Raw genomic sequence first — 140,213 nt, 5'->3', positions numbered from 1 at the left:
AGTTATCATATATAGTATTATACCGTATGTTTCTTGCAGCTACATTTACTATTCCTTGCAAAAGTGTGAAAGGACGCTAGATTTGGTGTGCCCTCTCATTCTAAATATTTAACACTTTTGTATGTTTAGCATACAGGGTTGGATGGTTTAAACCAGCTGGTTTTTTCAAAAAAAAAAAAAAAAAAAAACAACTGGTTTAACCCAAAAAACAAAAAATGTTCGTAAAAGTGTGTTTGTAAAATCTTGATGAACACACATTTGTGGGTTATCACGTTTCACTCCCGTATATTATTCGTATTATATTCAGACCTAAATTCCCCATTCATTACTCAAAAAGATTATACTACAAAAGCAACTTTTTTTTACACGTTTATAAACGTTTATTTTGTGATTTTTTGTAGTTGTTATTATTGTTATGTAATTGCAATCGAAGAAAAATTCTAAATATTGTTTCGTTTCAATGTTTACTATGGATAAAATACGTCCAAAATGCCGTATTTTTTTTGTGTGTGTGGGGGGAGGGGGTCATACAGACCCCACAAGAGGCATTTAGTGAAATAAGTATCTTTGGTATCTATCTATGTATAAATGAGTTTGAGCCAAAGTGGACTCAAATAATTCGTATCTTTATTCACTTTTCTTATTGGTATACAGGTTAAGTCGGTGTATTTAATTTGGACCAATAAAAGTCGTTGTTAACTAACTTGTACTAAATTAGTTCTTCTGTACTCCGTAGTACTTTGAAATTATTCATATGTAATTCTGTGTAATGGTTTCACTTGTGCAACTGTTTATCTTTTTGCCCTTCTGAAATGACTCTTGACAGTTATATTAAGAAGCATGTAAAGATCAGTACAACTTTTTTTTTTTTTTTTTTTTTTTTTAAATCAGGATTCCTTCGTGAGTGAGTCGGCAGACGTATCGCATTTGTGGCCAATTAGTCCTGGTTCTGAGTTCAAATGGAGGACAATTTCTCTCGGATGTAACTCGAGAAGCGGTTTTTATTCCGCTTTAAGCTTATGTGACCCCTTCCAGCATAACCCGGTTGTTGCATAATAACATCAAGGCGAAACAAACTTATTTCTGTCCATATATGATATGAATATATAGAGCAAATCATTTAAACCATAAAAACCTGGTTTAAACCCAAAAAAAAAAACTTTTTTTTTTGTTTTTTTTAATAAAAACCATGGTTTTTGCCAACCCTGTTAGCATACCATGTTTTAAATTTTTGTATTCCACCTCTTGCAAACCAAGTTCATGAACAGTATGACCTATTGTAGTGCGAATCACGACGGAGGTTTTAAATCAGTGCACTAGGTGGGTACGCAGACCATCATGCAGGATAAATCCTTACAATATAGGCCATTTCTACCAACTTTTTCAGCTCGAGGAGAGTGGAATTACTGGACCATACCACCAGTTTTGGCTATTTTGCTTTTATTTAAAACTGTTCTTGGTATTGATACTCTACATTGATTTGTTTTAAAGTGTACCGCCCACGATAATAATCTGAGGCTAAGGAAGACGCTAATCATGTTCACAAACGAAATACTGCTGTGATGAAAGTAGGAGAAACCCAACAAAACTTACCCACACGGTGTTTGACTACCACTAAGCCCACTTGACGCGAGCTGGGTTCAAACCAAGCATCCACGCACGAGAAGTGGGCACTCTGATATACATTGATTAACTTGCTCTGGTTAGTTTGCATGTGCAAGGATATATAATCACTTACGGAATAGTAACGACAGTCCATAATCACAACTCTTTTTACGAATTCAGTAATCTGTTTCAGATGTAGTTCAACTATGAACGGTCTTATCTTGTATCCCGAATGTTTCGAGACTTTCTATGTTTGAGTTGTTTACTATATATCGTAAAGCATCGATCAACAATTATTTCATTCTACTTTACTTTCTAATTATTTGCATATACTGTTCTACTTTGTACGCTCGGTCGTTCCAAAGGAACTCTTTCTTATGCACGTGTTACTAAACAATTCATCCGTATCCCACGGAATAGGTATTTTAACTACACGAAGCTAAATTAAGTCAATACCTATAGGTGAATTGTAGGAAATCTGTATAAGTCCTTGCACGGAAACTTAAGTTTTGCTATAATTTAGCTCCAGCCCAAAAGTATAGAGGCCACAGTGACTTAGTGGTAAAGCCCTCACCTACGGTGCGTGGGGCTCTGGTATATTATAAATTATAAAAACGAAATTACGGGTAGATCTAGATGTAAAGAACACTTGAGTTGCATATATTAATACTATTTTAATGATGAAATCGTAGTAATGTAATAAAGTGAAAATCTCAACTAATGGCTTATCAGTATTAAGTGGGTACGCTAGCTTGTTTCATGCCATCATAGGCAGCTATATAATCGAAATATAGTTAGGAAATCGTAATTTTGTATAATGTCAGTCGTAAATGTTAACTATGAAACTGTGTTTGTAAAGCGACAATGAAACACTCAATTGAAATGATATATCCACGTCCGACAATCAACTAAAAAAGCAGTAATTGCTTCCGGTTATTTTAAAAAATCTGTGCTTTGGCATTTCAAACGTTTATTTGGTAACACTAAACCATCGTAGAGACTTTGCATACGTATATGCTTCAATATCTCCTGCACTTTTGTAACCCTTATATATATATATATATATATATAAACATTCATGTGTGTAATGTCCGATCCCGTCCACTTTTCACTCATGAGTAGTTGATAGGATAGTTCGTCTGTTTACCTGGTGTACTTATTTTGATTTCCTTGAATGTGATTTTTTCCCCTACAATTAGTACTGAGTGTATAATTTTATTTATTTATTGTTACATATAAAATGCACATATGAAGTACGCTGGTTTTGGTGCCTTGCACAACAGTACTCGTTCAAAGTAACAACAACCGACTATGACCGTAAACTTAAAATGTTCTCATATACATGCAAGGATTACTTTTATTATGAGTGGAGAATCTATCCTGGAAATTCCATCCATTAACGAATGACAAAATGCTTTGCTCTTGTTTCATTATTCTTGTGTTCTTATAATGGATATATTTCTATATAAATAAATGACCTTCATACATGTAGATTCAGTTCCGTGGGGAATGATTGATTATTTGGTGAAATTAAAATCTAGCACAAAGCAGTAATTTACTAAAAGAATGTATTGATGGAGACCTCAAGACTTTACATTGTGTAAGAGAAGAATTTTATATCTGTAAGTAGATTGGACATATTTTTCGATAATGTAAAATTTTAATTTCACTATGTGAGTTTATGCGGGTCAGATGTTCGTAATACACGATCATACACATTCATCTCGTATATTTGCAAAACGTAATCAGACTACGTTAGTTTAATTCTTTTTAAATAATTTTCTGCTTTAAATTTTGAAGTACAAAAGAGGTTAGTTGCTGTTCCCGCTGGTGTAGCGGCTAGCGCGCGCCTTTGCTTACACTGGGGTTAATCTTTAAAATCGCGTACCATGCGTTTGTGTTGCTTCTCATCTGGAAAGAGGTGTAATCTCATTAACTAAAGTTCATTCAACGAATCTTCTGATCCTGATGTAAACATTACAGAATGGTATTACTCCGCCAGTCATCGGATGATTGGCTATCGGTCAGCGCTTCTTTCGAGAAGCACGTGCGGCGTTTTATATATTCCTCGCACGCAGCCATACTGTAAACCGTGATTCGCGCGTGAGGTGGGTCAACGCCACTTTCTGCGCATGCGCATTCTCTTTTATTGCATTAATTCAATTTAGTTCTTAGACACCGTGTTGTTTCTGTTATGTAACTGTAAGGAAACTGCATTTCTGGTAATGAGCCTTACAAGCAACAAAAATATTGAAATACAGCTTATTTTACAATGGACTATTTTCTTCTGCCGCATGGATGTTCCAAGGCTCTTGAACCAATAAAGTGAAGCAGTTACCACGTGTATCTGTTTATATGAGGTACTGAACGTTCCTTGAATAACCTATAACTGGAGCGGAGTAGGGGTGTGCACGGTGGCTCAGTGTTAGAGCGTTTAACTCTGGTACGTAGGGTCCCTGTATTAAATCCTGGCCCAAGTACGTTTATGGTAGATATGTCCGTGGGTTTTCTCGGGTACTCCAGTTTCCTCGCAAAATCCCATTTCAGCAATTGTTTCATTCATTATTTACTTGCGTTAATCATCCGTCTTCTTTAGCTTCAAGAGCATAATCGTGGAAAGTTAAACTCAACTCAATAACCAGCTGATTCAGACCACAGCAGGTGATCCCAATAGGCAATTGTATTATTATTATAATTATTTTAACTTTTACTGAAAACGTTACTTGCTGGTACCTTGGAAAAGTGAAGAAAATAACCCGTCGACATTTTTAACGCAACTTAGAATAATGTCACTCGTATATCTATAATTGGATTTCTTTCTCATTCTCAGCAAATTTACCGTTTAAATTCAATAAATGTACCAAAAACTATGGATTCAGTCAATTATAGATCCCGTTTGAGTATTGATAAAACACTCGTGCAGGGTTCCTGCTGGTCAAGGAAGTCAGGGAAATTTTATAAAATATATTTTTCTCATTTTTTTAACATTACTTTTACATCAGTTTCAACTTAGCCAACAATTAAAGATCACGGTATGGAACGTTGCTCACATTTTTATGGGTGCTAAATGAAGTGTACGTATGAGCAATTGAATACTATTTGTCTTTATAGAATATATAAATATTTACCGTTATTTATTCCTTATTTATATATCATCATCATCCGACACCTGTCATGAAAGTCAGGTAATTTGCTGCCGAAGATCAGGTAAATAGATTTCTCCACATCAGTAGGAACCCTGTAATAGGTTATAAAGATTAATTCGTGTATTATTTGGTGCATTCTGGAGTATATGAGACGAAATGCAAATACAAGAATGCGTACATAATCATTTCAAAAAGGAATATTCTAACCAGAGTGACCATAAGATGAAGTTCATATGAATACTTGTAAAACAAATTTTAAGTTATGCTCAATCCATATAACAAATCTGGTAATAGCTGTTATGAGTGAAAAACGCTTTTTCTTTCCTGGTTCATTTTTGAGCCTTTGCTTGACCTCTTGGCATCTGTAAAAAATTGTGTACCAAAGTTCTGTTTTTCTTCACTGAGTTGAATAATAATATAACGATTCTCCACTACTTCTAGAAATAAATAAATATGTATCAGATATATCATAAAGACTAGCAGTTCGTACAAGAGGTATATCATATGAATTAAAAGATATATTCAGGAAGTAGTAAATATTTTGAAACTTATAGGGAGGATCGTTCGAAAAAAAGTTGTAGTTAAACTATACTCCTACATCCATATATACATATGAGAATTAAAAGAACTATCAGTACTATCTCCTAGTTGTCAATTTGAAGTGATAGCAAATAGTCAGCTCCATCTGACCAAATTTCAAGCAACCCCTAATAATGATTTATAATTTAACTATAAAATCTTACCTTGTGCAACTACTTCCATTCCTGTTTAAGTCGTTATTCTCACAATATTTCGCTCTTTTCTGGAATCATTTCTGAATCTCAGACGTAATGTTAGCAGGAATCTACTTTTTGATAACATTGTTATATCACTTCATAAGCTGTAAATAGAAAAATCTGCACAAAGTGTTCTATAGTACACTTCTGTAAATTATGTTCACCACTCCTGAGCTTCATGCCGACTTTTTCCTTCACAGGTTTTGAAGTGATGTAGTAATGTACTCAGAAAGTATATTCAGGCTAGCATTACCCCTGCATTTTGAGAATGGTTCCAGAGAGGATTGAAATTTTGTGAGAATAATGAATTAAATATGAATAACAGTTATGCGTACAAAGTAAGATGTTGAGTTTTAAACCATGTACCCAAGAGCACAGTTTAGTAACTATAGCTACTTTAAGTATTGTAATTTCAAAAGATTTCAGTGCCAACAGTGAAAAAATTCAAACTCGAGACTACATTTTTCATAAATGTAGATAATTTACGTGTGATTTGTTATTACAAATATATAGTGCTGATAACTATAAATCATACTTTGTTTTTTTCCTGGTGTAGTAGCAGCACGCGTGTTTTTGGCTAGCGAGGTATCGAGTCGTGGGAGAGCATCGAACGCACTGCAGTGGTTCCAGATGCTACTTTAAATTGTAGGTCTCGTCTATATAATCTAGCTGCTGATAAAAGGAATAAATACAAATTAAGTAACCAATCAATTTAGATTGTTTGTATTCTTCCGGAGATAGAAACAACACACAATAGTACTGTTAGAAAAAAAGTACAAAATTAAGTGCTTATAGTTATAAAATTACTTTGAATTTTAATGTGGTCTTCCCCTTAAAGCGTGGTGATGTATGGGAATGCGTTTTCTTTTCTTTCTTTCTGTTCTTAACTAATGTTTTCTAAAAATATCTAGCTTCGTTGCAACCCACATGAGTTTTATATTTTAGTTTAAATGTCTCTCTGCTATGTGAGTTAACTGGGCTATTTATAGCTAAGCTAAAAATTGATGTGGTAACAAAGAAGCGAAACATATATATTACAATACGATCCACACTACTACTTAGATTTGTGTTCAAAACTTTACTATACTGGTTTTTAATGTGTATCCTGACGCTATATCCTAGAAGTGTTATTGTGTTCCAGATGGAACATATTTCTGTGTAATGCGTGTGAAGCGTACGGATTTCGAATGCAGTAAATTCTGTTTTTCTCCATCATATCTCCCTGTGTTTTAATGCAATTTGTTTCCTTTTGTCCCCTAATGTAGGTCAACGCTGAGAATTGCGCCTTTATCGGGGAAAGAACCTGGGTATTCAAATTATGTGGGTACCTGAAGGATTAATATAACATATCGGGTTTAGACAAGTACTTATCTAGTTTCTCCCTTCATGTAATGGAGATTATATTTTATTTTCCAGCAGGGTGGATTGATTTAAATCAGTCTGATTTAAATCACTTGATTTTTTTAAATAAAAATCGTTGATTTAAATCGAATTCCAAAATAAATTAATTTAAAGTGGAAATAAGTAAAATCCCGTTTCTGTTCTGTTATTTCGATTATGGAAGTTAATAATCATAATTTATTGAGACTCAAATGTACAGTAGTATGAAAACCAGTGTCATGCAGAGGATGATTAGGGAAAATCCCGTTTTGAACAGGTAACGGAGCAATCCTGCTTTCTTCTTTTCGTAACATTGGGTTTGGGTTTTAAAATCGTTAACTATTCCAACGGGGAAATAACCATCGACATTTAAGATGAAAAGTCTTTTTTGTGCGTGTCTGTTTGTTTGCTCCCAGATAATAGGGCGTATTTAGAGGGGTCCTATCTCCTCTCTATTTTTTTCTTTTTTTGTTTTGTTTTGTTAATTTTATAACTTTAGGCGAAATTTATGTATTTCATGTCGCAAGCTAAGTTCTGAGTATTTAAAAATAGGCCCCTGCCAAATATCAGTAACTTTTGTGAAAAAAAGTGTTATTTTGATAAACGTTGCTGTACTTTTTCCTTAATGCTTAACCTTTTAAATTATATCACCTATTTTTAGGTGATAGGGTAGAATCTTCATTAATCAATTAAAAAAGTACGAATAAGGCATTTTACTTCGTTTTCTTCAAGACAGGAGGCATTTTAGAACACGTTACATATGTTTTCACGCCTTTCTACGTTGAGGCATAGTGTGTGATGACGTCATAAATTTAAAAAGATATTTTTTGTCATGCGTATTATTATTATTATTATTATTTGGCGGGTTACACTTTGCATTCAGAAGACTGAAATTTTGCACACTCGTTCATTGCACCCCTTAATAATTTTCGGATGTTTTCAGATATCTGCGTGGAAACAGCTGGGTCCAGAGGGGAAAAAATGTGTTAAAAAAAGGATATTTTTAACAAAAAATAGTTTTTTCGTGATTTTCCCGCCTCAGATGGAGACATATGAATGGTACTGTTTCAAAGGCTGTTCTATTCTGAAGAAAATGATGCACGTACTATGCTCCTAGGATAAATAGGGATGTCTCAGGAAACTGTTACCTGAGATCCTGTTTTATACGGGAATCTGGGGTATTTGGGGGAATATTATTTTTCGCGGGCTTACTTTTGCACCTACAAAATTGAAATTTTGCACATTTACTCAGTGCACCCCTCAGTATTTTTCAAATCTCTGCCTTAAAACAGGAGGAGGGGCCCACAGAGGTAAAAATTAAAAACAAAAAAGAAGATATTTTTAACAGAAAATTCCTTTTTTTCGTGATTTACCCGCCCCAGATACATGATGGAGACATTTGAAGGGTACCGTTTGAAAATTTGATTTATTCTGAAGAGAATAATGTACAAGTCATGATCCTAAAATAAATAGGGATGTCTGAAAAAATTTTTTTTTAAAATTTTATATTACATCCGAGTCATCTGGGTCATTGTGGGAATGTTCTTAGCTCATTGTTAAATAGTTTCCTCACCCTTACTACTCAAGATAGAAGCTGGAAATTTTGTACACACGTTTAGTACACCCCTTAGTATTTCCCAGTTGATTTTGAGATCTGTGCGGTAACAGGGAAATCCAGAGGGGATCAAAATTTAAAAAAAAGGAGTAAAAAATGCCAATTACTCTCAAAATGGGACATGGTAAGGAAATGTGAATGTTACCGTTTCAAAAGCTGTTCTATTCTAAAGAGAGTGATGTATGTACCATGATCCTAGGATAAATGGGGATGATGCTGTAGCTGTTTGACTGAAAGTCTATAATTTACTTTTAAAAAGAGCCATAATTTAAAAGGGTTGAGAAACATTGTTTGGGATTTATATATGTTAACAATTGGGGATAATTCAAAATTCAACCCCAATACTTTCACTTAAATGGCATAATTAGCATTTAATACTAATTCCTAATGCTTTTTCTTCAGTTCGTGACTTGTATTATACGAGAGAAAGATTTGATTTAAATCAAAAAAATCAACAAAAATGATTTTTTTTTAAAAAATCATGATTTTTTTCCACCCTGTTTTCCAGTGATTTCTGTCTCTGCGCTCTGACCTTCATCTAGAAAAGATCCGTTAGGTTGAAACTTCTACAAAGTTTGAAACTCATATTAAACTTCTATAAAGTAACAATTTGAAAAAGAATCTGTACATGGTATTGTTTTGTTTCAGAGTAGGTAAATTTTGCATTTGTTACTAAGTAAAACTAATAATTAATGTTTTTTACAGGTGTAAGAAGAGAAACGTATTTACAAAGGAGCTAGCAAATCATCTTGTGCATGAATAACTGCTTCAAAGAATCTTAATACATGGTACTTTATGAATATTAATTTTGAATACTAATTTTGTGTACTCAGTGATTTTAGTGATAAAGGCTCTTCGGCTTCAAGAGCAGGCGATGTTCCCTCTTCCATTTAAAATTCATCTTTTTATGTGGATCATATCGGAGAATGAAAGCGTCTAGGATCCATAAAATGTATCTTGATTAATAAAATGTGTTCCCTGACGTCATCTCATATATATATTTTGTGTTTTATCTGATCGTTGTTGACTAACCTGTTTGTCAAAACACAAATTATTTTCTATATAGTAGTTCTATTGATCATTGAGTGTTAACTATTTGTTTGTTTACCTCTCCGTGAATACGTTACTAATTTTTTCTTTCCACATTTTAACTTTTTCATATACCACTATTTTCTGAATAGATTGTGGATTGTTTTAACTGTTTGCAAACTAAGTTTTGTAGGCGAATCTTAGGGCAAAAATCGTCACGTTCTTAACGCGTTGTAAGGAGCAGAAAATGGAGAACGTTTCAGCTGTTATTCGAAGAAGTGCTTTTGTACAAGTAAATGGGAAATTTAAAAAAAAAAAAAAACTATATAATAAACTAAATTTTCAAACAAGGCATAAAGATTATAAATTTAAATTAGTTAAGATATATGATGGACGGAGACCCGTTAAACTATTTTTTTATGATAAGTATGTCGGTGTCAGGATTAGAAATTCTAAGTCGGGAAGTTTCCACCTGATCCTAGCATTTGCACTAACTGGTATCGAATTTCTCAATATCTCGCAATAACTAAGCTGTTTGGTCAAATAGAAATCAAAAGACTTCTTTTGACTATAAACTTCAACCTGGCAGAAGATATTGCAGTACCAGCTCTTCCTTGTGTAAGAGCTTTCTTAGAATAAGTACTAAAAATTATTGCTCACTTGATGTCATCTATTTATCGTTTATTGCATTTAGTTTATGTGTAGGCAAATAACTAAACAAGTAGCTTCCATTGTATGTGATTTTTAAAATTAAAAAAAAAAAAAAAAAAAACTTTTAATAGAGTATATTCTGAATTTAGAACTAAGAAATCAGTCATACTGAGAGTATACGTCTTGAAATAACGTAAATAGTTCTCTATGATGCAAAATATACCAAACTTCATGTGGTTGGCTAAATGGAAAACCATGAATTTGATAAATGTACTAGTTAAAAGTATATTATTCTTAAAAAATAAAGTGCTTTTCCTGGCTAGTGTTTGTGAACTCATTTTATTTCTTCATTTATTTATTTTTGTCCATATATTACGTTTTTATCTGATTCTTTTAAGAAATTGTGTTTGGAAGGAGTTTCAGACGTCACAGTACTCTTGAGAAACCGATGAATCATGCTTACCGAGAAGATATCTCTCTCAAAATTCCGTGTGTGTATGTTAGAATAACTGGAATTGTTAGAAATGTATGTATGATTTGCACACGCTTCACAGAGAAAATGGAGCCAGTTGGATATCATTTTGTGGTGCTTGCGATCAGATTCTAGCATCCATTTTGATATCTTGCTGCGGTCTATTAATATCGTCGAACTTTTCCAAGCTGATTTGGAAGTTTGTTAAACAATTCATCTATTTTTCTTGTTAGTTCATTGACTTATATGTAAATGAATATTACCATCAGTGAATATGTATTTACATCTTTTGCATTGTAACGCCGTGTATGATGCATGTATAGAGTCTACAAAGTTCTGATCATGTATTGGAAAAAATATATAATAGTGTTATCTTCAAGTAAATGGCAAACAGGTGTCTATAAATTTTCTCAGAGACTCAATGATCAGCCAAAAAGAAAGATAAAATAGTAAGCATTTGATATTAAAGTTACCTAAAAGTATTATTAAAATTATTTTTCCCATTTTGATACTAAAATGACTATTTTGTTCGAGGTAAAGAAGGTAAAATTATAGTTGTCTAATATTTCTTAGCCTGGGTGCACATCAGTAAAAGGTGTAGTGAAAATACAAAATCACCTAACTTGTCTTATATACATTCAGCTGAAATTATGAAATGTAAATGTAATTGAAATACAGTAAATTGTAAATTAAAGTAAATTATTTGTATTGTTAGGTGAATAACAAGTAAATCTAATAGACTATGATAGAAGAACAATAGAAATAAATGTGGAGCTTTTAATAAATGCTTGCAGGAACATGGATTTAAAAGTAAATGCAGAGAAAACTAAATAAGTGAAAATTCGCCGGGATCGTAATACTACAAATTATGGATACGTCAATATATCAAACAATACTATAGACAAAGTGATACTTTCAAATATCTAGGATTGATATTAACAGACCAATCGACCAGACCATATCTGCGAAGAAATTAAAATGTCGACTCTGAGCAGAGAATTCGTATTTTATTCAGTTCAAAATCTTTTGTCGATGATTTTTAAGCTTAAAATATATAAAATGACATTCACACCTGTAGTTCTGTATAGTTGCAAAACATGGTCGCTAACTCTGAAAGAACGCAAACTGAAAGTACTCGAGTATACAAAATACTGAGGCAAATATTCGGACGCAAGGGGAACGGAAATGCGGAAACTTCAGAACGAGGAACTGCGTAATCTACCCCGTTTGCCAAACGTTGTTAGTCAAGTTTAGAAGGCTCACGTGATGTAGCAAGAATGAAATTAGGAACTATCTCAAAACTTTAACAGCAAATCCAGTCGGAAAACGTCCAGTAGGAAGATCTAAATGCAGATAGAAGGACAATATCAAGATGGATTTCACAAATATAGGAATACAAAATAGAAACTGAATCCAGTTTGCTTAAGAACAAAAGTCAATGGAGAGCTTTTGTGAATGCGGTATTGAACCTCCGGGTTCCGTAGGTTGTAGAGATAGTTTAAGTGAATAATAATGGTAAAAATTCAAGTGTTGAGCCTTTATGTATGAATATTACATAAGTTAATTGCTTTGGATCTTTCTTTCAACAGTATTCTAACATACATACTACTGTGTCTGTTTAGAAGAAAGAAAGAAATGGAATGGGGTATACAAAACTCTACATGTCTTTTCGACAAAAACTTCCGAATGGTTTGGAATGCAGTTTTTTGTACTATAAAGTGAAATGAGTGTACTGATCATGTATTGGAGAAAAAAAAAATTTTTCATCCACGTACTTTTGTTAAGTGCATTTATATAATGTAATTTCTACTTATGTCAAAATCAAATTTAAAAAAGAAAGTTCAAAATGCTCCAAGAGCATTGCCAGATGTAACAAAAAGAATAGAGAGATGAAGCGGAAAAGATAATTATAATTGTTCCTACATGTAAAAGTAAATCTTTTATCCGCGCTTTCTTCTGTTTCTCGCAAAAATTCGCAAAACATAATCTCTCTATGACTTACGGTTCCCGAGAAATGGCTTCTTAAATTTCCGAAATTCGAACTTTTTTTGCCAATATTTCGGGGATGGTAACCAGTTGACCAGTGGCCACCTGTTACTATTTGGTACCAAAATGTTCACCATCTTCATAGGTATTGATCAACACCAATATGATCTCTCTATGACTTACGGTGCCCGATATATGGCACCTTAAATCTCCCAAAATCGGAACTATTTTTTGGCCAATATCTCGGTAACGAGAAGACATAAAGAGATGGTAATTCTGTTAATCAAAACATAAGAGGATGGTAAACATTTTTGTACCGATGTTAACTGGTGGACAATGGCCACCGGTTACTATTTGGTACTCACCATCTCTTAGGTATTGATCATCACCAATATCATCTTTCTCTAACCTATTGTTCCCGAGATATAGCTCCTTAAATCTCCGGAAACGGCAACTTTTTGGCCAGTATGTCGAGAACAGTAAGATTGACGCGAGAAATTCCATCACTTCCTCAGATAGTTTCTGATACTCTATCGATTGGAGAGCTCAAAATTGAAAAAATCACAAATAACAGACACACCCCCCCCACACACACACAAACATAGGGAATTCAGTAACGAACTTTTCAAGATCGTTGAAAAATATAATAATTAGCTCATTCTCTGAGGTTATTGACAAAGGAACATTTAACTTGTACCCATTTTTGGCTGGTAGCTGTCAGTATTACAGTGTTTTGTATTACGACTTCAATATTTGTGCTATTTAGTTGCATTGCTTAATTGAAGTACAGATTCGTGAGAAACAAGCAAAATACTGTAATGGTTTTAGATTTCTTCATCCCATCCTATGTTTTGAGTCACGGCATAGGAAATATACTTCTCAGTTAAGTCCATACAGCCTTGCAGCATGGCCTCTGATTGCAACATTTTCTACACTGATAGAATTTTTTTCCCTCTGCGAGTTAACCCTACAGTGGTCGGTTGGAAAAAAGTTTCATAAATAGTCGGGCTGAGTCTGAGACCCAAGAAAATAAAACTGCATAATTAATTTGTAACCGAAATTTTTAAAAATAAAAACATACGTTTATGTAATTACAAGTATTTTTAAAACAGAAAAAAACATTTCAGATCAAAACTGGTGTTTTGCTTATTTTTTAAAAATGTTTTTGTTTACGTATCTTTGTTAGTAAATTATATGAACTTTTCTAGAAAATTATAAAAAATAAATACTTGCTTAAATGTTGTTATAGATAAGTAATATTGTAAAAGACACTTACAAGTTTATTTAACATAACCTAATGCACCACCTATGTTAAAATGTACTGAATACCAGGGGGTAAAGTTTTTTTTTTTTTTTTTTGTTTTAATTTTTCATTATTGGCAAGATAATTATCTAATGGCGGAGTGGGTGGAGTTTTCTCAGCAGCGGGAGCAGATAACAATTCTTTGTAACCACTCCTAGTAATCTGGTCGCTGTTCGTGGTTCGTGGTCCTATCGATAAGTATTCTCCTGAGACTGGAACTTACCTGGACAGGACGATGAAGGACCTCTCCAAGAAGAGTTACAAACTGTTCTCAAATCGCTCGTCGGTCTCAATAATGAGATGAGCATTAGGCGCCGAGAGGTTCGGGTGTCTCGTCTCGAAAACTTCACGGACGATCAGACGGTCATCCAGACCATAACGCACACAAACATCACCCATACAAGCAACGAAAACACACTGGATTAAATGACACTATACTTATTTATTAGAACACTATCATATATATATAAAAAAATAGCGAAGAGGAATGAACACAACACTGGACACTGAATACGTAAAATAATTTTCGTCACTGAAATCACACTTTGCCCTTTCAGTGCGCGATAGCCCTTTAAATATATAAGATTATAATTCGGATTTCACAGTAAATGCTTCTTTCACACCATTGACACACTTGGTAATACTAGCACTGGGGGAAAGTTGTCTGGATCGTCCCACGATGGATCCAGTTGCTGCGCTGAGTAATCCTGAAGCGTAAAGATGCGTCTTCAGCAAATTAAAAAAGGTCTCCACAGTGGAATGCTGATGTTGGAGGGCGCGTGTATAACTTTCTAAACGCACAAGGTCTACGAACCTGGGACTTCACTAGTTGGGGCTAGCCGTAAGAAAACGTCCTTCACCGGCTAATTAGCTTGTGCCCCTTAACAAAAAGTTACATTTGAAGCTCGACGCGAGATGCGTGGTTACGGCTTCCAGACCTGGAGTCAAACTCCCTGAGCACCGAAGCTCAAGGTACGGGTTGCAATAGTCAACTGAAAAAGGTTGGCAGTCCATTTCAAAAATCACTCAGTTAACTCACCTGTATGCACATACAAACAGAATATAGAAAACGATTTGTGTTAATTTTAGTCAACTGCCCATAATGCACCAGACACGGCGATAACTTTGGCGTGAGAAAGTACAGATAACGAGTACGAAACAACGCAGTTGGTGCCACTTTGGTTGCTGAACATCTGGTCAGCCCGTATTTCTCTAATCTATTATAATGTTTCCATAAGCAATTAAAGAAAGCACTTAATTCAGTTCCCAATAACTATAGAATATATACTGTGTATATAATGAGTCAGGGAGAAACACTGAAATGGTTCGTCACTAGCTGAAATGTTCTCAGCAAAATCAATGTTTTAAATATATATATGAAAAAACGATGAAAGACTTCTTTGTCCAATTGTGTGGGAAAGAAGCAATTCCCACCAAAGAAAGAACTTATATGCGTTGCAGAATAAAGTATAAATCGAAAATAATAATCACTGTCTTTACGAAATATACAGTGTCCACAAAAATTCTTCTATAACCTGGTAGCGGTTATATCTTCACTCTTATCTTCTTCTTCACCAAGCTCAGTGTTACTATCATGGTCAGTAAATAATTAAAAATCAGGATCTGCATCGGAATCATCCAGTTCAGTTTCATCATCATATAAAATTCTATGAATTTCTCTCACAGAAAGTGTTCACGTTCTACTATGTTCTAAAATTGCTCAAAATACCAACTGAAATGTTCTTCGTATATACACACTCAAAAGATGTCGAATAGGTCATCACAATAAAAAAGTATACTTCCTACAAAAATCCCACTGTGATTAATTCCAGTTTCAGGTTTATTGAAACGTGGACTCCTTCCAATTTGGTTGTTCGAACTTCTTAATAACTAGCTAAAATACTGTTTTTCGCACTGGGGGCGGATAAGGTATATACAATGTATCATTTTTGATGGCAATCAAATGAATGAAATAAATTAGGAAGAGTTGCCCATGCCGATATGAATTTCACACACACACACACACACATATATATATATATATATATATATATATATATATATATATATATATATATATATATATATATATAAAATTCATATCGACAGGGGCAGCTTTTCCTTATTTCCTTAAAAAATGATATATATATATATATATATATATAACTATAATATTTGATTTGATTTATGTATTCTTTTATATATTTTTATTTATTTAGTTAGTTATTTACTTATTTTTAATGTTTCATTATTTACTTATGGTTTTCTGCATGATGTTAATGTTTTTAAAAGGTCACAAGCTTTATAATTTTTATTTTGTTTAGCTCTTTATTTCAAGCAGGTGTTTCCAAGGTCTTGTTTTCACGAATTTTATTGTTAGAAAGCTGTTTCCGGCTATTATTAGTTCATAGTTATTTGTTATGTTGGGACTCATCAAATTTTACAGGAGAAAGGCACTTACGCTCCTCTCCGGAGGGAGAGGTAGTGGTATAAAAAGAAAAGTGAACTTTTAATTAGTAGTGATTCCTTATTAGTGGAAAGAACAATGATCTCCTTTCTTTATTGTATATAATTTTATTTCTGATTTCAGTTGTAGAGTGTAGTCTGAGGAAGGAAGTGCTATACTTCCGAAACCGTTACATTTCTAGTTTAATCTATATATATAAAAGAGAACGTACAAATCCTTTGTCCGCTCATCACGCTAATACGGCTGAACCAATTTCTTTTATTTTTGGGGGGTTATTAGGATTTGGACCCTAGATGGTTTTTATCATATCACTTTAATTTTCAATTACCAGTGTCTTGAGATAATTGACCATTCAGGTGTCCATTACGTACAAATCCTTTGTTAGTTCATCATAGGTATAAAAATAAACGTATTTATATGCAACCCGCATGACCGTGTCACTCGGCGGGTTAACATACATGACAGGCGTTATAATGGTTTTTATCATATCACTTGAAAGCGAAAAAGTAAAAATTATCTAAGTAACAAAGTTTATTGCGTTCGGGGGTGACCGCAGCGAAGCGGGGCGGGTTAACATAAATGACAGGCGATATAATGTTAACATTTACTGTAATCTTCTATGGTTTTTATCATATCACTTGAAAGCGAAAAAGTAAAAATTATCTAAGTAACAAAGTTTATTGCGTTCCGGGGTGACCGCAGCGAAGCGGGGTGAACGCTGCTAGTTTTTTATAATAAATATTCTAGCCAGCCTTGTAAGAAAGCTGTGTTTTTCTTTATTCAGGAAGTAAGGAAAGTATATTCTATTGAAAATCCACAATCATTGTAATGCCCAACCTAAGTCATATAGGAGCAAGTCACTGCCTAAATACTATATAACTTTTCTTCAAACTCCTCCCAAAGCCAATGGGTGCATTTGGACTAGCATCACTTGATGTCATATCGATATGATTGGCATTAACTAGATTACAGTTTTGTTGTTTCACTTCATAGTATTATTCTTCACTCAGTGTGTAACAGCGAATAATCAAATCTTTGAAATATTAAACTAACCATTGAGCTACTTTGTACACGGTATGAAGTTGTCCTGAAATAACAGGTCTGAGAAGAACATCGGCTTTGTGAATTTCTGGTAGGCTATAAATTATGGGTAATCCAGGGTTAGAAATTTTTAGAGCTTTACTTGTTACATCATCTAAAATATCTGACCTAACAATGATTATATTATTATTAACCACTACTTCTTGTAAAGGGGTAGACTCTTATCTGATATGCAAACTACCTTGCACTTTCTCTAAAACCTTCCTCTTGTACATTTGTCATGGTATAATTATGTATGTTACTTTGTCTGCCTTTATTACCAATTGTTACGTTGTGTAAACCATTTCCTAAAGTCAGTCATAAGCCTAGAGTAAAAGTTTTTATTTATTTTTTGTCTTCTGTCGTTACGTAGAGAGTACTTAAACAAGTATGTATTGCGGTAATACAATCATATCCAAACTTTTCCCTCTCATTTTGGTCTAAGGAGGCACGGTGGCTCAGTGCTAGAGCACTTACTTCTGGTGCGTGGGGTTCCTGGTTTGATCCCTCACCAAGTAAGTTTGTAATGGGCATCGTGTCCGTGGGTTTTCTCGGGATACTCGAGTTTCCTCCCACAATATCATTGCACCGATTCTTCAATTATGATTCACTTGCCGTAATCATCCGTTCCTCTTGGCCTAAAGGGCATATTCATGGGACGTTAAAGTGAAAGATTGCATTTAATTTTTCATTGTGGTCTAATATTTCAACAACCGTCTCTCCGGATAAAATAAATTTCATCGAAGGTTTGTTGGGGTTAGGACTGAATCGAAGGCCTATTCTAAACAATTCCTCGAATTCCTGATGTACCGGTAAATTCTGTTATTAGATTATGTTCCATCTACTTTTTTCAGTTTTTTTTAAACCGGTATTCTCTTTCATTTATGAGAGGAGAATGACCACAGATTTTAAATTATGTTTAGGTTCGGGCCAGAGGAGGTGTTCACCCCGACGTTCTTCATTCCATACCACAACAACTCCAACTTTGTGACTGGGCACATTATCTCCTGGAATAATGCACCATTGACGGAAACTTCTGGGCCATAGAATCTATATGATCCCCTAAAATGATGATGTAACCATGGGCAGTGACGCGACCGGTAATGTCAGTAGAGGACCCACTGAAAACCGCGGATCATACCTTCCTTTGGGCGTCCGTTATACATAAAAACAGCCCGTAATTTGAATGATGCCTCATCTGTCTATATCACACGGTTCCAGTCACCAGCTGTCCATATTGTGCCTTCGTTACACCATTGACATCGTGCTAAAGCTTTATTGTTCCGTATCAACGGTTTTGCCCCTGTCACCCAACCTTGTATTATGTCCATGTCGGAAGTCGCGGAGGACTATGATTGTCAACACAGGTTGTTTGAGGTGCTGCTTCAATTCCTCCTTGACATGCTGCAGTCACACGACAATTCTGGCCGTCATCATAAAAATTTTCCATTTCTTCATAGATCTTCGCTTTCATCCTCTTGTAGGAACTTTGACTACTCCATATTCCACTTTTGACAGTTCGACATTTTCACTACATTCAGACTCCATATCTTAAGCAGTTTTAACCTAAAGTCACAACGGTTCGTAATTAGTCTCATGATATATTGGGTCATTTCATTCATAACTTTAATGTAAACAGCTACAATATTTCTATACGAGGACAAAAATTATTGACCAACCCTCGTATGTTTTAGCATAGCTCTGAAACTTCTTTAGCAATTCCAACTAAATGTACCTTATCTCTTCTGGAAAAAAAGTACTTTGGGGGTAAGACCCCTATTCTCCCTAAAGGGGGCGGAATGAATGACATGTAAAAGTAATCTAAACCATCCGTATTAGTATCAAATCCATAGTTTCCGGGGCCGTGAAATGAATAGTAACACTTCCGATTCTATTTAGTCCAAGTTCAGTTCCCATCAATATAGGCAAAAGAAATGGTGAAAAATAAGATATCTAAAATGACCGGGATTAATATCGAAACCGTAGCCTAGACAGGGTTTTTGCGACATGTCTGAAAATAGGCGAAAGTATCAGTTTTACATCCTACAGACTAACACACAGAGAAAAAGATTCCAACAACCTATATTTTATAGTACATCATTAAAATCCATTTGATGCTGGGATATTTTATATAAAGGAGGTATTTCCATTTAATTGTCTCTGTTACCAGAATTATCGTCATTTAACGAATCATACAGTGCCATGTTTTATTCATTTCAATTGACCCAAAAGTTGTAAACTACTTCTACTTCATCTAGGCATAAAGGAGGTTAGTTTATCCGAAATAGAGATAAATTTGTGAAATTTTCCATCAAGAATGTCTTTCTTCATTATTCTGACAATAGAAAGGTATTCATGGATTTTAGATTGCCTTACATAAATACTGTTTTACCATCAAAATACGGAAAGTTCCGTAAACTTCGAATGAATTAGAATATTAAAGAAAAATGGAAAACTCGTTTTGAAATATCCCAAATGGAAACACTACTTGATGTTCGTTATATGAATATAACAAAGATGAAACGTTAACTAATTTGAAGACTTACACGCTGTGGTGCTATTCTATTTTTTACAACCGGTTTTCTCTCGCTCGCTATATATAGGAGAGAAATAGATGGATAGATATAATTCCCTTAGGAAACTAACCATACAAGGTAGACAAAAGATTTTTTTATACCACAAATGACTAGTAGCAACCTACAGAGTATCCTAATACAAGGTGACGAGACGAAATTATGTAGCACTGCAAATATCTTGGAACCGTGTTATCCAAGATAGATTGTTGTCAAAAATTATTGGAGAGACCATTATCCAGCAATGGATTGACGATTAGTGATAATGATGTTTCAAATTAAATAATGTTTTTTCAGATATAAATACCCTCACCATTTTACTCATATGACCACAGTTCCATTCTTGATATATCATGCGTGCGTGCGTGCGCGCGCGAGCGTATTTATGTCTGGGTATAATAAAGGGTTCTGCAAACACAAAATATTTTAACAACCGGTTCTAGCGAACCAGCTGAATAGCAGCACTGCTTACGCGTAGACAAACGCACCAAATATATTTGTTATGTCTTCATTTTATGTATATATATATGCGACGTCACCAAATTCATTTTGACGAAATTAATATAGGAAGTTTTATTCTCACTTATAACATTTGGACTGGACAATTTAGTGAGAGATCTTAATCTCATTCGTATCAGCAAGCTGGGGACTGTAGGAATGGAATTTACTGGGTTCTAGCACTAGAATTTAACTTTTTAAAAAAGAAACATACATTAATAATTTTCGGCTTACTATGTTATCAAAAATCCCTCTCTAGTTTAAATATAGATAATTTGGTCTAGGCATTCGGTTAACAATACACATAAGAAAACTAGAGGTGTTTAACGATTATTCTAAACTTCAAAGCACTATTTTATACAATGGGAAGATAAACTACTAATATCAGTGCCATATTCCGCAGATATAATGCAAACATAATGTCTGTGTATTACAATAACTGCTGGAAAATTGGTGGAGATTCGAAGTTTATTTCTATATTGTTAGGATTACAGGAATAATTTGTTGTTTGCTTTGCTTCTAGGGCAGTAGGGCGAATGAGTCACACTTAACTGTGAAAGATTAGCCTTTGAGAATACTTACACATCACAACATAATAATGTTACATACTTTCAATTAGTAAATTCACATAAAGTACTGCTTACTATTTCTACATATAAAAAGGATCGAACGAAAAATTTAGAGCCATGGACAGTTCGACTGAAAATTCAATTCGTACATTCGCAACTAGACTTTGACTGAAAAGTTAGGATCTTTCGTATACAGAAATGATGGTAAATTCATCATAATATACAGAAAAAGATAATAGCTATCAAGGTAGATAGGATCACATGATGGATGACTACTTCTGGTAGAGAAAATGAAACGCATTACAGTATAGAGAAAACAATAAATTTTAAAAACATTTATTAAGTTTACAATGCTTTGTATATTAGCTGCACATTTTAGTTTAGTATTAACACAGACACATGAGAACATTAATTCTGAGACCTTTTATTGTAAAAATATGACTTAAAATAACGTGGCTTAATAGACTAACTCAAAAAGAAATATTGATAAAAATTATAATTTAGAGTATTATTTGAATTTCTATTTAGTACGTTAAACCAGTTTAACTAACTGTCGAAAATAAATATATTTATTGATTTATATTCAAACTTGAACATTCTGCATATGCGTCTCTATCTTATTACATTCTATATTGTCTTATATGCAATATGAATGCATTTCCAAATAAGATTCTGTAGGTAAATAATATTAGTAACAAAATTAATTTATAATTTTCCGCCGAATTCCAACTCACTTCTGTCACACAAAAACCTTACGTGTTACGAACTTTTTATTGTCATTTTCCTCTTCAGGAGGGTAGATTTAGTTCAAGTAACCTACTTTCGTGTATGTGACACAAAAGGTTTAAATTTGTTGGCTTGTGTACATTTCAGGATCGCTAACATGACCGGGGACAGACCCGATGAGTTTAAGCCCAAGTTTAGTCAAGATGGACATGTCTGCTAGCTCAGGAATTAACAGATGCAGCTCCATGTCAACTTTGCTAAATCATAAATTACAAGGACCATTGTTGGCAAATATGTTGTGATCTCAAGGTAGTTGGTATTTTATTAGGACTGCAGTGCGGTTACACGAAGTACCAATGTTTTTTATGTTTATGGGATAGCCGAGCTGATGACAAACATTATGAAGTGAAGGAATGGGAACCTAGAGTGAATTACGTACCTGGAGAATGCAACGTCAAATACGCTCCTTTGGTAGATCCTAATAAGATATTACTACCGCCACTTCATATCAAGTTAGGACTTATGAAAAACTTTGTCAAAGCCATGGACACATCTGGTGAAGGTTTCAAGTATTTGCGAGATAAGTTCCCTAACCTGAGTGATGCTAAGATTTCAGCGGGAGTGTTTATTGGTCCCCAAATTAGGAAATTAATGCTTGATGATAGCTTTGACAGCAAGTTAAACAGTGCTGAGCTAGCTGCCTGGACAGCATTTGTGTGTGTTGTGCGCAACTTTCTGGGCAATAACAAAGCTGAGAGTTACACAGAAATCGTACAGGACATGATACAGAAATACAAAGAGTTGGGTTGTAGGATGTCTTTAAAAAATCCACTTTTTGCACTCCCACCTCAGCTTCTTTCCTGCTAACCTAGGTGCTCTCAGCGACGAACAGGGGGAAAGATTCCACCAAGATATAATGGCAATGGAGAAAAGGTACCAGGGACGATGGGATCCTTCAATGACGGAGGACTATTGTTGGGGTCTTGTTAGAGAATGCAACATTTCTTACAAAAGAAGGAAGTAGTGTACGTTTTTGTAACCCAATGGAAGTTTCATATATTGTGATAGTTTTGATTGTCTTTTCATGACCTTTTGGTACATTTGTATTATTGTTTATTGTAAATTGTCACACTTGTAAATTATATTGTATTATATTTTATATATGTATTTGTGGTATTAAAGTAAAACGTTTTACCTCAACTTAAGAGATCTGAAAGCATTACTATAAGGTGCAATAAACAGTACACACAGTATACATACAAACATATTTATTTTTCTAGAAAGAATAAAGCGATTATTACGAAACTTGGAGGGTTTGTTAAATATGAATCAAAGTATACTTAGGTATAATTTCTATGTTAGTATATGCAAGGGGACAAGATCTTGGGGTGTAAAATAAACGAAAAGGGAAATTTTTGAGGGATTTTCCCGAAAATCCCTCTGTTAGGGAAAATCGTACGTGATAGAGAAAAACCGAGTGCATATTCGAATTCAGCGCAAAAAGTTCATTTAAGAACAGGTATTTCCTTTTATGTAACAAAACCTTTGTTAACTAGTGTTATTGACTTTCGTAAAACGATAATTGGAATAGAGCCAAACGCTGAAGGAGTGTGCCCGTGAAAAATGTTACAAAGAATGCAATAGCAATTTACAGTTTGTGTTGCTTAGCGGCTCCACTTTCACTATAGAGGATTGCAGGCATTATGCGGTAAATTGAGCTCAGACCTTGACCTTCACTGAACTCAAAATATAACAAGAAGGGGTGGGAATGTTTTGCCAGTCGCTAAACAATATTGTCATCTTCACTTTATGCTAAAAATCAATTAAGTTAGAGTTTTGTTACAGGGAATGGAATTTTTGTTCTCTCGATGACAGGCAAAGTTCTAGGAGGCAATGGTACTATTCGGGAGGCAAGCGTCAGGTTGTGAACCAGAGTTTAGAAAATATTTCTGAGGGTGAGGTCAAATTTAGTACTAAATTTTGAGAAAGATTGGGGCTCGAGCTAAGTTTTTTTTTTAAAAAAAAATATCGGGCCGGGGTCGGGCCATAAACTTTTAAAATTTATCGGGCCCGGGCCGGGCTTGGGCCAAGAATTTTAAAAAACTTATCGGGCCGGGCCGGGCTCGGGCCGAAAATCTTCAAAACTTTTCGGGCCCGGGCTGGGCCGGGCCTAGGTAGGTTCGGGCTGGATTGGGCTCGGGCCGAAAAATTCGGCCCGTGCAGGTCTCTATGCTGTATCTCCAGTTTACAGAACAATATGAGTGGGGGAAGGAACGTCGTATGCACAACTCTCACCTCTTCGTGTTAGAAAGTGTGAATGGGTATTGGCTTTGCAGTATAACACTTCCAATGGGGCGAAAAAGTTGTAACACAATCTTTGAGCATAGCCAGCTGGTCATTTTTCGTCATAAAAGGGGGATTCCAATAGGTATATTGCCCGTCTCCTGAATATACCACGAAGTACAGTCGGTGATATCTTGCGACGTTATAAGAACGAAGACACGATAGAATCCGTGAAGCAGAAGGGTCGGCCTAGCAAGCTAAATGAACAAGACAAACGTGTGATTGTGAAAAAAGTGAAGAAAAACCCAAAATTAAGTGCACTGAAGATTGCAGCGGAATTGTTGCGAGAGTGTGGAAAGGATGTACACCCAGAGACTGTTCGGAAAGTACTGAGAAACGAAGGATACCACGGAAAGGTAGCTACAAGGAAACCATGTGTCAACAAAGTGTGCAGATAGAAACAACTTCAGTTTCCTAAATTCTATGTGCAAAAGAAACCAGAATGATGGAAAGACGTTATTTTTGCTGAGGAAAGCAAATTCAACATTTTAAAGACAGATAGCAGGGTTATAGTGTGGCGAAAGGCGAATGAAGAACTAAGGAAACTGAATTTACAAGCAACAGTCAAATATGGTGGTGGTAACATAATGGTTTGTAGGTGCATATCTGCTGTCGGTATGGATGAACTCAGGTTTATAAATGCTAAAATGACAAAAGAACAGTGCCTGAGCATTCTAGAAGAGTCTTTACACAAGAGTGCGGACAAATTTGGAATCAGCGAGACTTTCAAATTTTATCACGATAACGACCCAAAACATAAGGCGCATGTTGTGCGTGACTGGCTTCTGTACAACTGCCCCAAAGCTATCGAAACTCCACCACAAAGTCCGGACCTCAATCCCATTGAAAATTTGTGGGATGAACTCGATCCTAGAGTTCGGAAAGTGGCAGTAACATCAAAGGAGGAACTTGAGAGAAGGTTAACAGAAGAATGAGCCAATATTGCTGCTGAATATACCGCAAAAATAACTGGAAATATGCAAAATCACTTGAAGGAGGTGGTACACAATAAAGAGTATCCAATTAGGTATTAAAACCTTTTTCTTGCATCGAAGAAGGCGATAAGAAAGTTCCACATTATGTGGTGGCCGAATATTAAAGTGATTATAATTTTTGTGTTTGAGAAGAAATGTTCTGATTTTTGTACGTAAGAGTTAAAATTTTATAGTTTATTTTTTGTAAAAAGTTGCAGGAAATATAGAGGTTTCACATAGAATAAACAATATTATCACTCAACTTTACTGTAGTTCATAATATAAGATAAAATGTCAGTACAATGTGGTGGCCGAATATTAAAGTGAGTCTCTGTAGGTATATATCATGCCTGTATATATATATATATAGTGGCGGATCGAAGGGGGCTAGGGGCTATAGCCCTCCCTTGACGCTGAGGTATACACTGGATAAAATGGGCTTTAATCCTGCTTTACACTGGATAAAACGGCAAAATATGGTTTGGCCCCTCCCTTGATCCTATCCTGGATCCGCCCCTATATATATATATATATATATATATATATATATATATATATAGGCATGATATATACCTAGGTATATTGCAACGCTTCCCGCTTCGCCTGTCAAAAAACTACGTAGAATAACGCCGAATAGATAGATAGTATGAGTGTGTGTATGTATGTATGTATCGTATATTGCAGCATAACTCACGAACGCCTGTAGCAATTTAAACCAAACTTAGACATACATTTCCAATCTGCAAATGAATATTGAGGGGCTAGGACTCTAGGAGGGAGGATGGGAAGAGGTGGCATAAAAATAATCCAAAACTGTATATATTCGTTTCGAATCCACAATTTTCGGGGTCGCTGAGACGAATAGTGATACTCGCATGCCCCTTAAGTTCAAGTTTACTTCCATCGGTAAGGAGGTAAGAAGGGAAAATTACTAAGATTAGTGTCGAATCGATAGTTTTCTGGATCTCTGAGATGAATTATGATACTCACGATACTGTTCAAGTTCACACACATCAATAGTATAAGTGAAGAATGATAATGTGAGATTAGTGTCGAATCCATAGTTTTTTGGGTTGAGAGCATGACTGTTTCATTTGAAATTGCTTTTAGAAAACACTTATACCTGAGCTTCTCCGTGGCTAAGCGGTTAGCGCACGCGCCTTTGACGTGGGAGACCCGGGTTCGATTCCCGGCGGGAGCTCGTGGTTCGGATTCCACGTTAATCAGTAGGTCCACGTCTCATATAGCCTCGCTGCTTAACGGGACGTTAAACTCAAAATCAACTCAACCTCAAACTGGATTGTTATCAATATGATTAAAGTATTTTTCTAAGGGGTAGAGTGTTTCAAATTTGTCAAAATAGGATATCTTGTGGATTTTTCTTACACTTTCATTGAAATGCGTATCCTAAAGAGTAACTCAATATTTTCCATAAATCTATGCTTTCGATGAGAAGAATAAACACATCAGCCGGCAGTCACATTAAAAGTTAATTGCATACAATTGGTGCATTCGACTTCCGTTACATTGGCGTGGGAGACCCGGTTCGATTAACGTCGGGAGCTCATGTGGTTTGGATTCCACGTTAATCAGTAGGTCCACGTTACATATATCCTCGCTGCTGAACGTGACAAACTCAAAATCACCTCACTTCCATTACACGGCAAATAATGGTAGTCGAGCGACTAATGTGTACAAATTGGCTGCACGACTTTGGCTTATCCCAACCACACCAACTGGCGACGTCATGCAATTTTACACGAAATAAGTTTTTGGTTACTTTCGAGAGTGCATAAGCACACTTTTAGATCACGCCACACGTAGAACACTAGCAATATAGTCACTATTACATTTTCCCATATGAAAATCATCATACTTCGATAGCACGTTGAAATTGCGCGAAGGCTTGGATGTCAAATACTGTTCAATACCGTGTTAAAGAACTCGCATGCTCGGAAGTGGTACGAATCTACAAACAACTATAAGCTTCGAGACAAACGGTAATCGGATAGCGTTATATCTGGACTATAAACCGAAGTGAATGTTGGTGAACGGTTGGCTTTTAGTTGTGATCGTTGTTTTTCAGCGGTTCTTCGACATTGATGATGTCTGATTCGCCACAGTTGTTTTCAACCAACCAATTTTCAGCTGAAAAGGAACCAAGTTGACAATTTTTAACTACTAAAAATAATCGTTGGTCATACGGTGAATATTGGTTGATTGAATTCAACGAAATAAGCAACCATAGATTATAGTTTAATTAAAACTAAAATCCGTTCGTTAAAATTAACGATTTTTACTATCAGAGAATGTTTTATGTCCCAAAGTTATTTTACGCAAAAAAAGTGAACTCAACCATAAATCAACGTTTTGCCGACCATTTTGGTTACTTGGGAAGATGAAGTAGAACACTCCAATTTGATTCTTTTTTGTTACAGACTTCTTGACCAGTGTGATTTTATGAAATTTCCTCCTAAGAGACTCAAAATATACGATGGATAAAGACAGTGCTGCAAAATTGATGAAAATTCGCGTTGAGCATGATCGGAGATAAGCCTTGGAAATTTCGTATCTCTGGGATCAAATTTTCCATGAGCCACTCCCTGAAATCACTACTCCTGAGCTATATTGGCGTGTGCTATTTTGCAGCAACAGAATTCTTTTCTGTGCAGGCAGCGTAATAGCAATTTTCATTTGTAAACTTAGTAGTTTTTATCTTATCTTGATGTCAGGAAACACCTACCAAACATTGTCAGTGCTGTTTTGAAACACCATGTATAGAGTGCATGTGGTAGCAATATTCGGACAACGAGATCATAGATAAGCATGATCATATTGTACACGTATGTCTCCAATTCCAGGAAGACGCCAGCGAACGCCTATTGTACAGCTGTCTTCGAGTGTAGGTGTAGCCGTATATTGAGAATGTGAGAGGACCGGTGTTTATTGAGTTGAACTGCCACTAACGCGGGTCATGACATTTCAGTAATCCATCGGTACTATACACGATGGGAAACGGAGGGTTCTCACAGCAGCAATACTCCCGAGACGCAGTAGCGGATTTAAAGGGGGGCTTTTGGGCTGAAGCCCCACCCGAAATATTGGAGCAAGAGGAATTTGAAGTCATTCACACTAAAAATGCTGAGAATTTTGCTGAAGTAATAAATAAGTTTTTATCTGAATTATGGAAATGGATGATTCGGGCTTCCTGTGTTTGGCTTTAGATATTAACTGCTAGTCTTTTCAATGACGAGAGTCGATGGCCTTAACAGCCAAATCGCGAACTAAGTTGTAAAAGACAACCCCAATTGCATTCCAGAAGATTGCAATTTCTGTATGATTGAAGCAAAGATATATTAATTTTGTATTTTTTACTTCTGTTTTGTCGTGAAGTTTGTGATATGTATTCTTTGTTACAAAATATTTCATGTATCTCCCGAAGATTTTTTAAAATCCTAGCTCATTAAGAACACAGAAAAAAATTACAATGAGATACATTGCACAATGTAACAATTTTAATAAAATAAACCTTTTAAATAAATTAGGTAGAATATCGGGTAACGCCACTTCTTTGGTTCCATGAACTAAGCTATTTTTAACTATATGCAATGAATACCACTGTTTTTCTAAATTATTTTGTTCCAACCCCCCTCAAAACAATTTCTGGATCCACCACTGCCGCGACGTACCGAAAAGCTCCTGGAAAGAAGGATCATTCGCACCGCCCTAACAGGACGGTGACCGCTAGTGCAATCAGAACTACCATGGTTAAGATGTGAGTGGAGGAACACTAAACAATCGATCGTTGATGATTGATAAACTATCCCAAGTTACTTTTGCACAATTATTGTTGACGCCTGCTCATCATCCAAAATGTTTTCGGCGATATTGATAGAATGCAGTGACAAGGGAAATAGAGGTTGATGGTATTCAGTGATGAGAGTAATTTCTATCTTAGACACAGTGACGTCGTATCTTCATGACATGCTCGTATATGAACTTGTAGGTTAGCAGGAAAATACAGCGTGTTCACATTTCTCATATAGGACACACACACACACACACGACTTTCTGGTACTTTGTAAGGGAAGGGACGTTAAAATAAGCTATATATTCGCCTTCATTCAAGGGAATAGCATTAGTACGTAGTACCTTCGAGGTGTTGTCAATTACATAATCGATCTTACGTCGACACATCTTCAGCAGCATAACACGCGTCCATATACCATTAGATGGGCAACGACAATCGCCCAGACATGCAGCATCTTTCTAGTTTCTTGCGTGGTTGCTTAGTAGGGTGGAGCGAAAAAATCAAATTTTCGAGTATCGAATTCTAAAAGGGCTCCAAAGGTGCGTATTTGCATGTTAATCAATGAAAAAATAATGAAAAAATCACACTTTGGATCTTCAGTTCGCGCAAACGCCCTAAAGTTTGAAAAAATGACAGAAAGCACCAAAATTTACCTTTATGCGAAAAAAATCAAATTTTTGAGTACAAAACTAAAGACTCAAAAGTTGCGTATTTGCTTGCTAATCAATAGTACAATAACGAAAAATAATCACACTTTGGATCTTCATTTCGCGTAAACGGCCTAAAATTTTGACAAAAAAAAAAAAAAAAAAAAGAAAATTTACCTTTACGCAAGAAATATGCAGATTACTTTTTTTTTTATTTCTATAGCGTCTAAGTACTTTATATTAGTTGTGTGAGGGCATGCTTGTTATTAATTCGTTAATGTGAGTGATTTTATAATTTATAAGGATTTTGCAGCTCTTCGCCCATTTGTCAACTTTTTTTTTCTAATGACCCAGAACTCACCACGAGGAGGTGGCTGCAATTCGAGTTTCACCCACATCCTAGTCAACTCTCCGACCAATTAGGGTGTGCTAAATTATGTTGATTTACTCAAGGATGCCTTAAATTCAGATTTTTTAATCAAATTTTCGCATTGTGAGTCTTGAGAGCAAATTTGCTCTAATGTACCCTTCTCTGCTTTCTTGTCCACACAAGAACGACACATCTTTCAACTTCCTGAGTATGGCATGGAATGTTGCAGCGCCCTAGCTTAGAATTTTTGTGTTGGGGGCAAGCCCTCCTATTTGGGCCCCCTCTATCCATCTTCCTCTTACTCTCTATGGAACCCCCGGAACCTGTGGACCCTTCCACACAGCAAGGTATGCGGGGCCGTTAGTTACGCCCCTGGGTCCGTTCCATACATGACAAATTAATTAAAGGGACAATATTGACAAATCTCAAATCCATACGAATAAATATTATTTCTAGGGCCCCTAATAGTGTATATTTTTTTTTACTGAAAAAAGCCCACGACTCATTTTTGTTTTATTGACCTTTTGTGTGCTGTTTTGTTTATGTAATGTAGTGAACCTGTTTGATGTTTCATTTATAATTTCATGTTCGTATCGTATATGGAGTAGGAAAATTTTGTCTTAAAGTGCCCCCCTCGAACGGCGGGGAGCTTCCCTGGGGGCAGTTTCCTCCTTCCCCCCACAAATTCTGGCCCTGCCATGTTGAAAACAGTAGAATCTACCATCGCTTTATTCTTGTGTACAACTTTGAACCAAACCCATGAATTCCTACTCGATTTTCTTAAACTGATTTTCGCCAGTGTAATTGTTAGTTCTCACATATTTCATGTTAATAAAATTTAAACTCTCTCTAAAAGGTCTTATGATGACGAGTTTCTGCATTTGATAACATATTCCGAATATTTATTTCTCCCTTTTTTCTGTATTCTTAATAAACTCAATAGGTGATATACGTATTATTTACTTTTTGTTCTTCATCTCGCTGTGTGTGTTGGAACTTGTCCTCAGCATTGTAGTTCATTTGCAATTTTCGTTTACTTCATTGTTCGTTGCAATGCCTAAAACACACAGTTTAGTTTTGCTGGCATAGTTTCTTAATGTATTATTTCCATCTTCCTCAAGCTGCAATTCGCTCATTGAAGCCTCATTTCCACCTTTAGAACTTTAGTTTCTACACTGTTATAATAATATTTCTCGTGCTACCTTTCGATTTGTATGGAATTAATCTCTATATACATTTTTCATATTTCTCTATCAGTTTTAATTCCACTCGCCACCTTTAAGTTTACTGTGTATTTCCTTGAGTTTGTCGATTTCCCTTCTTAATTCACCATCAACTTCTCCAAGTTTCTTTCATTATGGAATAGAGTCATTTGGTTGAGCCGATAAAAGTGTGTGGCTGCAGCCGAGACTACTTGAACACATCAGAAACTGTAGTTCTATTTTCTTCTTTGAAAGCGGCACACATCGCACAGACATTTCAGTCACACAAACTTAATACTTAACAGCACATGTACTATTAATTTGTGTACATATTTCATTACTTCTTCCATATAGATCTAAATAGTTTGTGATCATTTTCATCTGCTACACACAATATTGAGGAGGACACGTCTCACTGTCCCCCAGCCAGAGGGGCCCATGGCTATATATTTCTGTCCTTCCTTTTAGCTAGTGCGATACTTTTCCTTGTGTTTCCTGCCATCTCTGGTTGAGGAACCCAAGAGGACAAAGCCTCGTGCATTTACGGCCGGTGCATATGGTAGACAGCATATCAAAACAACTGTATTATTCTCTTTTCGGCACAATGCCCCAGTTTCAATTCGTAAAGAAAGATAAATCGTAACTGTGTGCTCTTCATGGTGCACTTTCATGACCTTGTTCAGCAACGCACTGTTTCATGAATGACTGGGTGCTTCAGCCTGTTTGTTGGACGTCTACTGAGTTTGTGACAGATACGTGACTTTTGTCAATATGTATTGTATTACTGAGATAAGTTTCCCACTGGACACCATGGCGGACATTCTATTCGCTTCAAGTTAATACTATATATGAGAAATAACATTTCAGTATTAAAATAATAAATAGAATGGAATATTACAACGAAAAAATGGACTATCAGAATTACGTAACATTTTAATTTAGATAAGTCAATTTATACTATTATATAAAAGTGGAAGTGTGTGATTCATCATCGACCAGCCCATACTACTATAGGTATTAACGTGAAATTTGAAGATAGTAGTACTTTTGTCACGAAGGTAACCCACATAACACACGACGAACCTAGGACGTCCCATTTTTGTCCCAATTATCCTACATAGTTCCCTGATTATCGGGATAATGAGTACACATTCCATGGAAGTTCTGCATGGGATGTTCTAAAGGATTTTCACGTAGGTTGTCCACGGAACACCCCGAATGCGACAGGAGATTCCAGGGAAATCCCACGCCAGATATATCTAGGGCCACATTATCCCACAACTTACCAGTAGAAATCCCTTTGAGGTCCCGTTATCCGGGATATTAGCAGACACCTGGGTATCTCGCGGAGGTCCTATGGATGTCCCGGGAGCAAATTCGGATGATACTGGGATGTCCCGTTGTCCATTGCGGATCAATCTCAGATGTCCTGTGGACGTCCGTGTGCTATGTGGGTAAGGAATATGGGAAGAGTTTTACAAGTATCCATCCTGAGGGGATAAAAGATGGATGTCCCTGGCTTGCAGCATACTTCTGATGGCACAGTCCACTGATAAATAAGTCGAACTTAAAATAATATATTCTGTCTTAATGAGGCTCTGTATACCTCTTTATAAAGGCAGTTTTTATTTTTTGAGTTAATTTATATTTTAAAATAACCTGTAAAAAAAGAAAAAAATCTCTTAATGAAGTAAGTTATTTTAGATATATTTATATATAAGTGCAGAATAATATTTTCAGTATTATTATAATGCAACTGTTAGCGTTGAAATTAACTACGTTCATAATACGTAGCATCACGGCAACAACTGCATTGTCGCAGTTCTGTTTGGTCGTGGCAAATTTCAGAACCAAAACAAGTGAATGGAATAGGCACAAGTCCATAAGCCCTAAACGGTACAACACATAAACTGCAGAAGTTGTAAAATTTAGGGTTTGTGCCCGCATTTTTACGAGGGGCGTTCCATATTGATTTAGTTTCCTTTTTCCTTCTTTCAGACTCCTCCATTGAGCTCGACATTACGCTTGAAAAGAAGTAGTACTTAGGTATGCCTTCAGGTGGAAGAACAATACAGAGAAGTGTACTCCCTGGAAAACTACAGCACTTACACCAACAGTTGTAAGCAAGTGAGCGGACAACATGGAAGGTGATAAACAAACACAGAGCTGGAGAATGTGGTTTCTGTGGAAAGAGGAGGTACAAACTTCGGAAATTCACAGGCGATTGGTGACAGTGTGTGAAGAGTGCGCACCGTCACGTAAAACCGTATACAATTGGGTGGACGGCTGGAAAAGTGCCGCACATCAACGGAGAAGGGAACCACTTCCGGAAGAAAAGTGTCTGTGACAACACTAGTGAACACTTCAAGAGTGGAGCGGCTTGTTCAGGACAACAGGTGCATCACGTGCACGGAACTGAGGTGGCCACAGTCACTTTGCACCGCATAGTACACGAACACTAAGATGGGTAAGGTGTCTGTCAGGTGGCCCAAATCCCTGCATGCAACACAGAGACAACAACGCAAGAACGTGAGAAGTTATCTTATGGAGCACTACAGCCAGGATCTAGAAGGCTTTATGTCCAAACTCATTACTGGCGAAAAGACTTGGCTACACTACCATGAGCCAGAGGCCAAAGCCCAATCAATGCAGTGGAAGCATAAAGGCAGCCCCACGCCAAAGAAGTTCCCCACGCAGCCCTCAGTAGGCAAACACATCGCAACTGTCTTCTGGGACAAGGATGAAACTATCCTCATCGATTGGCTGGAACCCGGGACCACCATTAACAGCTAGTCATATGTGACAACGCTGCGGAGTTTATGCCGTGTAATTCAGAGGAAACGACCAGGAAAATGGGCGAAAGGTGTGCTTCTGCAACACAAATAACGCTCGTTCCCACACGAGTCGGACAACCATAACTGCCACTAATGAGCTGGGGTTCTAGGTGATGCCACACCGACCTTATTCTCCTGACTTGGTCCCTTCTGATTACACCCTTCGAGGGATTGAAGAAACCGGTGCGTGGACATCATTTCGCCGACTTCCAGAAACTGCAAGACGCTGTCCGGACGTGGATGCAACAGAATCCGAAAAAGTGGTTCGCAAAGGACACAGAGAAGTTGCTACGACGGTTCTTAATGGAAACTATGTTAAGAAAGCGAATGTATCTGCTGAGGCATGAAGGTTCTTATAAGTTAAAAAAAATAAATAAAAATAAAAATAAAATAAAAAATAAAGTGTAAATCAATATGAAACACCCCTCGTAGGACATATGCTGGTTAAATCTTATGAATGTTACTCTATGATTGATATATCAAAGTCGATGTGCATAATTCTGAATTTAACCCCAACTTCATACACGTGTGACTTAAAATCTGAGGGAAAAAGTACTGTGACGGTAAGACACCCAGACCAGCTCTAAAAAAATAAATAAATAAATAAAGAGGAGCGACATAAAAAAAAATAAAAATAAAGACGACCAATATAAGTGTCAAATCCATAGTTTTTGGTGTCGTTGTGATTACAGTGACACCGACGATACCGTTAATGGTAAGTTCAACCCCCATCGTTAGGGAGGGGGGATGAGACTGGGTGAAAAACACAAAAATGGACAAAGGCGGCATCGGCCCAGGTATTGGTCTTACTTAACTACACTTAAACCTAAGCTTACGCAAGAAGGGGCATATCACAGGGACAACTTCTTTGACGTTGCTCTTAGTTATTTCACTTATTTATTTTCAAATTGCATAAATCTTAATGTTCCCGTGCATGGTAGCTGACTTTGGCTTTCGCTATTTATCTCATTGATTTCTTTATTTTCAAGTCTTTGCATAAACATTGTCCTACTCCTGCAAAGAAGGAGCACTTGAGGTACTACTAAGATATGTACGTGAAAAGGCGATTACTACCACCAAAACTGAACACGAATATTGTAGATGAAACTTTTAAATGGCAAACAATTTAATACGACTCAGATTTTCTTATCTTGGCCTAAATTTATTTTCTTATTTAAATTTATCGTAATTCAATGCCTTCTTTCGTCGAATGCTTTTGAGAATACTTCATTGGCAACTAGAAATTTTTCGCTAAATATCTGATAGAGTATAGACAATAAACTTAGAGTAAATTAGTAAATGATACAGATTATATTTTTGCTTCGCAAATTTTTAATAACATCCTCCAAATATACTCAGCTTGAGGAAATGATGAAATGTTCGAATTGATTATGAACTCTTGTACAAGGATTACAATAAAGAACTTAAGATCCAGTTAAAATTAAAAACTAAAATAAATTAGTCATATTGGTAATATTTAAGCATAAGCGACGTGAAATAAGTACTTTCTAAATATTTATGAAACATTAATAAAGCACTTAAGTTATGACGAAGAAACGTAGAATAGGTATGATTTAGTCTTTCTGATCACGTACAGAATGAACAAAAATAACATTTCGATATTGGTAAAATACGAATTTCAACAAAGCGGTAAAATACGTGAAAAAGCAGCTTGTATATATGGTGTTTCAGGGAGAAAGAGGAATACTTTGGAATATAAATGTCAACATAGGTGACTCTAAGCAAAAAAGTTAACTGAATATGAGTCCTATTCTCAATGGTTTCAGAGTTACAGATTGCGAACAATTTCTGACCTTATGTTGCTTATTGCTCGCTCTGTAGTTAATCTTGGAAGGGAAGTTATTGAAGGAAATTGGAAATCAACGTTACCATACAGTTCCCTTAAATAAATCTTAAATTAATGTTACATGTACTCTACAACTTCCCTCTCAAAGACACCACCTGCCACAAGTTGCAAACCGTTGGAAAAGTCATTCCATCAAATTTTAAGTGCGTTACGTCTCACCGCTGTAAAGTGACGACAGACTGAGGAATAAGCAGCCTAAGATAAAAAGTGGTTCACAACCAATAGCTCTCAAACCATTCAGTATACGACCAATGCCCATATGAAGTTGTCTGTTTAGAATTAGTCATACTACCGTTTCTCAAAGTATTGCCCTTTTCCCTTGAAACATCCTATATGTTTAATAATTTGTAGATACAGTATGTTATCTTTGAAGTAAAAAAAAAAAAAAAAAAAAAAAAAAAAACATGAGCAAAATATCTATCGTAAGAAGGAAGGATCCAGAAACCAGATATAGTGGAATTTTATTTCGCCATGTGTTATAGCTCAATATTCTAAGAAAAAAAGAAAGAAAGAAAAAAAAAAGATTTCTTCAGAAAATCTTACATATTCAGAATTCTTACATACCTGTGTACAAGGTTATGTGGATTTTACTGAAAAGCTTTTTTTCTATTCTGGAACTTAAGACAGAGGATGGAAGAAAAAAAGTAATGAAACTAAACTACAAGTACTACAATATTTTGGTTATCATGATCCTATTCTTCAATTCTACACAATACATAAAAATCAAAAATACTGAAATTACAATACAAGACACCTCACCAAAAATGAGTATGCGAGCCCTAAATATTCCTTTATCAATAACTTCAGAGATTGAGCCATTTATTTTAACGTGAAAAAAAAAAAAAAAAAAAATACCCGAAGTCCTTATAAAACATGTATGGTAAAAATACCCCATTTCACAGATAAATTTATGGTGTCATAATGCTTTTCTTCAACCTAAGGAAAAAATTGTACGCAATGTTGTTCATACTGTTGCGTATACTGTTGAAACATGATGATCGCTGTTCAAAGTTACCAACACCAAAAGCATACAACTTATGAAATAAGGAATAAAGATGTAGATACTACAATATCTAATAAACTTACCCATAATACAAACATTTCCTTCAATTTATGAATTAATTCAATTACATTTACAATTGATGATTTCAGTTATCACGCGTTAAAATAATTTGTATTTAAGGTGATTGTAGTTTCACAACTGAACTTTTCATTGATACACACCAAAACTTACCAATGTCAGGAAAACAACACATCATCTCCACCTCGAAGGAAGTGGTCATTTTAGAGATATACATAATTCTTCTAATACTCTTAAATTAAATTTATATCAAATGATTCGTATTTTACATGTTCGTTTCTCTAATCCTTGTCTGTGAAGAAATTTATAGTGTATGAGACCTGCACAATTTCATATTTACTTGATGAAAAAGATAAAATATATATATATATATATATATATATATATATATATATATATATATATATACTTTCCCAAATACAGAGCTTAGAAAAGTAACGGCGACACTGTTTACACGTCAGAAGGATGTGTCTCAGCAATACAGGAGTTCCGCAGGTGATAAGGGAATGTGAGACGATGAAGTATGGCGAGAGATAACGACTATGTGTTATTCAGTCAAAACAAGCAATGTTCTAGAGAAGGCAATTTGATGCGCCATAACAATATGTTTCGGAAACACGAACCACGTGCATGGATCGAGATTGAAGTGGCAAGTGGGTGCAGTCCACAACAATGTTTTCCGGGACTTCGTGGCGACCTCTTCGTCAGAAGTGACCACTTCGCGGGAAGCACCACAACACAAGGAAAGACATCACACATACAACATGGTGATCGCTGCGGCACATTGACAAAGGTTGACGTGCTGACGGTTATGACGCCTTCTACACGTGTGGTAAAAAAGATACAGAGATGGGAGGCAATTAAATTCAGGGAATGTAGCAGATGTTTTTATGTGCATAAAACCAGATAGGAATTATAACACTGTTCTCATTACTTGTATAAGATCAGACCTTTGACGAGTCTATACGTAAAGGAGAGTCGTACTACAACGTACGTTAAAAAAATGTAAATAACTTTTCACTGATGGTGATGTCCTGTCTGATATGAACCAATGATCTAACCAGAAAGAAAATATTACATGAATCATATAATGCACTTCCAAACCAGCTTGTCTAAGATCGACGATATCAATGGACTACAGTAAGATATCAAAATAGATGCTAATAATTGGTTAAAAGCACTACGAATTGATTTTCAACTGGCTCCATTCTTTCTTCGAAGAGTGTAAAGATTATACATATATTTCTAAACATTCAATAGATTTTGGTAATATATTGAATCCTGGAAATGAGATGCTCGGCATGGCTCATTTGTATCAAAGAATATGGTGATGTTTGAAGCTATTCCCAATCAAAACATATTAGAAATACTAACTAAATCCAAAGTGTAACATACGCACCTAAACGTAAATGTATTCACTAATATTATAAAGGTAACCAACAAAGTTCTGTCAGTTTTTGTAGAGGTCTGCGTTAGATTGTCCCTAGGACACCGTAAGTTGAATGCGAATGGAGATAAGGCGAAGGTCAGTTCTTGGTATGGGTATATCCAACATACTATGTGATCGTGGCAGTTCAGTTACACCGTGAACTTGCGTAAGGACAGAATGAACATGGAACAGAATGTCACAAGGGTGTGTATGCTGTACAAGTTGAAACTGGGGCCAAATGCCGCTGCAGCGCGGCGGAAAATATGCCACGCTTTTGGTGAGGGTATCGTGACTACGTAGAAAGTGCAGTGGTGTTTAACAAGTTTAAGGACGGTGACGAAACACTCGAAGACGCACCACGTGCCGGAAGACCACCACATGTACAATTCAGGCGAACAGTGGCCAGATATGTGAGGAACTGGGACTACAATTCAGTATGAGTGGAGAAACCATTCGGCAGCACCTACAACTTGGAAAGCACTACAAACTGAGTCGATAGGTCCCACATAATTTGACTTCGAGCCAGAAGGCAACGCGAGCAGATACTTGCGTTTCTTTGCTGTCTCGTCTCAGGAAGGAGCCATTTCTGAACAGGGTGTTGATATGTGATGAGAAGTGGGTCTTGTACGAAGCTCCACGGAGCCGTTATTATTCGTTACTATCCCATTAACTGGTTTCAAAATAGCCGAAACCAGCACAGCACTAGGTCTTCCTTGTGTGTTTGGTGGACTGCTCGCGGCATCGTGCATCTGGAACTGCTACCAGCTGGTCAGAGCATCAACGCAACTGTGTACTGTCAGCAGTTGAGCCGTGTTGAAGAAAAACTTAAAACTCTGGAGTCAGCCCTTCTGAATCGCAAAGGGGACCTCCTGTTGCAGGACAACGCTAAGCCCCACGTGGCTAGGATGACCCGGGACACCATTCTAAACCTTGGATGGGAAATACTATTGCTTCCGCCATACTCTGTGGACATTACACCATCCGATTATCACCTGTTCCATTCCTTGGACAATCACCTTAGAGGACGCCAGTTCAAATCCCTAGTAGAGATGCAAAATGCACTTAATACCTCCTTTGTTTTACGGCTCATTAGGTTCTATTACGATGGAATCCATGACCTTCCAGAACGTAGGCAGAGGGTGTTGATGCTGATGGGGATTATTTTTGATCGTCCAGGTACGTCTTAGGTGACATATCGATGTTCGAAGGTGGTGGGTGAAAAAGCTTCAGAACTTTCTTGATTATCTTTATAGGCAGGAATAAAAACCTAATTTTCGATAATAAACTACTTATTATTTACAATTATCTAAATGCAGTTTAACAAGTTTATACAGTACAGAGAATGATGTATGTCATCTCAGATTTGTACCGCTAATATGGAATTTATATCTTAGCTCTTAACTTAGAACATACCCAGATATTTTCTAATAATTATAAACCTCTTTTTCTCAATTTTAATGATTATTCATAAAAAGAAATATTTGGCTAGTTATAAACCTACATGTAAAACGAATACAAAGTACCACACACAATGCACGTATTGTAACAAACGGGCAATAAATTCAACAAGTTGTTCAAATGAAGCCATTATAAAAGAAGGGAAAATAACTGGTATTGCAAGAGTTCCGACAATTTTTTTTTAATAAATACGTGTTTTGATTTCTACTGAGCAAATGGCAGGCTTACATTACACTTGACAAGTTTCATGTGAGCCTGAATAAACGTTGACAATACGTGGAAACTTTTCAAAAACTTCCATAACTACTGATTTAAGCAAATATGAAGTGCTTTGTTTATCATATATGTTAAGTAAATTTAAATTTACCAATTAGTATATTTTGTTTCAAAAATTTAATTTTTATCATGTTCTCAATTTCGTGAATGTTCTATTTGGTCGCACTTGAGTACTCGTTCACACTTCCAGCTTGTGTAATCCGTTGATTTCAATGAACAACACCAAGATATCAAAAAGGATGCTCACAACTGATCAAAAGCACCACAGATTGATATCCAACTGACTCCATTCCCTCTTCCAGGCTTGTGCACATCATACATAACAATAAATTTCTTCATTCTCTGCTCCTTACAAGGAATGTGACAATTTGTGTACTGCAACTCGCCTACAAAAAAAGTTTTGGAAACAATGAAAACCATTTCTAAAATATCGAGAAAGTAACATTCTAGTATGCAACAATATCACAAGAAAAAATAAGGCAAAACAAATAGTTATCACTCAACGATTATGCAGCAATTATATTAAGAATAATTAATACTTATATAGTATGTGTCTTGGGAATCATAATGGTATTATTATATTCCTAGTGTAATTTCGGGAACCAATTCTGTTGCCTTCGACTTCTAGACAGCAAAAGACAGCTTCGGCTTCAGAAATATTTTCACACTTTATTTAACTCAGGTATTCTGTTTAATGTTGTTTAAATAAAAGAATTAGTTTTTTTTTTTTTTCACGTTAGCACGAAACAGAGTTTAGTAAATCATTTGCAGTTTTAATTTTCTGTTCTGCATGCGTCTTCCAATTACACTCAGAGAAAAAGTCTTTTACTTGCCTGTTACACGAGAATTTGTATTCGAAGTACAGAGAAGCAGTAACTCACTATAATTTGTGGATGTGTTTGAGAAATACCCTTGTTAAGTTATAAAGGCAGAAGTTCAATTAAAGTATATTTTAATGGGTTAAAAAGTACCTTCTTTTTAACACAGTGTTCGAATCCAACTTCGATTCAGTATTAGAAGATTGTGAAGACTCTGCATTAGATGAAGAGAAATATTGGAGCTGCATACGTTTAGAAAATTGTGTTAACCCTTCTTTAATCTTCTTGTAGAATATTAATATTCTAAGTTCTATTATAGTTATTATTTGGAAATCAGATGTTCCTTTCGTATTATTACAATTATAAAATTATGAGTTAAACATTCTAAGTTAGTTGCAGAGCCTTTGATAACAGCGCTTCCAATATACTACGTGTTCTGTCAACCTGTCAGAAGCCAACTTTCGTTAACTGTACAGTAGTTTAATTGATTTTTCCCTCGAAAGCTCTCCGTTAAAACTTTTAATTACTCCCTCCTTAGTCCTTTAATTGTTAGTAATGTACATCTTGCATAAACGGCTAGTTTTAAGCATGGTGAACCTAATACTTCAATTTACCTATTTTTAAAAATAAACCTCGAAAATAGTTAAATATTAATTGGGAGTTTGATGCAATAAGGGCGTAAGTCTGAAATATGCATTTGGAGAAAACGATGTTGAAAATTTAAGTGGAGTTTTATTCTTACATAAAATAATGTAATATGCAGCATTTTATTCCGATATCGAGTTGAAATTTTGACAGGAGGCTTAACAAGCATGATAAAAACCACTCATGCATTTGATGCAAAAAGGGAGTAACCTTTTAAGCGTAGGGCTTACGCCCTTATTACATCAAACTCCTCAATTCTACTACGATACTTCCTAAGTATGTAACAATGAAGTAAATAAATAAATGAAAGAAAATCTGTGACAAATAATCGGGAAAAAATAAAATAAATCTATTATGTTTAGTTTTCTTTAGTGGCTGAATTGTAAAAATACATTGTGAACTACCTTAAGACGAAAGAAATGGGCTTGTTCTGTAGTGCATATAACAACGGACAATGTATTTCCTCATTCCATTCACTACTCGGAACGTGGAACACAGATATAGTCCAATGATCTTCCCTGAACACATTCCTCATTAATTCAAGCTCAAGCATACGGCTCGAAGCCTGTTAAAAGGTAATTCACGATTAACTGAATTTCATAGACCAAACCACTAACACTAGATATTGGACCCTCAATTAACGTGGAACTGTAAACTATTAGTTCAGTGTAGATAATAAATACATAAAATAAAATAGAATTATTACTGAAAATACGTCAATAAATAAATAAATAAAAAAAAAAAAAAGTTTATTCAGTGCGCAAGAAACAAATAAAATCCAAAGAAAACGAACTTCTACAATCTCACAATTTTGAATGCAGGGATGAAAACAGCTCTCAGGTACAATGTGTGATCAAAAATACGATATTTTCCCCTTTTAAGCAGCAAATGCTGACGCTACACTCATTTGGTGTAATTTGTTCGATAGCTGATCCGTTGAGACAGCCAGCGTCAAGATGAAACACGTTCTGACTTGTCAGTCCGCGTCCAGAGCCGCTAGAGGTAGGTCGTGTTTACCGTGTCTTTCGCGCATCATGGATTTCGAACAACGCGGAATATTAAGTTCTGTTTCAAGTTGCAGATAAGTGCCAAGAAACTCACGAAATATTGAATTGGTGTATGCTGATAATGCTGTAACTCTGAAGACTGTTTACAAGTGGTATGAACGATTTAAAAGCGGAAATGAATCGGTAGAGGATAGGCAATCTTCGGGACGTCGATTAACCACAAAAAAGAAAACGTGCATAAAGTGCAAAATTTGTTCGTTCAAATAGGCGAATAACTATTTAAGAGCTTACCGAAAAACTTAGCATCTCACAATTTTAGCATTTTAACCGCCGATTTGCCAATGAGAAGAGTGGGTGCGAAATTCATTCTCCGACTTTTGACTGACGAACAAGAGTTTTTGACCGATAAAAATATTGGTGTTTGTCCACATCCACAGTACTCTCCGGATATAGTACCATGCTAGTTCTGCCTCTTCCCCAAAATTAAAAGTGTGCTTAAAGGAAACAGTTTTGACACCATTCCTGACATCAAGAGGGTTACGACAGAGCAGCTGAACGCCCTTCCAGGAATGCTTCCAGTCTTGGATTCAACGTTGCGATAAGTGCATTGCTAGCCAAGGTCAGTACTTTGAAGGAGATTAAATCAAATTCCATGTAAGCTTATTACTTTGTTTCTAATATGGTGAAATCATTCACCGTATCTTTTGACCACGTCTCGTATATTTCGAAAAATACGGAAATACTTAAATTTTAAAATATGAAAATAAAATTTTTGACACCTTATTCATTAGAAGTATGAAACTTTGAATACAAGGGAACCTTAAAAAAGAAGATATTAAAAATACGTATTTGAACAGCACTATTACGATAAATATTCATGGGTTTTCATTTTGTTACTATGTTCTAATATTCAAAGTAAATTTAGATATAATATTGGCCTTGAAATGTTAATTTGCTGATCGAATGTAAACACACTTCTTCATTTCTTCATTCAGGTATATGTCTTTATGTACAGTATGACAAAATACAATCACCTTCACGTACAAATTCTACATTACTGCTCTGAGCTTACATCAACCTCTCTATACTCGTATTTAGGCCTTGCATTCTACTCTTACTTAAGCAAGATGCAATTATTGTTGCAAACTTACGGTGAGTCACACGTTAAGCATCATCCATTGAATTCTTCGATTACTGTATTTGGGGCAACTGGAAGTTACACATCCTATTCATCTTAGCGATGACACGTACTTAACTTACTACGGTATCCAGGCATAACTGCTAGACACCCTGTAACCGAAAAACAATTATATATATATATATATATATATATATATATATATATATACACAAATAAATAACAAAGAAATAAACAGATCAATATGCTATTCTAAGTGCTAGCATAAGGATCTTTTCCCCCTGCAACTCGTACGCAGAATAGTGTTCCCACATTTGGAAGACCACAGCAAACGTGTCACATACTCAAGATGGCCATGGTTAAAATCATGATTTATGGTAGCAGGTTAAAGTAATTTTGAATTTGATCGACTCTGTTTATTTATTAATTAATAGAATAATCTGCAAGTAGGTATCTAATATTTACCCTAGTAATTATTAAGATACATACCAGTTTTCAGAATTCAAGTTTTCTCATCATTTTTCTCGGCCTTTTCAGTTTCTCTACGTTCACAATATATTCCACTTCCCGCTTTTACGTTAAGGAAAATTTGAGGTTTCCGTCATTCACATCCTGTAAACCAGCGAATGTAGAGGAGAAATGGTTAATTAAATTTAAAAAAGAACTTGGGATACAGGAAAAAGTTAACTGTATATTGAACTTCAAAAGTACTAATAGTATTACATAAATATCTTCCATTGCTATGCAAATTGAATAATACATAGCCAGACAGAAATAACTAACAGTTAGATGTAAAAAATGTATTCTGAAAATTGTTTACTTTAATGTTGTTCTTTACTGCTAGATATTTAAACTAATCGCAAATAATCTCTGTTAATCTATATACTGTTAATTATACATAGCTTGAAAAGCTTTTCACCATTTTCTCTTTTTCTGTTAGGTCCCTTGAAAAGTATAAAACCGGATTTATACTGTATACCAAAAGGTACAACTATTCTACGAAAACCATCTAGCAGTTTTCGAGGTTTACATAACCCTTAGTACTTCCCAGATGATTTTGAGATTTGTGCGTTAACATAGGGGAATCCAGAGTGGATCAAAATTTAAAAAAGAGTTAAAAAAATGCCTATTACTCTCAAAATTTCCCGCTTGAGGGACATGATAGGGAAATGTGAATGTTACCCTTTCAAAAGCTGTTCTGTTCTAAAGAGAGTGATGTATGTACCATGATCCTAGGATAAATAGGGATGATGCTGTAGCTGCTTGACTGAAAGTCTATAATTTACCTTTAAAAAGAGCCATAATTTAAAAGGGTTAAGAAACATTGTTTGGGATTGATATAGGTTAATGATTGGGGATAATTCAAAATTCAACCCCAATACTTTCACTTAAATAGCATAATTAGCATTTAATAGTAATTCCTAATGTTTTTTCTTCAGTTCGCGACTTGTATTATACGAGGAGACAGATTTGATTTAAATGAAACAAATCGATTTAAATAAAAAAAATCAACAAAAATGATTTTTTTTTTTCACCTGCACAGAAACTTTAAATAGTGTTCAATCACATATCTGCCTTTTCACTGTCCCGAAACAAATTCCATGGCAAGACATACCAATAGAAAGGAAGGAAAATCGCTCAAACTCTATAGACTGAAACTCAACTTACTATGTGTGTGTGTGTGTGTGTGTGCATAAAATTAACTTCTAGTATTACTTTGAAGTTCCTAACTATATTTTAGACCTAGTTTTAACAGGAATCTTTATACAAGGGAATTTGCTTTAAAACCTAGTGAGAAATGCACAAGCCGAAGTGGCAAATAGGAGTGCAGCACAGAATTGGTGCGCCGCATGTCCAACTTGTATCACTGTCATTCACATTATACTACATCAATCAAAACAGTCGTTTCGAGTGTATATATTGTAAAATGAAAGGAAAACTTTGAGTTTTACGTTCCAAGATTATGCCGGCTAGGGTAAGCGAGACGGTGGTAATGAGAAATGGTGATATGAAGGAAGTGGGAGAACCACGAATAAACCCACGCACACGGTGTTTGTTCACCACAAAGTTCACTTGGCGCGAGCTGGGATCGAACCAGAGACCCCCAGCACCAGGGGTGACCACTGAGCCATCGCAACTTCTGTATATTATATTGTGTACGATACCCCCTTTGAAGGACTATATGGTAAATATGATTTCATTATGTTATTTTTATCACTTTGATTGAACTTGAGGTATGTTGAAAAAAAAAGTGCAAGTACTTAATGTTATTCCAAAAGACCAAGACCAGTAAATAAACAAATAATAATAATAAAAAATGCATACATGAGTACATTGCCTCTAACATGAGTTATAATGACGAAGCCGTAAAGCAAACTGTCTGGTCTTTACGATGTAATACTCCATAAGGAAACTATAATAAAATAGGTCTGCAATAGTACTGTGGTAAGGAAACGTGTGGTCATAAAAGTGTCTCAAACAAATGGGCATGGGGTTCTGTACCATAAAAATGTTTTTTCCACTAATTTTGTTTATACAGTTCTTTCCATTGACGATGCACATGCTCCCTACGGACGCACCACCGGACTCCAGCTTCGGTTAGAGATACTACTTGCATACTAGTGGTCATCTGGCACAGGACAGTTAGTAGTTTTTTGCTTGACAGTCTTTATAGCATATGTCATAACGAGGAGCATGAGTTAAGCCTTCCAAAAATCAATCTGTACACAGGAATGAAACTCGTCCCGCAAGAAATGTTTGAAGGTCGTAAGAGTATATTTAATCATAAAAGAATGAAATGCATTGCAACATAAGGTATGATCTCAGATTCTTAACCTGCATGATTGTTGTTATATTAAGTTCCAAATCAAGCAGTCTTCATTTGTGAAGTAATTTAAGGTGCTGATTGAGAATAATAAACCATTTCCCTTTCAATTTTTTTTTGCCTTAAATGATTCCCTAAGATTCTAGGTCCTTATTAATCTGGCACATGCCCAAATTATTGTGCATAGGTTGACAATAAGCATGCAAACTGATGTACCCAGGAAATAACTGCGTGCTATGCTATTGCCATGAAATTCACTCAAAGTGCCTTAGAAATCGTTTCTAAGGGTAGGAGTAAAATTTATGGGTGCCAGACACAAATACTCGTCCGGGTGTATCATATAAACGACTGTAAAATATATATATATATACACACATCAACTTGTGTTAGGAGCAGTTAAAAGCGAGAATGCTATGTAAGTGAATCAGGCCAAAAGCGTAGCAAGGGTGTCCGCGCCAAGGAAACAGGCGCGTTAGCAACAGAGGTGCGCATATTGACAACGACAGTGCATATAAACATAAAAGATTCCGTACATGGTGCAGAAATACTGCGCCGTAGGAAATTAGTAGGGTTAAGTGCTATATCGCGGGACCAATCTTAGGAAATTTGCCGGGTCAGTTGGAGAATTTATTTAAGTTTGTGAGGAAGAATGAATGAAAGTCAGGTAACGAGAGTAGTAAAAGCTAAGAAAATGGTTGAGTTTGTAAGTTCTAAGCGGCAGTGTATGTGGAGGTGGAGGTGGACTATTTCGCGGAGACAATGCCGCGAAAGGAGCGTGTATGTTAAGGCTGTCAAATATCATGTGTGAGTTATATAGAACTATTGAAAAATAACGAGAGACAGTTGTTGAAATTTTACGAAAGACACGGTATGTAAAATAGGCGAACAGTGTGTGGTAAATGGGAAATGAATTGAAAATACAGAAAAGAAAATGAAAATATTATTTTCAGCGTGGGAAAAGGGTACCGTACGTGGGATTCATTTTCTTCTTGAAATTGCAAAAGTTTACAAGCCTGTTTTGAAGGTAAGCGACTTCTAACTCAAAGGCAATGTACATCTGCACAGTGTACAGAAGCTATATTTTATCTTTACAAGTGAAACGTTACTAGTATGAAATCATGACAAGTCAGGGTTTGCCCAAGCGGCCTAGCCCGAAAAAACCCGTTTTTTTTCGTATTGAACCCATCTAAAAAACCCACGTGGCTTATTGTTAGTATATCATTAGTACAACTAAGGTGATCACATTGAAAATGATTTTCCCCCCCCCAGATTTTGGACTTTTCTTGGGCGAATTAGATGCTTTCACGTTAAGGCACACATTAACATTCAACATAAGACCTTCATAAATCTCTGAATGCAGTGAAAAAAAAAAAAAAAAAAACAACCTTAGTTTGGGATAATTGTGGAGCAAATTAATGTATGGATTATGCTTATAGCCTGTTTGAAGTAAAATAGAAAATACTTTCCGTGAATAGTGTGCTTCCCAACTTGGCGACATCGAGGTTTTACGGATTTAAGGGCATAGGTGCAATGATGTAAATACGCTAGTTGTTGCTCGGGGCAAGAACTCGACTTAGCACCCCCCAAATATTTACCCAATTAGGCACCCGGGGAACAAGCCCAATTAGCCACGTTTGTTCCCCTACTTACGTCACTGCATAGGTGCCGGTACTACCAGGAAATATGTAAATACATTAGTAAAACTATCAGAATGACTTCTTACCTTTGATGGTAAACACAAGTAATTATAATTATAGACATACAAGTAATCATTATTCTTCAGTAAAATTTGGTTTTCCAACAGCAGCAGCTTAGTTCATTTCATTTGTTGCTACTCTTCAAATATGCATTCTGTATAATCAACACCAGCAATAGTGTAAAAATTCTTGTCAAATTTAAGACGCTTAATACTTGGAGCTCTGACGACTACGTAACGCTAACTATTTCAAGTGCTGAATTCATACTTCCATACTAGTGGAAGATTGAATGTACAGTAAAGAAAGCTACATCCTCGGAAAAATTCCGTTGTGAAAGAAGCGCTCGGGAAATTCCCATAAACGAACGCACAAAGCATCTGAAGTGAATACTTCAACAATAAAACTATTTATTTTACGCTGGAAGATATATAATTTGATTTAAAACGTTTAGATAACTTTACAAAAAATGAATTATACCTTTGTTTTTTAAAATTAGTTTTCGGGAAAGAACTGTCTTGCAACAAGTGCTCGGGAAATCCCCGTAATTGAACGCACAAAGTATCGGAAGTGAACTTCAACAATAAAATCATTTATTTTACGCTGGGAAATATTTATTTCATATTCGACATTTTAAAACATGAAAGATATCTTAGTTTTAATTCAATATATTTGGCATTCACATTTGGCGAACGTCACTGAGGCTCCTTCTCGACACGATCTACATGTCTCCACGTGTGTGGTATCTGCCTGTATCACACACTACAGGGTACAACTTTCGGTCTTCTAAGTTTAAATTTTCAGGCTACAAGGCACGAGATACGCTAAATTTCCTGTTTAGATTTTGGAGGCATACCAACGTAAAATTTCAAAACGGCGGCCATTATTATTATTATTATTATTTTTCAAAATAACGGGCATTCACGCTACAAAGCTTAATTTTCGGTCTTTTAAGTTGAAATTTTCAGAGTAGAAGCACGAGGCACTCTAAATTAGCTGTATAGATTTTCTCGGTGATCCGATGAAAAATTTCAAAATGACGGCCATTTTTCAAAACACCAGTAAATAAAAAAATTGTTGCAAGTTGTGACATTGACTATCTTAAAACATAAGTCACATTTTAACACGTTTGCCGCAAACGCATTGAAATATTTCGAAAAAAAAAAAAAAAAAAAAAAAAAAACGAAAAAACCCATATGGATCGGGTTTTTCAGAAAAACCTGGGCTTTTATCCTATAACTACATTCCTCTTTACATGCACAGACTCATTTTAATCTATAATTACGGCATTTATTCCGAAGTTTGGCGTCCGCTTTCGCCACGTTTTTCCGCTATCTCCTTTCCACACTTTCTGCAATTTGTTATTAGGTTCATTAATCCGTGCTCTTCACAAACTTTTAAAAAATTTTGCTCGTTATTAACGTATTGCTTCACAATGTTAAAACTGTTAGTTCATTGCCGTTGTACATACGCCATGTTGATAACATAAATGCTCGTTTCTTTCCCACAATGCAACTGTTCGGTTACCTTGCGCCAAGTAGTTCCCTCCGCTCGCCGTATAGTCCCATGTTTATAACAGCTTATATATAACAAATAAACAGATTTTTCGACACTCTTATATATTATCAAGCACACAAACGATCTAATTATCCATATCTTTCCTGTAAGTTTTAAAAATTTTCCTGGAAACGGACGCCCAACTTTGGAACTTAACCCATAATTACAATTTCTATGACGGACTATTCTTAATCAGTACCTATATTGTCCGTAACGTATGATAGTAACCTTATTCTAAAGTTAACACAAACTAGACAGGTTTCAAACGTACCACAAGTCGATGCCACGAAATATAAACAAATTGCTTCCCATGAAGGTTAAAAAAATAAAGCTTACGTTTAGCAGAAGGGGTCCAGCTCTTTTCCTTAAATAAAAAAAAATAAAAAAAGCGGTAATAGTATACATGAGAACGCCGTGATCTGCGTTTCTTCTGTGTTCTATTACCACTTCTACATGAAATAACATAAATTTTTGTACGTAGTGCAATATTAAGAAGTATCCATGTGCACAAGACATGCGATATGCGTTAAATTCCCCCCCCCCCCACACGCTCACATAGTCATAGATAAAGTACAAGGGCACTACACATGCAGATATAAAGTACAGGTACGTTCTTTTTTATTTTCGTATCAGTTGATAAGTAAATCAAAGTCGCTTTGTTACCCCCTTGGTAAGTTCGTAGATACTCAATGAATAATCCCTAAAAGTATGAGCGTCCAGCTCCTTCGGGAACTGACGCGGCTTTATGTATACTATATCCAAAAAAACTTAAAATTTTGGTGATTTCTGTTTACATTAACTTAGTTTAGGGATCCAGAATAATTTTCCAAAAAAAGTAATAGAAATTCGCTTACTTCTGCTAGTAGATTACGGTAATTCTTTAGTAATTGGGGGCCAACACTAAAGAAGACAGAAGAGAATATGCCCTGCGGGTGTCTAACCCGCCTTCACTCGCTGACGCTCGCTCGGCAATACTGTCTGAATTAAATGTTGTTAATCTAAGCCAAACCAATGTGAATAGAATATCGCAAAAAAGTCGGTAAAAACCTATTCCCCCCCCCCAAGGCTAAACACTATCCTAGATTAGTTTAGGTTAGCTTATAATAGATTTGGTTACATTACGTCTAAATACTTGCATCATTCATTTCTCCTGTAAATTTTGTTTTTTACATGCTTCTGGACTTCTCCTCAACATACTCCAAAAATAATCGGAATTTATATTCTGCACCTAATCTCGTTGTTATCAGTATATCACATAACATACCATAATATGTTTAAGAAAATTACTACTTTACAACTACATTCAAGAAAATATTGTTCTGTTATTAAATAACATACCGGTAATTAAAAAAAAAAAAAAGGATATAGTATACGTAAGACCGTCTGAGTTCCAGAAGAAGCTGGACACTCATACTTTTAGGGATTATTCATTGAGTATCTACGAACTTAGAAAGGGGGTAACAAACCCACTTTCATTTACTTATATACTGATACGAAAACCTATTTGCCCTTGTACTTTATATGCTATAGCGCATTACATTATATGCAACAAGGATTTTGGTCTGCATCATGATATAAATTTTAAAATATTTAACATTTTTCGAATCGAAATCAACAAAATTTATTGTAGAAAGTAAAAATAGAATGTTAAGCACATATAATGAAGACAACGCAGTGATTTAATTTGGTAACGTATAAATATATAATATGAAGTATCCTCGCGCACGGAAGACAGGGTGTTCTCATGTATACTATTACCAAAAAAAAACTACTACTAAGCGGAGCTTTGAATTTTACTTGCTTACCATGAAATTCAACCGACTCATTCTCAAACGCGTCGTCAGTTTCTTTCGTGCGCTAATTTAGATTTCCACACATAGCAGACGGTCACTATTTAATTTCCTTACCCAATAAGAAAGCATGTTACAAATTGTTTATGACGTTCTGCCTTTTGACGTCACTAAAACTGATGTACGAGTAGCTATTGGCTAGAAATGGAAAAACCTCCATCTACTTTTCACACTAATATCGTACCTGGGTGTGGATGCAGTCGCTACCTATTTAATATAACTGGAAAGTCATTCATCTAAAGAAAAAAAAGCATGCTAATTTTTTCTAGTACGCGAAATTCTCCCTTCTTTTGTCATCAATGTTCCATATTCCACCACAACGAGGCGCTGTAAGCAAGTGCTGATCAAAAGCTAATTTTACGAAGTGTACACTATTTAGTGTGCACTCGATTTGTAGACTTCGAGTGTGCATCCTCGAAGTGTGCACTATGCACTTTTGGACACGGCCTAAATATATATTTATTACCTGATATCGCTTTTAATGGTTCAGAATCACATTTAACGATGAGGGATTTCCTTTATTTTATATATTCACTTTAGTAATCTTCTAAACTTTTAATCTCACTTTCACACTTTGTTTATATCTTATCGATTCGAAAATATTATTCTTTTTTATATGTATATTTAAGGTGCAGAACAGAATACATGTCACTGCTTTTTTCTCAAGATGTAATGCGCTAGGTACAGATCAATAAAAGCGGCGCATTACAAAAGTACCCCTCCCAAATTTTTGAAGGAGTGCACCAATATACCCATATCTTATGAAAGGTAATGGACCCCTATACATGACCATATAACTATATAGGATAATAACACATCATCAAAGGGGATAAAATCGACCAAAAACCAAACACGTGGTACTACGTATTGCTTACGTTTATATTTTGGCAATTTTGTACCCCTAAAAGGGAACAAGGTGGACCATCTAAATTTATCATAATACATATTAGGGTCCTATACTATAATACCCAATGTTTAAATTGGACAATTTCTAAAATTTAAGGGGTGGGCCAAGGTACCCCTCCCAAATTTTTAAAGGGGTGCACCAATATACCCATATCTTATGAAAGGTAATGGACCCCTATACATGACCATATAACTATATAGGATAATAACACCTCATCAAAGGGGATAAAATCGACCAAAAACCACACACGTGGTACTACGTATTGCTTACGTTTATATTTTGGCAATTTTGTACCCCTAAAAGGGAACGAGGTGGACCATCCAAATTTATCATAATACATATTAGGGTCCTATACTATAATACCCAATGTTTAAATTGGGCAATTTCCAAAATTTAAGGGGTGGGCCAAGGTACCCCTCCCAAATATTTCAAGGGGTGCATTAATATACCCATGTCTTATGAAAGGTAATGGACCCCTGTATACGCCCATATAACTATATAGGGTAATAACACCTCATCCAAGGGGATAAATTAGGTCAAAAACCCCCGAAATTTGACTTTTTGGCAATTTTTTACCCATGAAAGGGAACGACATAGACACCCAATACTGATAGAGGTACATACTATGGTCCTAGGCTACCACACCAAATTTTTAGATTTGGCAATTTCCAAAATTTAAGGGGGGTGGTCCTATGTACCCCTGCCAAAATTTAGGGGGTGGGCCATGGTACCCCTGCCAAAATTTAGAGGGGGTGGTCCTATGTACCCCTAGGTCATTGACCCCGGGCCAAGGTCATTGACCTTTGACCTATGACGTCATAAAGGTCGGGGTCAAAGTCCAAAGTTAGGCAGAGTGTCCCCATTACTACTGTTGACTAACGGATGGTTATCAAAATTGTATCCAGAGTCTCTAGTTAGGACGTAATATTGGACGAAGTTAATCACATGTGACTAATTAATCTAGACAGAGGCCAATCTTTTACCCATGGTTTAGCTTGCGACACAACGGGCCTTATGCAGAGTCGTTTTGAAACCTGATTAAAACCATACTACGGGGTTGAGTAACGGGTGGTTATCAGAATTATATTCAGAGTCTCTCATTAAGACGTAGTATTTGACGAAATTAATCACATGTGACTAATTAATCTAGAGCAGAGGTTAATCTTTTACCCACGTTTTAGCTTGTGCGACACATTTTGGATTTCGGATTTCATGTATTTTCATGTTTACAGACTACGTGTGCGCTCATCTACCTTTCGGTAGTTGCCACATTTATTTTTCTCACCCGATGCATTGGGGTTGTATAAGTTAATTATACCCAAATCAAAATTTTAGTTGTACTAAAAGTAGACTCTGAATACCAAAAAGTGCACTTTCTTTAGTAAAGAGTTAGTAAGCTCACTAACTAGACTGTTACTAACCTTCGATTAACGAATTCTCTCTGAATACTGCCCATAGTGTACTTAATCGAACTCATTGAATTCAAGTGCTATAATTAAAATTTGTATGTCAGAGTGTCTTCGCTGTAACGTAGCCTAGATGACAGAAAGCAAATTATTATACGTGCACTTTTACAATATGGCCAAAAATCAAGCTACCTTTATTTACTCTATATGCAGATTACCCCTTAGACTTCCAATAGACTCTTGGTCACCAGTTTCAACATTTTCACAGAAACATGGCACAGGGACATTTTCGGTGATTGGGGTTAAAAAGATTTTTCAAAGTCTATTTACTTAATTAATATTGCATATATAAATTAAATAAAATATTCATTTACGTATTGCACACTTCGTTCTTCTAAATTAAAATACTAGAAATTCCAATTCTTTCATAAACATTCCTTTTCATTAATCACAACTCGTTTAGTCTATATGAGAACGTTAAATAAAAGGTTCCATCTTTGTATTTTCTATCCTGATCTAAAAGAATTTCAGTAGTAGTATATTTCTAATCAGGCCCGTAGCCAGCTCAAAAATTTATCAGGGTGATCGGTCAAAGTTTGGGGGGGGCCGATCCAACCACATTATTGTTCATAACCATTATTATAGTTCACTTTAAGCCTACCGTGAAAATTTTAGGAGGGGCTAATAAAAATTTGGGGGCGCCCCCTAACCCCCCTGCTTACGAGTCTGTTGCTAGTACTACTACTAATAATAAGTATTCAAATATCAACATAGCAGTAGAATTTAGGATATTTTGGTCAAAATTATCACAATGATAATTATCCGCCAATTGCAGAGTCGTTTTGACGAATGATTAGAGTCATACTAAATGCCTGACTACTGCACGAAACATATTTCGACCTTTTTAATAAGGGACTAATCATGCGACAAAACGGCCTTAAATATGTTTTGTGTATGAAAACAGTCACAGATTACATACGAAACACTGAACAACATTATTACAAAAAATCCTCCTTGTGAGGTATACACAAGGCAAATTGATTATTGCATTAATTTATTCGGATTCAACCAATTCGGTTTGTCCGTGCCACCGTTTTGCAGTTTACTGCTAATTACATATTTTAATAAATTCTATTCCTAATTTATTCTTGCACGAGACAATTTTAGTGACTTTGCCGACTTGACTCCATAATTCGAGGCCTTAGTGTTATTTTTTTGTAGTATTTATTTGGTTGAATGAACAGTGAACAACAGTGAACAGTAGAAAAAAGCATCTGATGGAAGCGGGACATGTAAAATAATATTGTTTTTGGGTTAACATATACCAATATTTGCTCTGTGTACCCTTAAAATGGAGTGTCAAAGAATTTCTTGGTAATACTGATACTAAACAATTCTGGATCAGTATTTTTAGTGCAGATAATACAAAACACGTGAACAAGAATGAGGAACGTCGGTGATCCTTTTGGAAACAATACGTCTTCCCCTGAAACATTCGTAAGTTTTCTGCTTTATTACATTTATCGGGGAAACTTCACAATACATGCTTCAGCTGAACATCACTAAGTAAGACCGCATGAAAAGGATATGATAGAGTAGGGTACGGTTACCCTTAATGTGGCAATTTAGAACCATTTCGTTAAAATTAAGCAAGTGTCGTGCCTGCATAAGAATACGTTGCACTACCGAAACACCCTAAGTACAAGGGCAAGAACTCAGTCTATTACGTACTTTTTAACATCCTAGATAGTCATTGAATAATTCCTGAAAGTATGGCGTTTCTCGTCCTTCCCTAAATGGGAAGTACGGCTCCTTAACTATAACCGAATACCAGCTTAAGCATTCATTGTGAAGTTCATCCTATTTATTATTCATTACATTTATTAGTTACAGCCTTTGTTTTGACATTAGTGAAATGTGAAGAATAAGATATTTGGAGCATAGTGGTATTAAAGGCGATCGCCTAGTAATTTCGGTACTAATGCAGATTAAACGGTCATAAATATAGTGACCAATTGGGTGTTATTTAGTTACTGCTGGCGCCCCTCTGTTACACTACTGCACTGACTTGGTTAGATAGCATACGTGGTTTTTAGTAGTCACCTAGCACAAGTAGGTTCGGGTTTTATGCACTTTATGCCATAGTCCATGCTGTACTCCAAACAATAATCATTATCAAGGCAATTTTCTCACATTTCTAACATTTTGAGGTCAGGTTAGAGCTTGTATTCCATTTAGCAGAGCTTGCACTAAATGAGGCGCTTCATTACTTGCAGATTGACTTCAGAAGGGCTCAGTATAAAAACAGTGGAAGTATGGCATAAAAAACTAGTTCTTTAAACACGAACTTGTGCTAGGTGTCCACTAAAAAGGATGAATGCTACCTAACCGAATCGGGGAAGGAGCGCAGAGGGGGGGGGGTCGAGCGTTGCATCCGTAGGGAGCAGGCGCATCAGCGGCGGGGATACACGCGTAAACGAGGATAGTGGAAAAGCACACTTACACAGACAATACTGTCACTATCACTGTAGAACAGTCTGTTCGAGTGAATCCCTACTAAGTGTACCAGTGTCACAACCTTTTATTTTGGGGAAGAAGCTAAGTGATATATATATATATATATATTTCGATTTTCGTGCGGTCCGGCGATACAGCAGTAATGCCAGTTTCTCCTCCAAATCAGTTACTTGCGACTGGTTTACTTCATAGTGATTATGGTTTGTTTTGTAGGTTAGGTGTTAATAGTTGCACATCTTCCTGGAATCTCGTCATGAATCTCATTCAGGCACCTCGTCTCGGCCCCATCTTTGATTCCCAGTAATTGTTTACAACGGCTCAATATAAGTCATAGTAGCGGCTCCGGAGTCGTCAATGGATTTGGGGGTGATAACAAATGCCTTCCACCAATTTTACGGTCAAAATTAGTTCTTATGAAAGACAATTAGGCTTTAGTACCAGAGAGTAAGACTAGAAAAGGGAAAAATATGTTAAATTTATAGTGAAAAAAGTTGAATTTGTTATTTTTCATGAAATTCCTATTAGCAAAAGAAGTGTGATGTGCTTCTTTAGAAGTGTTAGAAGCTGCATGTTGTGGGCACTATTTTGAGTGGAGGCATGCTGGCGTAAAACATTACGGTGTAATGAAGAAATTAATTCCCAGCATTCAAAATGAAATGAAGTCTTTCAGTTTTACGTCCCACGTTATGCTGGGTAGGCTAAAGGAGACTGATAAGAAATGAATGCAGTGGTGGAATGAATGAAGTGGGAGGAAACGGGAGACCCCCGAGAAAACCCACGCACACGGTGTTTGCCCACTACAAAGTCCACTTGGCGCGAGCTGGGATCAAACCAGGGATCCCATGCACCATAGGTGAACGTTCTACCAATGACCCACCGCGGTACTCCCAGTATTCAAAGATGGTAGTTCCATGTGACGGATGTGACATTTCGATTGTGAATTTTATAACAACTTATGTTGGCGAAACAAATGGTTTATTACGTTATGTGGAGCGCCAGTGATTATTGAAATTGGCCAAAAAGTATAGCAAATGTAAAAAGTCATTAATTTTTTTTTAAAAAAAATGGAACAACAGTTAAATTGTGGAATGTGAATATCGTGTTGATGGTTTGAAATGTCATTGGCATAAGTGGGCAGTGAAAGATACTTTTTTCGAGGACACAAAGTTGTTGATAGAGATGGTGCCTAACCTAGTGATATTAGCGACATCCTCGTTTAGGTGTATAACTATCATCGATAACGCGCCTGCTCCCTACGGACGCACCCGTGCTGCCGCTCGGGCCAGCCTGCTTCACTCCGGCCCTGACTCGGTTAGATAGCATTCGTGCTTTTTTAGTGACAACCTAGTATAAGTTGGTTCATGTTTTTTACAGTAGTTTTTAGGGCATATTTCCGGACGCAGTATTTACATGGAAAACAGCGAAGTCGTTTTAAAGTGGATGTTCACAGAGGAATTCTTAAACTTTTTCTGAGATAATGACACTGAATTTCTTCATAAATGGCAGAATATTCACGTTTTTCAGACAGAAAATCCTGGACCTATTCTGTGGCACAAAAGCCGAGGATTGTCTAGGTATTAATTTCCGCGTATCATTTCTGTACATTATTTTGTAAGAAACTTATTTTATGTTCACCTGCAAATCAAGTACGACTGTGTAACATAATTTCCACCAGCTTACTACTTCTGCACGATGTGGGAAACCTTTCCATTATCTGATTACTTCTCGGTTGATTACCATTTAGTAATTAAATAAAAAAGAAGCTCCAATATTGTAATGTTATATCTAATACATAAAGTACTTACTACATAGATTACCACTTACATAATCTTAACTAGTTTACGTCTGTATTAGAGCCATTCCATGTCAAATCAACACAATTTTCAAACAAATTATACCTTCCCTTACCAGATTTTGATGAAACTTGGTATCACTGGAAAATAACAAATCCTGATATTTCAGATTGATAATGAACTAGTTTCGAAATTACCGAACCCCAAGGTTCTCAAAATTTACCAAAAATTTCGTGAATGATATTTCTTCAGTTGGGATTTGCGGCTGACCTAAAGGACCTAGGACGTGGTTGAGGCATTAAAAAGCTTATAAAAAGAGCTTTCAAATAGTAGCTACTTTATAATATATTAATTTCTTTCAATAGATTAAAAATTTTAAATTTGATTTCCTGAAAAAAACAATTTTGAAAATTTTCAAAAGTTTTCGAACTATCATAAATGTATCTCCGAAGTTTCATTTTGGGATCACCATGTGGTCATTTATTACAAGAGTTTCCACTTCCAAGCTGGAGTTAAAAAATGCTTAATTTGAGTCCTTGTAAAATAAATGGAAATAATAATTTTGTGTTACAGGATGAGGTACAAAACTATTACTGGACTAGTGGACAAGCTGTTATTCATCCATTTATGACCAGTGATAACACAATACTCGTGAGACGTTAAACTAACAATTTTTCAAGTTTTTTTCTTTGTTGTCTGCTGGTCAACAATCATTTCCCACATACAAAATCGGTCGCGTTTGGTGTTTCACTGTACTGAGAACGGATGTGAGAATATTTCCTTGAATTTACATCTTGCCTTATCTCATCTATGGTCGCAAGTGGAAAAGGGAAAAGAAAGCCAATATGCTGTAGCGTTTTTGGAGCTAATCAACATGTTGAAATTACATATATTGTCCGTTTCAAACATAAGAGCCTTGTCTCACACTACTACAAAAGGGCAACCGAACTCTTGTTAAGACGGTGGTTGGTGGATGTTTCCAGATGTCCAATGTTATTAGGTAGGAGAAACAAGAAAGGAAAACAAGTGAGAAATAAAGATATAATGCTATTACTTTTTGTGATAAATAACAGAAATCTAGAGAAAAGAGGGCGTTCGGCAACTTCTTTTGCTCTTTTTAACCGAGGATCGTCTATTGTTTCCTTAGATTAATGGCCTGTTGACAAAGGACAGAGCGGTGTGAGTGTTCTGTGCAAATTCCAAGAATCAAGATTCTCTTGCTCTGAAACCATCTATAAAACAGTGTGTGAATGACGAAGTAACATAGATATTTATTTCTTGATATTTTCATATTACAGAAATGAATTTACCATGTATTATTTATAAAATACAATTTTATACCTAGATAATAATAAACAGCTGCATTATAAGTGATTATTACGATCTTTAATAGTTTCGAAAATCACTTGTTTTCTATAAGTTGGCCACTTTGAAGTGAAATGATGGTTGCTAACTGTTAGACATCTAAAAAACGTCAAATCATGGCCAAATCTATGTATAAAGTATTTTATTAAATTTCTTCCAAAAATTGGGGGCTGCTATGGTTCAGTGGTAGAGCGTTCACTCTGGTGCATGGGGTCCTTCGTTCGATCCTAGCTCGCGCCAAGAGAGCGTTGTGGTAAATAGACACCGTGTGCTCGGGTTTTCTTGGGATTCTCCCGTTTCTTCGTACTTTCTTCATTCCACCATTTAATTCATTTCTTATCATTACCGTCTGCTTTAACCTAGCTGGCATAAGTGTGGGACGTAAAACTTAAAAATTTCATTTTTCTTCCAAAAAATCTCCTAACACTTCTCTTCAGTATACCGGGTGCGTCATTTATAATGTCAAACCTTGATGACGGAGAAACCAAAAGAGAGAGAGAAGCGAAACTTTGCACGAAGCAACTATACAAAGGGGCACATTGGTAGACGTATTATTTGACATCACAGGATGAACAGTGTTGCCAACCCAATATAAAGTTATGATTTTTTAAATGGAACGACCTAAATTGCATTTCATAATTTAATTCAACACTAAAAGGGAAGACGAAAGATATGCCACCCGCAGGTCAGTGTTGCAAACTTCTCGAGAAATAACGTTAAATATGTGTCACATTTAAACGCCTTTTGCACACACAGGGAGTGAGGTACACACTAGTTTTGCACAATAATTTAAATATTGGCCAGAACGGTTTAAATTGACACCAAGTTTAGATGGGTCCGTTAAACAGTGTTGACATAACAGAAAAGACAAAAGTCGAGTTTGGATATGGTGCAATAACTCGAAAAAGGCCATAAGTACATTACGGTTTTAAATTTATAGGACAATTTGTTATGCCATAAGAAACATTCTCACGCTTATTTGAAGTCGATAAGTCAAGTACTTACCGAGATATTCGGAATTTTGTAAAAGCTGAGAATTTTGCGCTGTAGAAGTTGGTAACGCTGCCTCAAATTCCCACTTTTTCCCCCAACGTTGAGGAATTCGTAAAGAAGTGGTTGAAACAAAATATAAACATTAATAAACACACATACGATGATAAAGAAACGTTTTTCAGTACTTGAAATGACTAATTAGGCGTAATTTAGTGGATTTGAAAAAAAAAACGTAAGGAAGTAATAGGACTTCATATGACAAGATAAGACAAAGACGTAGAAGACATCTATGTACCTAGTAGCTACTTTCACACGATGAAAATATTTATTCTCTTATAAGTGGGTCTTTTAAGTGGTCTTTTGTACTTTTTTTTTTTTTTTAAATAATGTGTGACTCCTGACATGCTGAATAATTTTTCCATGTATCTGTTAACAGGAATTGGTAACATGCTGGTAATGTACACAGTGAGTATTAGATTGTTTTGATATTGGTGTAACAAACTTATAAGAGGATAAATATTTTCATCGTGTAAAAGTAGCTACTAGGCAAATACATGTCTTCTACGTCTTTGTATTATCTTGTCATATGAAGTCCTATTACTTCCTTACGTTTATTTTTTCATACCCAGTAAATTACGCTTAATTATTCATTTCAAGTACTGAAAAACGTTTCTTTATCATCGTATGTGTGTTTATTAATGTTTATATTTTGTTTCAACCACTTCTTTACGAATTCCTCAAAGTTGGGGGAAAAAGTGGGAATTTGAGGCAGCGTTACCAACTTCTACAGCGCAAAATTCTCAGCTTTTACAAAATTCCGAATATCTCGGTAAGTACTTGACTTATCGACTTCAAATAAGCGTGAGAATGTTTCTTATGGCATAACAAATTGTCCTATAAATTTAAAACCGTAATGTACTTATGGCCTTTTTCGAGTTATTGCACCATATCCAAACTCGACTTTTGTCTTTTCTGTTATGTCAACACTGTTTAACGGACCCATCTAAACTTGGTGTCAATTTAAACCGTTCTGGCCAATATTTAAATTATTGTGCAAAACTAGTGTGTACCTCACTCCCTGTGTGTGCAAAAGGCGTTTAAATGTGACACATATTTAACGTTATTTCTCGAGAAGTTTGCAACACTGACCTGCGGGTGGCATATCTTTCGTCTTCCCTTTTAGTGTTGAATTAAATTATGAAATGCAATTTAGGTCGTTCCATTTAAAAAATCATAACTTTATATTGGGTTGGCAACACTGTTCATCCTGTGATGTCAAATAATACGTCTACCAATGTGCCCCTTTGTATAGTTGCTTCGTGCAAAGTTTCGCTTCTCTCTCTCTTTTGGTTTCTCCGTCATCAAGGTTTGACATTATAAATGACGCACCCTGTATAAGTCAGATAAACATACATCAAAATCGTAGCGTGTCAAATGCGTACAAAATATATATAAAATAATCACAAAACGTATGCAAGGCAAACTAAGAAAATATCACAGTATTAAACTTCATTTTCTTCAGAAAAAATAGCTACAGAATATATCTTCGTAACTAAAACACTGTGTCTGATAATTCAGTTTTCCTTCCCAACGTTAGCACAGATACGTTTCACTGTACGTATTGTTCTTAATGGTATATTTTTGTTGTTTCAGCTGATTCCCGATAAGCTGTGTGAATCTGTTGGGATTACGGCGAAATGGGGAGCAGGAGAGAAGCTTGCTGTGTACGCAGCGCAACACAAGACATACAAATCAAGAGGTAGGATTAAGTTAAACACTGATTTAATACGTTGATGTTTTTATTCGTATATAATAAGTACGCTGTTAAGTAAAATAACGAATAAGTAAAGACACCTACCTTAGCCTATTTGAGTTTTTTTGTTTTTGTTTTTGTTGTATTGTTTTGTTTTAAGTTAAGTGTTTTTCAGTGTTCCACTGACACCATCATCTAGACAAGTAAACCTTGAGTTACTTATTAAGCTGCTGACAAGTTATATATCAATTAAAATTGAATATCTTCATTCACTGGAAATACTTAACTTTTCTAAACACTCCGTAAATGTTATTGAGACTTACCAACCCCTTTGAAAAGAGCTTTCAAATAGTAGTTATATAACACTATACATTTTTTTCAATAAATTAAAAATTTTGAATTTGGTTTTTTGAAAAAAAAAATTCTTTTTGAAAATTTTCTAAAATTTTTCGGACTCTTATGAATGTATATCCCCGAAGTTTTATTTGAGAGTACCATGGGGTCATTTATTACAAACGAGTTTAAAACCGCGTAATTCGAATCCCTGTAAAGTGGATGGAAATAAAAATTTTGTGTTACAGGATGAGGTACAAAGCTATCACTAATCTAATAAACAACCCATTATTCATCCATTTTTCGTCAGTGGAAATTACTAAAGGCAATTTGATCTTAAATTAAAGTCACTAGTGTGTACTAAATAACTAACTACTTTTCTTTACAACACCACATCGCCATCATTCAGTGTTGCCAATCATTATTTAGTTCAATTCTTAAAGTTAGTGATTTTTTTTTTCAAGTATGAGAAAATCATTGCGTTACTTTTCATAATAACGTATAAAACTTAAATACACTGAGATACGTATCTTCATTTCTTTATTAATTTAATACTATTTTTCCCCGTATGCAGTTAATGATTTTTTCTTCGTGTTCTAAATAGAGACACACCAAGAATTGAAGCAGTATTCTCTTCAAACCTCGTGCCGCATCGAGACGTCATCTTCTAATCTAACTTTGTTGGAGGTGAGATACTTGGATTGCGGACGGCCTATACCGTGATGGCTGACTTGTCAGCTGCACCGGTCCTGGTTCGGTGCCCACGGTGATAGTAGGCCTTGTTGTTTATAACCTCGGTATTGGATAATGAGTTGAGTTGAGTTGATATTGAGTTTGTCTCGTTCAGCAGCGAGACTAATGTGAGACATGGACCTATGATTAATGTGGAAATCGAACCATATAAGCTCCCGCCGGGAATCGAACCCGGGTCTTCCACGCCACTCGGTGTTGGATAAGGACATACAACATAAAAACCTAGCTCAAACTCTTCAAACTTCAACAGAGAGGCACAAAACTTATCTAACCAAGTATGAAAACTGTTTTCTCAGCAATTAAAATTACTTTGCTTCTGAAATTTGACTATACTTTCATGATAGATTATGTGCACCTGGTGGTTAGCACATTCATTCAGTCTTTCTTCCTTTCGCGTGGCGATAAGCCGAGAATAACGGAAAGGGTCAGGAAATTGCAATTTGCTGGGAATGAGATTTTAAAAACATTTTAAATTAAAATTTTAAGACTATTTTAGATGTGGTTGAGTGCATATTTTTCAATTGACAAACTTCATACTTAGAAACTTATCTGTATTTTCACTAACGATGTGTAGCAAACTTATGTTCTCTAGTTCTGCACTTGACCTTTTGCTTTTCTCTTGTGCAGTCGAATATCATATTGGTGAATCATCTACAGAATGGTGTTGGACCGCCGATCAAACAGTAAATTCATTTTCGACGCCCGCATAATTCAACTTTTTTTTCTTTCTTTCTTTTTCGTTCCCACTAGCTTTGATTTTATCGAAATTTCTTGTTCGGAGTTAAATGAGGTTAGCTTAGTACACAAATGAAAGGAGTACGATTATTTGTATTTGAGCTTCTGTGCTGTCCTTGTAATGTGTTTTAATTTGCAAAGAGTTTTATTTCGGAAGTGCTTATGATTCTAAGAAAACAGCTGAGAAAGTTGCACATATCAGCGTATGCATTGGATCAACACTCAGTGAATAGCCGGATCAATTTCACTGGACTTGTAATATTTAAATATGGGATGTATCTAAAGACACCACAGTGTGTTTATCTAATTTTTGCTTATAATGCAATATTTTTAAATGTTATATATTTATAAGTACCGCACATATTTAGTAATTTTTCATCAATAGTACACATTTGTAATGATTTATTAATGATAGTGCTTCTCAGATGTTCAAAAATATATAGTTTATTCTAGACATTTTAAAACCACGCTCAGAAATTCATACTCATCATTTTACTTACAGGTTTTTGTAATTCCTGAATGTTACTTGTGCTTCCGAGCTTTCGCTAATCTACTCTAGTCTTGGTCACGGAAGATAAAAACGGCAATAAAAAATTGGATATGGATATGAATTTGAGATTTATTAGAGATTCACTGTGAAATATCCATAGTAATTTAAGATTTACAGTTGAGAACGGAAAGCAAGGCAGACTTAATTATTTAGATTTCAATATTAAAAGATATAACAAAAAGTTCATTACTAGTGTCCACCAGAAGCCTACAGCCGGTACACAGTACATACATTATAAATCTGCTCATTCTGTAAATACCAAATCAAAAGCAAGAGTTTCGTTTTGCGTGCCATCAGACTTACCTTTCTGGAAACGAACGTACAGTTAGATTAAAAATTTATTTAGTTAGGTAGTATGAACAGGTATCCAGTCCCATTATTAATGAATTGGTATAGCCAGATTAAAAGGGATTTATGTTTCGATAGACCTGAAACCGACACGAATGATAAAATAGGTAGTATTGCCTATTTTTCCCTGATTGACAACTGCATTGAATAAAATCTATACGCAATACAGTTTCCGTTCAGCTTTGACCCCCACCCCCCTTCCCTAAACCTTAGGAAGGAACATTGCCTAATTTAAGAGTTATTACATGGATTCCAATGAAAGATCTAGTATTTATGAAATAAAATGCAGTTGCCATTAGAGTTGCATAGACAAAACCAAAAGAAATCTGAAAGTCCGTGTCAAAGAGCATATTAGGAATTATAAAACGGAAAGCCCGGTATCATGTCTATCGAAACATCTAAAAGAAACTCAAGACAAGGTAGAAGATTCAAAAATTTTATTTGAAGCCAAAAATGATGTAGAGAGACTCGTATTTGAAAATGTATTTTTCATTTAAGAAAGCCAAAATTAAATTTAGACAGTGGATGGTTAAATGATGAATAGGAAACAGTAATTACAAAATTTACACAGCATTGGCATAACAGCAGAGATACCAACATGAACTGCCAACCCTCCACTAAAAAACAAAAGAGTGCACATATCGACTCCACCATATTGCAACTTGCATCACCATCATCTGACGTTTGATTGTTGACCTTGACAAAGGATGTTCCAGCACCACTCTTACCTTCCATTTTATTCCCTGATATATATATATATATATATATATTTTTTTTTTTTTTCTTATTCCTGGTTTTATCTTGTGTGACCAAGACTCCAGGAAAGAATCGAAAACTCAGAAGTACAAATAACATTCAGGAGTTACGGAAACCTGTAAGTAGAGTGATTGTTTATTGTAACTTCATTTTTGAGCTAAATTTTTGTGTGCTTTTTCGGTGCCAATACGAAATGTTCAAAGTTTATAAAACAAGATTTTTACAGACATGTAAAAAATATTTTGTAACTGAAATGCAGCTTTCGTGACGGGGACAAAAAGCTGTTCTGAGCACTTGCGTCTCTGGCATATAAAATTGGCCCGGGGGGGATGGGGCATCAAAGAATGCTAGTATCTAATCCAACCTGTTTATTGTCTTCGATTCAGTTTGTTACCTTTCTGCTTACCTTCACGAACCCCCTGAAACATATCTAGAACTATGTTATAATCGCTTCACAGCCTGAATATTATATTCCAAATAAATATAATAATTATTATTTATATGTTATTCTGTCGATAATAAATAAATTAAATTAGAATCAATTATTGAATATTTTGTACTTCAAAATATTGGGGGCACGCGTCCCCCCATAAGTCGCCCGCGGTTCTGAGGTGGGAGGGAACATTCTTGCTAGCACACCTCTCCAAAATACCTAACAGAGATTGGATTTTTTTTTAATGTAGCAATTCGCAGTGAAATGAAAGTAAAAGAAAACTGACGGTTAGAATGTGCAATTCAAATTATCGTAAAATAATATTGTTTCCAGTACACTGTGGAAGTAACGAAGTTTCATGATGTGCAATTCCTGTTTTAATGTTGACAATTGATATCCAATGGCAAAGAGTACAAAAGGAACATATAATAAAAAGTCGCACAGTGTAGCACATGGAATGTTTTAAGTTTGTGTGACAATTAAGCTACCATTAACGGTGTCTACTACTTGCACCATCTTTGTCATTTATCATATTGATTTATATGGAAAGTTATTTTTCTCTTTGAAACGAGTGGGAATTCTAATGGTTTGAAGGAAGCACGATGGCTCAGTGATAGAGCCCTTACCTCTGGTGTGTAGGGTCTTTGGTTCGATCCCCGACTTAGTAAGTTTGTGGCAGACAACATCGTGTCCGTGGGTTTTCTTGGGCACTCCCTTTTACTCTCACATCCTCATTCCACCAATTCTTCCATCATTATTCACGTGCCTTAATCATCGTCTCCCTTAGCCTAACAGGCATAATCGTGAGACGTTAAACTGAAATATTTCATTTTTAATGGTTTGATTGTACTGTTTCTTTTTCATTTTATTTATTTATTTACTTATTTTTTAGTTTGACGTCTCACACTTATGCTAAGGGACATGGTGATGATGAGATATATGGTAAGGTAAAACGAAAGTAGGAGGAAACGGGAGAACCTCGAGAAAACCCACGGACATGGTGTATAGTCTACTAAAGCAGTCCTGTATAATACTACGAACTATACAACAAAATGTAAAAGTCGTGACATTCCAGCGTACATTTTACACGCACGAGTTCATTGCTCCAGAAACGACCGAAATATTATGGAAACGAAATCCTAAGTGAGGACACAGGATTGGGTGCAAAAAGATTTTAATTTTAATAATATAGCATATATTAGTAAATATAACCCTTTTTCTTTGTTGAACAACATGCACCAGTTACTCATTTAAACATTTGTGATTTATTCCAGACACACGAAGCAGCAATTCCCCGTGCGTTGACCGTGTTCATCAAGTGACTCCATGTACACCGCTGTTTCATCCAATTGCGAGGAAGTTAGTAAATGAATCTAACGGAACTTTCCTGGCTGTACAAAAGGCGAAAACTGAATCTGACAAAACAAACGTACGAGCACAGTTGGTGAAGTTAAGCAGAGAATATAGGTAAGAACGCTATGTTCAATTAATCGTATATTTTCAAAACTACACCCAATTATTTATTACTCTACGTGTTTGTACAACGCGTGACTCACTGAAACGGATAGTAATTAATTGGGTTTTTATTCCTAATTATCCTATTATCACATACCAATTAAAGCTTATATTCAGTTATAATGTCTATGTTGCTTGTGAAAGTGGAAGAAACAGAGACACTTAACAAGATACGAAACTTATTTAAGAGAAGCTACACGAAGTATTTGAGTATAGGAATTGGAATGTTCGTGTTGATGTTTTATGTTAGTAACCTTCGATCTAATTCAGAATTCGTGTCTGGTGTTGGGACTGTCAAAGCATTTTGAGAGAATTTTCATGGAATGTTAAAGATGTAAAACTGTAGGGTAACGTGGGGGACTATGCCAATGGCCTATAATTTGTGTGTATTTCAGTAAGGAAATGCGTTGTCGTCGTTATTATTCAACTTTGCCCTGGAGTACGCTATGAGGAAAATCAAAGTTAACAACCATGGCCTAGAGTTCAGTGATATTCACCAGGTTATGGCGTATGCTGATGGTGTAAATTTAATAGGGGATGATAGGAGAACAATAGAAAGAAATGCAGAGGTCCTATTAAACGTGTGTAGGGACGTGGGTTTAGAAGTAAATGCAGAGAAAACTAAATACATGGAAGCTCGTCGGGGTCGTAATACTGCAAATTATGAACGCGTTAAAATATCAAATAATACTTTTGATAAAATGGATACTTTCAAATATCTAGGATCAGTATTAGCAGACCAAAATCATGTTCACGAAGAAATTAAGTGTCGACTAAAAACAGGAAATTCGCGTTACTATTCGGTTCAAAATCTCTTATCGTCGCGAATTCTGTGGAGAAATTTGAAGCTTAAAATATATAAAACGATAATCGTGTCTGTTGTTCTGTATGGTTGCGAAACATGGTCGCTTACTCTGAGGGAAGAACATAGACTGAAAGTATTTGAGAACAAGATCCTGAGGCGAATATTCGAACCCAAGAGGAACGGGAATGGGAGAAACTTCATAACGAGGAACTACATAATTTATACGGTTTACCAAACCTTGTTAGGTTCATCAAATCTAAGAGGCTCAGGTTTGGAGGTCATGTAACCAGAATGGAAGTAAGTAGGAACGCCTTCAGAGTCTTAACTGAAAGACCAATCGGAAAATGACCACTAAGAAGACATAGGCGTAGATGGGAGGACAATATTGAGATGGATCTCGCAGAAATACGAATACAAAGTAGAAACTGGAACCAGTTGGTTGAGGATAGAAGTCAGTGGAGAGCTTTTGTGAACTCGACATTGAACCCCCTGGTTCCATAGGCCATAGAGTTAGTTAGTTAGTTGGCTGAATTCAGTATAAGATGCGTTGTTTAGAATAACACCTACAGAAGGCAAGCGCATTTTTTTTAGAAAAAGGAAAAAAGGTTTTAGTAGCTGTAACAAACAATAAAAGGCAGCTTCCATCTGCCGCACGTGGATTTCGTTACACTTTGCCTGGCGTTAATTTTTAAACTTGCAGTTTTTTAAAGAAAACTTTTTAGTGATGTATGTGGTTTTATTATGTTCAAAGCACTATAAAAAATAAAATCATATTACTTATTATAATTAATGATACGATTTACCAGGGTTGCTATAATTACCCCATTTTGTAATGCAATGGGCAATTATAGCAGAAAGAAACAGACAATTATAGCAGCGCTCTCTTTTAACAAGAATATGAAATTTGAAGAAGAAAATGTATCAAAACAATGCTTATTGCACTCAATTGAAGGTGTGTAACACAGATATTAATTTCTTTTTCGGTATTAATGTAGTGAAGGGATTTTTTTTTTTCTCCTTTTGCCCTAAATTGATATGACCCATTATAAGTAAAAGACAGTGAGATGATAGGGAGGATTATAAATGGGTTTCTAGATATAACTATGTACTTTTCCAATAGATCCTAACTCAGATTTTGACTGAGAAGTCGGTAGTTACGTTGTGCTTTCAGCAAGTTTCTTAATGTAGGTGACAATATGAGCTATTTACATTTTCCAATATATATACAGTGACTGTAAATGTTTTTAATAAATTGAAAACGAAGAGTTTTAAAGTCTATTTATGAGTTTTCGTAGTTAACTTGTTCTCATTTATTTCTGTAGAATAAAAAAAATACAAATACGTATATAACAGTAGTTATTAGTGTCCGGCGTTTTTATTCATAACTTCCTTATAAAAAGAAATAGCAAACAAAATAAAAAATAAAAATAAAAATAAACACCATTTTAAATACGTAAATTGGCCTGTAACATAATTGCTCAAAAGTCAGTGGAATGTAAATACAATAGAAGCTAGGAGACTTTGCCATAATTCCCCCAGAGTTGGAGCAATTTTGGAAATTGGGAGTTCAAGAAACAAATCTCAAATATATATATATATATATATATATAATATAAAATTAGAATTGTGGATCTGCAGTTCTTAGGAAGCCAATTTATGATTTTGTCAACGAAAACAAAGAATAAAAGTGTTGCACTGCAACAGTGCTAATTGGATAAATAAATAGCTGCCTTCTCCCGTTGATTTTGGCAGAAGGTAGTGCCACTATTTATATCAATAATAAATTTCTTATTCATTATACCCCTCTCCGCTACACTAGTACTATCGTGTGCGCTGTTTTGCATTTGGTCCCAGGTTCGATTCCCAGTGAGAAACTATTAAAATATAAACGGTGGTTCGAACTCATCTTTAAGCTGTAGGTCCACGTCTCGTATAGCTGAAGAGAGACTCTAACTTCAATAAACGAACAAACTGCTCGATGCAGTTCTTTTCTGTTTGACCTTTGTTCACCTTTTCTTCTTAACCACATTGCTTTAATTTCTTAAAATACAGCTACACATTGAAATTAAAGAATTTTTGTATTATGAGAAAAATAATAAGCACAAAACCTCATATTTTTACGATTGGTTTAGATCATTGTTCCTCTGTCTGATAAATAAATGATAATTGTAAACGAAGATCAATACACTTGACATATCGTTGCTCCAACTTCTCTGTGTTCTCCAGTGGCTATAACTTCGTTATCACTACTAAATATCTGTCCTTTAAGAACTTCTTTTTAGCCTAGGAAAAAGATAATAATCAGAGGGCAGAAAGTCTGGCAAGTAAGGTGGATAGTCAATGTAATGAAACCCTGGGTGCTTCAGAAAATTCATTTCTTTTCCAGTCTTTTAAACTGGAGCATTGTCCTGCAAAAACAACACATCTCTTCTCAACACAACCCTTTTCCCAGAAAATTTAGGCAAACACCTTGCCTGCGGAAATCTGTACTTTGAATTTTCTTTACCTTGTAGATTCTGAGTGGCGCTATTCACATCCCTGCTAATTGGTCTCAAGATGAAAGTATTGGAACCAACTTTCAGCCTGGGTAACAAACAGATTCAAACAATTGTCCCTAGAGTTCGCAATATCAACTGAAAAGATGTCACATTTGCGTTTGAACACCCATTTCGCTAAAAGCTTATGCAAGTTGAACTGATCACAAATTATTGATCAGACACGTCCTATGGATATATTCTGTTTCTTGAATCGAAATTGGTTTGTTACTGAAAAATCAGGTCATAAACCTGATCCACTTTTTCCAGAATTGACACTGACCTCCCATACCATTCACCTGCTTCTGTTGAAAATCACCATGCTTCAAGTTGGAGCACCATTTCTTCACAGTGGAGTATGAAAAGCAGTGTACACCCAGTGTGTCTAGCATCGAACCATAGATTTTCTTCGACGTCTTCTGTTGCAGGAAGAAGAATTCCATGACATCTCACTACTCCTCCTTGATGAATTCCAGATTTGGCTGCGCCATGGTTCAGTCAGTGACCTGTAAAGAAAAATCCCTTAGTATTACGATCATCCCAGCTGACACTTATAAAATATAATGTTTCAAATGCAGTGAATGATTTCAGGATGGTATGTGTGGAAAGTGGTCGAGGCGGGAACTTATCAGCCCCCTTCATACGTGTGCTACGTAAAGAAAGCATAGACTAATGTGATCTTCACTTCATTTTCATGTAAATACGCCTCCTTGTCGTCCTTATATTTGGTTCATTTTCTCTTTGAAGCTCCTTCCAGAAATTGCAACGAAGATTGTACTTCTTCCCTTGATTGTAATATTTATTAGTCAACGCAAAACATAACCATTGTAAGTTTCGTATGTAATTCGTGTCTTTGGAACCCAACGGGAACAAATGATTACCGACGCACTGGCGGAAATACGTCATGCCTAACCCATTCATTGCTATATTGTAAATTGGTATGTGCTTAATCTACATTTTTTTCTTTCTTTTCTTGCGTTTGCATGTTTGAGGTAAATTATGTGAGCTTGTTATGCCTTGTGTTTGTCTTACAGATCAGTTATCAAAGCCTGTTTAGATAACTTCCGAGAGTATAGCCTCGAGTGCAACAACAAAGAAAAGGAGGAAATTGATTCGTATGAGTCTGTTTTTGAGAAAGTAGAGTTCTTGTGGCATCTAAGCGAGATTCTTTGCATCGATGTTGTTCCAGGTATGTAAGAGTCTGTTTTACGATCTTAAAAATTGTCCCTAGATTTATTTTGTTTATTTTTATAATTCAAAATTTTAACTTGTAAACGCCCATTGACATAACTGCTGCGTCAAGGCTTTAAATCTCAACAGCATAGCCCCTAATTTAGCTAGGAAGATAATTTTGGTATCAATGTATTTCTGAGGGATGGTGCTTTCCGCCGATACGCATTTTATGTATGTGATGGATATCACGGCGAAGGGGGGGGGGGTAAAGTTCATGTGTTTTGCTTTTTAGCATTAGGTTTTTTGGGGGACTATTTCCCCCGTGGGGATACTCTCTTAAAAATTGGTATGTGAGACAATAAAGTAGTCATCTACATTATAATACTCGATTTGTATACTTATTGATTATATTGTGGGAGGAGGGGGTGGGGGCAAAGTTGGCCAATTATTTAGTCTCAGTTTTTTGACGTAAGTTACAGTGTTTGTTTTTTCTTCTACAAATAGAGCGGGAATTGCACAAATGTTATCTCGTCGAAATCTGTGTTCCATAAGCTTTCCAACGACGTATCAATCATGACTGTGATAATTAGGGGAATCTTCAGGGCTGCCAGCGCGAAGGGCTGCAACAGCCCTTCGAAAATTATATACAGGGCGTTTTTATAGGAATTTGGTTCTGAATTTTTCTCTCGCTCTGTATTGCAGCGATGGCTACTTTTTTAAAAAAAACCTTATTGTCACAAGTGTGTTGCCTACACATTAGCATCATTTTGTCAGCTTAGAGAGACTGCAAAGGTTGCCAGGGCCCCTCAAATTCTATTTTTTCATTTTTTTTACGACTTTTCTGTTTATTCTTCTTCATCTGCGAATAGGGTAGAATTGCACTGATGTTACGTCGTTGGAATCGGTGTTACATAAGCTTTCTTAACAATGTATCAATCATGACTGTGATAATTAGGAGGTCACCAGGGCCCCCAACGTAAGATTCTGCGATTTCGTTTAATCCCTGGCGGGCGTAGAAAGTTTAAACTTAAACTCAAATTCAAATGCCTTAATTGAAGTGGGTGAGATTTAACCAAAGATATTCTAACACTAGTTCTTCTCGCCCTTGTCGCTGGCCTACTAGTTAACTCTCACGGCTTTGGTGCACGGAATCCTTGGTTCAGTTCCCGGTGAGAGAGCTTTGAAATTTGGTGACTGACATTTAGAAGTGTTACTCGTACTGTTAACTTCAGTCACTGTATTAGAATGTCTTATAAATTTGCTACTATATGTTGGTAGGCACAAACTACACCCCCCCCTTCCCCTTCGTCGGTAGGAGATGTGACTGATATTTAGAAGTGTCGTTCCTAGATGACAGCATAAGAAATAGCTGTTAGTCTTTCCCCGTGTATGTTCACTTCTGTCTCTGTAGATTTTTGTAAGAGTTTCTTATTTGTTTCTTTTGCGAGATAGATTTAATCTTTGCAGGTGGGCACAAAATTCCCTCCTTCTTGGTAGTCTGCGTTACAAAAAATACGTAGGTAGTGTGAGAGTTAAGATTAATTTTACAGATTTCACATGTACTTGAGAACATTGAAACTTGTTGTGACTCACTAAGAATACAAAGTTACAAAAAGCATTGTTGATACACTAGGAAAATAATTATTCATAATCTTTTGCCACATGAAATATCTAATTACCTATCATAAACAAGTCTTTCCCAAAGAAACTGCTAGCTTGTGTTATTGCCTAAATACATTTGACGACGGGAAAAAGCCTATCCGATTTGCCATTCAGGTCAAAAGTCACGTTGCATACTACATCGAATCTGGAGATTCCAAATCCAAATGTTAAGATATTTCAAGCACCTTAACTCTGCGGGGGGGGCGCTGGGTAACTCGCAGAGTATGCATATACTTTATAATTATTATTAATTTTCTTAAACAACTTTTGACAGTGTTCTATATATATTGACCTTATGTGCTATACATTGTTTTTAAACTACAATGTTTTTGTAACAAGCTTTCAATTAGCCATCTCCGTATTACAGTTGTTGAGATACGTGGACGAATCCATTTTTTTTTTTTTTTTTTTTTTTCCTGATTTACTATCGACTTTAATGTTCGTGTTTCATGAGTTTTTACTACGTTCCATCCGCTTTAGGACAATATACTTCTGGAGCGTAGCATCTAGATAATCTCTTCTACATTTGAGCTGAATTTCAGCCATCTCCCTCTTTTAGGTATTGAGATAAGTGGATATATGTTTTCCATTGATTTTCCATTGACATTGATTTTTGTTATGTCCCATCCATTTTAGGACAATTTGCTTTCGGAATATAGAATTTACATAGTATCTTCTACACTTGAGCTGCATTTCGGCCATCTCCCCCAAAGTCTGTTCACATCATTGCAACCAAATAGGTTCTTACTTACAAAATGGGGATATAGTTTTTACGTACGTTGCTCAAGATATACTGGACTTAGAGTATAATTTAAGTAAGTTTGTGATTTTGTACCCTATAAATATAGTAGCTTTTAAAGTTGACTGATTTACTGTTGAAAGTTTTTACTCTTCTGATTGTAAGTATTGCTTTTTTTGTTTTTAGGAAGTGCTTTTCTCCCTCTTCTACTGGAGTGGATTCAGTTTAATTTTACAACACCTGTTAAGAAAATGGAACAGATTTTGAAGGGAGAGTATGAAGATGCTTTGCGAGATGTTGGAACGGAAACCCATCCTGATTATTGGGACACCGTTGTAGCACTTGTGTTACAAGGGCGACTGGAAAGTGCCCGAAAATTGCTTCGAGTTCACACTGCTTCCAAGTCAGAACCGTTTCTTTGTGCAGATGAACTTATACAAATGATGCCACGTTTTAATGTGAGTGTTCGTTTATATAGAAATGCGTTTTTATATATATATATATATATATATATATATATTTTATTATTATGGAAGTTTCATTAATAAGCCAATAGGATTAACAGTGTAACTGTGTAAGATCAATTGCTCTCGAATATTCCTTTCTCCTCCTCCCTTCCACTTTGGTAGTTTCTTTAGTAAACTTTTAATGTTTCTAAGAACGATCAAGACTGTTATTATAGTAAGGGAAAAATCAGGTACAGAGAAAGTGCTTTCGAATACCATTTTATTAATTTTAGGTTTGCGCGAATGAAATGCCCGCTTCGACATCTGGTGAGAAACTTGCCTCAGCAACAGAACAAAGAGTTGGATTAAGGTCATGCATCTGAAGTTACTAACTCTATACATGCCCATCAAACAAGTTGGGATACCCAATCAGAAGACAGTGAGTTGTTGAATAGAGTTACATGAAAGTGCACCATGAAGAACATAGTTGCGAGGGATTTTTCTTTACAAATTCAAACTGGGTCATTCTGCACAGCAGTCCCCCACTTGCCCCTTAAAAAAAAAAAAAAAAAAAAAAGCGCATTTGGGCTAGAAATAGCGAATGAATGCACCATTCGTTGCTGGTTTATCAAATTTCGTTCCTGTGACACAACAAGCTAGAGTTCCGTGAGCACCGAGCAACATCATGTTCGAATGAGCTCTTTAGGAATACCGTGGAAGCTGATCCTCGGAAAAGTTAGGAATACGCCATACCACCGTCATTCGTCGCCTTCGTGCAATCGGCACGGTGAAAAAGCTGGATTCATGAATTGACACCATCCAATAAAAACTTACGTTTAGAGATGTGTAGTTCTTATGTGTAAGATATAACCGGGGAAGTTCCCTGCGTCGGATTGTCACATCAGATAAAAATGGATCCGCTGCAACAATCACAGTCAGGACAATGGTTGGACCGTGGTTAACATGCAGAACGTTTTCCTAAACTACCCTTTCACCCCTAGATGTTGTTTTAAGTACGGTGTCTATGATGGGAGTGATTCATTGTCTTTCTCAGGTTAGACGAATCCATCAATGCATGATGAACTCCATAAAATGGACCACACACTTGTCCGCAAGCATCCCGGTCAATAGACAGGGTCAACAGACATGGTGCCATCATATTGATCGTCTGCAAGTCGCGTAAAGAACATTTCAGCCTCTCCATGAGTGCAGTATGAACCGTTTCCTCACCCACCATATTCCGCTGATATCTTTCCATTGACTACCACCTCTTCTTACATCTCAAATACATTTGAAAAAAAAAACTTTCTCCGTAATTTTATTATTTGATGTGTCTTCAAAATGTGGAAGAGAAAATGCACTCTCATAAAAAAGCTAAGAACAACACATTCTAAGAAAAGCAATACAATTTTATTATTTTATTCCAATTGGAAATTACCTTTTTTTTTTTCATCTTTCTTTTTTTCTTCAAAATGTATGAACCTCAGTAATAAGTAATACGTAATCTAATAAAAACTAGAATTAAAGAGCAGGCGAAAGAATGCAGAACCTCGTGTGGCTAAACTGTTAGTGGTTTCGCCTTCAGTGAGAGACAAGATTTCTGTCTCTGTAGACATAGCTATGGATTTGATGTTACTTTATGCTCATATTTCATATAGCCTTAGTACTAGAGAACTAAATAACAGACCAAAGAGAAAAGTGGCCTGTGAAAATTATTTTTCCATTCATGAATTCCATTGAGTAAAATTTGAATTAATTTTTTTATTGGTTTCGCTATTCCAGATTTATGAAGGTCTGTCTGTGTCTGAAATGCAGCTCAAGTGGCGTCGCTGGCAAACTGCTTGTGAAGCAAGGTTGAGTAATGGGATATTTTCTTCAAGAAGAGAATTAGAATTTATTATTAAGGTATTTTTTCCTTATGTAGTATTTTTATAAAATTTCTAGTTTTAGTGGAAACAAGCATAAAACAAGTATACTCACATTATTATGGGGTAGTAATATAAGTAAAACTTCCGGCAGCTACCTTGGTATTCTCGATGTACTTGTTGTGATCGCAATATTTTATTTCTTTGTTTAAAGTTTTATAGAATATATATATAGGGTTATTCAAAAAGCGCGCCGATTTTGTTACATCAAATCATGAACTTTTATTTTTTCAAAACACACTAACAAAATTCATAAAGATGTTCACCACACATTCCGATTTTAGGTATGGTGAATGACGTCAGGCTTATGTTCTTCTCTGCTGCGCTGGCATGGAATAATTCTGTTCGTGAAATTCGCAATGACTGCCTGACAAGTTTCCACTTGGATTTCGCCGACGACTCGTCAAATTTCCTCCTTTAATTCATGCATGGAATGGGGTTTATTGACATACACCAATGGTTTAAGAGTATCCCAAAGATAAAAGTCTCAAGGAGTTAAGTCGCATGACCTCGGGGTTCATTGGTGGTCGGCATTACGCAAAGTGAGGCGATCCGGGAACCGCTCCTGGAGCAATTAGATTGTTTTCACAATTAGCACACGTTACGCTATAGTAAACTGCTCCATGGCTAAACACAGACTGAAGAAATGCAAGAAATTCAGACTAAGATGACAGTTGGAATGTTTGTGGTAGAGCAACAATATAAAACAATGTCGGCAACCGAGAAAGAAAAATTTGCCAGACGATCCAAAACCAGCACGCTTTTTGAATAATCCTTTATTTAGTCAAGCTGAAATAATCTTGGAAGCAGGGTAACTGGGTATAGAGCTCTAATCTTCCAAACTAGTTGTGGGTTAGATTTAGATCCATTTGAAGTTGTGGTGGGCACTATCATATTCCAGGGTTCTGCTGTTCCTTCCACTTAAACATTATGTCAAATGTCCGTAACTCACATGCATATATGTCATCCAATGGGACATAATCATGAAAACATTAAACAGTAGACTCTATTTGAATTTCCGAAAACACTGTGTTAATGTGTTCGCCAAAACATTTTAATAGATTTATACTAAACTGTGCAGGATTGCTTCAGCTATAAGTACGATTTGATATTAATTAATTGAAGTATTTTGTAGATCCTTGCTGGTGATAATAAAGCATTTGTGGAAGTGCAGAAGAAATGTGATACATGGTACGAATACATGGTTGCTTGGCTCTTATACACTCATCCTACAGTCCAGCTTTATGATTTAAGTTCAAGCGTTAAGCATTGTTTGGGATTATACAACAAGACAGAAGGAGTTAACACTGTTGACAGAATAATTATATCGTTGATGGAATCCGATATTTTACAGGTAAGAATAGCAATGATTTTTATACTTACTGCTCAGCAGTAGTTACCTTCAAGATATTTGCAGTAAACTCACCACTTTTGTTTTAGGTTGTTCTAAGTTTCAAAAACAGTTCCTCCAATTTGTATTTTAGCGTTATATAAAATCTGTAATAGCATATTGGTTTTCTAGTAAATATTTTTGATTTCCGTGAAATACCAGAGTGGTAGCAAAAGAACTCTCTTTAATAAATTCTGTCTCTGTAAATTAATAAATTTAGTTAAAGCACAGTTACACATTATGAAGTTCCTATCCGATACGATTGAGATTACTGTCAATTACCTTACTTACCACCACGAAACTTTGCGAGTCGTCGCGCAGACCGAAAATAGAGTTACCTTTGTACAACTGCAATGTGTCGATTATGCTATCACTACAGTTTAATGGCATCCTCATAGTTGTTGCGTAACTAGCTCTGTTTTTATAAAAGAGCGAATATTGTTACCGGTGTGGTGTGCCAAGAGTTATTTCGTACTATATATTTTGCAAATCCCACTGTTTATTATTGTAGGTGGACAAGCAGCGTGGTCGGCGTTCTCACATTTCCTCCCACTTTATTCATTCCACCATTACATTCATTTCTCATCATCACCGTCTCCTTTAGCCTAGCCGGTATAAGCATGGAACGTAAAACTGAAATATTTCATTTTTTGTTCTTGAACTGTTTATTAATTCACTTTTCTTCTTCTTGTATTCGGCAAAAAGAAGATTTCTCACAATTTCTTGATGGTCATTCTCCACTTTCGTTTAGTCCCACCTTGTGTGAATAAAGGAGCTACACCAAAGTGTATGATCGAGGGATGGTCATATTTTTTTTATCTTTTAATTGTAATGAATGACTTATATGTGTGGGTTTTAGATGTCACTTTCACTATTCCCCTCAGCACTGATCAGCAAACCTTTACACCTTTGAAATTTCCAGAGTGTCCCCTTTCCTTTCTCTCTCTCTTCTCTTCTCTCTCTGCCAACGCATTTTGACCCTCAGGTGAAATAGAACAGAGACCACTCACTCCCATCCCAAACAAAAATTGGCGCCCAGTTTGAATCTACTGGCAACACAGTATTTCAGAGAAAATATCCATTTCCGTACCATGTATTATCGAGTTACTGAAAGGTGGCCTCTGACAGATTGTAAACAAAATGAGAGGGAGGATTACTCACCAATCACAGCAGCATTCTTTCACACTGTTGCTAGGCAACGAAGGTCACTGACCGCGCTGTTGCCGGTAATTGAGACGACTTGTTAAATGTCTTAATTTTGTCGCCAGAGCTGCTGTCTCTGTTGCGGAGCCTCTGGCATGTGCTTTACTCAACTGTCAGAAGCCACCTTTCCTTGCGCACACAGTAATACGAGGAGACGACTAATACGTCAGTTTCCAAGACCACACAATGAGGCCATTATGATTTTGCCTAGGCTTTAAAGTTATCAATTCTTTTAGGTCGAAATTTTGCAGATAGTATTCACTCCTTTGTATAAATTAGTACGTTAATATGCATACATTGGTGTTATAGCTCTATCTTCATTTATGTGACGACTCGACAAGTTATGTGGCATCAATTATTTTTCATCTTTTTATTTGAATCATAAGTAGAGTTACATTTTTTACTGGCGACTGTATTAATGTAGGCAAAGAGGTTTTGTGTCATTGAAATGTTTTGAAATAGATCATACACGAAAAGACTTAAATACAGTAAGCTCTTGATTATCCGCGTTCTTCTTTTACACTCTTTTGTAAACGATAAATGTTTTTAAAAACTTTCTGACAAAACGTTAAAAAAAAACAAAAAAACATTTCACCGACTATTTTGTGAAAAAGAAAACCCACAAACTTGTGAGTACAGAAAACTACCGTCTATTAAGTCATGATTGTGTAAGCACCCTGATCACTTAACATAACAACCCTTTTTGTGGACCTGAGCCGCTCCAGCGCCATCTGTTAGCGATCGGATGAACTACGTCTAGTCTAGTGATAAGCACACGGTCAGCGTGCGGCGGGGCCCTGTCCCTATCAGGTGTATCAGGAGCTTTCTAGACTAATGGTCGTCACGTTTTTTGTTCACGTCACTCCCCAGTTTGCCTCACGATCCTGGGTGAACACCGAAAATTGGGAAGCACTGTCCCTGTCCGGGAATCGAACCCGGGACGACGTGGACGTGAGTGCAACGCTCTAACCACTAAGCTACAGTGTATCTAGTGATGGGCAAAAAGCGGGAAAATATTTTTGGTATTTTTTTCCCTAAGTTTAAACCCGGATTTTTTCCCATTTTGGGAAAATATGAGGGTTTTTTTCATGTACAGTCCGCAGCAAACAACCTGCAACATGAGCATGTAAGTTTTTTGCGAAACTACGCCTAACAGCCCAGGGAATCTACATAAGGCCTAAGTGGCACGAATCACGCAGGACAAACCTCGGCGTTCTCCCCTGCACATTACTTTGGAACAAAAGATTTCGTCGTTTCACAATAAACTTACATGCTCATGTTGCGGGTTTTTTGCTGCGGACTGTAACGACGTGAAAAAGATATATTTTTATCTACAGTTATTTTTGTTTATAAGTGTAGCTATATCTCTTGACATGGAGAAAATTGCATGTTCTTTCGCAATATAATAATACAGTTCTCATAAATTTTACTATTTTATGAAAATTAAGATATATTTCTCAGGGCTTACCACTTACGTTCTGAAAGTAATCATAAATACAACACACGAAAGAAAAAATAGTAGCCTATGGACGTACCACGTGTCCGAGTCAAACTAACAGTATCACTCAAAATAACTTAAACCAAATGAAGGGTACACGGAAAGAAGGGCTAATCGACATTTTACATTTCTTTCAGGAGAAGCAATTGAAAATGTTGATGGACCCTTTCTTTCCATGTATGGCTTCTTTTTCATTTATAAGTTTCTTTGCAATGAGTCACTTTTTTTCACAAGATTCGTAGTGCATTTAGAAGCACAAACTAGCACCAACACGTGGCGTCCATGTCGGCTTTTTCGCAAAAATTGCAGTGAGTCCCTTTTTCCCGTATACCCTTCAAATGATTTTTATGTGAAATAAGAGAACACCAAGTATGCTAATAATAGTATATTGTTTGTAAAGTTTGTAATTGTGTATTAATTGATGAAGTCCACTGTGTCATAAAGTTGCTTAATGACTAATAATGATTATGAGGTCTAGCTGTATACCTTTGACCACAAATATCAATTTCGGGTTAGACTGGGAAGTAGTGGTTGGCTGGCCTGCACTGCCATAACTTCTCTCTAGGTCAATTAAAATTACTTTGATTTTAGTAACAAATAGGGAAAAAAAAGTGTAAATATAAATACATTATTTTTTCCATATTAAAAAAATAAATCTCAGCTGGACTTTTAATCATGGAAATTAGATTAGATTAGGTAGGTTGACTTGTTTGGTTAACAGTGCATAGCTAATGAAAAGCCGATTATAATATAAACTTTTGCAAGGATCAAAAAACTGGTCTACCACACGTATAAAACGATAAGAATTATATAATTTTCTTATGTGCGAGGGGCAAATTATCACTTTGATTCTGAAAACTTTTTTCTTACGGACAAAATATGCGCATACCGTTTCTACAGCTGCCATACTGTCCATGAAAGAACAAATCTCATGCTCTTTTACTCGTCTCTCTCTTGAGCTTCCCACAAAGCTATGGTTGGAGGTTGTCTTTGTTGCGGATCTAATTAAATTAACTGTGGTGATGCAATTCCACTCGAACTGCACAATGACAATGTACTAGTATTCACAGATTGGTATAAATTTGGTAGCCTAGTATTTGTATTTGTCCTTTGATTTTGAATAGGCCTACTAAATAGAGATGTACGCTTCCGGCTAGTTTGGAGGAGCTTTCTCTTTACATCTTGTGGACACGTGTAGCATTTTAATATGTGGGTAGACATTCTCTCCATATTTGGAACTCTGTAGGTCTTTTGGCAGAATTTACATTCCACCGATTTATTTCCTTTCTCTGTACGCTTTCCATATATGACCTTAACGCCGTCCCATTCTTAGAGCTAAGCGTTTATCAAATATCAGAAATAGAAATGGCACTGACTACACAGCCGAACTTTCACCTCTTGCGTAAGTGAATAACGTTTCCAGTGTCACCAGATTCCAAAGAAGTTAAGTGACTAAAATTGACGTAGGTTACACTGGTAAAATTAATAAACATCAACTAAAAATAACGTATTTTTGCTTTATTAATCCTTTTAAAGAATGCCTTTTTTAAATGTAAATTATAGACTTTCAGTCGAGCAGCCACAGCATCATCCCTATTTACCCTAGGATAATGGTTCGTACATCATTCTCTTCAGAATAGAACAGACTTTCAAACGGTATCATTCACATTTCCCCATCATGTCCTGAGGCGGGAAATTTTGAGAAAAATCAGGATTTTTTCTGATTTTTGTTTTAAAAATTGAGTCCCTCTGGAGCCCCTGTGTTAACGCACGGATCTCAAAATCAACTGAAAAATACTAAGGGATGTACAAAATTTCAAGCTTCTATCTTGAATAGTAAGGGTGGGGAAAATATTTAGCAATGAGCTAAAAACATCCCTATTTGTCATAGGGTCATGTTTTGTACCTCATTATCTTCAAAATAGAATAGCCTTTCAAACGGTACCATTCACATGAGCCTATTATGTCCCCAGGGAGGGAAAGTTTGAGGGAAATATGGAATTTGGTGAAAAATCCATTTTTTCTAAGTTTGTGCCCATCTAGGTTTATCCTTTGTTAACGCACAGATCTCAAAATCAACTGAAAAATAGTAAGGGGTATACTGAATGTGTGTACAAAATTTCAGGCTTCTATCTTGAAAAGCAAGATAAAAAATATTTACCAATGTGCTAAGGATATCCCCACAATACCCAATATTCCCGTATAAAACGGAATCTCAGGTAAAAATTTCCTGAAACATTTCTATTTATCCTAGGATCATGGTTCGTACCCCATTCTCTTCAGAGTGGAACATCCTTTCAAACGGTACCTTTCACATGTCTCCATCATGTATCTGAGGCTGGAAAATCGCGAAAAAGTTATTTTTTGTTAGAAATTATAATTATAATTATAATTATTATTATTATTATTATTATTATTATTATTATTATTATTATTATTATTATTATTATTATTATTATTATTATAACTTTTTGCCTTTCTGGACCCCCCTTCGTTAACGAAGAGATCTGAAAAATACTACGAGGTGCACTGAATGCGTGTGCAAAATTTCAATCTTCTAGGTGAAAACGTAAGCCCGCCAAAAATAATAAAAAATAGACCTAACAAAAATTCCTGTGTTTTAAGTTATGACATCATCATACCCAATGCCTCGATGCAGGAATGCGTGAAAGCATATGTAGCGTTTTCTACAATGCCTCCAGGCTTGAAAAAACAAAGAAAACCGACGTAAAAAGCTTTATTGGGACCTTTTTAATCGAATAATGAAGATACTACACTATCGTATAAAAGTATACGATATAATTTAAAAGGGTTAATAAAAACCCATTTTTTGGGTGGGAAAATACGATTTGGGGGAAAAACCCGGGTTTAAACCCAAAATATATTTTCCCTCCCATTTATTTTTTCCCCTCGCCCATCTCTAGGTGTATCACCTGTGTAGGCACCTTACTGTACATACAAATTCTTCAAAAGCATTTTCGTGTTTGTTAATTTGTGTCATTTTTTGGCCATAGTGCGGATTATCCACGGTTCCCGCGACATCCAATTCCGCGGATTTAACGGGAGTTCACTGTACCGAGGTATATGAAAGCTACCTGAAAAGTGTAATATTCTTTTCTTAATTTTATTAAAGGTTATTAGAGAAATACATACCAATATGGATTGTATTTGGTTTGCTGCACACTTGACTGACATGCTTTATCATTGTGGGCGTTTGGGAAATGATGTGGATCAACAACTCAAGTAAGTGGATCTTTTTAGTGTAAAAGTCGTATGTCATCTGTAGTGATGGACTTTATGTGATTTTTATTCATTGTATTTAAATAAATAGCAATTCTTTAGAAGAATGGTATATGCAGTAACAGGTTTCAGGTATTAAATAACAAGCACTAATCTTGTACCTGAAAATGATAGTGCACGTTGTCTTGGATTAGATTCTTAGAGCGAGAGCACTTAAAATTGACTTTCACAATCATTCGTCTCCTTCAGCGTAAAAGGCATAATCGTGGGACGTTAAACTGAAAATTTCATTTCATTCATTTCATGATTATTCTTTCTTACGTCATTTCCGCCTTCGTAACTTTCCTTCTGCTGCTTTTCTTTCCTTACTTATTCATCCTCGTAAGCTTTCTTGAAATATGAGAACATAAGATTATCCAAAAAATAACTTTGAATTTTGTAGAATCATCCTTCTATCCTCGCACATATTCACTTGTAAGACTTTTTTTCGTGACTTTAATTTATAATGCCTTTGATAGTATAGGAAACTACTGCATATATAAATGGTACATCAAAAATGTTCTTCCATCCCAATGGCGCATAGTGAGTCATATTTATAAAATAAAAACACTTTCCCATCCTTCCACGATAAATTTGTCAAACAAAACATTAAACAAACAGGAAAAAAGAAGAGGATCTGTAAGTGATACTACAATATTCAAAGGGTTTTTGGATAATATTGTGTTCTAATACGTAAGAAAGTCCTTTTCGAGAATGAATAAGTAAGAAAAAGAAGCAAGAGGAGGAAAGTTACGAAGTGCCCAGAGAGGGCTGAAATGATATAAGTAGGAATAATAGTTCTCGGCTGTAAGTTAGTGCTTGTTGTTTAATTATAGATACGAAGGGTAAGGGGAAAAAACAAGGAATGTCCATGGGTGTGCTTTATCGGGTGCTTTGTCCTATCTGTTGGTGACTATTGGAACTATTAGACAGTGTATGCCATGCATGCGTAGATGTCGAAATGTCCATGTAAAAAGGGGTAAAAGATTTGACTACCCTCTTCTTTTTTACGCGGTTTAAAATATAAAAACGCCGTTTTCTCGAAAATGCAGTTTTGTGACATTCCTCCTTCCCCTCCCGCCTTTCCTTTCATATGTATCCTATAGCGTGCATTAACAAGATTTCAGTTTATTAGTATTATTATTATTCGAGATGATTTGAAAACTTGATACTGCATTTGAAATCATAGAAGGGTCAAGCAAAAAGCGCCTGTGACCAACGAGCGGGAAGAAGGGATTGTGGAGTATGCAAAGTTTACAAAGGACAGCACCAGGTAAATAAAGAGAACTGCTGCATTAAATCAAGCAGGGCAACTGTTGAACTGTATAAATCTCGCTTTCACATTTAGTTCATCTTGAAAAACAAAACAAACAAGTTCACAAGAAGCAAACAATTGAGTAATTGGAGCGCTATATGATCAGTTTTTGCTCAACAACCTTCTGGAAGGCTGGACTCATCTGGTCTGAAGGATTTCTGTATACAATAGTATCATTTTGTACATCCCCAACTGTAACAATCTTCATGCTTATCGATATGTTGAAAACAGTGTAGCTGTTTTCTTACGTGAAACCATCACTTGGTCCTTCTTTTGGCAAATAATTTTAACTTGCAGCACTACACTGTACACTGTACTAAAAACGAGTGTGAATTATTTTTCTCCCTACGTAGATGCATATTTGTGAGCCCAGTACTTGAATCCGTACATCCATTTATATCACGTGCTACTCAAAACCTTTATAAAATACTTTATAATGTTTTGTGTTGTCATGGATGGTTGTGGATTTGAATACTGCCAATCTTAATTGCAGTTTTTTAGAACTTGTACTAAAAATATTCCTTTCTATTTCAGTATAGCTGACAGGCTTCGAGAAGATTTGTTGTTAGAGTACGGTCAACTGATGATGAGTCATCAGGCGTTGTGGCAGGTTGGCATTAGTTACTTAGACCACTGTCCCACTTTCGGTCGAGCTTATCTTGAACTACTGTTGCCAAGGTTACCTCTTATATCAGAAGCACGAGCTCTTAAAATAATTCATGTTGCAAGAGAAAGGAACATGCAGCATGTTAGTAAGTACTTTTTTATGTATTTGTTTTAACAATATATATAGGATTGTCCGACAAGTCATGACGTATTTTTTTCTGTTTTGCTTGTTGTGTAAGATCACTTATTTATATACAAAAACAAAAATCAAGTCAATGATAATTGCCCGTTTTGTTCGATACCCTTTTGCTATCTTTCAGTGAGCTTCATAATTCATAGAAGAACCTGTCTTTATTGGCGAAAAACTGAACAAGGTGCTGATTTACAGCCTCATCTATATTTAATTTTGTTACTTTATACATGCAAAGAGTTTTAGAAACAGTGAAAGAAATGGAAGTCTGATCGCGCAAAATCAGGCGAGTATGGTGAGGGTGATAACACATGCCATACGTACTTCAATGCTTTAAAACGGATGCTCAAACTTGGGTCTGGTTTCGCGTTGTCGTGATGGAAAACGTTTTCTTTACGATTAATGAACTCTGTTTCTGGATGATGAATTTGTTTAATGTTTCCAATTGCCAATTGACTGAACACGTTCGAATTGACTGTTTGATTCCTTGATAGGAGCTTAGGAAACACACCTTTAAAATCCCAGCACACCAACTAACTCTATGATCTATGGAACGCAGAGGTTCAATGCCGCGTTCACAAGAGCTCTACTTTGATTTCTTTCCTTAGCCACCTGGATTCAGTTTCTACTTTGGATTCCTATTTCCACGTCGAGAATGGCCTGTTTTTATTCTCGAGTACGCTATAAGGGAAATGAAAGATAACAAATTGGGCCTAGACCTGACTCGTATTCACCAGATTGTGGCGTTTGCTGATTATATAAATCTGACAGGGGATGATAGAACAATAGAAAAAAATGCAGAACTCTTATCAAACGCTTGCAGGGACATGAGTTTAGAAGTAAATGCACAATCCCACCATATTGAGAGTATAACTTTTCCCGTACGAATGTTTGCTTTCGATGCCGTCTGAGGCAGGGGCGGATCCACGGGGGGGACGACGGGGCAATCGCCCCCCCCCCCAGAAGAGGAAACTTTCTTATTTTACATATATAAATACAACCCATCCCAAAGTTTGGAGCTCTTAAAAGTAGCAGTATGACAACCCACCGCCCCCCCAGAAGTCAGTTCTGGATCCGCCCCTGGTCTGAGGTGAATCATCATATCAGGAACAAGACACTTAAAAAAAAAAAGTATAATTTTCTTTATGTCTAATAAGCGTGTTGCAGATGTTTCTGCGCACCATCCAATGGACTTCTTTGGAGTTTGTGAGGAACCCAAACATCGGACTTGCTTACGTATCCCAGCTTCTTCAAGTGGTCTCAATGTTTCTCAATCTCTTATGTGGTTTAACATGGATTTGACTCGACCAATGCCTTTATTTTATCGTCATCGATTTGCGTGGGCCTCGATGATCGAGAAGCGGTGTTGAGATCAAAATCACCAGCACAGAGTTTCGTGAACCAATGTTATTACTGACGTTCTTGTAGAGCATTGTCACCGTCGTCTTCACAGCTTGATGCCCCTTCTTCCCTTTACGGAAGGAAAAGAGAATATATAGCAAAAATGCAGTTTTGTCTTCTTCTTCAACTTGTCAAATCTGAAAAACTCAACCAAATCGGTCAATCATTTTTAAGAATGAAGCCACAAGTGTCAAAAGTATCAGCTGTCAAAATTACATAGCAGTCGCATAGATGCGAATGAGTCTGGTACTTCCGAAAATTAACTAGCGTCATCTGTTGCAAAAATGTGACATAACTTTCGATAACCCAGTAGTTAAAGGAGAACATTTTAAGATCTGGAAGTTCTTAAATATATAATTATTTTTATCACAGATTGTCATGTAACCATATGAGTAGCCCATATCCTTTGATGCACATGTTCCTGGGTTCAATATAGAACTCTCAGTATTACCCCAGTATTTTGTGCTTATTGGAAAGTTGCTTCAACCAAGATGTATCAACCTCGGGTCTGGAAAACCAAAAATAACTGTAATTGGGGCAGATGTACTGCCCACAAAACACCTAAGTACAATTAGTAGTAAAACTAATTTTATTGTGTCTCTTATTTAATAACGATGAGATAATTTCAAGAACCTTCATTGTTCTCTTCCCAGGTCATGGTGCACATTGAATTCAGAAAATTCGTCCATGGGATTTAAAAAAAAAAAAAAAAAAAAACTGAGGAAATCATGTTACGCTTCCGGAACGTAACAAAACTGTTTTACTTATTTATTTGTCTGTAAGTCTTGTCTCTGTGGAACTTACAGAAAAAGAAAGCAAGGCGGGTGTATTGTACACGAAAGAAATTTTAATATAGGATGATTTATTTAACTTAAGATCTCGAAATATCTTGAGAATAGATATCATACCAGAAAGTGTCTCGAAGGAAATTTTAATATTTCAGAGGAGATCCATTCCCGTAAGAGGGGCAAGAACTTTGAAATTCCTAACAAAAATCCCCCCCCCTTTTTTTTTTTTAATTTTGGATTTTAATTCTATAGAGAAAATGTGTAACTTTTGTGTTAATTTTTCTCTCGAATCTTCCTAGATGACCTTGTAATCAGTGAAAAGTAGGTCTTTTATGAAAACCTCCTCGTGATGGCCACATCGATTATCATGGTTGAAATTAGGCCTTGAACGAAAATATTTATGCTTCTCACCGTCGGATTGTTTGTTTTGAGCAATTTAATTATTCAGTTGAACGTTCGAAATGATACCCTTGAACCTCAATAGTTTTATTGTCTATATTTTAAATGTCTCCACAATGTAAAAGTGTTTTCGCATCAATTTCTGTGCAAGCATTCGTAATTTTATTTTTCAATCACATTTTTGCGAGTTCTTGGTACTTCTTGATAAGTTTTGTTTCTACGAAAGCATCGCGAAGAAAATTTTCCGGAATATAAAATAGCGATTTGTCAGGCTAATTTACGGGACACTTTCACCGATCCAGCCGACCATTGAGTTGCAATTTAATACCGCACATATGACTAACGTCCTGAACAATCGTTATACTAAACCACATATTCAGTCGCTCTTCAAGTCACATCTTCAAGCAATCCTGACAAATCGTCTTGTACAAAGATTTGGTATTTTCGTCCGTTCGTAGTGTCTTCAATAAAATATGGGACAGTTAACTGGTCGGCTAATTCCACACCAAATGTCGCCATCATTTACATCTGATTGATAGAGGGAGATTAATGGATAAATTTAGTAGTGCTTCCTCTCTAACTAACTAGCTCTATGGCATATGGAACCCGGAGGTTCAATGCCGCGTTCACAAACTCTCCACTGACTTCTATCCTTAGCTAACTGTGTCCAGTTTCTACTTTGTATACCTATTTTTGCGAGATCCATCTTAATATTGTCCTCCCATCTGCGCCTAGGTCTTCCTAATGGTCGTTTTCCGATTGGTCTTCCAGTCAAGACTTTGAAAGTGTTTCTACTTTCTTCCATCCTAGCTACATGGCCTGTCCACCGTAGCCTCCTAGACTTGATGACCCTAACAATGTTTGGTAAACGGTATAAATTATGTAGTTCATCGTTATGAAGTTTCCGCCATTCCCCATTCCCGTTTCTCTTGGGTCCGAATATTCGCCTCAGGATCTTGTTCTCAAATACTTTCAGTCTATGTTCTTCCCTCAGAGTAAGCGACCATGTTTCGCAACCATACAGAACAACAGGCATGATTATCATAGGCTTCCTCTCTATGGTCCTTTTATAAACTATGTTTCATTGTGTATATTGTGTCGTACAGTATGTTTTGTTTCATCCCTCCCTATACATTTTTGTTGCTTTAGAAAGCGTAATGAACGAAACAGAAACTTATGAGTGAAATTGAAGTAGGAAGGCAAAGATTATTAGTTCTTCATGCATTGGTGTAATCTTCATTTTGTGCACAAACGTTAAAATTTGTATGTTAATTTTATTATGTTGTGTGTAATATTTTTTCGATTTATATGTTGTATATATAAGTTTAAAATGTTTGTTTTCCGTTTTGAAGTGGTTAGTATCTGCAAAGTCCTCGGCATGAAGGCCTACAGAGAGAACAGATTAGGAATGGCGTTGACATGGGCTTTGAGATCTCAGGATGCCAATTTCACAACTTACCTGGCGGACAAATTTCTTGAAGAATACAGCAAAGAAGGGAAGTTCACATCAATGGATCTCCTAGATAACCTTGGTTCATGTATGCTTGTGAGTGACCGCCTCACATTTCTTGGTAAGTTTTAACTTTTCTGACATCTCGTTTGTAACAGAATTGACATTTTATTATTATTATTTTATTATTTGAATCCAGTCGTTCCGAGAAAAGTATAAAGAGAGATGCATTTGATTGTCCATTCAATAGAAGTAAAACGTCTGTCTGAGCTCTAAAACAGGAAAACATAGATGTTCATGTCACTGCGCTTTGTTATTATGCTGTTTTAGCCGTTCATTTCATATAAGGCAGAGTATATTGTTTACTGAGAATATGTGCTGGAAAGAAACGAGCGTTTTCATTGCTACGTGATACCGTTCCTGGCATGGTAATACTAGCTTCTGTAATTCCTTTTATTTCATTACATTTGTTGTTGAACAAATTGGTGGCCCCGCGTAGCGTAGTCGCTAAGGCTCTCGTGTTTGGTGCGAGTAGTCTCGGGGTCGATTCCCGGTGGGGACACTCGGTCGAAAAAGTGTAAAATCTTTTTCAGGCCATCATTCTGAGTGAGGTTTTCCTCATTCATACCAGGCAAATGCCAGGATGGTACCTAACATACAAGTCTTAGGCCGCTTCCTTACCTCCCTTTCCCCGTATAGTGTGATCGCCAATGGACGTAATTCCTCATACCTGACGGGCTAACATGACCATAGATGCTGAAAGATCAGAAACCTAATTTCCAATCCTAACCCTTGAAGAAACTGATTGTAATTTTGCTGTTGTGAGCTTTACATTCGTAATGTCAGAGCTTAAAAGCGAGTTTCTGTTTCTTTAAAAGATGGTACTGTGCACAATTTGTGAAAGGGTGTTGTTTAGCATTGGTCATGACGGAAAATTGGATATTACTCAGCACGTTGGAATGAGAGAGCATGCTTAAGCAAACAAAGCTCTCTTCACAGAATATATTGTTGTCTGTCTCCAGTAGACATTTTATAAATGAAGTGAAGTGGCTAGTTTTATTCAATCAGATCAGTTCAGTTTGAAAATGTAAACACGGAACTGTCGAGTATTGTTGCAACGTGTTGTGGAAGTATTTAAAAGAAAATTTTTCTTTAAAAAGTTTATAGCATTTTTAGAACACAATGGCACTAATGGATGGAACAATAATTACACTCATCAGTTGTTTATAAAAGACAGGGTGTTCTGTATAGTGCTTCCCCTTACAGTTTATTGAGTGTATGGTGGCTCAGTAATAGAGCGCTTATCCCTGGTCTGGTTCTGTTCCAAGCCATCTGAGTTGAAATGGACAACATCGTGTTTGTGGGTTTCCTCGGAGCTCACCCTATCCTCTCACATTCTCATTCCACCACTCGCATTAATCGTCTCCTGCAGCGAAAAGAGCACAAGAGTTACGGGTTAAAATTTAAGATTTTATTTTTCCCTACTGTTTCCTGTTGATTGCGTTTATGTGTTTGTTTTTTTCTTATCTAAATAGGAATACTAGAATTGGTGTATCAAATCGAAAGAATAACCAGTTAATCATTAACATAAGCTAGAATTTTTCTTGAATGTGTAAACAAATGAATTAAAAGAGCTCAAACAAAGAAATAAATTGACCAAAAGACTACGTCTTTCTGACAGGTTTTGTGAAGGATAGAAGATAAAATTTAATCAGCCATTGTTAATTATATTTTTCTACTTCGAATTTTCTCAGTTGTATATGATTAAATGTATTTTGTAAACTCAGAGGTAGATAGAAAGTGTTTTTTAACAATCATATCTTAGAGCTAACATTTTCCTTTTAGTTTATTTTGCATGTAACAGTGTACAGTGTGTTGAAAAAGAACTCCCGTGTTTTAATGTGTCCTAGAATCTGTACAAAATGACATACACTATTTTAGTTTGTGGTGTTTGATTCATCGACTCACGAAGTTTGGCTCCCCTGCGGTTGGCAGGTCTGCTTGACCTTGAAACGGCACCAGTGCTGTTTCTTTTTCCCCTGTTTCCTCAGTTCAGTCCAGGCAGGCGCGCAGTGCAAAGCAACTCAGCAACAATGTGTACTCCGCAACAGAAAGCGCAGTGTGTTATTTGGCTTGTAAAAACTGAGTCAGTTATAACAGTGCAATGTAATTTTAGACGTCAGTATGGTGGTGAACCACCTACAGCAAAACCTATCCGTCATTGGCTAAAGTCTTTCAAGGAAACCGGTAGTGTTTTAAAAGCAAAATGACCAGGTAGACCGAGAGCTTCTGAGGATGTTGAACATATCCGTGTTTCTTGTGTTCTGAGCTCGAAGAAGTCATTGGCCAGACGTAGTCTAGAATTAGGAGTGCCTAAATGTATTGTGTATGATATGCGTAAAAGACTTAAGTTGCGCGCCTACAAATTGCAGCTGTTACATGAAATTAAACCTACTGATAAAATCGAAAGGTATGAATTTGCTGCTGACTTTCTATACAGAATTGATGATGGTGTCAATTTTTTAAAAAAGATTTTCTTTTCTGATGAGGCTATATTTCATGTCAGTGAAACAGTTAATCGTCATAACTGCAGAATTTGTGGGGCTGAGCATCCACATGAAGTTATTCAGCATCAACGTGACTCTCCCAAACTTAATGTCTGATGCGGTTTGATGGAAGATCGTGTGATTGGTCCTTTCATTTTTGTAGAAAAAACAATAAACGGGGATTTACTACGACATGCGGACAGAGTACGTCTTTCCCCAAGTGGACGATATTGAGGCGGAAAGGAGGCTTGTGTTTTTCCAACAAGATGGCGCCTCACCTCGTTACCGTAACCTTGTGCGTGTGGCCCTTGACACTCGCTTTCCTGTAAGGTGAATAGGCAGGGCTGGCCCAATACCTTGGCCACCACGAAGCCCACACTTAACCCCACTGGACTTTTTCTTTTGGGGCCACATAAAAAATGTTGTGTACAGTGAAAAGATCGGAGACATTGATCATTTACGGGAAAGAATCGTCGCGGCGGTTGGGTCAGTTACATCTGAAATGTTGGTGAATACGTGACGAGAAGTGGAATATCGTCTCGACGTGTGCAGGGCCACAAATGGATCCCACGTTGAAGTCTACCAACGTTAAACAAAACTTGAAAGAATTCTCTTTCATGATATGTACTTATTGATGTGTTTTCATTCATTTCCCAATTAAATTTATATTTAAAACTAGGGAGTTCTTTTTCAAACACCCTGTATTTTTCAGAGTACTTCAAGAGAAGTCAGTTTTTTTATATCACAAATGAAATTTCAAAACACAGCATTTGTCATAGTAAATGTATGATTAAGAGATGAAATTTATTACGCATACGTGTATGTCGGTAGAGGTAATTAAGCTGAGCCTCCTTTAAATAAATCCATTATTTATAAAAACGTATAATACACAAATGTATAATATATTTCTCTTTTTGTAATGTTAGGTAAATATTGTCAGTTCCATCAATTGTACAGAGCTAGTGAATTTAGATCGGCTGCGACCCTGTTGATATCTTTGCTGAATTCCAAATTAGCTCCTAAGTAGTAAGTAATTTATTCTAACGTATTTAGTATATTTTCACTTGTTATAGTAACTGTAAGATTAATTTGTATCCACGGGATTAAAAAAACACATAACCTAAACTTCAATGCATTGTAAAAACTGGTGTTTCATATATAAAATATTTGTTAAAACAAGAATTTTAGGAATAATAATAATAATAAAAAAAAATCAAAAGATTGCGATCTTGGCCAATAATTAGTTTTTGAATCAGGAGCCACGGAATTTTTGAACGGCTCCTAAATCGAATTTTCGTATTTTCTACGGAATAAGCACATCATACTGAGTTAAATGATAGTTTGGGTTTGGCTACACTGTATGTAGTTCTCCAGATATAAAGCGTACAAGAAAAAATTTTGATTGAAATATATTGGATCTTTTGGGCTAAAAAAATAATGTATTTGTTTGTGTTATTTAAGCGCTTGGTTACGTTGTTAGGGAACGTCAATCATTAACTGTAGATTAGCATGTGCCACTGGGTTCATTTTGAAGAGCAATGACGTATTGAAGGCTGGTTGAGTGATTTTTTGTATCCTTCTATAATCATTTTGAGAGCATTCCATTGGGAGCTTTTACAACAATGAGCAATTATGACTCCAAAGCTCCATGTTTTAGTAGTACATTCATGGTTGTCAAAGAGTAAGCATTTGAGCCAAGAGAACATATCAAAAATTGTGGTGTATTTGTTTGTCATATACACCCGGTGAGAAAAACTTACAGAAAATCAAGACTGATGTTTGGCCAATGTAAACTAAATATAATAACTTGATAGAGAGTTATCGATTTCATTAGCAGGAGTAAGAACGTGGTTAACTAATCATACACTTGATACAGTAAATAAGCGTCCTTTTCGACTTCGAATCACATCTAGATAAGTAGTTCTTCATCAAGCAATATTTGACAGTCGCAACGAGGTTTTATATAAGCAACAGACTTTCCAGTAAGACGTTGAAATAGCGGTTACGTCGAGGATATACATACATACATACATACATACATACATACATACATACATACATACATACATACATACATACATACATACATACATACATACATACATACATACATACATACATACATACATACATACATACATACATACACACACACACACACACACACACACACACACACACACACACACACACACACACACACACACACACACACACACACACACATATACACACACACACACACATACACACACACACACACACACACACACACACACACACACACATATATATATATATATATATATATATATATATATATATATATATATATATATATATATATATATATATATATATATATATATTCGTCAAATCAAGAACAAAATCTGGAACGACATTCCCAACTTAATGAAAACATAAATTATTAACACATTACCAATGTAAGACTTGCAAGCAGTAAAAAAAAAAAAAAAAAAAAAAAAAAAAAAAAAAAAAAAAAAAAAAAAAAACAATATGACGCATATGCAACGAACGAGAGGATAATAGAGCCGCTTTCGTAAAGGGGGCCGCGGTGGCTCAGTGGTAGAGCGTCCACCTTTGGTGCAGGAAATCCTTGGTTCAATCCCAGTTCGAGCCAAGTGAGCTTTGTGGTGGACAAACACCGTGTTCGTAGGTTTTCTCGGCGTTCTTCCGTTTCTTCTCAATTTCTTCATTCCACCATTTCATTCATTTCTCATCATCATTGTGTATTTTAGCCAATCCAGTATAAACGTGGGACGTAAAACTTAAAGATTTCATTTCATTTTTCGCTTTTATAAAGTGATTCTATCATTTTACATATGTTTGTTCCAGTAGTTCCCCGTTATGGAAATAAGAAAGAAAATAAACAACACATTATTATGCTATATATAATCAGAAAGATGGGAACAAACGATGATGAACAAACAATGAAGCTGAAGCATAAAGAGCCCATTGATTTGATTCTTTTGGTACCAAAAATTGTGATGATCAATCAGAAGGAGCAGTACGAGATGCTAGGTGTTCAAAGTGTTTCATCATCGCATTTGTCTACGAGTTTATAACTACATTTGTGTTCGAAAATGTCATCCAATAGTTACAATAAGCTGTTCTCAGGCACAATAAACGAACCAAACAGGATATTAAGAATGAGAATGCGCTCTAAAGGAAGTAGCTAATGTCAATTTGGAAGACAGAAAAAAATGTTAAAATAATATAATTTAGTTTGTTAATACACAGTGAAGAGATAGTACAATGAGTTGAGTTGAGTTGAGTTGAGTTGATTTTGAGTTTAGCGTCCCTTTCAGCAGTGAGGCTATATAAGATGTGAACCTACTGATTAACATGGAATCCGAACCACATGAGCACCCGCCGAGAATCGAACCCGAGTCTCTCACGCCAAAGGATAGTATAATGAAACAAGGGTGTATGTGTATATATATAATGCATGATTAGCCCTGCGACTTGGTATCAGTGATGATTGATGTTTGCTTAAAACTTCATCATCATTGCAGAAACAGGTGTTTGAAATTCACAGTTAGGGAAATGCAATAATTTGTCTGTTTTGAGTTGCAAAATTAAGGTTCAAGTATAGTAGAATTCAATCTCTTATTATTCTGCTAAATATTATAATGTTTTCTTTAATTAGTTTTATGCCTTTTGCAAACTGATTTGTTTATTTTGGGTAGTTCATCAGGTTACGTTTGACTGCAAGCTGTTTATTTGCATTAATCTGAAAAGAACTGGGACCAATGTAGTAACAGATTAAGCTTGCGTTGATGGTCAATGTTATTGTTCTAAAGAAACAATAGCCATTTTCAAACTATTTCTTTGAAAGAAGTCCTCACTTTTTCTATGGAAGAGCAACTTTGGTTAAATTGCTCAAACGTGTGTGATATTTACATCTTTCATATTTTTCTAAACACAAGTCATAGTAGGCACAAACCCGGAAAGGCCTTTAAGGCTTGAAATCGAGTGTAGATCGGTAAATATACTTAAAAAAATAATTTTGTTTTTGCCTAGTATTTTGTTAATGTGAAGGAGATAAAGGTTATAGGAGTTACAACATGGTTATTTATTTAGTATTTTAAAAGAGTGTCAAAGAATGGAATATTTTTCTTTTCTTGTATTATTATTTTTAGAAGAGTGAATATATACATATATATATATATACTTGAGCAAGAGCAGCTTTATGCGTATCGCTCGCTCGTCTAAGCTTTAGTACCGGTAGGAAGTAGTCATTCTCTCTGTATTATTTTGATAGGTATCCCATCTTTAGACCACTCAGTCATTTAATAATCTTATTATCCAACTATCTGGTTAAGTAAGCAACCTAAACAACTTCAATTTTCGATGATTTGTCAAATGAAACTGACAGTTAATTAGCAACGACCACGAGATAAAAAGATTGGTTGGTAGGAAACCCTATTTAATCTCTTTTGAGTACTTTCGCTCAGAAATATATGAAGAATCGAAATATCACTTATTTAAGTAATTTAATGAAAGCCGGTTTTCCATCAAATAATTGCGGAGGTCTTTTCTACGTAAATTTGTATTATATTCTGATACGTACTCCGATGTAGCTGAATAATTATCACCAGGGACAAGGTCCTGGCGTTCTACTGTCGAGTTACATTCTCCCACTCAATGACTTGTATTAGTAAGAACTTACACAAAAGAGCGAGCCTCTGCATCAGTAACTAACAATTCGTTAAGAATCCAGTCCTTTAAAGGATGCAAAGCTGCAAATCCTGCAATGCAAATATGCAATCAATTCTAGCACATAATAGAAAACGTTTGAAAAAATAATTTAATGTTGTTAATCTTTCTGTTTCAGGTCACCTAGATATCTAATTATGAATGCGAAATTTTATTAATATTACATTGCAGCAATGGTGTAATGATAAAATGTGATAAATAATATTTTGCTTATCACAATATTACGAGCGGTGATAATATTCAATGAGAAAAAGCAAAATGGTTACTACTCACCACAAAAAATATGTAACAGAATTATCTTCTACATGCAGCAAGTAGCGCTTTCCGAAATGCTACTTCCTTCTTCGGCCTGTTGTAGGCTCCAAAAAGGATTTAAAAAAAACATGAAGGAAAGGTAAAAAATGGTTAAAAGGTTGAGAAGATTTGTTTTTTACGTATCTTAAACTTTTAACCATTTTTTACCCTTCCGAAAGCGCTACCTGTTGCATGTACAAGAAAATTCTGCTGCGTATTTTTTGTGGTGAGTAGTAGCCATTTTGCTTTGAATGGTGAACATCAGTGTCGGGAGTGTTGAGACAATCATTCAAGACCACTTACGCTTCCGCAAAATCTCTCCGCCAGCTGACATTTAATCAGAAGTGGACACGCATGACGATCTTGTAAACAGCTTCTGAATCGGTTTCGAGCCGAAGGTAATGAATTGTTGCAATCCATCATCACGTGTGATAAACCACGGTTGCACAATTCAACCCCAGAGACCAAAAGAAGCAGCACTGCGGAACGATGTCCTCCAGTGGCTAGGACAACAACGAAGTTCTTTCTACGCCAAAGGAATCAGTAAGCTGCCACAAAGATGGCAACGGTGCCTCGACGCGCACGGAGAATACTTTGAAAAGCTGACATAGTTTGGTGCTTCTTCTGCTATCTGTTTCCTCTGAAGAAATAAAAGTCCCGGTCAACCTTGAACGACCCTTGTACTTTATCTTAATTTGAAATATAATTAAAGGTTTTTCAGCATTCAGCATTAATGTTATAATATGTTCATTGTTATATATAACCATATCGATATCACTGTTCGATTCCAGGCGAGAATAGTGAGACATTTTTATATATGTATCGATTATATTGATTTTAACTTTGTTCCCTTTACATACAACACAAAGTTTAGTGACTTTTTTTTTCTATTTGCAGCTTTTGGTTAACGCTGTTAATGGATGCGCTTCCAATGTTAGAATCAAATGATATAATTTTTAACTCCGAGGAGACGTATCAATTAATGCATTGTTTGGAAGAGTTGTTCACAGATAGTGTAGCCAAACTACAAGAAACGGAGCCTGATTCTGTGTTGGAGGAAAAGAAAAATTTGATCCGACTGGCTCTGGCGAGGAATCTTTCCCGAGCACTGACTTTCGAAGGATGTCTGGGCAGTTGATCAGAATGTGAATACGTATGGATCTAGTAGGCAAAGTACTGCGTCATTATGATGATAAGTGTCATCAAACATATTACATCCATAAAACCAAGACGTTTGCTATAACTTGTAATTTTAAGCCAAAATAACATATTCTCTATATAGTGAAACATTAATTTCAGTTTATTGTGTTGTTTTCGATGTATGAGATTTTAAACTGCCAGTGATTTGTATGTTTTGTATACTATGTTCCAGAACAATTAAAGAAGCCGAGTTAATCAGTCAATTAGACAGTGTAGTTTCATTATATGTTACTTAGTGAGATTCATTCCACGTAATATTCTCACTATGCGGATGTAAAAATAAGTATAGTTGAGGGCACGATGGTTCAATGGTGTAGGGTTCCCTGGTTCAATCCCAGAACATGAGAGCTTGTGAGGGGCACCATTTTGTGTCCTTTGGTCTTCACCCGACTTGTGGAACACACTATGGTACGATATATGGTGCATACATTAATAGTTGTACACAAAACTAAGGAGGCATTTTCTAAGCTTTCAAGACTGTTGTCTCGTTGGCAGAGTACACGACCGGAGCCGTTACATGAAACCAGTGGCTCAGTTAGTTATCATGATTATTTCGACTCCTAAACCCTTTCTAGTTTGGTCTAGTTGCTAGTGTGCGCGTGCCTTTAATGATGCATGAGATCCTGGGCAGTGACGTAACTAGAGGGGGAGGGACAAACAGGACTTGTGCCCCCGGATTGGGGGCGCAATACTGGGCAAATATTTATTTTCACGATAAGGAAAGGAAAGGAGTTTTAGCAAACTAAAGATCATAAAAAATTACCTCAGAAATTAAACAGGACAACAACGACTCATCAACCTTAGGATCATATCCGTAAGTTAGCTTCCAAGTTATATTTTAAGGACATTGTAAAAACCTTTGCAACCAAAAGATCCCGCAAAGTTAAATTTTAGTTCCAGCTTTTTGTGTTTTCATTTAACTAACATTGATTTAAGAGATTTGCAAAATATCCGAGTGTAATACTGGGGACAACAACTTAACTGTTTGTCATAATTAAATATTCTATTCTAAAGCAACAGACTGTTGATTCATTCTACACATGTGCACATCCCGATATAATTCCAAAACCATTGTGATTTGCAGTTACTGGGATAAGACTATAAGAATATGTCAAGCATGTTACTCATAGATTATTTGGCAGACAAATACTAATTAGTTTGATGTTTTATCTTGTACTAAAGATTAAATTATGTACAGCAATTTTGAAATCAAGCTTTACCACTTGAAGAAAAAATGGAATAGGAGAATTACTGTGTGATGCCAATATCAGGTGTAGTCGGAGAGCGTTTTGGTTTGGTTGGCCGGGGTGGAGATGGGGGCTAAGGAGAGTTTTTGCCCCGGACAACAGCTAGCCTAGTTGCGTCGCTGATCCTGGGTTCTATTCCTGGTGGAAAAGCTTTGAAATTTGTACCGATTATGAAGGTTCGGATTCCACCCTAAAGCGTAGGTTTACATCTCGTATTGCGGCGGAGCTGAAAAGGAACACTCGTATACGGAAGATAAACATTAAGAAAACTATTTTTATTTATTTATTTACTTACTTATTCCTCGGGGGGTAGTCTATCTCAGAAGATTACGATTAGCATAATTCTATGTTTCAGGGGTGCGCTTCCAATCCACCTCCCAGAGGCGGTTTTTGGGTGGGCGAACCGGACCTTGTCCTTAGGTCCACACATTAATTAAAGTATTTTTTAACACACATGTACGTGTGTGTGTGTGTACGTATGATATGTGTATATGTATGTATGCTAAATGTAAAATATTTTTGAACCAATGTTTCCAATCCAAATAATAGAGCCCCACGGCTCCAACTCGCCAAAAACAAATTCCGCCTGTGTCACCTTCTACACATCAGTGGCTATGCCCATAGTATATTCTATGATAACAATTGACTGAATGTGCTTTTCAAGTTTCTAGCTCATTTTCTTGGAAAGAGAATGCATAAGACTCTTTTAGTGTTGCAACGAGACGAGACAGGACTCTGAAGCGAGACACGATACAATACGAAACGTTTCGTGAAATGTCTCGTCACGTGTCTCGAAAAATACAAACACAGTTTCTGAATTTGCTTAAAAATTTATTAACTCGGAATAAATTATTTACCTTCGAAATGTATACCATCTTTTATTATTTCAAATGATTCAATGTTTCAAATCCTACAAAGAACAGGGAATACCTAAAGCAATTTTTAAAAATGATTCTTACAAACAGCTTTCACTTCCATTTTTCAATCGATTCAAGTTTAATTATTTTGTGATAGTGCTCCAGATTCAAATACAATGTAAAGCGTTCATTGAGATCAGTGTTTCAGAAGATTTTATTCCGGGGACTGGTGGAGATATCTACGTATAAAAATTCTGTTATGGAAGTACAAGTACGCGTAGAACTGGCAGTTTTATCAGTAACTAACTATTGTTTCATGGTCTTTCTCGTTCCGAACCAAGACAGAAACGTGTCAGCCTTTCTCGACACTGAGTTTTGAAAAGATTCTGATTTGACAATAAAATTTATCTTTTTTTTATCCTTTTACAGGTATGATGTTATTCGAAGATAAACCATTTTTTAAATGGGAAAGTTACATAGGCCTCCTTATTTGTTGAAGTGGCGCCAGGGGTTCTGAAAAAAGGATATCAGAATAAATGGGGAAATCTTGCCTTTCGACGGTATTGACAAATGTTCCTACCGAAGTAATTACGGGTTCAGTCGAAACTAAGCAGTCATTGCTGGAAGATTGCAGTCGTGTTGTGTGTTGTGCTCTGTTAACCAAACTTGGTTAAAAGTTGTAATTTTAACTTGGTGTAACAGCTCTTTTTGTGGGCCTCAGCCTTTCTGGTGTTGCCACGAGACGGGACAGAACCATTCGATACCAGACGAGACGGGCACATCTTTTCTAGACGAGACAACACAGTCAGAAGTCTTGTCTTGTCTCGTTTCGTCTCGTGGCAACACTAGACTCTCTATATACAGTATATCAGTGAAAGGAATGACAACGTTCCTCACGGAGCACATGTTAGCTCTCAGCCTCTTTCTTTCACGGATGTTTGTTTACGTAGTAGATGAATATATAGAGAGTAACAAAAGGATGAGATATGCAGATTCTCCTGAAACCACATTAAAATTGTAGCAGTATTTGGAGCTTGTTATAAATGGATTTACCGGGGAACTAAAATAATTCTGGGAACTGATCATACAGCATTGATATAAAAAACATGGAAACAAGTAAATACAAAGAACTGAAATCGTGAATTTGTTTTCAAAATACAGAAACATCGAAGGAGTATCTGTTTAGGCGACTTTAATTGTAAAGGAATTTTGAATAAATTTACATTCCCTGAATTCTTATACATAAAAAATAGAAATCTTTCTTTTAGCGTACGAATGAGATACTTTAGAAAATTAGGTTAAGATAATTAAAATGATATTGTCCTTTACAAAATTTAAAGGGAATACCATGATCGAAAAAGCACGAGTCAAACTATAAAGGTCAGTGGTAGCTTTTGTCATTTCTTACGACCACTATACGCACCTTATTGCGAAAAATTTATTCGTATTATAAAACCGATATCATTCAATAAATGTCAAATTTAACAGATCTTGAGAGATGAAATGACAAAAATTGTCATTACCTCTCTCGCATAATATATTCTAGCTTTGGGACCCATGTCATTATATGACTTTCACGATAAGTGACAAGGAGAATATAAATCCCTAGCTTTGGGACCCATGTCATTATATGACTTTCACGATAAGTGACAAGGAGAATATAAATCCCAAGTTCAAAACGAAAGGAAAGAAACCGACTGTTCGCACTTCAAATTATGAAAAATGTAACAAAATGGTTGAAATTATGATTTTGTATTTCTTTACGAGAAAGAAGAATAAAAATAAAAATGGGAGCAATTCTAATCATGTATGTATAAGACCACCATCTTCTTTAAGTTAATAAACTAACTTCAAGTGTTTCAACCATTTTTGACACATAACTCGAAAACTTTTAGAGAAATTAGAGGCAAGAATACGTGGTAGATAATGAGCTTTTTAATTAGGTCACAATACTTTTGAACTTTACCTTATGAGAAATGGCATATTCCAAAAATAATTCAGTACTACCCTAACCTGAATATTACCAAATGATTAGCGAAAGTGATACGGTGTGCATCGTCCAGGGTTTAATTCCCGGTGTGGCACTCAAACATTTCTGTGTTGACCAAATATCGAGAGAAAAGTTGGGAAACTAAAAGATAGCGGACTTCAATCTAGACAGCCGGCGACGTTGGGTGTAGTTGTGCTTACCACTAACATAAGCCCACTGCAGACTCAGATCACAAGGGACTGTTGCGCCAGTTTATATATATATATATATTGGTGTTATTATTTTACCTTACATTCTCTCAGTAGCGTAAGGACGAATGGGCCTCCCCACAAAAATGTTAAACGGACCCCCCTGTTTCCACATTCATGAGTCACGTAAAATTTACAGAGAACAGTTTTGACTTTCTATGTTCTATCTCAGCGTTTCCCAACCTTTTTTCAACTTGCGGCACACTTCAGGGTAACTTGAATTCTCGCGGCACACATATTATTATTATTATTATTATTATTATTATTATTATTATTATTATTATTTGAAAATATAAAATACTGTAGTATTTTTTTCTGATTACTGACATCCTTCTCAGAGAGAAGAAAGCTAGACCACTGTTTTTTCCCCGTGGTAAATCATTATGCTTATTTTTCATTTTAATTTAAAAATAGAAAACAATTACAATCAGATATAGGGCTCAAGTTGTTAAAAATACACTTTTTTTTCGAAAACTGTATCCAACCTTTCATTAAGAAGGAGGATCACTAAATAACGAACTAACAAACGAATCTCTTTTACTTTTGAAACACAAATATAGGTAATTCGTATGCATGTTTACTTTGCCGGAAGGATTGAATAATATTTTAAAATTTCAAGTTACGAAATAGTCTGCAACAATAAAGAAGCAATAATGGTCATAACAATGATAACAAATACTTTTTTTTCAAAATTAGAAATGTACAGAAAAATGTTCTACAGAAAAGTAACACAGTATGAAACTTTAAATTTTAGATTCATAGTAGTAATTTGAAATACAAATATACCTTTTTCTGTATGTCTTGCAATTTGATTGCTATAGAATTAATAATTTTGTTCCGATTTCCTCGCGGCACACCAGCGACCCATTCGCGGCACACCGGTTGGGAAACGCTGTTCTATCTAGTGAGTCACAATTTGCTCATATGCAAAAAATGCACATTATTATTATTATTATTATTATGTGCTATAGTTTTCGTCTATTCTGCTGTGCCAACTTCGAGTCTACGACTTCCGACATTTTTAATAAGGTGTGGTCGTCCCACTTTTTGTTGTTTGGTTCGATGCTGGTTTCACTGTCCTTTTCCCATCTTTGAAATACATAAGCACGGCAGATCGCGAAAACTCAACAAGTCGCGCTGTTTCCGAAATGAAGCTCCCAGCCATTATAACGACTCACCAAGGGTAGTCGTCAACCTGGTTCGGCTTAGTAAGATATATAAATCTTAAGTGGTAGTAGTCTTTAATAATTATATACTATCGTCCACACCATTTATATAAAAATGATAACGTCGATAAACAGTGCTAAAAATGGTTTATTAGTTGATGTACTTTATAATATATTTTCCTTAACACTGTCAAGCACACAAACTTGCTGACTCGGTATCCATAAACATGTACATAGCCACAACTATCCCATAATAATATCTTACATATCTTAAAAACATTCTTCTTTTGTTATTATTAAATTAACATTCTATTAAGTATAGTGCACATGTATGAGCACTTTCTGCCCAAGGTACAGGTAATTATTAACCTATCCAAAGTATTTCGTTATATAAAAATGTCGCCCGACAAATGGACTGAATATAAAAGTCATGAGTGAGCTTGGCTTTTATCTTCAAGAACCACTGGTCCGTTTACAATAGTGTTCTTACATTACATATGTTCTTTATATTTTGATCACACCTCGTATATATCTTCATTACATTTCATATATATATATATAGATACATTTATAACAAATCTTTAATTTCGTTAATACTTATTTTTAACAATAAAGTTTCAACACAAATTGATATAATGAAAACAATTTTTGTGCTTAATCAATCATGAATTAAATTATAATCCTTTACGTTAATAAGAAAGAATTCAAATCATTGAAAACTTATCGTTAGTTAATGAAAATCAAAGAAAATTAAAGTGAACAAAAATCAAAATTTAAACATAACCTACGTTTGAATAACCAAAAAGGAAGAAAATAAGTCTATTTTTACATAAACAGAAAACACCCTTTTGGTATTATATTTTTTTTTTTTTCTTTCAGTCTTCTTCATTCCTATTTATTTGAGCAAGAATGTCAGGCGCAACTAACTCTTTCACTAGATGCATCCATTTTTCCTTTGTATACTGAGTAGGTTTCCAAACCTTTAACTCATCTATATTACGAAGTCCAATTGACGTACCCGTTTTAGCGTTCAACAATTCGAAAACTTTAGGATTTATTTCCTTAAAACATAAATAAGGACCTGAGAAAATGTCGCAAAATTTATAAATCTTCTTTAACAACATATTACTTTGTGGATGTTGTTTAACAAAAACTAAGTCATTGACCTTGATCCGATATTTTCCTTCTTGCAAGGACTCTACTTGTGAATTACGTTTCAAAAATTTGTTATGTCTTCGAATTTTTACCATATTCACTAAACTGGAAGAATCTATAATTGTCGAATCTTCTAGTTTGACATCAAAATGTTGTTCCACAGGGAAAACCAAATCAGAACCATTATGCACATTAGCAGGAGACACACCTAAAGTGTCTGATATAGAATGATTCAAAAGGTACGTAATTTGACTGACATGCTTAATCCATTCGGCATGTTTATCTTTACAAAAGTGTCGAAACAACATGCCAAAATTGCGATGTACATTTTCTACCACAGAACTACTAGGATGGTACGGAGTTACAAAATGAATTTTAATGTTAGCCTTGTTCATGGCTTTGAGGAACACATCACTTTTGAATTGTGAACCGTTATCGCATAATATATGTTCGATAGGGCCACAATGTGGAATATATACATTCAGAATTTTATTTACGATAGCAGCGGAAGTTGCTCTACGCAAGGGATAGGCTACTACATATCGTGAAAAGATATCCATGGTTGTTAACAAATAAGTTTCTCCAGTAGCTGCTCTTGGTAAAGGTCCATATAAATCGATCGACAGAAATGAATGTGGTCTCTCAGGCGTTATTGAGAGCATTGGTTTTTGTATAGCCTGGTAATTATGTTTAATTCGCATGCACTCAATGCAGTCATTGATATAATTTTTGATTTGAGCTCTCATTCCCTTCCAGTAAAAGGATTTATTAACCAAGGCACATACCTTTACATACCCAAAATGTCCGAAATCGTCATGGTAGGCCTTTAATATGCGTGCTGTTAACGTAGGTGGAATGCAAATTTTGTTCCTAGATTTGAACTTAAGATCTTTAATAAGTAAAATTCCATTAGATAATTTAAATCTGAGATTCCAGTGTTTGGGACAATTACATCCCTCACCGCATGAAGATAAATGTTCCATGATTTGTTTATATTCATGATACTTCATTTGATGTTCTCGTAAATCTTCTATTGAAATGGTAGCTATTTCATCCTGTAAGATCTTAAATTCGTTAATGGACAAAATATGTTGCTCTTCTCCAGGAAACAGACGTGATAAGGTATCTACGGGTCCATTATCTACCCCTTTAATGTGTTGTACTTCGAAATCATAAGCTTGAAGATCTAACGACCAGCGAAGTAATCGGTTATTATATCCCTGTACGCTGTTAAGGTATCGCAATGAATTATGGTCGGTAAGTACTACGAAATGACATCCGCTAAGATATGGAGCAAATTTTTGTATTGCAAAACGTACAGCCAAAAGTTCGATTTCTGTCGTGGTGTATCCCTTTTCAGCTTTCTTTAAAGTACGGCTAGCGCAATAAATAACAGCCGGTTCCTGAATAGTTGGGTTAGGTTGCCAGAGTACTGCAGAAATTCCAAGTTGAGAACCGTCACACTGAACATAGAAAGGAACGTCGTATCTGGGGTGGTTCAAATGGATATTTTGCTTCACGCATTCCTTCAACTTATTGAAACTGTGTTCTTGGATCGGACCCCATTGCCATGGTACTCCTTTCTTTATAATCATAAATAAAGGCTGGGCTATCTCAGCGAATCGCAGGATGGCTTTGCGAAACCAATTGAAGAGCCCTAATATTTGTCGTGTCTGTTTCACATTTACTGGAGCAGGCAGATCTTCTATGGCTTGTACTTTAGATTGACTGAATTGTAAACCAGAGGCATCAATTTGGTACCCAAGAAATTCTATAGAATTATGCAGAAATTTGGATTTCTGTAGATTGATAGTAAGGCCCGAACTTTCCAATCTGTCTAAAACTATATCTAAGTACTTCAAATATTCATGTGGATTTTTCCCCATGATTAAGATGTCATCAGCATAAGTTATCACGTTGCTACGTAAGTCTTGACCTAGAACTTTGTTCAAGCAGGATGCTAACGCCGCACTACCATTGATAAGCCCAAAGACTACACGATTGTATTCGTATAAATGACCTTCAAAACTAAATGCTGTGTACGGTTTCGAATCTTCATGTAATTCGACCTGATTATACGCCATCACTAGATCTAAATTTCCGAATACACTGTTCCCTTGTAAAGAAGCTAGTATTTCTTCCACTGGAGGATACCTCACTTGTTCCAGATCAATGTGGCAATTCGTGCGTCTCAAATCTAATACCACACGTAGAGAACCATTTTTCTTTGGAACAACATGTAATGGATTAAGGTGGACGCTTCGTGAAGGCCTAATGATCCCATCTCTTAACATATCTGTAATTTGCAGACGTACATTCTCCCTGTATCTATATGGAATTATATAGGGCTTGGTTACTATGGGTTTGTCTGTTTTAACTTTAAAAGAATAAACAAAATCCTTGCAACGCCCAGGACGTTCTGAAAAGACATTTCTATGCTTATATAAGATATCCTTAAAGTTAGCTTTTACTGTATTATCAGTAAAGTCAAGGCTGCTTTCGAGTGATTTAACACGCTCAGAAAACAATACATCGTCCTTTAAATCCACCAAATTTTGTGTGTCTTCCATTCGTTGATCATTTAATTTACCATTTTCTGCACTAACAGAAACATTATTCACTACAGGAGAAATATCATTATATTGACAAGCAAGATTATCTAATTTTGGAAGCAGTTTCTGAACGATTTCCTTAGGTATACCCGGTATAGTCAACGTTTGGTTTTTAAAATCAAGCATGACACGTAGTTGTGATAATAAATCTAAACCCATAATTAATTTCTCGTTAAGTTCCTTTATTACCAGAATAGGGATTGATATTTCAAAATCTTGAATAGTTATTGTCACACGAGTGATTCCAGCTACTCTCTTTGTATGTTTACCGGTAAAATCAACTATAATAAGGTTCTCAGCCTTTTGTAATTTAGGGTTCGAATAATTACTAGTAATTGCTTTCCACAATGAATACGATAATAGAGAGGCATTTGCTCCTGTATCAAGTAAAACTTCGGTACTTAACCCATTGACTTTAATAGGTATTTTAGCTGTACTATAAGATTTTAAAAATACAAAATTTTCTTCAATATTAAAACCATCATTGACAGTATCATCTTCGAACCAACAACGATTTACAACAGGTATAAATTGGTACTGACATCTATTAATTGCTATTTCCGAATAATTATTTACAGAGACGTCATGTGAAAGATCATTTTCATCATTAACATGAACATGTGAATTGGAAGATAAATGTTCATAAGAATTATCGCTTAAATTTTTAGATAAATGTTCAAGAGAATCTACAGCTGATATGGGTTTAACCCCTACCACATCAGCCGTAATTAGTTTAAATTCATACTGGTGTATGGTTCTAATAAAGTACATTGCACAGCACAATCATGATTATGTCCCGTATTATTGTTCTGTACAGAAATTACTTCAATACCTGGATCTTGATGCGAAGTGCCATCTATTGTCCTCCCATTACGTCTATCCACGTAGTTCGCTGTATTCCTGGAATTTCGCCATACATTTCGTCTATTTTTAAACCTATTTTGATTATATGGTCTAACATATGGATTGCTACGATTAATTAGGTTAGGCGGATTCCCTACATAACTTTGCCTATTTTGCTCATTTTGATTGCTAGAGTATACTCAGCTTAGGTTATGTTCCGTATTATTCACACTTCGGATATTCAAATTCCGAACAGGCACAAAATGATCTGAATTATTCTTATTTTTACCCATTCCTGCTTGTTGATTCATAGCATGGTATTGAGTTTCATAGCATTGGACAAGCATTAATAAATGGTTGAAACTCATACACTGTGTGGAAAATAAGATCTGTTGTAACTTAAATGGAAGCAAATTTCGAATCGATGCTATTATTCTCGATTCCGATTGCAATGGATTAACGACCTTTAATTCGTTGTAGGTATTTACAACAAACTCTACAACAGATTTATGCAATCGAGGATTGAAGTGTTGATTTCTAATGGTAGCATCTCTATTCGCAAGCAAAAAGTCATTTTCATAATTGGCGATCAGTGCCGCTTTGAATTCTTCATATGTACTGATGTGATCACGTACTGCTTTAAACCATAATGAACAAGGTGGGAGTAATACATGAGGGATTAATTTCATATATTGTGATCTATCTATACACATAATATTGCACTCGTCCTGGAATTTTTCTAAGAAAGAAGTAGCATTCTCGTTACACTTACCACTGAATTTGCTCATAGCTCGTATTTCACTCATCTTAACACTTAATTTTACCTTCCTTTTATCATTCCGTGTACTTATTGGGTGATAGTTCCTATCCATGATGTGATGTGTCGTTACACCATCTATGTTTCGCCCATCTGTACCCTTCGGATGTATTTCTTCCAATATAATATCCTCATCAGACACCGGCGAAGGCGAGTTCATCTCTGGTGAGTGGGGAAACTCCATGCGATCACTACACATGTTATTACGGTGTGTGTTATCCTTAACCTGTAGCATTCTAATTTCTTCCTGTAACGTAGCTATCGACTGCGTATTTGCTCGTATGTTGTTAGCATTATTGATGACCTGGATCTTTTGTTGTTGAACAGAAGATTCGGTTACTTCTAAATCCTTTTTTATATCACTGAGTTCTTGGCTCAGGTGTTTGTGATTACCCTGGCATTCCTCCGATATCCCTTTTAACTTTTCCTCGAACTGCGAGGTGATATCGCTCATCGTCTGGATAATTAATTGTTTCGTTTCATCCGACTTCTGTTCCATCTTCTGTTCTATCGTCTGCTTCAATTCTTCGTATTGCTTGTTAGATTCATCAGACTTCTGTTCTATTCGTCTACTTAATTCTTCAGAGTTATGCTTCATCGTCTGCTTTAACTCGGTAGACATTTGCATCAATTGCCGCTGTAAGACTAGCAAGATTCGGTCTTCTGATGTCAATCCGGATGTTACACTAGGTTCACCGTTGTCACTATTAGTGGATTCATTCTCCATTATTTCAGTGTCCATTTTCCTTATAATTATTCTACCACTTCTCAATATGGTGAAATTTGTATTCATTAACTTTATGACAAAAGTAAATTCAACCTTACTCTGCTTCGGGATATGAATTTACAACAAATCCCGGGTGAGGTAAACCAAAATTTTTAGCTAATCCCGGGTTCCGGCACCAAAATTTTTATAACGACTCACCAAGGGTAGTCGTCAACCTGGTTCGGCTTAGTAAGATATATAAATCTTAAGTGGTAGTAGTCTTTAATAATTATATACTATCGTCCACACCATTTATATAAAAATGATAACGTCGATAAACAGTGCTAAAAATGGTTTATTAGTTGATATACTTTATAATATATTTTCCTTAACACTGTCAAGCACACAAACTTGCTGACTCGGTATCCATAAACATGTACATAGCCACAACTATCCCATAATAATATCTTACATATCTTAAAAACATTCTTCTTTTGTTATTATTAAATTAACATTCTATTAAGTATAGTGCACATGTATGAGCACTTTCTGCCCAAGGTACAGGTAATTATTAACCTATCCAAAGTATTTCGTTATACCATTTAGTCACCCGGATATATAGTGCTCCTTCCCCATTCAAGGCACAAGCACCACACTGACTAATCGAGTGAGATTCTTGTCGTGTTTGGCGCGCGGTTGTTTTATGCCTTGTAGCTCTTATCTCAGCCCGATGATTTCGTTCAAAAAGTAGCGAGTGGTCATAATGTTTTCGCTGGTCAGTAAAAGTTTTGTTGGCATTTAATTTACTAAATAATCGCTCAGGTGTTACCGTCTTCATAGGTAAAAATGATATATAGTTGAAACATCACATAATTTTTAACATCTTAACATTATAAAGTTTAACTTCGAAACTGAAATGGTCCTCTTTCTGTTCTGGGCCTCTCAATGTTGCGGGCCCTGCAGGCCCTTTAGTTACGCCACAGCATTCTCTCTACTCAGAAGGATAGGGACAAATAGAAGTCAAAATTCATTCTGTCCGTTTTTCATGCATCATACACTTCAGAAAAAAAAATCATACAATACTGATATGTAAGAAAATATTAGTATTGTTTGTTTGTTTTCTGTATACAAAGAACCATTTAGGTTTTTTTTTCTCATATTCTGGTAATAATCGAAAAAAAAAAGTTTCATGTGATAAACGGACGAAAGAAAATTTGTCAACGCGATGCGAATGACGTTCTCTGCAACCTAATTCCCGTTTTTCGTACTAAAACTCTATTCCTACCTGCAAAAAGAAAGGACTTGTTACCCATCAATGGTTAAGGTTTTGCCCTGCGGCTGAACAACACGGCTTGTAAAAATAGACTCTGACTGACTGCAGGTGCACGAAAAAAAAAAAACTGTTGGATTCCTTTCCCCGCCCACTTCAAGTGTGGATATCCTGGACAGATTCAAACTGAGCGGTACGATCTTTCAGTCCTTCCCAGTAGAGGTGCCAGCAATGATTCCTAAATGAAAAAGTGAGTATCTGGTGGCGAAAAGGCGAAGTGCTCGGACAAGGGGGAGGGCACAGGAACCTTAAGACACAACCAATCAATGTCGTCTCCAAGATAACAAGACAATAACCTCGAAATCTTAGAAGTCCGTATTTAATTTCTTCTGAATGGTTTTGTCCATAGCTGTCATGTAAGGACATTTTATTATTGTTGTTGTTATATACCTATGAAGGGACTACTGTGTTCTAATTATATATATTTTCGAAGATAAATGCTACCTTAAAATCAAGGTTGCAGAACAAACTTTGCATTCTCCACAGAAGTCCTTCATTCATTGCAAACTTCTAAGGTCTGAAACTGCATTTTTTTTCTTTCTTTTTTCATTCATCGATAAAATCTTTCCTACAGTTAAAATTCATAGATATCTTTGTAATCTGGATCTAGGGACAGCCTACATTAGAACAATTTTAACGATCTCTGAATAGTACTTCAAATTTCTTGTAGCCTCAAAATTTTCTAAATAGAGCTCTATCGTCACTATATCGTTAGCGTATGCTCCTTTGGCGGAGGAGTTTCGGGCTCGATTCCCAGCGGGAGCTCCTGTGGTTCGGATCCCATTTTAAGCTGTAGATCCACATCTCATATAGCCTCGGTACTAAACAGAACGCCAAACTTCATTCCAATCCAATTTCGTAAATGCAATATCTGTCCAATTTTTACATTAATTTAATCTTTGTACTGGTAAAGTTTGACATCAACATTGCTCTAGGTAAAATGTGAACAGTCACCCGCCTTCACTATACCCTTTCAGCTCTTGCAATAACAACAGTAAAACTAGCATGCCAGTTTTGGTTCCGGGGAAGGGGGGAATTTCCCCCTTTCTATCATCTGTGACTTGAACTAGCAACCATTAAAAAAGTGATTATTGTTCATGTTATGAGAATAGCGAGAATATAGATTTAAGTTTTTACGATATCATGGACTTCCCTCCATGAAGGCAGACGCTCGCTTATATCTATGATAAATCATACGCCTCATTCGCCCAAGATCAATCTATCCACACAGAGCAAAGACTTACCATACTAAGCTCTTGATTATAAGGGGTGTGTCTCGCATCTTTCCTCTGTATTTTAACTTTAGTTCTTTTTTAACAGGAAGCTATAGACTTTCGTGGAAGCTATAGACAAACTAATTTTTTTCCCCTTGCATGGACATTGTGTCCCTTGCTTTACTTTTATGTACCGAATTTTTCATCAACTTCAGGGAATCTTTGCATTCGGCATTTTGTAAATAAATAAAGGGAAATTTCAATATGATTGAAATTGTTCTATATTTTCCTCCTTGGAGCGGAATTATCAGATACATGCTTCCTTATTTCTAATTAAAAGTCTATATACCGAATTTCAGATCTCCTTAACTTAAGCGAACCCTCAAATTCGGCACTTTCTTATTAAACAACCGAAAATTTGAGTATTTTATAAATATCCCTCTTTTTCCCCTTTGGAAGCAGAATTTACGAAAACGCAGGGCTCATAGCGAGTCTTTTTTTTTTTTTTTTTTTTTGTAACTAAAAGTTACTTCTTTTTAAGTTGGTCACTGAAAGTTACTTTTTTCAAATTTGTCACTAAAAGTTACTTTTTTTTGAGAGGTTTACTGTTTCAGCTCCTCTATCCACTCTATTCAATAGATGCTTCAGGGAAGGAACTATCTGAAAACTAGCTCACGTGATCCCAATATATAAATCAGGCCTTAAAAATCATGTATCCTCCTATAAGCCAATACCTCTTCTGTAATATATATTGGCTGCGAAAAAATAATCAAAGACAGGCTACTTAAAGTCACGTCACCTTACATCCATGTTTCTCAGTACGACTTTCTACCGATAAGCTCAGTGCAGTTAAATGTATGAATAACAATACTCAATTAGATGTCATCTCTCCAAGGCCTTTGATTTTGTTAGTCACATTATTCTTCTCCACAAGCTTTCCAATAGGATTAATGTACATGATAAATTTCTCTCTTTAATCACCAGCTACTTGAAGGGCCGTAAACAGAAAGTTGTTCTTTCAGGGGCGACTTCTAACCCCCAACTTGTGATCTCGGGGATGCCTCAGGGGAGTGTACTTAGGCCTCTGCTATTTGTTATGTATATGGATGACCTCTATTCATACTTATCAGTAGGGGTACAAGTTTTTCGCGCTTAGAGCTTGAAAATCTCGCGCTTTGTTTTTCATATTTCGCGTTTTGTCGCACTTTCCAATAAATTTTCGCATTTTGTAGCTCATATGGGAAAGATATTCCCTGCCATTTTTACAATTGTTCATTCTATTCGTGGATCACTACAGAAATAAACAATTAATTACCTAAAACAAAATACACTGAACATTTCATTGGACATTGTAAATTTCTTATAGAAAACTATATTTTTTTAAATCTAACTGAAGGAAAATCAGTAACTAAACTTACTATGAGCACGAAAGTTATGGTGTCTTCTGAAAACACATAGGCACAAGTTATATTTAAGTATTAAACCTAAGCATGTTACATGTATCCACATTTTACTCCTTCATTGTTGTACGTTTGTCACTTATCACCAGTCCATATTTGAAAAAAAAAAAAATAAATAAAAACCTTCTCACAATTGGCTTGCTTGTGGAAGCCGTACATACGTAAATGTATTTACAACAAACTCCAATCATCACTTCGGAACTTTTGTCCATTCAAAACATTCACTACACTGCACATTCCAGAGGAATCATTTGTCAAGAATTCATATGACGTTCTCTACAGCCGTGTCCGAATTACCCAAAATGCACGTTCTACCGTTCCGTCTAGGAATGCGCACGAGTCGAGACATGTCTTGAATTCGAGTCGACACACACTTTATAAAATTCGAGACGAGTCGAGACAAACGTATTTCTCAACTCGAATTTTCGAGTCGAGACTGCTCGTAAAAATCTCGATTCGACTCGAATGTCTCGAAAATCTTTCTATAATTTTTAATAATATTTTGAAGAAAGTATTCGCTCAGAAACAGCCTTGAAACCAATTCAAGCATTTATTAGTTTAGGAAGATACAGAACGCATAAACTTAATAGTTAATCTTTCGAGATCAAGATTTAATTTTCAGCTCAATTCAGTTAATTAAAACTAATAATTAATGTCATGATATTTGATTGTACTTCAAATATAATAATAATAATATTTAATTATCTAGTTTATATAAAACTATTATCCGTAGCCTATATCTAGTTTGCATAAAACTATTGCGATAAAGTGAACTTCATAAATTCTCTGAATGAGTAATTGCCAGTCTATAGTAATTTGGCATAGTTATAATTATTGTATTTTCATTACCATGAACGCAATATGGATACACAACTTCTGGATTATTCGCTTGCACAACTATTTCGAGGCTTTAATGTGTTGCAGCATTTCACGAGTTACAGATAATATATAATGTAACATTTGTTGTACATCACATATTATGATACGAGACTATTTTACATAGTATAGTACAATAAATGGGCTGCTTGGATGCCAAGAACTAGTACAGATAGGTACCTTTCTCTTCTATAGATAGGTATTTTTAAAAGGATTTTTGTAAACGTTAAATTATAAAATAATAAAACTACATACAGATGGGCGCAGTGGCAGAGCTATGCACTGTCTGATGAATCCCGATACCTTCTTCATCATGACGATGGGAGGGTGCGAATCCGTTGTGTTCCAAGGGAACAACTCCTTGACACCTGTACTGCGGGACGGAGACAAGTTGGCAGTGGCTTAATTATGCTCTGGGGAACATTTACGTGAGCATCCGTGTGTCTAGTGGAGCTCGAGCAAGGCACCATGATGGCCGAGGCGTATCGCACACTGCTTGCAGACTACGTACACCCGTTCATGACGACTATGTTTCCCAACAGTAGTGGCATTTTTCGACAAGATAATGCACCATGTCACAAGGCCAAGAGTGTGATGGAGTGGCTCGAGGAACACAGCGGCGAGTTCCAAGTGATGTGCTGGCCCCCCATCTCACCGGATCTGAACCCAATCGAACACATCTGGGATGTGGTTGAACGTGACGTCAGAGCGCATCATGCCCCTCCCAGGAATTTACGGGAATTAGGTGACCTATGTGTGCACGTGTGGTGCCAACTCTCTCCAGCGACCTACCAAGAATCATTGCGTTCATGTCAAGACGCGTCACCGTTGTTATCCGTGCCAAAGGTGGACATACTGACAATTAAATAGGTAGTAATAATGTTCTGGCTGACGTGTGAGTATATTTTAACTCGTATATTTTTCTCGACTCGAATTTCGAGACGTCTCGAATTCGAGTCAAGACAAACATATTTTCGAGTCGAAAAAACATTTTCTCGAGACGAGTCGAGACAGGCTTAAATCTCGACTCGACTCGTGCGCACCCCTAGTTCCGTCAGTGGAAAACTGGCGTTTTTAAATTAGTGAAAGTGTATTTTTAAAATTTCGCGTATTGTTAGAAATTTCGCGCAAAACTGCCAATTTCGCGTTTTATCGCGCAACGGAAACCAATGAAAATATACACACAGAATAATATAAAACGTCAAGAAACTGAAAATTACTTAATTCTGACGCATTTCCTTTTATCGCGCATTGCGAAAAACTCGTGCCTCTACTTCTTAGCTAATCCTAGTGGCCTTTTACTTTTTGCTGACGATTGTAAATTATATAAATATCGTGCTTCATGGCACGGTTGCCCTACAGGAAGACATAAATTACCTTGTAGACTGATGTGAAATGTGGTAATTGAAACTTAATAGCAGAAAATGTGACAGTATTACAATTACTCTGAAAAAGTCTCCTGTTGCCTCCAAATACCATATTAACGATTCCCCTATAACACATTCTGCTAATCATAATGATCTTGGTGTTATGTTTGATTCGGAACTCATGTTCTTTGACCATATCTCCTCAATAGTTAAGAAATCAATGTGTATGTTGGAGTTTCTTTACCGATTCACGGAATTACACACTGTGGCATCATTATAAATATTCTATAAAACTCTAATAGCACCCAAGATCGAATACTGTTCTCCCATATGGACCATGGCCGCACCTACACATCTCTCTAGACTTAATTCTATTCTTAATTACTTTATTGCAATAGTACGCTTTCGTGTTCCCGCACTTCGAATATTAGCTATCTTGTGATATCTTAATATCCAGGCTCCGGAAGTAAGCAGAAATAACTGACCTGAAATTTCTTCATCAGATAGTTAATGGGAACTTAAGATCCGAAACCCTACTTCAAGAACTATCCTTACGTGTCCCTTCCCACAAAACCCGGAATACCCACCTAATCTATCTTGCCTCCCCCCCCCCCCCCGCTCCAGGTTGGCGATTATACACAAGTCTCATTTTTTACAGGATACCGAACTATTACAATCATCTAGGGACTGAGATGTACATTTTTTCGAGCTTCTTGGTGTTTGACAGATCAATTAAACGCATGCTGGCCACAAAATATTCATTTTGGCACTCTTTGCTGACATTATTGATGTTATTGTGGTTCTTTCTTTTTTCCTGCTTGTGAACATTTCCCTATGAAAAATGGCAAAATTATGCTATATCTGGGATTTTGTTCAATAAATAAATAAATTATTACCTACATGAGAGAAGGAGTATCTTTCCAAATTTCCCGTTAATAAAAATTAGTTCAATTTGAATAATATTAAACGGTGCTTCAAGCAAGCTCAACTTTATAGTATACAATATGAGACAAAGGTACTTTGTAAGTTCGGAATGGCTAAAGGAAATGACACCATACCTTGGATAGGAGTAATGTAGAAACAGTCGCATCTATTACTGTATAGTATCATCATAGCGGCCATCTTGGATTCAGATTCAAAATTTGTAATAGGAAAGCGATCATGTGACAGTTGTGGGGCAACTTTCCACCACAAAAACACATCTGACATTATTTTCAACTTATCTTCCAACACTTAATAGTTATTACTTTCAAATATCTGTTTATTAACTTACAATTGTCTTTCCAAACTTATAAGCCACCTTCGTCTCATACTGTATACTGTAAATGCATTCAAAACGTTAGATCGCTTGGGATATCATTTAATATTATTCAATTGAGCTATTTTTTCTCATGGGTTTTCTTCGTAGGATATGGAACAATTTTAGGAGTGAGACTCAAAAAAACACGGAAATCAAAGAAAAATAAGGACCCCCCTAATGTAATTCGATACCAAGTAAAAGACAGTAATTAAAAGTAGTTCTTGGTATCCACCATGAATTGACGATTACACTTTTAATGGGGAGCACATTTAAGACGTAATCACACATCTAAAAATAAATAAATAAATATTTGAGATGAAATGTTAGTTTTGTTATAAGCACTTTCGCTAAACGCTTCAATTGGGGAGGGGAACAGGCACTTTTCTAATTGAATAGGTCAATGCAGAAAGGGCACATGTTCTAAAAACATGTTTTCGAGAAAAATGAAAAAAAAAAAAAAAAAACAGTTTAGTTCGTACGTGTGTGCTATTACCGAAATGGCATGTCATGTGGTTTGACAGTGAAGGTACGCTAATATTTCGTGCGAAACAATAGTTCTCGATTGTTGGTCATTTTTCTAATAGACAACATTGAAATTTTGCACATGTGCCCTTTTTGCACTGACTGAACTGAGAATGAAGCAGCAAACTATTATTAGTTAGTAACCTACAAATATTATATGACTTACGAAGAGTACCAACAAAATACTGTTGAGCGAATTGCTTTGAGAAATAAATAAAGACTAACTTAACGTAACCTAAGGCAATTTAGTTGAGGTTTGAAAGAAAGTACCCTAATAAATCTTTAACGTAGAAACGCCTTTAAAGATAACTCTCTAATACAATGACCAATCTAAGTTATTGTAAGACCAACAATACTGTAGGTTATTATTAATAATAAACGCGGAGGATTTTGTTTTACATGGTTTTATTACTCATCATGTAATTTACAGTAGAAAACATTGCAAGTTGACTGAGTAAACGTGCTAATAAAGCTACGTGAAGCAAGTCAAAAGAATATACTCGAAATACATAACGAATAAAATAAACCAAACTCGTTTGATTCATAATAGGAAAATTATCAGATTATTTTGGATATCAGTCTTTTTCTCTATTCCACTTCATCCCCACTGTTATCATTCATGCGTTGCTGTACATCTTCATGAGTTCTCGACCACTGCTGCAATCTATGATAAAACTCGGAATATCCGATCACATAATTCGTAAGTTTCTTCAGATCAGCGATCTTCTTCTTGTTGATAGGAACACAACCGCGCTTTCGTATCTGGTAATGGTCGAACAGTAGACTCAGCAGCAAGAGTAAAGGTATAAGTTTCTAGGCCATTTATGAAAGTGTGAATACCGAGTTTTCCTTTGTGTGTGTGGTTATATTCAAAATGCCGGTATGCGATAACCTGGGAAGAAACCCTTTGATTTTGTTTCATATCGGAGTGAAGAGAGCCGTCACTGAAGTATGTTTTCTTGCACTTCTTTGACAACTATGTTTTGAATGACTTAATGTCTGTTGTGGATATTTCTTTCACGCTAAGTCGACCAACAGTATTTGCACGTTCAATCAACTGACCGTATTGTTCTACGTTGTACATTCTATCACATCGACGAAGCAGCTTCTTGAAACAGCCAAAATCTTTGTCGCATGGTAAATATGAATGTCCCCGAATGGGAAAATAATGAGTGATGTTTCGGAATCGGACTCTATCGGCTAGATTTAACAGAAAACGAATAGTTGTGTGGTTTTTATTCTGACTTACACAACCATCACTGAATAGAAACAAGTTCTGAATGTTCGACGGTAGTTCATTCTCAAAATACTCATAAAAAAGAGCAAACTTCATCTGGAGTTTTGTTCCCTTAGCCCTCGTGATAAATGTAAAACTTAGCTGTGTTTGTTTCCACGTTATGAACACAAAAGACAAAACACCATAATTGGCGAAAATCTCCTGTATGGGAATACATTGACAAGGGTAAGTTCTGCATATAGTCGAAAGACAGAATGGTTGTGCTATTATTGCTATTTTCTTGAGCATCTTTCAGTTTTGAGTAAAGTTTCTTCACTCGCCTTCTATGAATCATTAACTCAGCAGCCTATTTCTTTTAGCTGCATCACTCAACTCTTTATCCTTTAACTTCAAAGATAAATTCTAGCAACTGAAACAAACACCTACCTGCGGCCGTCCAAAAGAGTATCCGAAATGCTCATTATAATAGTGCAGATAGTATTTGTATTTTACGATCTGAGCGAGATTCAGATGTTCCCTTCTAAACATATCGTACATGTAAACATAACGATATAACTATTACGACATACTGTGTCGTACTAGGCATCTAATCACAAAGACGCATTTTAGCAGGAAAAAGTGTAACAAATGGCTGTCTACAGCGCGTTCAATATGAGAGTTTTCTTCAATACTAGTACGTGTTACAAACTGCGTCCAGTGCAAATGCACTGAACGTAGATTTTAATATTCAAAATAACTGCCTTCAGAAGGCGATACCTGAGAGCTCTTTGTGACAAATAATGGGTCTACCAATGTAGATAGTGAATCTAGTGTCACCTCAATTTCGACCAAAATGTTACATGTGCCCTTTCTCCAGTGACCGATTCAATTTTCTTTCCTCCTGCCAGATGAAGCATTTAGAGAAAGACTTTATAATGTATATTTTTAGAAGTGTGACTTCATTTTCGGGTTAATTATAAATAGTTGGTACATATTTAAAAGCCTCGATTATTAAAGTCTATTGTCAATTCATTGTAACAGAAAACCAGTGTCAATGTTTCATTAATTCATGGACAAGGAAAATTCCGGCCCTAGTGGAACAATTAGTGAGTTAGAAGTCATTGATCTTATCTCTGCAACACATGGGACACGGTGAGTCTGTGGGGCCCATACTCTTCTGTAAGATTTACCTACCCTTCTGTAGCTTAACTACTGTATTCAAATATTTTTGTAATGTCATTCGTGGCCACAAATATTTTAAAGTACATATGTCAACGCGTATTACCGCGCACGACAGGGAGACTAGACTAAAGAGAAAGATTTTACGATTTTTAGGGGCGGGGGAAGAGAAGATATGTGATACTCAGAATTTACATATAACAAATACATATAGTTTCACATTGTAACGTAGAATACTTTTAAATGGAAACTGGGACAGTTTCATTAAAAATAACTGCAACACATAAAACAAAAAATATATTTAAATTGCCAATGGGAGCTCATATAGCCTCGTGCTGAAAGAGGCGCTAAACTCAATCCAAACCAACCAAGTATATTACACGAATCGTTGTACTTTTTGTCGTTGTTGAATTGTTATTTTCATTAAGACTGCATCTCTTATGTAACATATCCTTTTTGATGCATTCAATAAATATTTGCTGCACTTATCGAAATTCACAACCGCTTGGGAATTCCTTTTTTATTAGTTCACATTCGTTAATATAAGAAGATACAACAATAAATGCATTACCAGTGTTTACCACAAGCCCACAGTCGGTACATGTACACTTATATCCAAAATTATTGTCGCATGTCTATAAATAAGTGGACATGTACACTTATGTCCAAAATTATTGTCGCATGTCTATAAATATGTTATGGAGGAATATAATTTGATAACGAATTCACTCGGTATGTCTTATAATGTTAATATGTGCATAATCGGCAAAGATATGTATGTGGCAAATTTCATGTAAAAAGAGCAGTAAATAAGAACAATAAAACGAAAATAAAACTTTCTTGTCCATTTAGCAACATTTTGTTTTATTCATTCTAATTTTCGTATTTATATTTTTTTTCCTATGAAATTTACCACAAATATACATTTTCCGATTATACACATAGTATCAGTATTAAAAGTACCCTGCAAAATCATTATCAAATTATATCCTTACAAGATAGTTATAGATATGCGACAATCATTTTGGACATGAGTGTACATACATTACAAATCTGTACATTAAGCAGGCACCAAAGCAAACATTTGGAAGAATTTCTTTTTGCGTGCCATACGTCTTACTTCTTTAAAAACAGATTTACAGGCAGAGATTGATTATCTGACGAAGCTGTGTAATTTGAATGGGTACCTGTTTCATTATTAATTAATTGGTATAACCAGGTAAAAAATGAACGTTCCGATAAACCTGAAACCGACATGAAAGATAAAAAATGCTTGGATTGCTTATTTTTTCCAGATTGGCAACTACATTAAATAAGATTTATACACAATACAATTGTCAAACAGCCTCAAACCCCCCCCCCCCCCCAAAAACTGTCGAAAAGAACATTATCCAATTTAAGAGTTAATACACAGATTCCAATGAAAAATCGGGCATTTATGAAGCAAAATGCAGATGCCATAAGAGTTACATAGGGAAAACAAAAATAAATCTAAAAATCCGAATAAAGGAGCATATTAGAGAGTCAAAAGAGGAAAACCCGGTGTCAAGTTTATCGAAACATTTAGAGAAACACGCCACAGGGTAAAAGATTCAAAAATTTTATTTTGAGCTAGAAATGAAGTAGAGAAATTAGCTTTTGAATATTTATTTATTCATTAAAAAGGAAGCAAGAAAAAAGAAATTAAATTTGGACTAGGGATGGTTAAGTGACGAATGGGAAGCAATGATTACAAAATTTTCATAGCATTGACATATCAGCAATAATAATATGACCTGGCAACTTTCCAACAAGAAAGAAAAAAGCGCACAAATTGACTCTGCCATATTGCCGTCTGCATCAACTCAATTCGAAGATTAACGCACTCGACAGCGTGTTTCCGTACAACACAGCTTTTCCCTCGGTAAGTCCGTTCCATTTTTATACCTTGATGTTTCTATTCTTCTTTCTGTTTTTATCCTCCATGATCAAGACTCCAGGAGAGAGTCGAAAGCTTGGAAGTTAAAAGAAAATTCAGGAATTAAAATGTAGAATGTAGAATGTGGCATGATAATTCACAGTAGCTTTTGATTCTTGACATCACTTTCGATCTAAAGTGCGATATGATCTGAACGGTGTTGCCACACGAAGGCTAAGATGCTAAAACAAAACAAAACAATTCTTAAACATAAGTTTGGTATGCCGGTAGATAGGAATTAAAAATGCAACCTGTTGTATTTTCTCTCTGAATACCAAGTTTCATAGAAAAAGGAAGAAATCGTTGCACGGGGGAAAACATAAACGTAAAACGTGTCAGGAACACATAAAAATTATGGGAAAATGTACGAGTTTGCAACCCTACCGTGACAGGGCTATTTTGTGGACTTTCTTATTTACTCCTGCATTCTTTCTCTTTGTTGCTTCCATATTAAATTTGTGCAAGTGAATGATATACAGGGTGTTTCAAAAGTCCCCTGAGATAGAGTAACTCTGTTATTATCAAAGTTACAACAAAATGTAAAAGGGAAAACCATCTCCAAATATGATGTTTTCAATCTAAAATGAAGGATTTTTTTAAATCGAACGAGCCGCTTGAGCTGTACATTCTTTATACGCCCAATGTTAAATGAAAATGCAACATTGCCATTTACCTGGACCCACAACATACGTGAATGAAGTTACTGTCCTTTACGCTAACGTGTCAATGGCCATCCCCCATTTCAAACAGTAACTTCATACACTTATATTGGACCAAGTAAATGGAAATGCTGCATTTTCATTTAACACTGGGAACATAAAGAGTGTACAGCCCAAACGGCTCGCCCGATTAAAAAAAAAAAATCCTTCACTTTAGATTGAACACATCATATTTGGAGATGATTATACCTCTTATATTTTGTTCTAACTCTAACAATAACAGAGTTACCCTATGTCAGGGACTTAAGAGACACCCTGTATATCGTTCTCTTTCGATGAGAAAAAATCGATTTTCGTCTCATTTTGTCTAAAGTTAAAAATATTACTAATAATGAAATTCTCCTAGTTTCCTTCCTTAGGAGGACAACTCTCAAACATATGTTTCTTTTTTTTTTACTTAATTGTAATTGCAATTCCTGAAAATATTTTGTCCTTCGGCTCTTCTTAGAGCTTTGTTCACAGCGGAGAAAAACAATAAATGCATCGGAATAAACAAAAAGGAAGAGACTCAATGGCGTAAAGGAGTGCGAAAAACGCCTTGTCTAAGCTGCAGTTCACAAGTGAAATGGTGGTGCTGCACACTGGAATGGCAGGTTCTCAATTTGTGCATTCTTTTGTTCATGTCAGAAAGACTGTCAGCTCATGTTGGTGTCTTTATTTTGTTGTCAATGTTGTATGTACTTTTTTTAAAATTATATACAACATTGATTAAATAACTTTTATCACTGTTAAGCTCTGGACTTTTTAAGAAAATAAAGAGATTTTCAAAAGCAAGTATTTCTATTTTATTCTTGGCTCCAAATAAAATTTCTGAATCAACAATATTGTGTTGTGTTTCTTTTAAATGTCTCAATAGGCCTGAAAATGGATATTCTGTTTTAGCATCTCTAAGATGTTTCTTGACCCGGTTCTTTTTATCATCTATAGAAACGTAAAAGTATAAAACTTAAAACGTAGTAAGAGCTGCTAATCACATGAACAAAAGTATGCACAAATTCAGCGTGTCATTCCAGTTTACTGCACCACCATTCAACCTGTGACTAGCAGCTAAAACAAAGTGTTCCTCGCATTGCTTTACCCCGGCAAGTCTGTTGTTTGTTTATTATTTTTATTTTTCTCGATGTATTTATTGTTTTTATCCTCCGTGCACAAGGCTGTAGGGGATAGCCGAAAGCTAAGAAGTACAAAGTATTTTCAGGAATCACAACTAGAAGTAAAATGACTGTTACATTTCCTGGGCGTGTTAGCATATTGTCTGAGATGTTTTTAGTTATTTTAATGACGAGTTTATACGCTAAATTTCACGGTTCCAACTTCAGCGACTCGTAGGATTGGGTATCGTTTGAGGGGTGGGAAGTCTAGTTAACATCTCCGAATACCCTTTCTTGTCCTTTGCCTAGATCATAAATGAAATACACTATCCAGAAGTATAGAGATTTCGGTGAGGTCGGTTTAGTGATAAGCTATTGTGTCACTTTAGTCTTTTATATTATAGACATATATGTATAGTATAGTAAAGTATGATCCAGTTCGTCTATTATATGGCTAAAGAAAATATTTGCTCGAACCTTTTTTTAAATTCTATTTATCTATTAGCTCTAACCACCTGATCAATCACTGATATGGAAACTCCCACACAGTGGTCTGTTTAGACAATGTCTGGTTTTGTACTCGAAGCGCTTCACTCATTTTCCGGCTATTGTCACATGTAATTTATTAACTGAAAAACGCACGACTGTACGTGCATAAACCAGAACATACCAGTAGTAGTTGTTTTAACTAAATCACATTTAGAAACGATGCTTATCAGTTACATACTAAGTATAAAAATATAACAGAAATGATCAAAACAAAACAATACTGTTTATAAAATAATACATGATTATTCTGTCAACAAAAATGCTTAAAAAAAAAACTTTTGAGTTTATCAATATGTTTCTCACTGCTAATGTCCGTTCAAATCATTAGATGGTATAAAACTGTTCACTTCACGAAGCTTATGGGAAATGATTGTGTCCATTCCTTCAAACACAAAATATCCTTGAAACTTGCTGCCTTTCAAAAAATATGGGAACCATAGTCTATCATCTGGCCACATTTTGTCGAACGGAATCTTGTCTAAGGCAAACCACTGAGGCTTCATCTCTGAAAGTAAACAGTGAATCATATATTAATTTAACCTAAACTCGATTCCCTGGGCTTGTAGCCTGTTGCGCAAAGCAAAATAGTTTTTACGAAGTTACGTTAATAGTGGGTAATGATAAGGTAATTAGTATTGCATGACTTGTTAGAAACGTTGTTAGAATAATGAAATGCAGTTGTTTTATCTAGATTACGGAACGCAGTTGGTGGTGGTTGGTGAGCCAAGTTTATTTGTATGTTAGAATTTTAGTAGTAACCAGGGTTGTTTGATTTAAATGAAATTTATTTTTCTTTAAACTGAAACAAAATGCAGTACTTTTGAGCATTCTGAAACCCTAATCCAATTTAAATCTAAAATTCGTATCTTAATCCGTACTGTGTAGCGGCAGTGATGCCAGTTAATAGGATAATCAGAAGGAATGTTCTTAATAGGTTTATGTGTAGTGATGAAAGTTAGTTTATGATTCAAGTAAGATACATACTGATCTATAAGATCACATTTCCGTACTTCTTGGAATTGCATATTACTGATCATTAAATAATGTGACGAATTACATGTATAATCACTAATCGTGTTATAACAACAAACATTTTATTGTTTATTTTAGCGTACAGTCCAGATAATATATCAACACGGACAAATTTCATAAATGTATACATATCATTTTATGAATGTTACCTTTTATTATTTTCTCTTCTTACAACTTCATTACAGATAAAATTCTTTTTCTTATATTGTCATTTTATCTATATATTCAACAACATATAATTTATTTTTTTCATCTTCTTCTACAAAGCAGTTTGTATACATTTAAGCAGCGTTATTCCACAATCAAAATATAAAAATAGAAGAAATCTAACGCAATGATACACAATATCGTTGTATCGATGGCTCCCGACGGACTTCTTTAATTGGTTACAATTCAAGAAAGAATCCTGGACCGTTACATATTTATACATATATAGATACATTACTTTCCGAATAGCCCTCGTATATATACTTTATAATATATATATATATATATATATATATATATATATATATATATATATATATATATATATTAATTTCATTTCATCTCATTCTTACATTTATTTAATTATCATTTCCACTCTAATTGTATAAAATTATCGATGAAGAGGACTAAATTTAAAAAATATATATGATCAATTTATCAATTAGTTAGGTCCTAACATAGATTCTTCAAATCAATATTATGGGAGCTCATCGACAAATCAACTCAGTATATGCTGACATACTATATAACTTATTTCTACCATTTGGGCATAAGTACAATACTAATAAACAATATTTGTATCAATATATAGATGTAAATTGTATAAAATTCAGAAGAAATATGAAATATAAAGAAATTATAACAATACACTAAATGAAATAAATAAGACTTGATTAATATCATATTCAGGATTAACACAAATAAAGACATTATTATATTAAGAACTAGCAATGTTTATATAGATTAGAAAATAATATAACATGTTTTATTTATTCGAGCATATTTATCATAACTTTTGGCAAACGATATTTGTATTCATATCACAACGTGCTGAAATCTAGTATCTATCATTTTTATTATTTGTATAGAATTCAAACAAAGTACGAATGACAAATGAAATTATAATTGTATTCAAAGTGAAAATAAACAAAAACCAATTGAATATGTTTTGTCGGACGCCACAACATTAAATTAAGTTATATTGCCAAAGGGTTCAATTAAGTTGCATTGTACACTACAATCTTGTATATGGTCCTGCCTATTATTTGCTTCAACGTTATTTGGTTTCCTATTTTGAGAATTTCTGCCACCTATGAATCTATTGCGAAATCCATTTCGGGTAAAATTAGATCTGTCATTCGCTTGGTTCCGAAAAGCATTACGGTTGTTGTTTCATTTCCTTCTAAAATTAGATTCGGTTCTACTATCGGTAAAATTAAGTTCAACTCTATTTTCATTACCATTGAATCTAATATCATTTCTCGCATTACGAACACCTTCTTCTCTCACATTAATGTTCCGAACTGGTACATAATTAACTTGATTATGATTATGATTTGCTTGATTTCGATTATTATTAGCCTGTAACGTAAATTGACTCAAAATTTTGAACTATCATAATAAGATGATTCAATTAACACATTACGCAGAGATCAGCATTTGTTGTAACTTGAAAGGTACCAAGATTCGTATTGAGGCTATTACTCTTGATTCCGGTTGGTATGGATTAATTAATTTTAATTCGCTGTATACAGATATGACAAAATCAGTGAGATTTCGGTCCACTTTCGGATTAAAATGCCGATTCCGAACTAGGGCGTCCCTATTGGCCAACACGAAGTCATTCTCAAAGTTAGTAAGCAAGGCATTCTTAAAATCCAAATAATTACGTAAATTATTTTTGATTGCCTTGAACCACACAGAGCATGGGGGTAATAGAACATGAGGCAATATTTTCAGAAATTTAGATTAATCAATTCCCATTAAATCACATTCATCTTCGATTTTTTCCAAGAAATTACTGGCCGGAATGTCGTCTGTCTTTCCACTAAATTTCGTCAAGGACCTAATCACACTAAATCTAAAATGATTAATCTTACGAATGTGCTTACAACGGTTGGAGTTTACATGAATAGTTCTATTACGGTGATGCGAATGATTTCTTCTTCCATCTGTCAATCTTCGCTGTCATCCTTCATTGAATATTCTTCGGAAGAATCCCCCACGTCCACTGCTACTTCAGGTTGATACGTTATTTGTTCAGTATTGACAACTGGAACCGGATCACGGTTTAAAGTATTAAACTTTTCTTTAACGGTGTTTATCTCTTCTCGCAATTCCTTAATTTGACTACTGTGTGCATTCACTATGGTTTCGATAACTTCTACAGAATTTTGCATATCTGTAAATCGGTGCAGAATTTGCTCCATTTTAATATCGGTTCGTTCCAACTTATGATTTATATGTTGATCTATTTGCTTAAACTTGGCATCCATATTTTGTTGTATTTGTTCCAGCTTGTTATCCATCTGCTTCTGTTGCTGCGACATTTGTTGACCCATTTGTTCTATTTGGTGAGACATTTGCTCTAACTGAGTATCCGTTTTATGCTGTTCCTGTGATATTTGCTGTGTAAGTTGTTCAAACTTGCTGTCCATTTGGTGAGTCAGTTGTTGACTTAACTGGTTTATAAGATCAGCCACATTTGCTGCTGAATTCATACCTGGTAACTCTATATTACCACCTTGTGCATTTGTATTTTCAATTCCAGGAATACTAATTTTTAAGTTTTTGTAGATTCGTTTTCCACTTTTCAGTAAAGTAAATTCCGTGTTGAAAGTTATATCGAGACAGCTTTACTTAACTTCAAACTAATGTCAAAAGTTCCCATGTTTTCGGCACCATTTAAAATATAACAACAACAAACATTTTATTGTTTAATTTAGCCCACAGTCCAGATAATATATCAACACGGACTAATTTCATAAATGTATACATATCATTTTATGGATGTTACTTTTTATTTTTTTCTCTTCTTACAACTTCATTACAGATAAAATTCTTTTTCTTATATTGTCATTTTATCTACATATTCAACAACATATAATTTCTTTTCTTTTTCTTCTTCTACCAAGCAGTTTGTATACATTTAAGCACCGTTATCCCAAAATCAAAATATAAAAATGGAAGTAATCTAACGCAATGATACACGATATCGTTGTAGTGTTTCTTCCCTTATTAGTAGATAGCTGTCAGAGAATACCATATAAGGAATCTAAAATTAATATTTAGCCAACCTTGTCATTGCTGTTCCGTTTATTAGTTCGTAGCTCATATATTTTAAGATCAGGTAGGATGCAAGTTTAAACGAAATATTTTTTTAAAGATTAAAATTCCTGAGCCAAGAATTTTGACAATGTACAATTCATCGTCAATGACAATGAATAATTTAGAATTCACAATTTTCAGCTCAGAATTTTACATACCATGCTTGCTAATACTTATATATATATATTACAGGGGTATATCACTTACTTTTTTTTTTTTACCATAACTGCAAAGTTATTAATAAGAACATTGAAAAATATATTTTTAAGAAATGACATTTTTGATTAGAAACTACACGCTGTTCGTTTATGGCAGTGTCTACGTCCTGTGCCAAACTACTTTCTACTAACTACTAAACCATCTTACATAGTGTTGTATTATGTTGGTCATACTCAGTGTAGATAACTTGAAATTATTTATGTACGTATAACATAAAACAAACAAACAAAAAAAAAAAAAAAACACACACACACATATATATATATATATATATATATATATATATATATATATATATATAATGTTGATATACAACTTTACCTTGAATATATTTACAGTTTTTAAGCAAAAGATAGTGGTGTGTAACAAAATAAAATTAAATATTTGCCTATACAATACATCTAGTGATTATTCCTCTTCCATAGGTAAATGTAAGTGCGTACAAGAAATATGAACACATTGCATTATATAAAATGACACTGATTAACATTATATAAAAAGATACTGATATTTATTACGATATAGTAAAAATAGAAGAGTGTAAAAAATTATTCATTTTATAAACAAAAATATAAAATAGGCTATATACACACTCTGCAGTGCAATGCAAATTTTTCTACATGAGCATATTTAAATTCTTTTCTGATTAAGTTGTTTAAAAAGAAAAACTAACTTAGAGGCTTTATCAGTGCCTAAACGATTTCGTATTTTAGATTGTACAAAATCAAAATAAGAAAAAATTCTTTCACTGTGTTTATCGATCACGAAATCAGAAAACGGTCACGAAAGTCAAGAAATTTAGCTTTTGGGTCACGATTTTTTGCACCTGTATAAATATAAGTACAGACTGAAAAATTTTGCTGTATAAAACGTATAAATTCACCACCAAAAATGTCTATGGTCGGCCTTAGACACTACCAAATCCCAAGCAAAGCACGCTTCTATCGCTTGCATGAAAATTCGGGCTAATTCGCTCTTGAGAACGTTACGAAATTTTATGGTTTGGTAAAGAAAAGGCAACGAAAAAGTCATGAAATTTCATATTGAAATTTTAGTGGACACCCTGTTTCAACTCCTGCAGATAAAGCAGAAGCTGTAAACACCTGCATAATTGGCTTCATACTTCCATGTCAAGCATAATTGCTTTTGATTTCCACCATTCAATGGCTGTTACACATTGTAGAACTTAGTCGATGAAAATCACGCTAGAGAAACGAGGAGACTTCGCTTGAAATTTAATTACCATGGACAGTAGAGAAGTACCACCATAAGCTTCTGCAAATTTCAAAGCTAAATCGTTCCCTTCGGCAGTTAATTTGAATTTTCGCTGTTTCGGATCGAGAAGGTAGGCCAAGAAATAGGAAGGCGTTAATGCTTCCGTATACCTGTTTTCATAGTTATTGTCTATTTCCTCGTCTTGCAGTGCGTCTTTTAACTCTTCATGAGGACACTTCCATATTCCTACAGGGTCAGATATTGTTGTTTCATTTCTTTGAATTCTGTCCAATGCAACAGAGATCGGCTTGAGAGTTTGGACCACGTGTGCTACATTTCTTTTAATATATACATTTTTCGCTTTCTGTTGTGTCGTTTTGTCTATTTTTGATCGATTCTTCACATACATTAATCAAAACTGGCCAATTTTTAATGTCATTCTCGTCACCCCCAGAATCTTCCACTAGTTCTTTTGCTTTGCACACTTCTAAATGTTTCTTCAGCTGGATAACAAAATCTTGCATTTCTGAGCCACATATCTTGCATTTTGCATGAAATCCTTTCTCGTTTTGCAGTTTGAATTCGGGTATTTTTTTTTAAATATATATATATATATATATAAAACTATACGTTGTCTTTCTTTCGTTCAATCATTCAGATCTGAACTCCCGAGATCAAGGTAACCACCCACTGTTACAAGTTACGAGAACAGTGATGTATTGCTCCTGACTAATTGTCACGTATGAGAAACACCTTTCTGAAAACATACCATAAATATCGGGAAACCCCCGATTTTGCTTTTTAGTCTAACTAAAAGAAATTGGGAAACCTTCGTAACTTATCAAAAACAAAATAACAAAAATGATCATTTAAATTTTACTGTTTTTTTTAATCAAGTACTAGTGATTTAAATAAAAAAATAAACAAAAATGATTTTTTTTTAAAAAAAATCCTGATTTTTTCAACCCTGGTAGTAACTGTAACCAATGTATGATATTAATATTTACACTAATTTATCCTTAATGGACTAAAAAAAGAAAAATATATATACTTTTGTTGAGTTCTTAAATTTAAATACTTGATTTTTTTAATGAAATAAAATTTAAATGATGTTCCTTTTCTTAATTGGTAATCTACGCGGGTTTTAGGTTTCTTTATTTAGTAATTTAGAATAAAAGGGAATTCAGGAGTTCCCCAATATTTATGTTGCGGTTTCTGTAGGGTGTTTCTCATATGTGACTGTTACTCATTAGCAGTACAATATTCTTTACTCAAATCTAAGAACGTGCGCGGTCACCATGATCTTGCGAATTCAATTCACAATGACTGGACGAAAGAAATATAATGTATGGTAATCTTAATTTTTATCTTTTTAAGCATCCTAATCAGTAAACAATCTAAGTTAAATATGCAGTGTGTATCTACATATGTTACCATCTTGCAAACTGAAAAAAAAAAAATGCATTGCGATACACAGCAAATATAGAGTCTTTTAAAATAGTTTTATTCGTAAATTGAATACAATTTTTTTACACGCCTTTCATCATAACTTCCTCATCATGAACATCAGTATCTTTTGCTTTAAACTTGTAAAATTATTCAAGATAAACTTATGGAGGGCAATCAAAAAGTTCCCGTAATGTTGTAGTTTTGGCATTTGTGATGCAACTACAATTAATCTTGTACAGTGCCGTCCTTAGGTTGCCTAATTATGAATTTGACAAGTATTAACACATCATAACAGGCAGTGTACGAGTTATGTAGCTGAACGTAGGAGTGTGTGGTGATGAGTTAGTGCAATTTCACAGATCGAGCAACGCGCAAACATCAAGTTCATGTGCAAATTGGGGAAAATCTGCTTCAGAGACTTTGACAGCCTTAAAAACAGTTTAGCACCATCGGATGTTTGGCTATTCCCAAGCTAAGAGTAGGCCTCAAAGGTACCCGTCAAAGAAGAGATGAAAACGAAGGCGACGCCTGAACTTCGGAAGATGCCAAAAGAGGCCTTTCGTCGGTGTTTCCACCAATCGCAGGAGCGGTTAACAAATGTATGTGTGTTCCGAAGGTACCTACTTTGAAGGCAATTAAGGAAATGTGTACTTATATTGTGGTAATAGAGAGCTACCACAGAATTCCGGGTACATTTTGACTGCTTCTCGTATATATCAGCATTAATAATATTAGAATATAGATTTAATTTCAACTTACCTGCACTCAGGTAACAAAAATAACAGTACAATGTGTACGATATTTTAGTAGTAATTTAGTAGTACGGTGTTTCTAATCAGGAGTAGTTTTTTAACTTCATATTTATTAACAACTAGCTAAAAATTGTCGTTCTTAGCACGGGAAAAATAGGTTTGACAAATATTATGAATTTCCTTGGGATACATATTTGGACTGAAATGAAATTATAAAAATCCAACTCGACCCAAATGCCAATTATGTTTAAAAATTCATTTTAAATGGCTCAACCGTTTTTAGCGCACGTATCAACTTATTTTCAATAAGGATTTTATATACCGAGTTCAATTTCCCTAACATGAGAGGATCGGTAAGATACTCAATTTTCGGCGTACTTGTTTAATTCTCTTCCCGCATGCCCCCCTTCCCCTTCCGCATATGACACACATTTTCATGAAAATGACACGATAAAAACTCCACTCGAGTCAGGTGCTACATTCAAAAATTCATTTTAAATGGTCCAGCTGTTCTTACGTAATGACGAGAGAGAACAGCGAAATTATTTTAATACAGTGAGAAAAGAATTACAGAAATTGCCTGCACCCTGAACCTAAGAAAGCGATTTTAATACTGGGGTACGTATCCACTTATTTCTCATAAAGAGTTTATATACGAGGTTTCATCTTCTGAACGTGAGGGACTGTGAGATACTCTTATTATTTTTAGCCTACACTTTAAACACTCCTTACCTCTTAGGATACATTTCTGTGGAAGTGACATGATAAAAATCCGGCTCGATCCAAGTGCTATGTTCAGAAATTCATTTCAAACGGTTCAGTCGTTTTCCTGGAGGACGAGACGGACAAAGTTGATTTGAAAGCGGAAGAAAAATAATAGGGAATTTTTCCCTTCTCCCTTTGGAAGCATGTTTCGAAAGCGCTGGGATACGTGACATTGAGCTTATATACAGAGTCTCACTTTCCCAACCAAGATCCTATATTTTTCGCATAAGTTTTAAATCCCTCTTCCCCTTAGAATACGCATTTTAATTGAAGTGATACGATAAAAATCCAACTTGAAGTAGGTACTAGTTATATATATGTAGACGTTTCAATTACGGTAAAATAACTATGATCTGTATTACCACGACATGTTAAAGTGTGATTATTGAGTATTAAATGGAATCAAGCTTTCTCTTCAACTCTCCTGTTCAATATGAAATGATTGAAGTACAGTTACAAAATTTCATGGACCACTAATTATGCTTAAGAAGAAATAGGCATTTTGTTTAAACTTGAAGTAAGATGCTAGTTTCACACTTACATTCGATTAATGTCCAAGAACGGTCAGAAATAGTGCATTTTATTTTTGTTCTAACCGGGCCGCGGAGGTTCAATGATAAAGTGTTCACCTCTGGTGTATAGGGTCCCTGGTTCGATCCCAGCTAGCGCTAAGTGGGCTTTTGTTGGACAAACACCGTGTGCGTGGATTTCCTCACGGTTCTTCCGTTTCTTTCCACTTCATTCATTCCACCAATTCATTCATTCCTCATCACCATCTTTAGCCTAGTCAGCATAAACGTGGGACGTAAAACCCAAAGCTTTCACTTCATTTTTCTGTTTTAACCTCAATAAATTTGATATAAATCATAGATTAAAAAAAAAATGAATTTAAATCACTTCACGTTGGTTTAAATCAATCAATCCTGAATGAATATTCCTTTGTGATAAATGAGTAGTTTGGTTTTATGAATAGGTCTAATATTATCATTCATTCTGGCTGGTTTCTATTATAAACAATATATATATATATATATATATATATATATATATATATATATATATATATATATATATATATATATATATATATATATATATATATATATACACGTCGTATCAAATTGATTATTCATTAGCCCTAACACATTATTAGGAAGTACTCTCCTTGTGTACCTACTACTAACCAACATATTCCACGAATAGCTATGACCAACCACATGGTGAACATTCTACTGGACAATAAGTCGTCAGCGAATAGCCTTTCAACACCTTCAACTAGCTGCAAAAATATCCTATTTTTTAATGCAAGTAAACTTCCAGCTGCTTCATAATCTGGTTAAAACAGAAATTTTTGTGCTCTTAACGGAAACTGAATCCCGAAACTACACGCATTAAAGTTAATATGCACTGAATTAAATCAGAGGTTAAAACAGACAATCAAATGTTAATCCATTTTTCTAGATCGTAAATCTACTATCTGCCAAATCTAAAGAATTTATCTTAATTATGATAATTACGAATAAATCTGTAAAGGGTGAGCTGCGCTTTGACTAGATTTAACCACTTTTGTAACATTCTTCGTACTATGTTTTAATATATATATTTTGCTTGGGTCGCCACCACGCGTTCTGACGTGGAAAAGTGTTTTCAGAAGATTCCGGTAAGTGTCAGGATATTAAGTGTAACCGCATCGGTAGAATAATCACATCGCGCGGGACAATGAACACCGCGACTTAACTAATTTCTGTGGATGATAATTGAATAATTAACTAGTTAGCAATAAAATAAAATCAAATGTTATTGTCATTGCTTTACAAATTTATACTCAAACAGGATTACAAAAGCTTCATGCCAAAATACATGCAAGTTTACGACATTCGTGCTCTAAGTTTAGCATATGACATCATGTTACTTTCACTGTAATTGTTTCATGGAAATATGTTTTAAAACATTTTTTTTTTAATATTTATTTTACTTGGAAGTCGTTCATGAATTTCCTTCGTACACGTATTCCTTACATGTACAGTGATTGATTTAAGTAATTTATCGGCACAAAGGTCTCATTCATCTTTATTCAACGTATAAAATATACTATTTCGAAGATATCCCTTTTGTTACTTTGCAGAATGACGACTGGGTACCTATTGTGTTTCATTATTATCATATTTTCAAAGTCTTCGGCAAGGTCAGGCTTAGTCTTACACACATAATTCATTTAATTCATTCATTTACTATAATAATCATCATCTTCATTTGAGTATTACATATATTCACATACTATTATTAGTCATAATAATCATCTCGACTAGCATAGCCTTGCATACGATTCATATATTATAATTTGCATACAAGAATAATATTTGGTACCACCCATCAGTCATTAACTCCGCTGATCGTAAAGACAAAATAGATATCTCGTACAACAGGACTTATTCTAAATTCATTAATATTTACGATGTTTAATATGCCGAAAATTATATTTGCTAGCTATGAAGATGTTCCAGTCTGTCTAACTACCTTAATTTCTTACATAAACAGACACCAAAGAACACTGAAATTTTGATTTGAAGTTTGAATTATATTTTGATTACTATTTCTACATATTTAATATCTTTTAGGTGGCATACGGTGATAAAGAAGGGCCTAAGCCCCTAGAAAGAACTTTTTAGTGCACCATGTTAATTACTTGCTTGTATGCCATATAATTAATTATAAAATTTCAGATCTTTACGTTTGCACTTTGAAGATTGACCCCTGTCAGTTGTTTTATTAAAATTGGATTCGGTACTTGAACTATTTGACACTTTTATGAATAACAAAACCAACAGACGAAATCTAATCAATTCTTTCTTTTTTTATTTATATTGAATTTCTTCATTTTTATATCGATTTAAATCTTAAATCTTTCTTCTTCTTCGGACAATTAAATCTTTTTTATTAATTAGTGTTGAATAAATAACTAATTTTCCGGTGCAGATAAATATTAACACAACCACTTAAATAACTGAGAATATACCAGCTTTAGAAAATTAAATAAATAATAAATCATCCTTAATTATGAACTGCAAAATATAAACACATTAACTTATGAAATAAAATATTTTTGTAAGTCATAATGAACTCATGATTAACAAAGAAAACAGAACTGTTAATGCCAGTAGTGGGGCATAACAGTTTTCCCTCCTGCCGACAAAAAAAATTGTTAATTTTTTTTTACACTTCACATTCATTATTTTTCTCTGATTCATTTGGATGTATCCTGTAAAACGATGAAGAACACGATTACTTCACAACTTTATAACTAGGTAGGGACCAACTCAATGTGAACATCTATATGAAATATCAAACAAAATCAACTTCTTTATATTTTCATAGTCTTCTCTTCCTGATAGCATTTTTTCTTGTTCTTTTTCAAACTATTAAAAGTTATTTAAATTTCACAATTAGATATCATAACAATTTAAATTAAATTTTGAAATATATTTTTTTTCAGAATTTTGTTATTATATTGGAATGTGAGTATGTAGTTGACAATTTATTAAAAATAACAAACAATGGAACAATAATAACAAAGCAACAAGAAAACAAATATGAAACGTAATCTATTTCTCACCGTTTTTTTTTCTCTTTCTACGCCAACTCAATCTTACTCTGTATATCTTCTGTCTTTCTTTCCTTCTCTTTCGATTTCTTCCAATTATGCCTTTCTTCGCCTTTTGTTCTTTCCTCCTATGGTGTTTCCACATCTTATTGTATTGTGCGTTCTTTACTTTACTTTTTCGACTTTTCCACTGTTTTCTTCCTTCTGGACCTTTTCTTGTTTTCGTCTTGTTTGCACCGATCAAAATTGTCATAAATTTCAATTTTCTTCTCTTCCAATACATTAACTTGCTCTTTCGGTTTCCTCGTTCCTTTCGTTTACTCTTTACATGTCTAACACCAAAATCTATTCTTTTGCCTTTTCTCCGCTTCGAATTTCTGAGATTAATGTCTACTATTGTCTTCATTTTTCTTTTTCTGTTTCTGCTTTTTCTTCCCCTTATTTTCTTTTTTCTTTTTCTGCAGCTTCTATCTTTGCACATTATCATATTTCTTTTTCCCATCTCTCGTATTTGGATCTCTTCTTTAGGTTTATTTATCTTCTTAAGAGATCTTTCATTTAGCCAATTCAAAGTTTTCGTACTCTTATATGACAAAATTTCATCTTGTATTCTTCCATCCAACTTATCTATGTCGTCGATTCCATTGGTTGTCTCTACAGGAGCGTTCTTCATACTATCTTCTTTTCTCTTGAGTATTTCTGTAATCTCCTTCTTCATATCTTCAACTCCAGCATTTAAGTCATTCTTTATTTCTTCCCTTAATTCCTTTCTGAAATTTTCCAGTCGGTTAGTGAAAGTATTTATGCCATTCAAAATCTCCGACTTACATTCTGAAAGTTGTCGCATTATCATTAATAACATTTGATGGTTCTTTAATTCAATTGGTATATTCGTGGTTTCTTCAGAATTATGGGTTTCCACAAATTTAATTAAAGTATATACGTCCTTGTCTTTTCTCTGACCCGGACTTTTTGGTCTCACCAGTGATTGTTCTTTACAAATCGTACTTCCTTCTTTCTTTTCATCCTTTTCTTCATGGTTCTTTGTTTCTTCAGTTTGTTCTTCCTCATCACTTTTATTACTTTCGTTGTCATCCAATTCATTTATGGCTTCACTATTTTCACCTTCATGTTGTTTGGACGCTTTCGAGGAACACTTATCACATGTCCATTTAGCCTCATCATCACCCATATTTTCACACTGTTCCTCGTCAAGATTCAGGCACCGGTAATGGAAAAGATTTTTACATTCATCGCAAATAATAGTCTTATCGCGAGAGTTCACTTTCCTTTTACCACATTTCTTCATGACAACTATTAGCTCATTACAACATTTAAAGAGTTCCTTTTCCTTATTCTCCATTTCTTTTACAGTTTCTAGAGACTTCAGCACCTCTCTTTTCACCGTAGCACACCATTATATATATTTTACTTCATTCATTCATCCACAGAATAACTGATATTTGGTGCGATTACATCTTATTACCTCCAACATTAAAATCCTGGCTTGGTTACGCCAAATTTGAGCTGCGCTTTGACTAGATTTAACCACTTTTGTAACATTCTTCGTACTATGTTTTAATATATATATTTTGCTTGGGTCGCCACCACGCGTTCTGACGTGGAAAAGTGTTTTCAGAAGATTCCGGTAAGTGTCAGGATATTAAGTGTAACCGCATCGGTAGAATAATCACATCGCGCGGGACAATGAACACCGCGACTTAACTAATTTCTGTGGATGATAATTGAATAATTAACTAGTTAGCAATAAAATAAAATCAAATGTTATTGTCATTGCTTTACAAATTTATACTCAAACAGGATTACAAAAGCTTCATGCCAAAATACATGCAAGTTTACGACATTCGTGCTCTAAGTTTAGCATATGACATCATGTTACTTTCACTGTAATTGTTTCATGGAAATATGTTTTAAAACATTTTTTTTTTAATATTTATTTTACTTGGAAGTCGTTCATGAATTTCCTTCGTACACGTATTCCT

The 140,213-nt window shown here is 35.4% G+C and overlaps 2 protein-coding genes and 1 long non-coding RNA gene across 3 annotated transcripts in view; 1 reads left to right on the top strand and 2 right to left on the bottom strand.

Moving 5' to 3' along the window:
* Nucleotides 1-37,423: 37,423 nt before the first annotated feature.
* LOC145664792 (uncharacterized) lies at nt 37,424-51,886 on the bottom strand. The gene is made up of 4 exons (XR_014127520.1): nt 51,657-51,886; nt 44,266-44,388; nt 43,790-43,928; nt 37,424-40,554 (listed from the first exon to the last, which is right to left on the bottom strand). It is a non-coding gene; the product is annotated as an uncharacterized LOC145664792 (long non-coding RNA).
* A 3,370-nt stretch (nt 51,887-55,256) lies between these two features.
* On the top strand, nt 55,257-99,647 carry Nup75 (nuclear pore complex protein Nup75). Its single transcript, XM_081731749.1, has 12 exons — nt 55,257-55,511; nt 62,336-62,441; nt 67,618-67,810; nt 72,232-72,386; nt 74,958-75,229; nt 77,000-77,122; nt 78,278-78,496; nt 84,367-84,476; nt 86,362-86,579; nt 90,564-90,782; nt 94,134-94,233; nt 99,139-99,647. Exons 1-12 carry the CDS (start codon nt 55,458-55,460, stop codon nt 99,377-99,379), a joined length of 2,010 nt encoding a protein of 669 aa, XP_081587875.1. The 5' UTR covers nt 55,257-55,457; the 3' UTR covers nt 99,380-99,647.
* A 23,530-nt stretch (nt 99,648-123,177) lies between these two features.
* The window catches only part of LOC145664790 (oxidized purine nucleoside triphosphate hydrolase-like), a 32,480-nt gene continuing 15,444 nt past the window's right edge, over nt 123,178-140,213 (bottom strand). Inside the window, exon 4 of the mRNA XM_081731748.1 lies at nt 123,178-126,367. Coding sequence (XP_081587874.1) covers nt 126,168-126,367 — 200 coding nt within the window. The 3' untranslated portion in view covers nt 123,178-126,167. The remainder of the gene's footprint in view (nt 126,368-140,213) is intronic.

Source organism: Thermobia domestica, chromosome 11 (genome assembly GCF_964235325.1).
Source record: "Thermobia domestica chromosome 11, izTheDome1.hap1.1, whole genome shotgun sequence".
In the NCBI taxonomy this organism is placed as follows: Eukaryota; Metazoa; Arthropoda; class Insecta; order Zygentoma; family Lepismatidae; genus Thermobia; species Thermobia domestica.
Note: the sequence above shows the minus strand (reverse complement) of the source record. Positions and strands in the feature narration are given on the sequence as shown.

Coding starts and splice junctions, on each gene's coding strand:
- Nup75 (XM_081731749.1), top strand. CDS start 55,458: ATGAGGAACGTCGGTGATCCTTTTGGAAACAATACGTCTTCCCCTGAA. Junction 78,497..84,366: donor TGGAATCCGATATTTTACAG/GTAAGAATAGCA, acceptor ATTTTATTAAAG/GTTATTAGAGAAATACATAC. Junction 90,783..94,133: donor TGACCGCCTCACATTTCTTG/GTAAGTTTTAAC, acceptor TTGTAATGTTAG/GTAAATATTGTCAGTTCCAT.